This window comes from Gorilla gorilla, chromosome 5 (genome assembly GCF_029281585.2).
Source record: "Gorilla gorilla gorilla isolate KB3781 chromosome 5, NHGRI_mGorGor1-v2.1_pri, whole genome shotgun sequence".
NCBI lineage: Eukaryota > Metazoa > Chordata > Mammalia > Primates > Hominidae > Gorilla > Gorilla gorilla.
This window is the reverse complement of record NC_073229.2, coordinates 1,023,035-1,167,213: the sequence shown is the minus strand read 5'-3', so window position 1 is coordinate 1,167,213 and position 144,179 is coordinate 1,023,035.

Sequence of the window (144,179 nt, the reverse complement as noted above, 5' to 3'; positions counted from 1 at the left end):
CCATGTTCATACAGATGGCGGTGTAGATATTTCCATCTTCATACAGATAGCGGTTTAGATATTTCCATGTTCATCCAGATGGCTGTGTAGATATATCCATGTTCATACAGATAGCGGTGTATGTATTTCCATGTTCATACAGATAGCGGTGTAGATATTTCCATTTTTATGCAGATAGCGGTGTATATATTTCCCTGTTCAAACAGTTAGCGGTTTAGCTATTTCCATGTTCATAAAGATAGCGGTGTAGATATTTCCTTGTTTATACAGATAGCGGTGAAAATGTAGGCATGTTTACACAGATAGCGGTGTAGATAATTCCATGTTCATCCAGATGGCTGTGTAGATATATCCATGTTCATATAGATGTCGGTGAAAATATTTCCATGTTCATACAGATAGCGGTGTAGATATATCCATGTTCATGCAGATAGCGGTGTAGATATTTCCATGTTCATACAGATAGCGGTGTAGATATTTCCATGTTCATCCAGATGGCTGTGTAGATATTTCCATGTTCATACAGATAGCGGTGTAGTTATTTCCATGTTCATCCAGATGGCTGTGTAGATATTTCCATGTTTATACACATAGCGGTGTAGATATTTCCAGGTTTATACAGATAGCGGTGTAGATATCTCCATCTTAATGCAGATGGCGGTGTAGTTATTTATATGTTCATACAGAGGGCGGTGCACATATTTCCATGTTCATACAGATGGCGGTGTAGATATTTGCATGTTCATACAGATGGCGGTGTAGCTATTTCCATGTTCATGGAGATAGCGGTGTAGATATTTCCATGTTCATCCAGATGGCTGTGTAGAGATATCCATGTTCATACAGATGGCGGTGAAGATATTTCCATGTTCATACAGATAGCGGTGTACATATTTTCATGGTCATACAGATAGTGGTGTAGATATTTCCATGTTCATACAGACAGGGGGGCTGATATTTCCATGTTCATACAGATAGCGGTGCTGTTATTTCCATGTTTCTACAGGTAGCGGTGTAGATATTTGCAGGTTTATACAGGTAGCGGTGTAGATAATTCCATGTTTATAAAGATAGCGGAGTAGATATCTCTTTCTTAATACAGATGGCGGTGTAGATATTTTTATGTTCATACAGATGGCCGTGAAGATTATTCCATGTTCATCTAGATGGCTGTGTAGATATATCCATGTTCATACAGATAGCGGTGTAGTTATTTCCATGTGTAAAGAGATAGCTGTGTAGATATATCCATGTTTACACAGATAGCAGTGAAGGTGTATGCATGTTTACACAGATAGCTGTGTAGATATTTCCATGTTTATACAGATAGCGGTGTAGATATTTCCATGTTCATCCAGATGGCTGTGTAGATATATCCATTATCATAGAGATAACAGTGTAGATATTTCCATGTTCATACAGATAGTGCTGTAGATATTTCAGTGTACATACAGATAGCGGTGCAGCTATTTCCATGTTCATACAGATAGCGGTGTAGATATTTCCATGTTCGTACAGATAGCGGTGTAGATATTTCCATGTTCATACAGATAGCGGTGCTTATATTTCCATGTTTATAAAGTTAGCGGTGTAGATATTTCCATGTTCATACAGATAGAGGTGTAGATATTTCCATGTTCATACAGATAGCGGTGTAGCTATTTCCATGTTCATACAGATAGCGGTGTAGATATTTCCATGTTCATACAGATAGCGGTGTAGATATATCCATGTTCATACATATAGCGGTGTAGATATTTCCATGTTCATACAGATAGTGCTGTAGATATTTCCATGTTCATACAGATAGCGGTGTAGCTATTTCCATGTTCATACAGATAGCAGTGTAGATATTTCCATGTTCAAACAGATAGCGGTGTAGATATTTCCATGTTCATACAGATAGAGGTGCTTATATTTCCATGTTTATAAAGGTAGCGGTGTAGGTATTTCCATGTTTATACAGATAGCGGTGTAGATATTTCCATGTTTACACAGATAGCGGTGTAGATATTTCCATGTTCATCCAGATGGCTGTGTAGATATATCCATGTTCATACAGATGGCGGTGAAGATATTTCCATCTTCATACAGACAGCGGTGTAGGTATTTCCATGTTCATACCGATAGTGGTGTAGATATTTCCATGTTCATACAGATAGAGGTGTAGCTATTTCCATGTTCATACATATAGCGGTGTAGATATTTCCATGTTCATCCAGATGGCTGCGTAGACATATCCATGATCATACAAATGGTGGTGAAGATAATTCCATGTTCATACAGATAGTGTATAGATATTTCCATGTTCATACAGATAGAGGGGCTGATATTTCCATGTTCATACAGATAGCGGTGCTGATATTTCCATGTTTTTACAGGTAGCGGTTTAGGTATTTCCATGTTTATACAGAAAGCGGGGTAGATATTTCCATGTTTATATAGATAGCAGTGTAGATATCTCCATCTTAATACAGACGGCAGTGTAGATATTTATATGTTCATACTGATGGCCGTGCAGATATCTCCATGTTAATACAGATGGCGGTGTAGATATTTCCCTGTTCATACAGATAGCGGTGTAGTTATTTCCATGTGCAAAGAGATAGCTGTGTAGATATTTCCATGTATTTGCAGATAGCTGTGTAGATATTTCCATTTTCATGCAGATAGCGGTTTAGATATTGCCATGTTCAAACAGATGGCAGTGTAGATATTTCCATGTTCATACAGATAGTGGTGAAGATGTATGCATGTTTACACAGATAGCGGTGTAGTTATTTCCATGTTCATACAGATAGCGGTGTAGATATTTCCATGTTCATCCAGATGGCTGTGTAGATATATCCATGTTCATACAGATAGCGGTGTAGATATTTCCATGTTCATACAGATAGTGGTGTAGATATTTCCATGTTCATACAGACAGCGGTGTAGCTATTTCCATGTTCATACAGATAGCGGTGTATATATTTCCATGTTCGTACAGATAGCGGTGTAGTTATTTCCTTGTTCATACAGATAGCGGTGCTGATATTTCCATGTTTATACAGGTAGCGGTGCAGATATTTCCATGTTTATACAGATAGCGGTGTAGATATTTCCATGTTTATACAGAAAGCGGTGTAGATATTTCCAGGTTTATACAGATAGCGGTGTAGATATCTCCATCTTAATACAGATGGCGGTGTAGTTATTTATATGTTCATACAGATGGCGGTGCAGATATTTCCATGTTCATACAGATGGCGGTGTACATATTTGCATGTTCATACAGATGGCGGTGTAGCTATTTCCATGTTCATGGAGATAGCGGTGTAGATATTTCCATGTTCCTCCAGATGGCTGTGAAGAGATATCCATGTTCATACAGATGGCGGTGAAGATATTTCCATGTTCATACAGATAGCGGTGTAGATATTTCCATGTTCATACAGATAGAGGTGTAGATATTTCCATGTTGATACAGATAGGGGGGATGATATTTCCATGTTCATACAGATAGCGGTGTAGATATTCCCATGTTCATACAGATAGTGGTGTAGATATTTCCATGTTGATACAGATAGGGGCGATGATATTTCCATGTTCATACAGATAGCGGTGCTGATATTTCCATGTTTATACATGTAGCGGTGTAGATATTTCCAAGTTTATACAGATAGCGGTGTAGACATTTCCATGTTTATACAGATAGCGGTGTAGATATTTCCGTGTTTTTACAGATAGCGGTGTAGATATCTCCATCTAAATACAGATGGCGGTGTAGATATTTATATGTTCATACACATGGCCGTGCAGATATTTCCATGTTCATTCATATGGCGGTGTAGATATTTCCATGTTTATACCGATAGCGGTGTAGTTATTTCCATGTGTAAAGAGATAGCTGTATAGATATTTCCATGTATATGCAGATATCTGTGTAGATATTTCCATTTTCAAGCAGATAGCGGTTTAGATATTTCCATGTTCATACAGATGGCTGTGTAGATATATCCATGTTCATACAGATGGCGGTGAAGATATTTCCATGTTCATACAGATAGCGGTGTAGGTATTTCCATGTTCATACAGATAGTGGTGTAGATATTTCCATGTTCATACAGATAGTGGTGTAGCTATTTCCATGTTCATACAGATAGCGGTGTAGATATTTCCATGTTCATCCAGATGGCTGTGTAGACATATCCATGTTCATACAGATGGTGGTGAATATAATTCCATGTTCACACAGATAGCGGAGTAGATATTTCCATGTTCATACAGATAGTGGTGAAGATATTTCCATGTTCATACAGATAGAGGGGCTGATATTTCCATGTTCATACAGATAGCGTTGCTGATATTTCCATGTTTATACAGGTAGCGGTGTAGATATTTCCATGTTTATACAGATAGCGGTGTAGATATTTCCATGTTTATACAGATAGCGGTGTAGATATCTCCATCTTAATACAGATGGCAGTGTAGATATTTATATGTTCATACAGATGGCCGTGCAGATATTTCCATGTTAATACAGATGGCGGTGTAGATATTTCCATATTCATACAGATAGCGGTGTAGTTATTTCCATGTGCAAAGAGATAGCTGTGTAGATATTTCCATGTATTTGCAGATAGCTGTGTAGATATTTCCATTTTCATGCAGATAGCGGTTTAGATATTTCCATGTTCAAACAGATAGCAGTGTAGATATCTCCATGTTCATACAGATATCGGTGTAGATATTTCCATGTTTATACAGATAGCGGTGAAGATGTATGCATGTTTACACAGATAGTGGTTTAGTTATTTCCATTTTCATAGAGATAGCGGTGTAGATATTTCCATGTTCATCCAGATGGCTGTGTGGATATATCCATGTTCATACAGATAGCGGTGTAGATATTTCCATGTTCATACAGATAGCTGTGCTGATATTTCCATGTTTATACAGGTAGCGGTGTAGATATTTCCAAGTTTATAAAGATAGCGGTGTAGACATTTCCATGTTTATACAGATAGCGGTGTAGATATTTCCATGTTTATACAGATAGCGGTGTAGATATCTCCATCTTAATACAGATGGCGGTGTAGATATTTATATGTTCATACAGATGGCCGTGCAGTTATTTCATTGTTCATACAGATGGCGGTGTAGATATTTCCATGTTCATACAGATAGCGGTGTAGTTATTTCCATGTGTAAAGAGATAGCTGTGTAGATATATAAATGTATATGCAGATATACGTGTCGATATTTCCATTTTCATGCAGATAGCGGTTTAGATATTTCCGTGTTCAAACTGATAGCGGTGTAGATATTTCCATGTTCATACAGATAGCGGTGTAGATATATCCATGTTTATACAGATAGCGGTGAAGGTGTATGCGTGTTTACACAGATATCGGTGTAGATATTTCCATGTTCATACAGATAGCGGTGTAGATATTTCCATGTTCATCCAGATGGCTGTGTAGATATATCCATGTTCATACATATAGCGGTGTAGATATTTCCATGTTCATACAGATAGTGCTGTAGATATTTCCATGTTCATACAGATAGCGGTGTAGCTATTTCCATGTTCATACAGATAGCAGTGTAGATATTTCCATGTTCAAACAGATAGCGGTGTAGATATTTCCATGTTCATACAGATAGCGGTGCTTATATTTCCATGTTTATAAAGGTAGCGGTGTAGGTATTTCCATGTTTATACAGATAGCGGTGTAGATATTTCCATGTTTACACAGATAGCGGTGTAGATATTTCCATGTTCATCCAGATGGCTGTGTAGATATATCCATGTTCATACAGATGGCGGTGAAGATATTTCCATCTTCATACAGACAGCGGTGTAGGTGTTTCCATGTTCATACCGATAGTGGTGTAGATATTTCCATGTTCATACAGATAGAGGTGTAGCTATTTCCATGTTCATACATATAGCGGTGTAGATATTTCCATGTTCATCCAGATGGCTGCGTAGACATATCCATGATCATACAAATGGTGGTGAAGATAATTCCATGTTCATACAGATAGTGTATAGATATTTCCATGTTCATACAGATAGAGGGGCTGATATTTCCATGTTCCTACAGATAGCGGTGCTGATATTTCCATGTTTTTACAGGTAGCGGTTTAGATATTTCCATGTTTATACAGAAAGCGGGGTAGATATTTCCATGTTTATACAGATAGCAGTGTAGATATCTCCATCTTAATACAGACGGCAGTGTAGATATTTATATGTTCATACAGATGGCCGTGCAGATATTTCCATGTTAATACAGATGGCGGTGTAGATATTTCCCTGTTCATACAGATAGCGGTGTAGTTATTTCCATGTGCAAAGAGATAGCTGTGTAGATATTTCCATGTATTTGCAGATAGCTGTGTAGATATTTCCATTTTCATGCAGATAGCGGTTTAGATATTTCCATGTTCAAACAGATAGCAGTGTAGATATTTCCATGTTCATACAGATAGCGGTGAAGATGTATGCATGTTTACACAGATAGCGGTGTAGTTATTTCCATGTTCATACAGATAGCGGTGTAGATATTTCCATGTTCATCCAGATGGCTGTGTAGATATATCCATGTTCATACAGATAGCGGTGTAGATATTTCCATGTTCATACAGATAGTGGTGTAGATATTTCCATGTTCATACAGACAGCAGTGTAGCTATTTCCATGTTCATACAGATAGCGGTGTATATATTTCCATGTTCGTACAGATAGCGGTGTAGTTATTTCCTTGTTCATACAGATAGCGGTGCTGATATTTCCATGTTTATACAGGTAGCGGTGCAGATATTTCCATGTTTATACAGATAGCGGTGTAGATATTTCCATGTTTATACAGAAAGCGGTGTAGATATTTCCAGGTTTATACAGATAGCGGTGTAGATATCTCCATCTTAATACAGATGGCGGTGTAGTTATTTATATGTTCATACAGATGGCGGTGCAGATATTTCCATGTTCATACAGATGGCGGTGTACATATTTGCATGTTCATACAGATGGCGGTGTAGCTATTTCCATGTTCATGGAGATAGCGGTGTAGATATTTCCATGTTCCTCCAGATGGCTGTGTAGAGATATCCATGTTCATACAGATGGCGGTGAAGATATTTCCATGTTCATACAGATAGCGGTGTAGATATTTCCATGTTCATACAGATAGAGGTGTAGATATTTCCATGTTGATACAGATAGGGGGGATGATATTTCCATGTTCATACAGATAGCGGTGTAGATATTCCCATGTTCATACAGATAGTGGTGTAGATATTTCCATGTTGATACAGATAGGGGCGATGATATTTCCATGTTCATACAGATAGCGGTGCTGATATTTCCATGTTTATACATGTAGCGGTGTAGATATTTCCAAGTTTATACAGAGAGCGGTGTAGACATTTCCATGTTTATACAGATAGCGGTGTAGATATTTCCGTGTTTTTACAGATAGCGGTGTAGATATCTCCATCTAAATACAGATGGCGGTGTAGATATTTATATGTTCATACACATGGCCGTGCAGATATTTCCATGTTCATTCAGATGGCGGTGTAGATATTTCCATGTTTATACCGATAGCGGTGTAGTTATTTCCATGTGTAAAGAGATAGCTGTATAGATATTTCCATGTATATGCAGATATCTGTGTAGATATTTCCATTTTCATGCAGATAGCGGTTTAGATATTTCCATGTTCAAACAGATAGCGGTGTAGATAATTCCTTGTTCATACAGATAGCGGTGTAGATATATCCGTGTTTATACAGATAGCGGTGAAGATGTATGCATGTTTACACAGATAGCGGTGTAGATGTTTCCATGTTCATACATATAGCGGTGTAGATATTTCCATGTTCATCCAGATGGCTGCGTAGACATATCCATGATCATACAAATGGTGGTGAAGATAATTCCATTTTCATACAGATAGTGTATAGATATTTCCATGTTCATACAGATAGAGGGGCTGATATTTCCATGTTCATACAGATAGCGGTGCTGATATTTCCATGTTTTTACAGGTAGCGGTTTAGATATTTCCATGTTTATACAGAAAGCGGGGTAGATATTTCCATGTTTATACAGATAGCAGTGTAGATATCTCCATCTTAATACAGACGGCAGTGTAGATATTTATATGTTCATACAGATGGCCGTGCAGATATTTCCATGTTAATACAGATGGCGGTGTAGATATTTCCCTGTTCATACAGATAGCGGTGTAGTTATTTCCATGTGCAAAGAGATAGCTGTGTAGATATTTCCATGTATTTGCAGATAGCTGTGTAGATATTTCCATTTTCATGCAGATAGCGGTTTAGATATTTCCATGTTCAAACAGATAGCAGTGTAGATATTTCCATGTTCATACAGATAGCGGTGAAGATGTATGCATGTTTACACAGATAGCGGTGTAGTTATTTCCATGTTCATACAGATAGCGGTGTAGATATTTCCATGTTCATCCAGATGGCTGTGTAGATATATCCATGTTCATACAGATAGCGGTGTAGATATTTCCATGTTCATACAGATAGTGGTGTAGATATTTCCATGTTCATACAGACAGCGGTGTAGCTATTTCCATGTTCATACAGATAGCGGTGTATATATTTCCATGTTCGTACAGATAGCGGTGTAGTTATTTCCTTGTTCATACAGATAGAGGTGCTGATATTTCCATGTTTATACAGGTAGCGGTGCAGATATTTCCATGTTTATACAGATAGCGGTGTAGATATTTCCATGTTTATACAGAAAGCGGTGTAGATATTTCCAGGTTTATACAGATAGCGGTGTAGATATCTCCATCTTAATACAGATGGCGGTGTAGTTATTTATATGTTCATACAGATGGCGGTGCAGATATTTCCATGTTCATACAGATGGCGGTGTACATATTTGCATGTTCATACAGATGGCGGTGTAGCTATTTCCATGTTCATGGAGATAGCGGTGTAGATATTTCCATGTTCCTCCAGATGGCTGTGTAGAGATATCCATGTTCATACAGATGGCGGTGCTGATATTTCCATGTTTATACAGGTAGCTGTGTGGATATTTCCATGTTTATACAGATAGCGGTGTGGATATTTCCATGTTTCTACAGATAGCAGTGTAGATATTTCCAGGTTTATACAGATAGCGGTGTAGATATCTCCATCTTAATACAGATGGCGGTGTAGATATTTGTATGTTCATACAGATGGCGGTGCAGATATTTCCATATACACACAGATGGCGTTGTAGCTATTCCCATGTTCATACAGATAGCCGTGTAGCTATTTCCATGTTCATTCAGATAGCGGTGTAGATATTTCCGTGTTCATCCACATGGCTGTTTAGATATATCCATGTTCATACAGATGGCGGTGAAGATATTTCCATGTTCATACGGATAGCGGTGTAGATATTTCCATGTTCATACAGATAGTGGTGTAGATATTTCCATGTTCATACAGATAGAGTGGCTGATATTTCCATGTTCATACAGAGAGCGGTGCTGATATTTCCATGTTTATACAGGTAGCGGTGTAGATATTTCCATGTTTATACAGATAGCGGTGTAGATATTTCCATGTTTATACAGATAGCGATGTAGATATTTCCATGTTTATACAGATAGCGGTGTAAATTTCTCCATCTTAATACAGATGTTGGTGTAGATATTTATATGTTCATACAGATGGCCGTGCAGATATTTCCATGTTCATACAGATGGCAGAGTAGATATTTCCATGTTCGTACAGATAGCGGTGTAGTTATTTCCATGTGTAAAGAGATAGCTGTGTAGAGGTTTCCATGTATTTGCAGATAGCTGTGAAGTTATTTCCATTTTCATGCAGATTGCGGTTTAGATATTTCCATGTTCAAACTGATAGCGGTGTAGATATTTCCATGTTCATACAGATAGCGGTGTAGATATATCCATGTTTATACAGATAGCGGTGAAGATGTATGCGTGTTTACACAGATAGCGGTGTAGATATTTCCATGTTGATACAGATAGCGGTGTAGATATTTCCATGTTCATCCAGATGGCTGTGTAGATATATCCATGTTCATACAGATGGCGGTGAAGATATTTCCATGTTCATACAGATAGCGGTGTAGCTATTTCCATGTTCATACAGATAGTGGTGTAGGTATTTCCATGTTCATACAGATAGTGGTGTAGCTATTTCCATGTTCATACAGATAGCGGTGTAGATATTTCCATGTTCATCCAGATGGCTGTGTAGACATATCCATGTTCATACACATGGTGGTGAAGATAATTCCATGTTCATACAGATAGCGGAGTAGATATTTCCATGTTCATACAGATAGTGGTGAAGATATTTCCATGTTCATACAGATAGAGGGGCTGATATTTCCATGTTCATACAGATAGCGTTGCTGATATTTCCATGTTTATACAGGTAGCGGTGTAGATATTTCCATGTTTATACAGATAGCGGTGTAGATATTTCCATGTTTATACAGATAGCGGTGTAGATATCTCCATCTTAATACAGATGGCAGTGTAGATATTTATATGTTCATACAGATGGCCGTGCAGATATTTCCATGTTAATACAGATGGCGGTGTAGATATTTCCATATTCATACAGATAGCGGTGTAGTTATTTCCATGTGCAAAGAGATAGCTGTGTAGATATTTCCATGTATTTGCAGATAGCTGTGTAGATATTTCCATTTTCATGCAGATAGCGGTTTAGATATTTCCATGTTCAAACAGATAGCAGTGTAGATATCTCCATGTTCATACAGATATCGGTGTAGATATTTCCATGTTTATACAGATAGCGGTGAAGATGTATGCATGTTTACACAGATAGTGGTTTAGTTATTTCCATGTTCATAGAGATAGCGGTGTAGATATTTCCATGTTCATCCAGATGGCTGTGTAGATATATCCATGTTCATACAGATACCGGTGTAGATATTTCCATGTTCATACAGATAGTGGTGTAGATATTTCCATGTTCATACAGATAGATGGGCTGATATTTCCATGTTCATACAGATATCTGTGCTGATATTTCCATGTTTATACAGGTAGCGGTGTAGATATTTCCAAGTTTATAAAGATAGCGGTGTAGACATTTCCATGTTTATACAGATAGCGGTGTAGATATTTCCATGTTTATACAGATAGCGGTGTAGATATCTCCATCTTAATACAGATGGCGGTGTAGATATTTATATGTTCATACAGATGGCCGTGCAGTTATTTCATTGTTCATACAGATGGCGGTGTACATATTTCCATGTTCATACAGATAGCGGTGTAGTTATTTCCATGTGTAAAGAGATAGCTGTGTTGATATATAAATGTATATGCAGATATACGTGTCGATATTTCCATTTTCATGCAGATAGCGGTTTAGATATTTCCGTGTTCAAACTGATAGCGGTGTAGATATTTCCATGTTCATACAGATAGCGGTGTAGATATATCCATGTTTATACAGATAGCTGTGAAGATGTATGCGTGTTTACACAGATATCGGTGTAGATATTTCCATGTTCATACAGATAGCGGTGTAGATATTTCCATGTTCATCCAGATGGCTTTGTAGATATATCCATGTTCATACATATAGCGGTGTAGATATTTCCATGTTCATACAGATAGTGCTGTAGATATTTCCATGTTCATACAGATAGCGGTGTGGCTATTTCCATGTTCATACAGATAGCAGTGTAGATATTTCCATGTTCAAACAGATAGCGGTGTAGATATTTCCATGTTCATACAGATAGCGGTGCTTATATTTCCATGTTTATAAAGGTAGCGGTGTAGGTATTTCCATGTTTATACAGATAGCGGTGTAGATATTTCCATGTTTACACAGATAGCGGTGTAGATATTTCCATGTTCATCCAGATGGCTGTGTAGATATATCCATGTTCATACAGATGGCGGTGAAGATATTTCCATCTTCATACAGACAGCAGTGTAGGTATTTCCATGTTCATACCGATAGTGGTGTAGATATTTCCATGTTCATACAGATAGAGGTGTAGCTATTTCCATGTTCATACATATAGCGGTGTAGATATTTCCATGTTCATCCAGATGGCTGCGTAGGCATATCCATGATCATACAAATGGTGGTGAAGATAATTCCATGTTCATACAGATAGTGTATAGATATTTCCATGTTCATACAGATAGAGGGGCTGATATTTCCATGTTCATACAGATAGCGGTGCTGATATTTCCATGTTTTTACAGGTAGCGGTTTAGATATTTCCATGTTTATACAGAAAGCGGGGTAGATATTTCCATGTTTATACAGATAGCAGTGTAGATATCTCCATCTTAATACAGACGGCATTGTAGATATTTATATGTTCATACAGATGGCCGTGCAGATATTTCCATGTTAATACAGATGGCGGTGTAGATATTTCCCTGTTCATACAGATAGCGGTGTAGTTATTTCCATGTTCATCCAGATGGCTGTGTAGATATTTCCATGTTTATACACATAGCGGTGTAGATATTTCCAGGTTTATACAGATAGCGGTGTAGATATCTCCATCTTAATGCAGATGGCGGTGTAGTTATTTATAAGTTCATACAGAGGGCGGTGCACATATTTCCATGTTCATACAGATGGCGGTGTAGATATTTGCATGTTCATACAGATGGCGGTGTAGCTATTTCCATGTTCATGGAGATAGCGGTGTAGATATTTCCATGTTCATCCAGATGGCTGTGTAGAGATATCCATGTTCATACAGATGGCGGTGAAGTTATTTCCATGTTCATACAGATAGCGGTGTACATATTTTCATGGTCATACAGATAGTGGTGTAGATATTTCCATGTTCATACAGACAGGGGGGCTGATATTTCCATGTTCATACAGATAGCGGTGCTGTTATTTCCATGTTTCTACAGGTAGCGGTGTAGATATTTGCAGGTTTATACAGGTAGCGGTGTAGATAATTCCATGTTTATAAAGATAGCGGAGTAGATATCTCTTTCTTAATACAGATGGCGGTGTAGATATTTTTATGTTCATACAGATGGCCGTGAAGATTATTCCATGTTCATCTAGATGGCTGTGTAGATATATCCATGTTCATACAGATAGCGGTGTAGTTATTTCCATGTGTAAAGAGATAGCTGTGTAGATATATCCATGTTTACACAGATAGCAGTGAAGGTGTATGCATGTTTACACAGATAGCTGTGTAGATATTTCCATGTTTATACAGATAGCGGTGTAGATATTTCCATGTTCATCCAGATGGCTGTGTAGATATATCCATTATCATAGAGATAACAGTGTAGATATTTCCATGTTCATACAGATAGTGCTGTAGATATTTCAGTGTACATACAGATAGCGGTGCAGCTATTTCCATGTTCATACAGATAGCGGTGTAGATATTTCCATGTTCGTACAGATAGCGGTGTAGATATTTCCATGTTCATACAGATAGCGGTGCTTATATTTCCATGTTTATAAAGTTAGCGGTGTAGATATTTCCATGTTCATACAGATAGAGGTGTAGATATTTCCATGTTCATACAGATAGCGGTGTAGCTATTTCCATGTTCATACAGATAGCGGTGTAGATATTTCCATGTTCATACAGATAGCGGTGTAGATATATCCATGTTCATACATATAGCGGTGTAGATATTTCCATGTTCATACAGATAGTGCTGTAGATATTTCCATGTTCATACAGATAGCGGTGTAGCTATTTCCATGTTCATACAGATAGCAGTGTAGATATTTCCATGTTCAAACAGATAGCGGTGTAGATATTTCCATGTTCATACAGATAGCGGTGCTTATATTTCCATGTTTATAAAGGTAGCGGTGTAGGTATTTCCATGTTTATACAGATAGCGGTGTAGATATTTCCATGTTTACACAGATAGCGGTGTAGATATTTCCATGTTCATCCAGATGGCTGTGTAGATATATCCATGTTCATACAGATGGCGGTGAAGATATTTCCATCTTCATACAGACAGCGGTGTAGGTATTTCCATGTTCATACCGATAGTGGTGTAGATATTTCCATGTTCATACAGATAGAGGTGTAGCTATTTCCATGTTCATACATATAGCGGTGTAGATATTTCCATGTTCATCCAGATGGCTGCGTAGACATATCCATGATCATACAAATGGTGGTGAAGATAATTCCATGTTCATACAGATAGTGTATAGATATTTCCATGTTCATACAGATAGAGGGGCTGATATTTCCATGTTCATACAGATAGCGGTGCTGATATTTCCATGTTTTTACAGGTAGCGGTTTAGGTATTTCCATGTTTATACAGAAAGCGGGGTAGATATTTCCATGTTTATACAGATAGCAGTGTAGATATCTCCATCTTAATACAGACGGCAGTGTAGATATTTATATGTTCATACAGATGGCCGTGCAGATATTTCCATGTTAATACAGATGGCGGTGTAGATATTTCCCTGTTCATACAGATAGCGGTGTAGTTATTTCCATGTGCAAAGAGATAGCTGTGTAGATATTTCCATGTATTTGCAGATAGCTGTGTAGATATTTCCATTTTCATGCAGATAGCGGTTTAGATATTTCCATGTTCAAACAGATGGCAGTGTAGATATTTCCATGTTCATACAGATAGTGGTGAAGATGTATGCATGTTTACACAGATAGCGGTGTAGTTATTTCCATGTTCATACAGATAGCGGTGTAGATATTTCCATGTTCATCCAGATGGCTGTGTAGATATATCCATGTTCATACAGATAGCGGTGTAGATATTTCCATGTTCATACAGATAGTGGTGTAGATATTTCCATGTTCATACAGACAGCGGTGTAGCTATTTCCATGTTCATACAGATAGCGGTGTATATATTTCCATGTTCGTACAGATAGCGGTGTAGTTATTTCCTTGTTCATACAGATAGCGGTGCTGATATTTCCATGTTTATACAGGTAGCGGTGCAGATATTTCCATGTTTATACAGATAGCGGTGTAGATATTTCCATGTTTATACAGAAAGCGGTGTAGATATTTCCAGGTTTATACAGATAGCGGTGTAGATATCTCCATCTTAATACAGATGGCGGTGTAGTTATTTATATGTTCATACAGATGGCGGTGCAGATATTTCCATGTTCATACAGATGGCGGTGTACATATTTGCATGTTCATACAGATGGCGGTGTAGCTATTTCCATGTTCATGGAGATAGCGGTGTAGATATTTCCATGTTCCTCCAGATGGCTGTGTAGAGATATCCATGTTCATACAGATGGCGGTGAAGATATTTCCATGTTCATACAGATAGCGGTGTAGATATTTCCATGTTCATACAGATAGAGGTGTAGATATTTCCATGTTGATACAGATAGGGGGGATGATATTTCCATGTTCATACAGATAGCGGTGTAGATATTCCCATGTTCATACAGATAGTGGTGTAGATATTTCCATGTTGATACAGATAGGGGCGATGATATTTCCATGTTCATACAGATAGCGGTGCTGATATTTCCATGTTTATACATGTAGCGGTGTAGATATTTCCAAGTTTATACAGATAGCGGTGTAGACATTTCCATGTTTATACAGATAGCGGTGTAGATATTTCCGTGTTTTTACAGATAGCGGTGTAGATATCTCCATCTAAATACAGATGGCGGTGTAGATATTTATATGTTCATACACATGGCCGTGCAGATATTTCCATGTTCATTCATATGGCGGTGTAGATATTTCCATGTTTATACCGATAGCGGTGTAGTTATTTCCATGTGTAAAGAGATAGCTGTATAGATATTTCCATGTATATGCAGATATCTGTGTAGATATTTCCATTTTCAAGCAGATAGCGGTTTAGATATTTCCATGTTCAAACAGATAGCGGTGTAGATATTTCCTTGTTCATACAGATAGCGGTGTAGATATATCCGTGTTTATACAGATAGCGGTGAAGATGTATGCATGTTTACACAGATAGCGGTGTAGATATTTCCATGTTCATACATATAGCGGTGTAGATATTTCCATGTTCATCCAGATGGCTGCGTAGACATATCCATGATCATACAAATGGTGGTGAAGATAATTCCATGTTCATACAGATAGTGTATAGATATTTCCATGTTCATACAGATAGAGGGGCTGATATTTCCATGTTCATACTGATAGCGGTGCTGATATTTCCATGTTTTTACAGGTAGCGGTGTAGATATTTCCATGTTTATTCAGATTGCGGTGTAGATATCTCCATCTTAATACAGATGGCGGTGTAGATATTTATATGTTCATACAGATGGTGGTGCAGATATTTCCATGTTCATACAGATGGCGTTGTAGATATTTCCATGTTCATACAGATAGCGGTGTAGTTATTTCCATGTGTAAAGAGATAGCTGTGTAGATATTTCCATGTATATGAAGATAGCTGTGTAGATATTTCCATTTTCATGCAGATAGCGGTTTGGATATTTCCATGTTCAAACAGATAGCGGTGTAGATATTTCCATATTCATACAGATAGCGGTGTACATATTTCCATGTTTATACAGATAGCGGTGAAGATGTATGCAAGTTTACACAGATAGCGGTGTAGATATTTCCATGTTCATCCAGATAGCGGTGTAGATATTTAAATGTTCATCCAGATGGCAGTGTAGATATATCCATGTTCATACAGATAGCGGTGTAGATATTTCCATGTTCATACAGATAGCGGTGTAGATATTTCCATGTTTGTACAGATAGCGGTGGAGATATTTCCATGTTCATACAGATAGCGGTGCTGATATTTCCATGTTTATACAGGTAGCTGTGTGGATATTTCCATGTTTATACAGATAGCGGTGTGGATATTTCCATGTTTATACAGATAGCGGTGTAGATATTTCCAGGTTTATACAGATAGCGGTGTAGATATCTCCATCTTAATACAGATGGCGGTGTAGATATTTGTATGTTCATACAGATGGCGGGGCAGATATTTCCATATACACACAGATGGCGTTGTAGCTATTCCCATGTTCATACAGATAGCCGTGTAGCTATTTCCATGTTCATTCAGATAGCGGTGTAGATATTTGCATGTTCATCCATATTGCTGTGTAGATATATCCATGTTCATACAGATGGCGGTGAAGATATTTCCATGTTCATACATATAGCGGTGTAGATATTTCCATGTTCATACAGATAGTGGTGTAGCTATTACCATGTTCATACAGATAGCAGTGTAGATATTTCCATGTTCATCCAGATAGCGGTGTAGATATTTCCGTGTTCATCCACATGGCTGTTTAGATATATCCATGTTCATACAGATGGCAGTGAAGATATTTCCATGTTCATACGGATAGCGGTGTAGATATTTCCATGTTCATACAGATAGTGGTGTAGATATTTCCATGTTCATACAGATAGAGGGGCTGATATTTCCATGTTCTTACAGAGAGCGGTGCTGATATTTCCATGTTTATACAGGTAGCGGTGTAGATATTTCCATGTTTATACAGATAGCGGTGTAGATATTTCCATGTTTATACAGATAGCGATGTAGATATTTCCATGTTTATACAGATAGCGGTGTAAATTTCTCCATCTTAATACAGATGTTGGTGTAGATATTTATATGTTCATACAGATGGCCGTGCAGATATTTCCATGTTCATACAGATGGCAGTGTAGATATTTCCATGTTCATACAGATAGCGGTGTAGTTATTTCCATGTGTAAAGAGATAGCTGTGTAGAGGTTTCCATGTATATGCAGATAGCTGTGAAGTTATTTCCATTTTCATGCAGATTGCGGTTTAGATATTTCCATGTTCAAACTGATAGCGGTGTAGATATTTCCATGTTCATACAGATAGCGGTGTAGATATATCCATGTTTATACAGATAGCGGTGAAGATGTATGCGTGTTTACACAGATAGCGGTGTAGATATTTCCATGTTCATCCAGATGGCTGTGTAGATATATCCATGTTCATACAGATGGCGGTGAAGATATTTCCATGTTCATACAGATAGCGGTGTAGGTATTTCCATGTTCATACAGATAGTGGTGTAGATATTTCCATGTTCATACAGATAGTGGTGTAGCTATTTCCATGTTCATACAGATAGCGGTGTAGATATTTCCATGTTCATCCAGATGGCTGTGTAGACATATCCATGTTCATACAGATGGTGGTGAAGATAATTCCATGTTCATACAGATAGCGGAGTAGATATTTCCATGTTCATACAGATAGTGGTGAAGATATTTCCATGTTCATACAGATAGAGGGGCTGATATTTCCATGTTCATACAGATAGCGTTGCTGATATTTCCATGTTTATACAGGTAGCGGTGTAGATATTTCCATGTTTATACAGATAGCGGTGTAGATATTTCCATGTTTATACAGATAGCGGTGTAGATATCTCCATCTTAATACAGATGGCAGTGTAGATATTTATATGTTCATACAGATGGCCGTGCAGATATTTCCATGTTAATACAGATGGCGGTGTAGATATTTCCATATTCATACAGATAGCGGTGTAGTTATTTCCATGTGCAAAGAGATAGCTGTGTAGATATTTCCATGTATTTGCAGATAGCTGTGTAGATATTTCCATTTTCATGCAGATAGCGGTTTAGATATTTCCATGTTCAAACAGATAGCAGTGTAGATATCTCCATGTTCATACAGATATCGGTGTAGATATTTCCATGTTTATACAGATAGCGGTGAAGATGTATGCATGTTTACACAGATAGTGGTTTAGTTATTTCCATTTTCATAGAGATAGCGGTGTAGATATTTCCATGTTCATCCAGATGGCTGTGTGGATATATCCATGTTCATACAGATAGCGGTGTAGATATTTCCATGTTCATACAGATAGTGGTGTAGATATTTCCATGTTCATACAGATAGATGGGCTGATATTTCCATGTTCATACAGATAGCTGTGCTGATATTTCCCTGTTTATGCAGGTAGCGGTGTAGATATTTCCAAGTTTATAAAGATAGCGGTGTAGACATTTCCATGTTTATACAGATAGCGGTGTAGATATTTCCATGTTTATACAGATAGCGGTGTAGATATCTCCATCTTAATACAGATGGCGGTGTAGATATTTATATGTTCATACAGATGGCCGTGCAGTTATTTCATTGTTCATACAGATGGCGGTGTAGATATTTCCATGTTCATACAGATAGCGGTGTAGTTATTTCCATGTGTAAAGAGATAGCTGTGTAGATATATAAATGTATATGCAGATATACGTGTCGATATTTCCATTTTCATGCAGATAGCGGTTTAGATATTTCCGTGTTCAAACTGATAGCGGTGTAGATATTTCCATGTTCATACAGATAGCGGTGTAGATATATCCATGTTTATACAGATAGCGGTGAAGATGTATGCGTGTTTACACAGATATCGGTGTAGATATTTCCATGTTCATACAGATAGCGGTGTAGATATTTCCATGTTCATCCAGATGGCTGTGTAGATATATCCATGTTCATACATATAGCGGTGTAGATATTTCCATGTTCATACAGATAGTGCTGTAGATATTTCCATGTTCATACAGATAGCGGTGTAGCTATTTCCATGTTCATACAGATAGCAGTGTAGATATTTCCATGTTCAAACAGATAGCGGTGTAGATATTTCCATGTTCATACAGATAGCGGTGCTTATATTTCCATGTTTATAAAGGTAGCGGTGTAGGTATTTCCATGTTTATACAGATAGCGGTGTAGATATTTCCATGTTTACACAGATAGCGGTGTAGATATTTCCATGTTCATCCAGATGGCTGTGTAGATATATCCATGTTCATACAGATGGCGGTGAAGATATTTCCATCTTCATACAGACAGCGGTGTAGGTGTTTCCATGTTCATACCGATAGTGGTGTAGATATTTCCATGTTCATACAGATAGAGGTGTAGCTATTTCCATGTTCATACATATAGCGGTGTAGATATTTCCATGTTCATCCAGATGGCTGCGTAGACATATCCATGATCATACAAATGGTGGTGAAGATAATTCCATGTTCATACAGATAGTGTATAGATATTTCCATGTTCATACAGATAGAGGGGCTGATATTTCCATGTTCATACAGATAGCGGTGCTGATATTTCCATGTTTTTACAGGTAGCGGTTTAGATATTTCCATGTTTATACAGAAAGCGGGGTAGATATTTCCATGTTTATACAGATAGCAGTGTAGATATCTCCATCTTAATACAGACGGCAGTGTAGATATTTATATGTTCATACAGATGGCCGTGCAGATATTTCCATGTTAATACAGATGGCGGTGTAGATATTTCCCTGTTCATACAGATAGCGGTGTAGTTATTTCCATGTGCAAAGAGATAGCTGTGTAGATATTTCCATGTATTTGCAGATAGCTGTGTAGATATTTCCATTTTCATGCAGATAGCGGTTTAGATATTTCCATGTTCAAACAGATAGCAGTGTAGATATTTCCATGTTCATACAGATAGCGGTGAAGATGTATGCATGTTTACACAGATAGCGGTGTAGTTATTTCCATGTTCATACAGATAGCGGTGTAGATATTTCCATGTTCATCCAGATGGCTGTGTAGATATATCCATGTTCATACAGATAGCGGTGTAGATATTTCCATGTTCATACAGATAGTGGTGTAGATATTTCCATGTTCATACAGACAGCAGTGTAGCTATTTCCATGTTCATACAGATAGCGGTGTATATATTTCCATGTTCGTACAGATAGCGGTGTAGTTATTTCCTTGTTCATACAGATAGCGGTGCTGATATTTCCATGTTTATACAGGTAGCGGTGCAGATATTTCCATGTTTATACAGATAGCGGTGTAGATATTTCCATGTTTATACAGAAAGCGGTGTAGATATTTCCAGGTTTATACAGATAGCGGTGTAGATATCTCCATCTTAATACAGATGGCGGTGTAGTTATTTATATGTTCATACAGATGGCGGTGCAGATATTTCCATGTTCATACAGATGGCGGTGTACATATTTGCATGTTCATACAGATGGCGGTGTAGCTATTTCCATGTTCATGGAGATAGCGGTGTAGATATTTCCATGTTCCTCCAGATGGCTGTGTAGAGATATCCATGTTCATACAGATGGCGGTGAAGATATTTCCATGTTCATACAGATAGCGGTGTAGATATTTCCATGTTCATACAGATAGAGGTGTAGATATTTCCATGTTGATACAGATAGGGGGGATGATATTTCCATGTTCATACAGATAGCGGTGTAGATATTCCCATGTTCATACAGATAGTGGTGTAGATATTTCCATGTTGATACAGATAGGGGCGATGATATTTCCATGTTCATACAGATAGCGGTGCTGATATTTCCATGTTTATACATGTAGCGGTGTAGATATTTCCAAGTTTATACAGAGAGCGGTGTAGACATTTCCATGTTTATACAGATAGCGGTGTAGATATTTCCGTGTTTTTACAGATAGCGGTGTAGATATCTCCATCTAAATACAGATGGCGGTGTAGATATTTATATGTTCATACACATGGCCGTGCAGATATTTCCATGTTCATTCAGATGGCGGTGTAGATATTTCCATGTTTATACCGATAGCGGTGTAGTTATTTCCATGTGTAAAGAGATAGCTGTATAGATATTTCCATGTATATGCAGATATCTGTGTAGATATTTCCATTTTCATGCAGATAGCGGTTTAGATATTTCCATGTTCAAACAGATAGCGGTGTAGATATTTCCTTGTTCATACAGATAGCGGTGTAGATATATCCGTGTTTATACAGATAGCGGTGAAGATGTATGCATGTTTACACAGATAGCGGTGTAGATGTTTCCATGTTCATACATATAGCGGTGTAGATATTTCCATGTTCATCCAGATGGCTGCGTAGACATATCCATGATCATACAAATGGTGGTGAAGATAATTCCATTTTCATACAGATAGTGTATAGATATTTCCATGTTCATACAGATAGAGGGGCTGATATTTCCATGTTCATACAGATAGCGGTGCTGATATTTCCATGTTTTTACAGGTAGCGGTTTAGATATTTCCATGTTTATACAGAAAGCGGGGTAGATATTTCCATGTTTATACAGATAGCAGTGTAGATATCTCCATCTTAATACAGACGGCAGTGTAGATATTTATATGTTCATACAGATGGCCGTGCAGATATTTCCATGTTAATACAGATGGCGGTGTAGATATTTCCCTGTTCATACAGATAGCGGTGTAGTTATTTCCATGTGCAAAGAGATAGCTGTGTAGATATTTCCATGTATTTGCAGATAGCTGTGTAGATATTTCCATTTTCATGCAGATAGCGGTTTAGATATTTCCATGTTCAAACAGATAGCAGTGTAGATATTTCCATGTTCATACAGATAGCGGTGAAGATGTATGCATGTTTACACAGATAGCGGTGTAGTTATTTCCATGTTCATACAGATAGCGGTGTAGATATTTCCATGTTCATCCAGATGGCTGTGTAGATATATCCATGTTCATACAGATAGCGGTGTAGATATTTCCATGTTCATACAGATAGTGGTGTAGATATTTCCATGTTCATACAGACAGCGGTGTAGCTATTTCCATGTTCATACAGATAGCGGTGTATATATTTCCATGTTCGTACAGATAGCGGTGTAGTTATTTCCTTGTTCATACAGATAGAGGTGCTGATATTTCCATGTTTATACAGGTAGCGGTGCAGATATTTCCATGTTTATACAGATAGCGGTGTAGATATTTCCATGTTTATACAGAAAGCGGTGTAGATATTTCCAGGTTTATACAGATAGCGGTGTAGATATCTCCATCTTAATACAGATGGCGGTGTAGTTATTTATATGTTCATACAGATGGCGTTGCAGATATTTCCATGTTAATACAGATGGCGGTGTACATATTTGCATGTTCATACAGATGGCGGTGTAGCTATTTCCATGTTCATGGAGATAGCGGTGTAGATATTTCCATGTTCCTCCAGATGGCTGTGTAGAGATATCCATGTTCATACAGATGGCGGTGCTGATATTTCCATGTTTATACAGGTAGCTGTGTGGATATTTCCATGTTTATACAGATAGCGGTGTGGATATTTCCATGTTTCTACAGATAGCAGTGTAGATATTTCCAGGTTTATACAGATAGCGGTGTAGATATCTCCATCTTAATACAGATGGCGGTGTAGATATTTGTATGTTCATACAGATGGCGGTGCAGATATTTCCATATACACACAGATGGCGTTGTAGCTATTCCCATGTTCATACAGATAGCCGTGTAGCTATTTCCATGTTCATTCAGATAGCGGTGTAGATATTTGCATGTTCATCCATATTGCTGTGTAGATATATCCATGTTCATACAGATGGCGGTGAAGATATTTCCATGTTCATACATATAGCGGTGTAGATATTTCCATGTTCATACAGATAGTGGTGTAGCTATTACCATGTTCATACAGATAGCAGTGTAGATATTTCCATGTTCATCCAGATAGCGGTGTAGATATTTCCGTGTTCATCCACATGGCTGTTTAGATATATCCATGTTCATACAGATGGCGGTGAAGATATTTCCATGTTCATACGGATAGCGGTGTAGATATTTCCATGTTCATACAGATAGTGGTGTAGATATTTCCATGTTCATACAGATAGAGTGGCTGATATTTCCATGTTCATACAGAGAGCGGTGCTGATATTTCCATGTTTATACAGGTAGCGGTGTAGATATTTCCATGTTTATACAGATAGCGGTGTAGATATTTCCATGTTTATACAGATAGCGATGTAGATATTTCCATGTTTATACAGATAGCGGTGTAAATTTCTCCATCTTAATACAGATGTTGGTGTAGATATTTATATGTTCATACAGATGGCCGTGCAGATATTTCCATGTTCATACAGATGGCAGAGTAGATATTTCCATGTTCATACAGATAGCGGTGTAGTTATTTCCATGTGTAAAGAGATAGCTGTGTAGAGGTTTCCATGTATTTGCAGATAGCTGTGAAGTTATTTCCATTTTCATGCAGATTGCGGTTTAGATATTTCCATGTTCAAACTGATAGCGGTGTAGATATTTCCATGTTCATACAGATAGCGGTGTAGATATATCCATGTTTATACAGATAGCGGTGAAGATGTATGCGTGTTTACACAGATAGCGGTGTAGATATTTCCATGTTGATACAGATAGCGGTGTAGATATTTCCATGTTCATCCAGATGGCTGTGTAGATATATCCATGTTCATACAGATGGCGGTGAAGATATTTCCATGTTCATACAGATAGCGGTGTAGCTATTTCCATGTTCATACAGATAGTGGTGTAGGTATTTCCATGTTCATACAGATAGTGGTGTAGCTATTTCCATGTTCATACAGATAGCGGTGTAGATATTTCCATGTTCATCCAGATGGCTGTGTAGACATATCCATGTTCATACACATGGTGGTGAAGATAATTCCATGTTCATACAGATAGCGGAGTAGATATTTCCATGTTCATACAGATAGTGGTGAAGATATTTCCATGTTCATACAGATAGAGGGGCTGATATTTCCATGTTCATACAGATAGCGTTGCTGATATTTCCATGTTTATACAGGTAGCGGTGTAGATATTTCCATGTTTATACAGATAGCGGTGTAGATATTTCCATGTTTATACAGATAGCGGTGTAGATATCTCCATCTTAATACAGATGGCAGTGTAGATATTTATATGTTCATACAGATGGCCGTGCAGATATTTCCATGTTAATACAGATGGCGGTGTAGATATTTCCATATTCATACAGATAGCGGTGTAGTTATTTCCATGTGCAAAGAGATAGCTGTGTAGATATTTCCATGTATTTGCAGATAGCTGTGTAGATATTTCCATTTTCATGCAGATAGCGGTTTAGATATTTCCATGTTCAAACAGATAGCAGTGTAGATATCTCCATGTTCATACAGATATCGGTGTAGATATTTCCATGTTTATACAGATAGCGGTGAAGATGTATGCATGTTTACACAGATAGTGGTTTAGTTATTTCCATGTTCATAGAGATAGCGGTGTAGATATTTCCATGTTCATCCAGATGGCTGTGTAGATATATCCATGTTCATACAGATACCGGTGTAGATATTTCCATGTTCATACAGATAGTGGTGTAGATATTTCCATGTTCATACAGATAGATGGGCTGATATTTCCATGTTCATACAGATAGCTGTGCTGATATTTCCATGTTTATACAGGTAGCGGTGTAGATATTTCCAAGTTTATAAAGATAGCGGTGTAGACATTTCCATGTTTATACAGATAGCGGTGTAGATATTTCCATGTTTATACAGATAGCGGTGTAGATATCTCCATATTAATACAGATGGCGGTGTAGATATTTATATGTTCATACAGATGGCCGTGCAGTTATTTCATTGTTCATACAGATGGCGGTGTACATATTTCCATGTTCATACAGATAGCGGTGTAGTTATTTCCATGTGTAAAGAGATAGCTGTGTTGATATATAAATGTATATGCAGATATACGTGTCGATATTTCCATTTTCATGCAGATAGCGGTTTAGATATTTCCGTGTTCAAACTGATAGCGGTGTAGATATTTCCATGTTCATACAGATAGCGGTGTAGATATATCCATGTTTATACAGATAGCTGTGAAGATGTATGCGTGTTTACACAGATATCGGTGTAGATATTTCCATGTTCATACAGATAGCGGTGTAGATATTTCCATGTTCATCCAGATGGCTTTGTAGATATATCCATGTTCATACATATAGCGGTGTAGATATTTCCATGTTCATACAGATAGTGCTGTAGATATTTCCATGTTCATACAGATAGCGGTGTGGCTATTTCCATGTTCATACAGATAGCAGTGTAGATATTTCCATGTTCAAACAGATAGCGGTGTAGATATTTCCATGTTCATACAGATAGCGGTGCTTATATTTCCATGTTTATAAAGGTAGCGGTGTAGGTATTTCCATGTTTATACAGATAGCGGTGTAGATATTTCCATGTTTACACAGATAGCGGTGTAGATATTTCCATGTTCATCCAGATGGCTGTGTAGATATATCCATGTTCATACAGATGGCGGTGAAGATATTTCCATCTTCATACAGACAGCAGTGTAGGTATTTCCATGTTCATACCGATAGTGGTGTAGATATTTCCATGTTCATACAGATAGAGGTGTAGCTATTTCCATGTTCATACATATAGCGGTGTAGATATTTCCATGTTCATCCAGATGGCTGCGTAGGCATATCCATGATCATACAAATGGTGGTGAAGATAATTCCATGTTCATACAGATAGTGTATAGATATTTCCATGTTCATACAGATAGAGGGGCTGATATTTCCATGTTCATACAGATAGCGGTGCTGATATTTCCATGTTTTTACAGGTAGCGGTTTAGATATTTCCATGTTTATACAGAAAGCGGGGTAGATATTTCCATGTTTATACAGATAGCAGTGTAGATATCTCCATCTTAATACAGACGGCATTGTAGATATTTATATGTTCATACAGATGGCCGTGCAGATATTTCCATGTTAATACAGATGGCGGTGTAGATATTTCCCTGTTCATACAGATAGCGGTGTAGTTATTTCCATGTTCATCCAGATGGCTGTGTAGATATCTCCATCTTAATACAGACGGCATTGTAGATATTTATATGTTCATACAGATGGCCGTGCAGATATTTCCATGTTTATACAGATAGCGGTGTAGATATTTCCATGTTTATACAGAAAGCGGTGTAGGTATTTCCAGGTTTATACAGATAGCGGTGTAGATATCTCCATCTTAATACAGATGGCGGTGTAGTTATTTATATGTTCATACAGATGGCGGTGCAGATATTTCCATGTTCATACAGATGGCGGTGTACATATTTGCATGTTCATACAGATGGCGGTGTAGCTATTTCCATGTTCATGGAGATAGCGGTGTAGATATTTCCATGTTCCTCCAGATGGCTGTGTAGAGATATCCATGTTCATACAGATGGCGGTGAAGATATTTCCATGTTCATACAGATAGCGGTGTAGATATTTCCATGTTCATACAGATAGAGGTGTAGATATTTCCATGTTGATACAGATAGGGGGGATGATATTTCCATGTTCATACAGATAGCGGTGTAGATATTCCCATGTTCATACAGATAGTGGTGTAGATATTTCCATGTTGATACAGATAGGGGCGATGATATTTCCATGTTCATACAGATAGCGGTGCTGATATTTCCATGTTTATACATGTAGCGGTGTAGATATTTCCAAGTTTATACAGATAGCGGTGTAGACATTTCCATGTTTATACAGATAGCGGTGTAGATATTTCCGTGTTTTTACAGATAGCGGTGTAGATATCTCCATCTAAATACAGATGGCGGTGTAGATATTTATATGTTCATACACATGGCCGTGCAGATATTTCCATGTTCATTCAGATGGCAGTGTAGATATTTCCATGTTTATACCGATAGCGGTGTAGTTATTTCCATGTGTAAAGAGATAGCTGTATAGATATTTCCATGTATATGCAGATATCTGTGTAGATATTTCCATTTTCATGCAGATAGCGGTTTAGATATTTCCATGTTCAAACAGATAGCGGTGTAGATATTTCCTTGTTCATACAGATAGCGGTGTAGATATATCCATGTTTATACAGATACCGGTGAATATGTATGCATGTTTACACAGATAGCGGTGTAGATATTTCCATGTTCATACATATAGCGGTGTAGATATTTCCATGTTCATCCAGATGGCTGCGTAGACATATCCATGATCATACAAATGGTGGTGAAGATAATTCCATGTTCATACAGATAGTGTATAGATATTTCCATGTTCATACAGATAGAGGGGCTGATATTTCCATGTTCATACAGATAGCGGTGCTGATATTTCCATGTTTTTACAGGTAGCGGTTTAGATATTTCCATGTTTATACAGAAAGCGGGGTAGATATTTCCATGTTTATACAGATAGCAGTGTAGATATCTCCATCTTAATACAGACGGCAGTGTAGATATTTATATGTTCATACAGATGGCCGTGCAGATATTTCCATGTTAATACAGATGGCGGTGTAGATATTTCCCTGTTCATACAGATAGCGGTGTAGTTATTTCCATGTGCAAAGAGATAGCTGTGTAGATATTTCCATGTATTTGCAGATAGCTGTGTAGATATTTCCATTTTCATGCAGATAGCGGTTTAGATATTTCCATGTTCAAACAGATAGCAGTGTAGATATTTCCATGTTCATACAGATAGCGGTGAAGATGTATGCATGTTTACACAGATAGCGGTGTAGTTATTTCCATGTTCATACAGATAGCGGTGTAGATATTTCCATGTTCATCCAGATGGCTGTGTAGATATATCCATGTTCATACAGATAGCGGTGTAGATATTTCCATGTTCATACAGATAGTGGTGTAGATATTTCCATGTTCATACAGACAGCGGTGTAGCTATTTCCATGTTCATACAGATAGCGGTGTATATATTTCCATGTTCGTACAGATAGCGGTGTAGTTATTTCCTTGTTCATACAGATAGTGGTGCTGATATTTCCATGTTTATACAGGTAGCGGTGTAGATATTTCCATGTTTATACAGATAGCGGTGTAGATATTTCCATGTTTATACAGAAAGCGGTGTAGATATTTCCAGGTTTATACAGATAGCGGTGTAGATATCTCCATCTTAATACAGATGGCGGTGTAGTTATTTATATGTTCATACAGATGGCGGTGCAGATATTTCCATGTTCATACAGATGGCGGTGTACATATTTGCATGTTCATACAGATGGCGGTGTAGCTATTTCCATGTTCATGGAGATAGCGGTGTAGATATTTCCATGTTCCTCCAGATGGCTGTGTAGAGATATCCATGTTCATACAGATGGCGGTGAAGATATTTCCATGTTCATACAGATAGCGGTGTAGATATTTCCATGTTCATACAGATAGAGGTGTAGATATTTCCATGTTGATACAGATAGGGGGGATGATATTTCCATGTTCATACAGATAGCGGTGTAGATATTCCCATGTTCATACAGATAGTGGTGTAGATATTTCCATGTTGATACAGATAGGGGCGATGATATTTCCATGTTCATACAGATAGCGGTGCTGATATTTCCATGTTTATACATGTAGCGGTGTAGATATTTCCAAGTTTATACAGATAGCGGTGTAGACATTTCCATGTTTATACAGATAGCGGTGTAGATATTTCCGTGTTTTTACAGATAGCGGTGTAGATATCTCCATCTAAATACAGATGGCGGTGTAGATATTTATATGTTCATACACATGGCCGTGCAGATATTTCCATGTTCATTCATATGGCGGTGTAGATATTTCCATGTTTATACCGATAGCGGTGTAGTTATTTCCATGTGTAAAGAGATAGCTGTATAGATATTTCCATGTATATGCAGATATCTGTGTAGATATTTCCATTTTCATGCAGATAGCGGTTTAGATATTTCCATGTTCAAACAGATAGCGGTGTAGATATTTCCTTGTTCATACAGATAGCGGTGTAGATATATCCGTGTTTATACAGATAGCGGTGAAGATGTATGCATGTTTACACAGATAGCGGTGTAGATATTTCCATGTTCATACATATAGCGGTGTAGATATTTCCATGTTCATCCAGATGGCTGCGTAGACATATCCATGATCATACAAATGGTGGTGAAGATAATTCCATTTTCATACAGATAGTGTATAGATATTTCCATGTTCATACAGATAGAGGGGCTGATATTTCCATGTTCATACAGATAGCGGTGCTGATATTTCCATGTTTTTACAGGTAGAGGTTTAGATATTTCCATGTTTATGCAGAAAGCGGGGTAGATATTTCCATGTTTATACAGATAGCAGTGTAGATATCTCCATCTTAATACAGACGGCAGTGTAGATATTTATATGTTCATACAGATGGCCGTGCAGATATTTCCATGTTAATACAGATGGCGGTGTAGATATTTCCCTGTTCATACAGATAGCGGTGTAGTTATTTCCATGTGCAAAGAGATAGCTGTGTAGATATTTCCATGTATTTGCAGATAGCTGTGTAGATATTTCCATTTTCATGCAGATAGCGGTTTAGATATTTCCATGTTCAAACAGATAGCAGTGTAGATATTTCCATGTTCATACAGATAGCGGTGAAGATGTATGCATGTTTACACAGATAGCGGTGTAGTTATTTCCATGTTCATACAGATAGCGGTGTAGATATTTCCATGTTCATCCAGATGGCTGTGTAGATATATCCATGTTCATACAGATAGCGGTGTAGATATTTCCATGTTCATACAGATAGTGGTGTAGATATTTCCATGTTCATACAGACAGCGGTGTAGCTATTTCCATGTTCATACAGATAGCGGTGTATATATTTCCATGTTCGTACAGATAGCGGTGTAGTTATTTCCTTGTTCATACAGATAGAGGTGCTGATATTTCCATGTTTATACAGGTAGCGGTGCAGATATTTCCATGTTTATACAGATAGCGGTGTAGATATTTCCATGTTTATACAGAAAGCGGTGTAGATATTTCCAGGTTTATACAGATAGCGGTGTAGATATCTCCATCTTAATACAGATGGCGGTGTAGTTATTTATATGTTCATACAGATGGCGGTGCAGATATTTCCATGTTCATACAGATGGCGGTGTACATATTTGCATGTTCATACAGATGGCGGTGTAGCTATTTCCATGTTCATGGAGATAGCGGTGTAGATATTTCCATGTTCCTCCAGATGGCTGTGTAGAGATATCCATGTTCATACAGATGGCGGTGCTGATATTTCCATGTTTATACAGGTAGCTGTGTGGATATTTCCATGTTTATACAGATAGCGGTGTGGATATTTCCATGTTTCTACAGATAGCAGTGTAGATATTTCCAGGTTTATACAGATAGCGGTGTAGATATCTCCATCTTAATACAGATGGCGGTGTAGATATTTGTATGTTCATACAGATGGCGGTGCAGATATTTCCATATACACACAGATGGCGTTGTAGCTATTCCCATGTTCATACAGATAGCCGTGTAGCTATTTCCATGTTCATTCAGATAGCGGTGTAGATATTTGCATGTTCATCCATATTGCTGTGTAGATATATCCATGTTCATACAGATGGCGGTGAAGATATTTCCATGTTCATACATATAGCGGTGTAGATATTTCCATGTTCATACAGATAGTGGTGTAGCTATTACCATGTTCATACAGATAGCAGTGTAGATATTTCCATGTTCATCCAGATAGCGGTGTAGATATTTCCGTGTTCATCCACATGGCTGTTTAGATATATCCATGTTCATACAGATGGCGGTGAAGATATTTCCATGTTCATACAGATAGTGGTGTAGATATTTCCATGTTCATACAGATAGAGTGGCTGATATTTCCATGTTCATACAGAGAGCGGTGCTGATATTTCCATGTTTATACAGGTAGCGGTGTAGATATTTCCATGTTTATACAGATAGCGGTGTAGATATTTCCATGTTTATACAGATAGCGATGTAGATATTTCCATGTTTATACAGATAGCGGTGTAAATTTCTCCATCTTAATACAGATGTTGGTGTAGATATTTATATGTTCATACAGATGGCCGTGCAGATATTTCCATGTTCATACAGATGGCAGAGTAGATATTTCCATGTTCATACAGATAGCGGTGTAGTTATTTCCATGTGTAAAGAGATAGCTGTGTAGAGGTTTCCATGTATTTGCAGATAGCTGTGAAGTTATTTCCATTTTCATGCAGATTGCGGTTTAGATATTTCCATGTTCAAACTGATAGCGGTGTAGATATTTCCATGTTCATACAGATAGCGGTGTAGATATATCCATGTTTATACAGATAGCGGTGAAGATGTATGCGTGTTTACACAGATAGCGGTGTAGATATTTCCATGTTGATACAGATAGCGGTGTAGATATTTCCATGTTCATCCAGATGGCTGTGTAGATATATCCATGTTCATACAGATGGCGGTGAAGATATTTCCATGTTCATACAGATAGCGGTGTAGGTATTTCCATGTTCATACAGATAGTGGTGTAGGTATTTCCATGTTCATACAGATAGTGGTGTAGCTATTTCCATGTTCTTACAGATAGCGGTATAGATATTTCCATGTTCATCCAGATGGCTGTGTAGACATATCCATGTTCATACAGATGGTGGTGAAGATAATTCCATGTTCCTCCAGATGGCTGTGTAGAGATATCCATGTTCATACAGATGGCGGTGAAGATATTTCCATGTTCATACAGATAGCGGTGTAGATATTTCCATGTTCATACAGATAGAGGTGTAGATATTTCCATGTTGATACAGATAGGGGGGATGATATTTCCATGTTCATACAGATAGCGGTGTAGCTATTCCCATGTTCATACAGATAGTGGTGTAGATATTTCCATGTTGATACAGATAGGGGCGATGATATTTCCATGTTCATACAGATAGCGGTGTTGATATTTCCATGTTTATACATGTGGCGGTGTAGATATTTCCAAGTTTATACAGATAGCGGTGTAGACATTTCCATGTTTATACAGATAGCGGTGTAGATATTTCCGTGTTTTTACAGATAGCGGTGTAGATATCTCCATCTAAATACAGATGGCGGTGTAGATATTTATATGTTCATACACATGGCCGTGCAGATATTTCCATGTTCATTCAGATGGCGGTGTAGATATTTCCATGTTTATACCGATAGCGGTGTAGTTATTTCCATGTGTAAAGAGATAGCTGTATAGATATTTCCATGTATATGCAGATATCTGTGTAGATATTTCCATTTTCATGCAGATAGCGGTTTAGATATTTCCATGTTCAAACAGATAGCGGTGTAGATATTTCCTTGTTCATACAGATAGCGGTGTAGATATATCCATGTTTATACAGATAGCGGTGAAGATGTATGCATGTTTACACAGATAGCGGTGTAGATATTTCCATGTTCATACAGATAGCGGTGTAGATACTTCCATGTTCATCCAGATGGCTGTGTAGATATATCCATGTTCATACAGATAGCGGTGTAGATATTTCCATGTTCATACAGATAGTGCTGTAGATATTTCCATGTTTATACAGATAGCGGTGTAGATATTTCCGTGTTTATACACATAGCGGTGTAGATATCTCCATCTTAATACAGATGGCGGTGTAGATATTTATATGTTCATACAGATGGCGGTGCAGATATTTCCATGTTCATACAGATGGCGGTGTAGATATTTCCATGATTATAGAGATAGTGGTGTAGTTATTTCCATGTGTAAAGAGATAGCTTTGTAGATATTTCCATGTATATGCAGATAGCTGTGTAGATATTTCCATTTTCATGCAGATAGCGGTGTAGATATTTCCATGTTCAAACAGATAGCGGTGTAGATATTTCCATGTTCATACAGATAGCGGTGTAGATATTTCCATGTTTATACAGATAGCGGTGAAGATGTTTGCATGTTTACACAGATAGCGGTGTAGATATTTCCATGTTCATCCAGATGGCTGTGTAGATATATCCATGTTCATACAGATGGTGGTGTAGCTATTTCCATGTTCATACAGATAGTGGTGTAGATATTTCCATGTTCATACAGATAGAGGGGCTGATATTTCCATGATCATACAGATAGCGGTGCTGATATTTCCATGTTTATACAGGTAGCGGTGCAGATATTTCCATGTTTATACAGATAGCGGTGTAGATATTTCCATGTATATACAGATAGCGGTGTAGATATCTCCATCTTAATACAGATGGCAGTGTAGATATTTATATGTTCATACAGATGGCCGTGCAGATATTTCCATGTTAATAAAGATGGCAGTGTAGATATTTCCTTGTTCATACAGATAGCGCTGTAGTTATTTCCATGTGCAAAGAGATAGCTGTGTAGATATTTCCATGTATTTGCAGATAGCTGTGTAGATATTTCCATTTTCATGCAGATAGCGGTTTAGATATTTCCATGTTCAAACAGATAGCAGTGTAGATATGTCCATGTTCATACAGATAGCGGTGTAGATATTTCCATGTTTATACAGATAGCGGTGAAGATGTATGCATGTTTACACAGATAGCGGTGTAGTTATTTCCATATTCATACATATAGCAGTGTAGATATTTCCATGTTCATCCAGATGGCTGTGTAGATATATCCATTTTCATACAGATAGCGGTGTAGATATTTCCATGTTCATACAGATAGTGGTGTAGATATTTCCATGTTCATACAGATAGCGGTGTAGTTATTTCCATGTGTAAAGAGATAGCTGTGTAGATATATAAATGTATATGCAGATATACGTGTCGATATTTCCATTTTCATGCAGATAGCGGTTTAGATATTTCCGTGTTCAAACTGATAACGGTGTAGATATTTCCATGTTCATACAGATAGCGGTGTAGATATATCCATGTTTATACAGATAGCGGTGAAGATGTATGCGTGTTTACACAGATATCGGTGTAGATATTTCCATGTTCATACAGATAGCGGTGTAGATATTTCCATGTTCATCCAGATGGCTGTGTAGATATATCCATGTTCATACATATAGCGGTGTAGATATTTCCATGTTCATACAGATAGTGCTGTAGATATTTCCATGTTCATACAGATAGCGGTGTAGCTATTTCCATGTTCATACAGATAGCAGTGTAGATATTTCCATGTTCAAACAGATAGCGGTGTAGATATTTCCATGTTCATACAGATAGTGCTGTAGATATTTCCATGTTTATACAGATAGCGGTGTAGATATTTCCGTGTTTATACAGATAGCGGAGTAGATATCTCCATCTTAATACAGATGGCGGTGTAGATATTTATATGTTCATACAGATGGCGGTGCAGATATTTCCATGTTCATACAGATGGCGGTGTAGATATTTCCATGATTATAGAGATAGTGGTGTAGTTATTTCCATATGTAAAGAGATAGCTTTGTAGATATTTCCATGTATATGCAGATAGCTGTGTAGATATTTCCATTTTCATGCAGATAGCGGTGTAGATATTTCCATGTTCAAACAGATAGCAGTGTAGATATTTCCATGTTCATACAGATAGCGGTGTAGATATTTCCATGTTTATACAGATAGCGGTGAAGGTGTTTGCATGTTTACACAGATAGCGGTGTAGATATTTCCATGTTCATCCAGATGGCTGTGTAGATATATCCATGTTCATACAGATGGTGGTGTAGCTATTTCCATGTTCATACAGATAGTGGTGTAGATATTTCCATGTTCATACAGATAGAGGGGCTGATATTTCCATGATCATACAGATAGCGGTGCTGATATTTCCATGTTTATACAGGTAGCGGTGCAGATATTTCCATGTTTATACAGATAGCGGTGTAGATATTTCCATGTATATACAGATAGCGGTGTAGATATCTCCATCTTAATACAGATGGCGGTGTAGATATTTATATGTTCATACAGATGGCGGTGCAGATATTTCCATGTTCATACAGATGGCGGTGTAGCTATTTCCATGTTTATACAGATAGCGGTGTAGATATTTCCATGTTCATGTAGATAGCGGTGTAGATATTTCCATGTTCATCCATATGGCTGTGTAGATATATCCATGTTAATACAGATGGCGGTGAAGATATTTCCATGTTCATACAGATAACGATATAGATATTTCCATGTTCATACAGATAGTGGTGTAGATATTTCCATGTTCATACAGATAGCGGTGTAGCTATTTCCATGTTCATACACATAGCAGTGTAGATATTTCCATGTTCATCCAGATGGCTGTGTAGGTATATCCATGTTCATACAGATGGCGGTGAAGATATTTCCATGCTCATTCAGATAGCGCTGTAGATATTTCCATGTTCATACAGATAGCGGTGTAGGTATTTCCATGTTTATACAGATAGCGGTGTAGATATTTCCATGTTTATACAGATAGCGGTGTAGATTTCTCCATCTTAATACAGATGGCGGTGTAGATATTTATATGTTCATACAGATGGCCGTGCAGATATTTCCATGTTCATACAGATGGCGGTGCAGATATTTCCATGTTCATACAGATAGCGGTGTAGTTATTTCCATGTGTAAAGAGATAGCTGTGTAGATATTTCCATGTATATGCAGATAGCTGTGAAGATAGTTCCATTTTCATGCAGAAAGCTGTTTAGAAATTTCCATGTTCAAACAGATAGCGGTGTAGATATTTCCATGTTCATACAGATAGCATTGTAGATATTTCCATGTTTATACAGATAGCGGTGAAGATGTATGCATGTTTACACAGATAGCGGTGTATATATTTCCATGTTCATACAGATAGAGGGGCTGATATTTCCATGTTCATACAGATAGCGTTGCCGATATTTCCATGTTTATACAGGTAGCGGTGTAGATATTTCCATGTTTATACAGATAGCGGTGTAGATATTTCCATGTTTATACAGATAGCGGTGTAGATATCTCCATCTTAATACAGATGGCAGTGTAGATATTTATATGTTCATACAGATGGCCGTGCAGATATTTCCATGTTAATACAGATGGCGGTGTAGATATTTCCATATTCATACAGATAGCGGTGTAGTTATTTCCATGTGCAAAGAGATAGCTGTGTAGATATTTCCATGTATTTGCAGATAGCTGTGTAGATATTTCCATTTTCATGCACATAGCGGTTTAGATATTTCCATGTTCAAACAGATAGCAGTGTAGATATCTCCATGTTCATACAGATATCGGTGTAGATATTTCCATGTTTATACAGATAGCGGTGAAGATGTATGCATGTTTACACAGATAGTGGTTTAGTTATTTCCATGTTCATAGAGATAGCGGTGTAGATATTTCCATGTTCATCCAGATGGCTGTGTAGATATATCCATGTTCATACAGATAGCGGTGTAGATATTTCCATGTTCATACAGATAGTGGTGTAGATATTTCCATGTTCATACAGATAGATGGGCTGATATTTCCATGTTCATAAAGATAGCGGTGCTGATATTTCCATGTTTATACAGGTAGCGGTGTAGATATTTCCAAGTTTATAAAGATAGCGGTGTAGACATTTCCATGTTTATACAGATAGCGGTGTAGATATTTCCATGTTTATACAGATAGCGGTGTAGATATCTCCATCTTAATACAGATGGCGGTGTAGATATTTATATGTTCATACAGATGGCCGTGCAGTTATTTCATTGTTCATACAGATGGCGGTGTAGATATTTCCATGTTCATACAGATAGCGGTGTAGTTTTTTCCATGTGTAAAGAGATAGCTGTGTAGATATATAAATGTATATGCAGATATACGTGTCGATATTTCCATTTTCATGCAGATAGCGGTTTAGATATTTCCGTGTTCAAACTGATAGCGGTGTAGATATTTCCATGTTCATACAGATAGCGGTGTAGATATATCCATGTTTATACAGATAGCGGTGAAGATGTATGCGTGTTTACACAGATATCGGTGTAGATATTTCCATGTTCATACAGATAGCGGTGTTGATATTTCCATGTTCATCCAGATGGCTGTGTAGATATATCCATGTTCATACATATAGCGGTGTAGATATTTCCATGTTCATACAGATAGTGCTGTAGATATTTCCATGTTCATACAGATAGCGGTGTAGCTATTTCCATGTTCATACAGATAGCAGTGTAGATATTTCCATGTTCAAACAGATAGCGGTGTAGATATTTCCATGTTCATACAGATAGCGGTGCTTATATTTCCATGTTTATAAAGGTAGCGGTGTAGGTATTTCCATGTTTATACAGATAGCGGTGTAGATATTTCCATGTTTACACAGATAGCGGTGTAGATATTTCCATGTTCATCCAGATGGCTGTGTAGATATATCCATGTTCATACAGATGGCGGTGAAGATATTTCCATCTTCATACAGACAGCGGTGTAGGTATTTCCATGTTCATACCGATAGTGGTGTAGATATTTCCATGTTCATACAGATAGAGGTGTAGCTATTTCCATGTTCATACATATAGCGGTGTAGATATTTCCATGTTCATCCAGATGGCTGCGTAGACATATCCATGATCATACAAATGGTGGTGAAGATAATTCCATGTTCATACAGATAGTGTATAGATATTTCCATGTTCATACAGATAGAGGGGCTGATATTTCCATGTTCATACAGATAGCGGTGCTGATATTTCCATGTTTTTACAGGTAGCGGTTTAGATATTTCCATGTTTATACAGAAAGCGGGGTAGATATTTCCATGTTTATACAGATAGCAGTGTAGATATCTCCATCTTAATACAGACGGCAGTGTAGATATTTATATGTTCATACAGATGGCCGTGCAGATATTTCCATGTTAATACAGATGGCGGTGTAGATATTTCCCTGTTCATACAGATAGCGGTGTAGTTATTTCCATGTGCAAAGAGATAGCTGTGTAGATATTTCCATGTATTTGCAGATAGCTGTGTAGATATTTCCATTTTCATGCAGATAGCGGTTTAGATATTTCCATGTTCAAACAGATAGCAGTGTAGATATTTCCATGTTCATACAGATAGCGGTGAAGATGTATGCATGTTTACACAGATAGCGGTGTAGTTATTTCCATGTTCATACAAATAGCGGTGTAGATATTTCCATGTTCATCCAGATGGCTGTGTAGATATATCCATGTTCATACAGATAGCGGTGTAGATATTTCCATGTTCATACAGATAGTGGTGTAGATATTTCCATGTTCATACAGACAGCGGTGTAGCTATTTCCATGTTCATACAGATAGCGGTGTATATATTTCCATGTTCGTACAGATAGCGGTGTAGTTATTTCCTTGTTCATACAGATAGCGGTGCTGATATTTCCATGTTTATACAGGTAGCGGTGCAGATATTTCCATGTTTATACAGATAGCGGTGTAGATATTTCCATGTTTATACAGAAAGCGGTGTAGATATTTCCAGGTTTATACAGATAGCGGTGTAGATATGTCCATCTTAATACAGATGGCGGTGTAGTTATTTATATGTTCATACAGATGGCGGTGCAGATATTTCCGTGTTCATACAGATGGCGGTGTACATATTTGCATGTTCATACAGATGGCGGTGTAGCTATTTCCATGTTCATGGAGATAGCGGTGTAGATATTTCCATGTTCCTCCAGATGGCTGTGTAGAGATATCCATGTTCATACAGATGGCGGTGAAGATATTTCCATGTTCATACAGATAGCGGTGTAGATATTTCCATGTTCATACAGATAGAGGTGTAGATATTTCCATGTTGATACAGATAGGGGGGATGATATTTCCATGTTCATACAGATAGCGGTGTAGATATTCCCATGTTCATACAGATAGTGGTGTAGATATTTCCATGTTGATACAGATAGGGGCGATGCTATTTCCATGTTCATACAGATAGCGGTGCTGATATTTCCATGTTTATACATGTAGCGGTGTAGATATTTCCAAGTTTATACAGATAGCGGTGTAGACATTTCCATGTTTATACAGATAGCGGTGTAGATATTTCCGTGTTTTTACAGATAGCGGTGTAGATATCTCCATCTAAATACAGATGGCGGTGTAGATATTTATATGTTCATACACATGGCCGTGCAGATATTTCCATGTTCATTCAGATGGCGGTGTAGATATTTCCATGTTTATACCGATAGCGGTGTAGTTATTTCCATGTGTAAAGAGATAGCTGTATAGATATTTCCATGTATATGCAGATATCTGTGTAGATATTTCCATTTTCATGCAGATAGCGGTTTAGATATTTCCATGTTCAAACAGATAGCGGTGTAGATATTTCCTTGTTCATACAGATAGCGGTGTAGATATATCCATGTTTATACAGATAGCGGTGAAGTTGTATGCATGTTTACACAGATAGCGGTGTAGATATTTCCATGTTCATACATATAGCGGTGTAGATATTTCCATGTTCATCCAGATGGCTGCGTAGACATATCCATGATCATACAAATGGTGGTGAAGATAATTCCATGTTAATACAGATAGTGTATAGATATTTCCATGTTCATACAGATAGAGGGGCTGATATTTCCATGTTCATACAGATAGCGGTGCTGATATTTCCATATTTTTACAGGTAGCGGTTTAGATATTTCCATGTTTATACAGAAAGCGGGGTAGATATTTCCATGTTTATACAGATAGCAGTGTAGATATCTCCATCTTAATACAGACGGCAGTGTAGATATTTATATGTTCATACAGATGGCCGTGCAGATATTTCCATGTTAATACAGATGGCGGTGTAGATATTTCCCTGTTCATACAGATAGCGGTGTAGTTATTTCCATGTGCAAAGAGATAGCTGTGTAGATATTTCCATGTATTTGCAGATAGCTGTGTAGATATTTCCATTTTCATGCAGATAGCGGTTTAGATATTTCCATGTTCAAACAGATAGCAGTGTAGATATTTCCATGTTCATACAGATAGCGGTGAAGATGTATGCATGTTTACACAGATAGCTGTGTAGTTATTTCCATGTTCATACAGATAGCGGTGTAGATATTTCCATGTTCATCCAGATGGCTGTGTAGATATATCCATGTTCATACAGATATCTGTGTAGATATTTCCATTTTCATGCAGATAGCGGTTTAGATATTTCCATGTTCAAACAGATAGCGGTGTAGATATTTCCTTGTTCATACAGATAGCAGTGTAGATATATCCATGTGTATACAGATAGCGGTGAAGATGTATGCATGTTTACACAGATAGCGGTGTAGATATTTCCATGTTCATACAGATAGCGGTGTAGATACTTCCATGTTCATCCAGATGGCTGTGTAGATATATCCATGTTCATACAGATAGCGGTGTAGATATTTCCATGTTCATACAGATAGTGCTGTAGATATTTCCATGTTTATACAGATAGCGGTGTAGATATTTCCGTGTTTATACAGATAGCGGTGTAGATATCTCCATCTTAATACAGATGGCGGTGTAGATATTTATATGTTCATACAGATGGCGGTGCAGATATTTCCATGTTCATACAGATGGCGGTGTAGATATTTCCATGATTATAGAGATAGTGGTGTAGTTATTTCCATGTGTAAAGAGATAGCTTTGTAGATATTTCCATGTATATGCAGATAGCTGTGTAGATATTTCCATTTTCATGCAGATAGCGGTGTAGATATTTCCATGTTCAAACAGATAGCGGTGTAGATATTTCCATGTTCATACAGATAGCGGTGTAGATATTTCCATGTTTATACAGATAGCGGTGAAGATGTTTGCACGTTTACACAGATAGCGGTGTAGATATTTCCATGTTCATCCAGATGGCTGTGTAGATATATCCATGTTCATACAGATGGTGGTGTAGCTATTTCCATGTTCATACAGATAGTGGTGTAGATATTTCCATGTTCATACAGATAGAGGGGCTGATATTTCCATGATCATACAGATAGCGGTGCTGATATTTCCATGTTTATACAGGTAGCGGTGCAGATATTTCCATGTTTATACAGATAGCGGTGTAGATATTTCCATGTATATACAGATAGCGGTGTAGATATCTCCATCTTAATACAGATGGCAGTGTAGATATTTATATGTTCATACAGATGGCCGTGCAGATATTTCCATGTTAATAAAGATGGCAGTGTAGATATTTCCTTGTTCATACAGATAGCGCTGTAGTTAATTCCATGTGCAAAGAGATAGCTGTGTAGATATTTCCATGTATTTGCAGATAGCTGTGTAGATATTTCCATTTTCATGCAGATAGCGGTTTAGATATTTCCATGTTCAAACAGATAGCAGTGTAGATATGTCCATGTTCATACAGATAGCGGTGTAGATATTTCCATGTTTATACAGATAGCGGTGAAGATGTATGCATGTTTACACAGATAGCGGTGTAGTTATTTCCATATTCATACAGATAGCAGTGTAGATATTTCCATGTTCATCCAGATGGCTGTGTAGATATATCCATGTTCATACAGATGGCGGTGAAGATATTTCCATGTTCATACATATAGCGGTGTAGATATTTCCATGTTCATACAGATAGTGGTGTAGCTATTACCATGTTCATACAGATAGCAGTGTAGATATTTCCATGTTCATCCAGATAGCGGTGTAGATATTTCCGTGTTCATCCACATGGCTGTTTAGATATATCCATGTTCATACAGATGGCAGTGAAGATATTTCCATGTTCATACGGATAGCGGTGTAGATATTTCCATGTTCATACAGATAGTGGTGTAGATATTTCCATGTTCATACAGATAGAGGGGCTGATATTTCCATGTTCTTACAGAGAGCGGTGCTGATATTTCCATGTTTATACAGGTAGCGGTGTAGATATTTCCAAGTTTATACAGATAGCGGTGTAGATATTTCCATGTTTATACAGATAGCGATGTAGATATTTCCATGTTTATACAGATAGCGGTGTAAATTTCTCCATCTTAATACAGATGTTGGTGTAGATATTTATATGTTCATACAGATGGCCGTGCAGATATTTCCATGTTCATACAGATGGCAGTGTAGATATTTCCATGTTCATACAGATAGCGGTGTAGTTATTTCCATGTGTAAAGAGATAGATGTGTAGAGGTTTCCATGTATATGCAGATAGCTGTGAAGTTATTTCCATTTTCATGCAGATTGCGGTTTAGATATTTCCATGTTCAAACTGATAGCGGTGTAGATATTTCCATGTTCATACAGATAGCGGTGTAGATATATCCATGTTTATACAGATAGCGGTGAAGATGTATGCGTGTTTACACAGATAGCGGTGTAGATATTTCCATGTTGATACAGATAGCGGTGTAGATATTTCCATGTTCATCCAGATGGCTGTGTAGATATATCCATGTTCATACAGATGGCGGTGAAGATATTTCCATGTTCATACAGATAGCGGTGTAGGTATTTCCATGTTCATACAGATAGTGGTGTAGATATTTCCATGTTCATACAGATAGTGGTGTAGCTATTTCCATGTTCATACAGATAGCGGTGTAGATATTTCCATGTTCATCCAGATGGCTGTGTAGACATATCCATGTTCATACAGATGGTGGTGAAGATAATTCCATGTTCATACAGATAGCGGAGTAGATATTTCCATGTTCATACAGATAGTGGTGAAGATATTTCCATGTTCATACAGATAGAGGGGCTGATATTTCCATGTTCATACAGATAGCGTTGCTGATATTTCCATGTTTAAACAGGTAGCGGTGTAGATATTTCCATGTTTATACAGATAGCGGTGTAGATATTTACATGTTTATACAGATAGCGGTGTAGATATCTCCATCTTAATACAGATGGCAGTGTAGATATTTATATGTTCATACAGATGGCCGTGCAGATATTTCCATGTTAATACAGATGGCGGTGTAGATATTTCCATATTCATACAGATAGCGGTGTAGTTATTTCCATGTGCAAAGAGATAGCTGTGTAGATATTTCCATGTATTTGCAGATAGCTGTGTAGATATTTCCATTTTCATGCAGATAGCGGTTTAGATATTTCCATGTTCAAACAGATAGCAGTGTAGATATCTCCATGTTCATACAGATATCGGTGTAGATATTTCCATGTTTATACAGATAGCGGTGAAGATGTATGCATGTTTACACAGATAGTGGTTTAGTTATTTCCATTTTCATAGAGATAGCGGTGTAGATATTTCCATGTTCATCCAGATGGCTGTGTGGATATATCCATGTTCATACAGATAGCGGTGTAGATATTTCCATGTTCATACAGATAGTGGTGTAGATATTTCCATGTTCATACAGATAGATGGGCTGATATTTCCATGTTCATACAGATAGCTGTGCTGATATTTCCATGTTTATACAGGTAGCGGTGTAGATATTTCCAAGTTTATAAAGATAGCGGTGTAGACATTTCCATGTTTATACAGATAGCGGTGTAGATATTTCCATGTTTATACAGATAGCGGTGTAGATATCTCCATCTTAATACAGATGGCGGTGTAGATATTTATATGTTCATACAGATGGCCGTGCAGTTATTTCATTGTTCATACAGATGGCGGTGTAGATATTTCCATGTTCATACAGATAGCGGTGTAGTTATTTCCATGTGTAAAGAGATAGCTGTGTAGATATATAAATGTATATGCAGATATACGTGTCGATATTTCCATTTTCATGCAGATAGCGGTTTAGATATTTCCGTGTTCAAACTGATAGCGGTGTAGATATTTCCATGTTCATACAGATAGCGGTGTAGATATATCCATGTTTATACAGATAGCGGTGAAGATGTATGCGTGTTTACACAGATATCGGTGTAGATATTTCCATGTTCATACAGATAGCGGTGTAGATATTTCCATGTTCATCCAGATGGCTGTGTAGATATATCCATGTTCATACATATAGCGGTGTAGATATTTCCATGTTCATACAGATAGTGCTGTAGATATTTCCATGTTCATACAGATAGCGGTGTAGCTATTTCCATGTTCATACAGATAGCAGTGTAGATATTTCCATGTTCAAACAGATAGCGGTGTAGATATTTCCATGTTCATACAGATAGCGGTGCTTATATTTCCATGTTTATAAAGGTAGCGGTGTAGGTATTTCCATGTTTATACAGATAGCGGTGTAGATATTTCCATGTTTACACAGATAGCGGTGTAGATATTTCCATGTTCATCCAGATGGCTGTGTAGATATATCCATGTTCATACAGATGGCGGTGAAGATATTTCCATCTTCATACAGACAGCGGTGTAGGTATTTCCATGTTCATACCGATAGTGGTGTAGATATTTCCATGTTCATACAGATAGAGGTGTAGCTATTTCCATGTTCATACATATAGCGGTGTAGATATTTCCATGTTCATACAGATGGCTGCGTAGACATATCCATGATCATACAAATGGTGGTGAAGATAATTCCATGTTCATACAGATAGTGTATAGATATTTCCATGTTCATACAGATAGAGGGGCTGATATTTCCATGTTCATACAGATAGCGGTGCTGATATTTCCATGTTTTTACAGGTAGCGGTTTAGATATTTCCATGTTTATACAGAAAGCGGGGTAGATATTTCCATGTTTATACAGATAGCAGTGTAGATATCTCCATCTTAATACAGACGGCAGTGTAGATATTTATATGTTCATACAGATGGCCGTGCAGATATTTCCATGTTAATACAGATGGCGGTGTAGATATTTCCCTGTTCATACAGATAGCGGTGTAGTTATTTCCATGTGCAAAGAGATAGCTGTGTAGATATTTCCATGTATTTGCAGATAGCTGTGTAGATATTTCCATTTTCATGCAGATAGCGGTTTAGATATTTCCATGTTCAAACAGATAGCAGTGTAGATATTTCCATGTTCATACAGATAGCGGTGAAGATGTATGCATGTTTACACAGATAGCGGTGTAGTTATTTCCATGTTCATACAGATAGCGGTGTAGATATTTCCATGTTCATCCAGATGGCTGTGTAGATATATCCATGTTCATACAGATAGCGGTGTAGATATTTCCATGTTCATACAGATAGTGGTGTAGATATTTCCATGTTCATACAGACAGCAGTGTAGCTATTTCCATGTTCATACAGATAGCGGTGTATATATTTCCATGTTCGTACAGATAGCGGTGTAGTTATTTCCTTGTTCATACAGATAGCGGTGCTGATATTTCCATGTTTATACAGGTAGCGGTGCAGATATTTCCATGTTTATACAGATAGCGGTGTAGATATTTCCATGTTTATACAGAAAGCGGTGTAGATATTTCCAGGTTTATACAGATAGCGGTGTAGATATCTCCATCTTAATACAGATGGCGGTGTAGTTATTTATATGTTCATACAGATGGCGGTGCAGATATTTCCATGTTCATACAGATGGCGGTGTACATATTTGCATGTTCATACAGATGGCGGTGTAGCTATTTCCATGTTCATGGAGATAGCGGTGTAGATATTTCCATGTTCCTCCAGATGGCTGTGCAGAGATATCCATGTTCATACAGATGGCGGTGAAGATATTTCCATGTTCATACAGATAGCGGTGTAGATATTTCCATGTTCATACAGATAGAGGTGTAGATATTTCCATGTTGATACAGATAGGGGGGATGATATTTCCATGTTCATACAGATAGCGGTGTAGATATTCCCATGTTCATACAGATAGTGGTGTAGATATTTCCATGTTGATACAGATAGGGGCGATGATATTTCCATGTTCATACAGATAGCGGTGCTGATATTTCCATGTTTATACATGTAGCGGTGTAGATATTTCCAAGTTTATACAGAGAGCGGTGTAGACATTTCCATGTTTATACAGATAGCGGTGTAGATATTTCCGTGTTTTTACAGATAGCGGTGTAGATATCTCCATCTAAATACAGATGGAGGTGTAGATATTTATATGTTCATACACATGGCCGTGCAGATATTTCCATGTTCATTCAGATGGCGGTGTAGATATTTCCATGTTTATACCGATAGCGGTGTAGTTATTTCCATGTGTAAAGAGATAGCTGTATAGATATTTCCATGTATATGCAGATATCTGTGTAGATATTTCCATTTTCATGCAGATAGCGGTTTAGATATTTCCATGTTCAAACAGATAGCGGTGTAGATATTTCCTTGTTCATACAGATAGCGGTGTAGATATATCCGTGTTTATACAGATAGCGGTGAAGATGTATGCATGTTTACACAGATAGCGGTGTAGATGTTTCCATGTTCATACATATAGCGGTGTAGATATTTCCATGTTCATCCAGATGGCTGCGTAGACATATCCATGATCATACAAATGGTGGTGAAGATAATTCCATTTTCATACAGATAGTGTATAGATATTTCCATGTTCATACAGATAGAGGGGCTGATATTTCCATGTTCATACAGATAGCGGTGCTGATATTTCCATGTTTTTACAGGTAGCGGTTTAGATATTTCCATGTTTATACAGAAAGCGGGGTAGATATTTCCATGTTTATACAGATAGCAGTGTAGATATCTCCATCTTAATACAGACGGCAGTGTAGATATTTATATGTTCATACAGATGGCCGTGCAGATATTTCCATGTTAATACAGATGGCGGTGTAGATATTTCCCTGTTCATACAGATAGCGGTGTAGTTATTTCCATGTGCAAAGAGATAGCTGTGTAGATATTTCCATGTATTTGCAGATAGCTGTGTAGATATTTCCATTTTCATGCAGATAGCGGTTTAGATATTTCCATGTTCAAACAGATAGCAGTGTAGATATTTCCATGTTCATACAGATAGCGGTGAAGATGTATGCATGTTTACACAGATAGCGGTGTAGTTATTTCCATGTTCATACAGATAGCGGTGTAGATATTTCCATGTTCATCCAGATGGCTGTGTAGATATATCCATGTTCATACAGATAGCGGTGTAGATATTTCCATGTTCATACAGATAGTGGTGTAGATATTTCCATGTTCATACAGACAGCGGTGTAGCTATTTCCATGTTCATACAGATAGCGGTGTATATATTTCCATGTTCGTACAGATAGCGGTGTAGTTATTTCCTTGTTCATACAGATAGAGGTGCTGATATTTCCATGTTTATACAGGTAGCGGTGCAGATATTTCCATGTTTATACAGATAGCGGTGTAGATATTTCCATGTTTATACAGAAAGCGGTGTAGATATTTCCAGGTTTATACAGATAGCGGTGTAGATATCTCCATCTTAATACAGATGGCGGTGTAGTTATTTATATGTTCATACAGATGGCGGTGCAGATATTTCCATGTTCATACAGATGGCGGTGTACATATTTGCATGTTCATACAGATGGCGGTGTAGCTATTTCCATGTTCATGGAGATAGCGGTGTAGATATTTCCATGTTCCTCCAGATGGCTGTGTAGAGATATCCATGTTCATACAGATGGCGGTGCTGATATTTCCATGTTTATACAGGTAGCTGTGTGGATATTTCCATGTTTATACAGATAGCGGTGTGGATATTTCCATGTTTCTACAGATAGCAGTGTAGATATTTCCAGGTTTATACAGATAGCGGTGTAGATATCTCCATCTTAATACAGATGGCGGTGTAGGTATTTCCATGTTTATACAGGTAGCGGTGAAGATGTATGCATGTTTACACAGATAGCGGTGTAGTTATTTCCATGTTCATACAGATAGCGGTGTAGATATTTCCATGTTCATCCAGATGGCTGTGTAGATATATCCATGTTCATACAGATAGCGGTGTAGATATTTCCATGTTCATACAGATAGTGGTGTAGATATTTCCATGTTCATACAGACAGCGGTGTAGCTATTTCCATGTTCATACAGATAGCGGTGTATATATTTCCATGTTCGTACAGATAGCGGTGTAGTTATTTCCTTGTTCATACAGATAGAGGTGCTGATATTTCCATGTTTATACAGGTAGCGGTGCAGATATTTCCATGTTTATACAGATAGCGGTGTAGATATTTCCATGTTTATACAGAAAGCGGTGTAGATATTTCCAGGTTTATACAGATAGCGGTGTAGATATCTCCATCTTAATACAGATGGCGGTGTAGTTATTTATATGTTCATACAGATGGCGGTGCAGATATTTCCATGTTCATACAGATGGCGGTGTACATATTTGCATGTTCATACAGATGGCGGTGTAGCTATTTCCATGTTCATGGAGATAGCGGTGTAGATATTTCCATGTTCCTCCAGATGGCTGTGTAGAGATATCCATGTTCATACAGTTGGCGGTGCTGATATTTCCATGTTTATACAGGTAGCTGTGTGGATATTTCCATGTTTATACAGATAGCGGTGTGGATATTTCCATGTTTCTACAGATAGCAGTGTAGATATTTCCAGGTTTATACAGATAGCGGTGTAGATATCTCCATCTTAATACAGATGGCGGTGTAGATATTTGTATGTTCATACAGATGGCGGTGCAGATATTTCCATATACACACAGATGGCGTTGTAGCTATTCCCATGTTCATACAGATAGCCGTGTAGCTATTTCCATGTTCATTCAGATAGCGGTGTAGATATTTGCATGTTCATCCATATTGCTGTGTAGATATATCCATGTTCATACAGATGGCGGTGAAGATATTTCCATGTTCATACATATAGCGGTGTAGATATTTCCATGTTCATACAGATAGTGGTGTAGCTATTACCATGTTCATACAGATAGCAGTGTAGATATTTCCATGTTCATCCAGATAGCGGTGTAGATATTTCCGTGTTCATCCACATGGCTGTTTAGATATATCCATGTTCATACAGAAGGCGGTGAAGATATTTCCATGTTCATACGGATAGCGGTGTAGATATTTCCATGTTCATACAGATAGTGGTGTAGATATTTCCATGTTCATACAGATAGAGTGGCTGATATTTCCATGTTCATACAGAGAGCGGTGCTGATATTTCCATGTTTATACAGGTAGCGGTGTAGATATTTCCATGTTTATACAGATAGCGGTGTAGATATTTCCATGTTTATACAGATAGCGATGTAGATATTTCCATGTTTATACAGATAGCGGTGTAAATTTCTCCATCTTAATACAGATGTTGGTGTAGATATTTATATGTTCATACAGATGGCCGTGCAGATATTTCCATGTTCATACAGATGGCAGAGTAGATATTTCCATGTTCATACAGATAGCGGTGTAGTTATTTCCATGTGTAAAGAGATAGCTGTGTAGAGGTTTCCATGTATTTGCAGATAGCTGTGAAGTTATTTCCATTTTCATGCAGATTGCGGTTTAGATATTTCCATGTTCAAACTGATAGCGGTGTAGATATTTCCATGTTCATACAGATAGCGGTGTAGATATATCCATGTTTATACAGATAGCGGTGAAGATGTATGCGTGTTTACACAGATAGCGGTGTAGATATTTCCATGTTGATACAGATAGCGGTGTAGATATTTCCATGTTCATCCAGATGGCTGTGTAGATATATCCATGTTCATACAGATGGCGGTGAAGATATTTCCATGTTCATACAGATAGCGGTGTAGGTATTTCCATGTTCATACAGATAGTGGTGTAGGTATTTCCATGTTCATACAGATAGTGGTGTAGCTATTTCCATGTTCATACAGATGGCTGTGTAGACATATCCATGTTCATACAGATGGTGGTGAAGATAATTCCATGTTCATACAGATAGCGGAGTAGATATTTCCATGTTCATACAGATAGTGGTGAAGATATTTCCATGTTCATACAGATAGAGGGGCTGATATTTCCATGTTCATACAGATAGCGTTGCTGATATTTCCATGTTTATACAGGTAGCGGTGTAGATATTTCCATGTTTATACAGATAGCGGTGTAGATATTTCCATGTTTATACAGATAGCGGTGTAGATATCTCCATCTTAATACAGATGGCAGTGTAGATATTTATATGTTCATACAGATGGCCGTGCAGATATTTCCATGTTAATACAGATGGCGGTGTAGATATTTCCATATTCATACAGATAGCGGTGTAGTTATTTCCATGTGCAAAGAGATAGCTGTGTAGATATTTCCATGTATTTGCAGATAGCTGTGTAGATATTTCCATTTTCATGCACATAGCGGTTTAGATATTTCCATGTTCAAACAGATAGCAGTGTAGATATCTCCATGTTCATACAGATATCGGTGTAGATATTTCCATGTTTATACAGATAGCGGTGAAGATGTATGCATGTTTACACAGATAGTGGTTTAGTTATTTCCATGTTCATAGAGATAGCGGTGTAGATATTTCCATGTTCATCCAGATGGCTGTGTAGATATATCCATGTTCATACAGATACCGGTGTAGATATTTCCATGTTCATACAGATAGTGGTGTAGATATTTCCATGTTCATACAGATAGATGGGCTGATATTTCCATGTTCATACAGATAGCTGTGCTGATATTTCCATGTTTATACAGGTAGCGGTGTAGATATTTCCAAGTTTATAAAGATAGCGGTGTAGACATTTCCATGTTTATACAGATAGCGGTGTAGATATTTCCATGTTTATACAGATAGCGGTGTAGATATCTCCATCTTAATACAGATGGCGGTGTAGATATTTATATGTTCATACAGATGGCCGTGCAGTTATTTCATTGTTCATACAGATGGCGGTGTAGATATTTCCATGTTCATACAGATAGCGGTGTAGTTATTTCCATGTGTAAAGAGATAGCTGTGTTGATATATAAATGTATATGCAGATATACGTGTCGATATTTCCATTTTCATGCAGATAGCGGTTTAGATATTTCCGTGTTCAAACTGATAGCGGTGTAGATATTTCCATGTTCATACAGATAGCGGTGTAGATATATCCATGTTTATACAGATAGCGGTGAAGATGTATGCGTGTTTACACAGATATCGGTGTAGATATTTCCATGTTCATACAGATAGCGGTGTAGATATTTCCATGTTCATCCAGATGGCTTTGTATATATATCCATGTTCATACCTATAGCGGTGTAGATATTTCCATGTTCATACAGATAGTGCTGTAGATATTTCCATGTTCATACAGATAGCGGTGTAGCTATTTCCATGTTCATACAGATAGAGGTGTAGATATTTCCATGTTGATACAGATAGGGGGGATGATATTTCCATGTTCATACAGATAGCGGTGTAGATATTCCCATGTTCATACAGATAGTGGTGTAGATATTTCCATGTTGATACAGATAGGGGCGATGATATTTCCATGTTCATACAGATAGCGGTGCTGATATTTCCATGTTTATACATGTAGCGGTGTAGATATTTCCAAGTTTATACAGAGAGCGGTGTAGACATTTCCATGTTTATACAGATAGCGGTGTAGATATTTCCGTGTTTTTACAGATAGCGGTGTAGATATCTCCATCTAAATACAGATGGAGGTGTAGATATTTATATGTTCATACACATGGCCGTGCAGATATTTCCATGTTCATTCAGATGGCGGTGTAGATATTTCCATGTTTATACCGATAGCGGTGTAGTTATTTCCATGTGTAAAGAGATAGCTGTATAGATATTTCCATGTATATGCAGATATCTGTGTAGATATTTCCATTTTCATGCAGATAGCGGTTTAGATATTTCCATGTTCAAACAGATAGCGGTGTAGATATTTCCTTGTTCATACAGATAGCGGTGTAGATATATCCATGTTTATACAGATAGCGGTGAAGATGTATGCATGTTTACACAGATAGCGGTGTAGATGTTTCCATGTTCATACATATAGCGGTGTAGATATTTCCATGTTCATCCAGATGGCTGCGTAGACATATCCATGATCATACAAATGGTGGTGAAGATAATTCCATTTTCATACAGATAGTGTATAGATATTTCCATGTTCATACAGATAGAGGGGCTGATATTTCCATGTTCATACAGATAGCGGTGCTGATATTTCCATGTTTTTACAGGTAGCGGTTTAGATATTTCCATGTTTATACAGAAAGCGGGGTAGATATTTCCATGTTTATACAGATAGCAGTGTAGATATCTCCATCTTAATACAGACGGCAGTGTAGATATTTATATGTTCATACAGATGGCCGTGCAGATATTTCCATGTTAATACAGATGGCGGTGTAGATATTTCCCTGTTCATACAGATAGCGGTGTAGTTATTTCCATGTGCAAAGAGATAGCTGTGTAGATATTTCCATGTATTTGCAGATAGCTGTGTAGATATTTCCATTTTCATGCAGATAGCGGTTTAGATATTTCCATGTTCAAACAGATAGCAGTGTAGATATTTCCATGTTCATACAGATAGCGGTGAAGATGTATGCATGTTTACACAGATAGCGGTGTAGTTATTTCCATGTTCATACAGATAGCGGTGTAGATATTTCCATGTTCATCCAGATGGCTGTGTAGATATATCCATGTTCATACAGATAGCGGTGTAGATATTTCCATGTTCATACAGATAGTGGTGTAGATATTTCCATGTTCATACAGACAGCGGTGTAGCTATTTCCATGTTCATACAGATAGCGGTGTATATATTTCCATGTTCGTACAGATAGCGGTGTAGTTATTTCCTTGTTCATACAGATAGAGGTGCTGATATTTCCATGTTTATACAGGTAGCGGTGCAGATATTTCCATGTTTATACAGATAGCGGTGTAGATATTTCCATGTTTATACAGAAAGCGGTGTAGATATTTCCAGGTTTATACAGATAGCGGTGTAGATATCTCCATCTTAATACAGATGGCGGTGTAGTTATTTATATGTTCATACAGATGGCGGTGCAGATATTTCCATGTTCATACAGATGGCGGTGTACATATTTGCATGTTCATACAGATGGCGGTGTAGCTATTTCCATGTTCATGGAGATAGCGGTGTAGATATTTCCATGTTCCTCCAGATGGCTGTGTAGAGATATCCATGTTCATACAGATGGCGGTGCTGATATTTCCATGTTTATACAGGTAGCTGTGTGGATATTTCCATGTTTATACAGATAGCGGTGTGGATATTTCCATGTTTCTACAGATAGCAGTGTAGATATTTCCAGGTTTATACAGATAGCGGTGTAGATATCTCCATCTTAATACAGATGGCGGTGTAGGTATTTCCATGTTTATACAGGTAGCGGTGAAGATGTATGCATGTTTACACAGATAGCGGTGTAGTTATTTCCATGTTCATACAGATAGCGGTGTAGATATTTCCATGTTCATCCAGATGGCTGTGTAGATATATCCATGTTCATACAGATAGCGGTGTAGATATTTCCATGTTCATACAGATAGTGGTGTAGATATTTCCATGTTCATACAGACAGCGGTGTAGCTATTTCCATGTTCATACAGATAGCGGTGTATATATTTCCATGTTCGTACAGATAGCGGTGTAGTTATTTCCTTGTTCATACAGATAGAGGTGCTGATATTTCCATGTTTATACAGGTAGCGGTGCAGATATTTCCATGTTTATACAGATAGCGGTGTAGATATTTCCATGTTTATACAGAAAGCGGTGTAGATATTTCCAGGTTTATACAGATAGCGGTGTAGATATCTCCATCTTAATACAGATGGCGGTGTAGTTATTTATATGTTCATACAGATGGCGGTGCAGATATTTCCATGTTCATACAGATGGCGGTGTACATATTTGCATGTTCATACAGATGGCGGTGTAGCTATTTCCATGTTCATGGAGATAGCGGTGTAGATATTTCCATGTTCCTCCAGATGGCTGTGTAGAGATATCCATGTTCATACAGTTGGCGGTGCTGATATTTCCATGTTTATACAGGTAGCTGTGTGGATATTTCCATGTTTATACAGATAGCGGTGTGGATATTTCCATGTTTCTACAGATAGCAGTGTAGATATTTCCAGGTTTATACAGATAGCGGTGTAGATATCTCCATCTTAATACAGATGGCGGTGTAGATATTTGTATGTTCATACAGATGGCGGTGCAGATATTTCCATATACACACAGATGGCGTTGTAGCTATTCCCATGTTCATACAGATAGCCGTGTAGCTATTTCCATGTTCATTCAGATAGCGGTGTAGATATTTGCATGTTCATCCATATTGCTGTGTAGATATATCCATGTTCATACAGATGGCGGTGAAGATATTTCCATGTTCATACATATAGCGGTGTAGATATTTCCATGTTCATACAGATAGTGGTGTAGCTATTACCATGTTCATACAGATAGCAGTGTAGATATTTCCATGTTCATCCAGATAGCGGTGTAGATATTTCCGTGTTCATCCACATGGCTGTTTAGATATATCCATGTTCATACAGAAGGCGGTGAAGATATTTCCATGTTCATACGGATAGCGGTGTAGATATTTCCATGTTCATACAGATAGTGGTGTAGATATTTCCATGTTCATACAGATAGAGTGGCTGATATTTCCATGTTCATACAGAGAGCGGTGCTGATATTTCCATGTTTATACAGGTAGCGGTGTAGATATTTCCATGTTTATACAGATAGCGGTGTAGATATTTCCATGTTTATACAGATAGCGATGTAGATATTTCCATGTTTATACAGATAGCGGTGTAAATTTCTCCATCTTAATACAGATGTTGGTGTAGATATTTATATGTTCATACAGATGGCCGTGCAGATATTTCCATGTTCATACAGATGGCAGAGTAGATATTTCCATGTTCATACAGATAGCGGTGTAGTTATTTCCATGTGTAAAGAGATAGCTGTGTAGAGGTTTCCATGTATTTGCAGATAGCTGTGAAGTTATTTCCATTTTCATGCAGATTGCGGTTTAGATATTTCCATGTTCAAACTGATAGCGGTGTAGATATTTCCATGTTCATACAGATAGCGGTGTAGATATATCCATGTTTATACAGATAGCGGTGAAGATGTATGCGTGTTTACACAGATAGCGGTGTAGATATTTCCATGTTGATACAGATAGCGGTGTAGATATTTCCATGTTCATCCAGATGGCTGTGTAGATATATCCATGTTCATACAGATGGCGGTGAAGATATTTCCATGTTCATACAGATAGCGGTGTAGGTATTTCCATGTTCATACAGATAGTGGTGTAGGTATTTCCATGTTCATACAGATAGTGGTGTAGCTATTTCCATGTTCATACAGATGGCTGTGTAGACATATCCATGTTCATACAGATGGTGGTGAAGATAATTCCATTTTCATACAGATAGCGGAGTAGATATTTCCATGTTCATACAGATAGTGGTGAAGATATTTCCATGTTCATACAGATAGAGGGGCTGATATTTCCATGTTCATACAGATAGCGTTGCTGATATTTCCATGTTTATACAGGTAGCGGTGTAGATATTTCCATGTTTATACAGATAGCGGTGTAGATATTTCCATGTTTATACAGATAGCGGTGTAGATATCTCCATCTTAATACAGATGGCAGTGTAGATATTTATATGTTCATACAGATGGCCGTGCAGATATTTCCATGTTAATACAGATGGCGGTGTAGATATTTCCATATTCATACAGATAGCGGTGTAGTTATTTCCATGTGCAAAGAGATAGCTGTGTAGATATTTCCATGTATTTGCAGATAGCTGTGTAGATATTTCCATTTTCATGCACATAGCGGTTTAGATATTTCCATGTTCAAACAGATAGCAGTGTAGATATCTCCATGTTCATACAGATATCGGTGTAGATATTTCCATGTTTATACAGATAGCGGTGAAGATGTATGCATGTTTACACAGATAGTGGTTTAGTTATTTCCATGTTCATAGAGATAGCGGTGTAGATATTTCCATGTTCATCCAGATGGCTGTGTAGATATATCCATGTTCATACAGATACCGGTGTAGATATTTCCATGTTCATACAGATAGTGGTGTAGATATTTCCATGTTCATACAGATAGATGGGCTGATATTTCCATGTTCATACAGATAGCTGTGCTGATATTTCCATGTTTATACAGGTAGCGGTGTAGATATTTCCAAGTTTATAAAGATAGCGGTGTAGACATTTCCATGTTTATACAGATAGCGGTGTAGATATTTCCATGTTTATACAGATAGCGGTGTAGATATCTCCATCTTAATACAGATGGCGGTGTAGATATTTATATGTTCATACAGATGGCCGTGCAGTTATTTCATTGTTCATACAGATGGCGGTGTAGATATTTCCATGTTCATACAGATAGCGGTGTAGTTATTTCCATGTGTAAAGAGATAGCTGTGTTGATATATAAATGTATATGCAGATATACGTGTCGATATTTCCATTTTCATGCAGATAGCGGTTTAGATATTTCCGTGTTCAAACTGATAGCGGTGTAGATATTTCCATGTTCATACAGATAGCGGTGTAGATATATCCATGTTTATACAGATAGCGGTGAAGATGTATGCGTGTTTACACAGATATCGGTGTAGATATTTCCATGTTCATACAGATAGCGGTGTAGATATTTCCATGTTCATCCAGATGGCTTTGTATATATATCCATGTTCATACCTATAGCGGTGTAGATATTTCCATGTTCATACAGATAGTGCTGTAGATATTTCCATGTTCATACAGATAGCGGTGTAGCTATTTCCATGTTCATACAGATAGCAGTGTAGATATTTCCATGTTCAAACAGATAGCGGTGTAGATATTTCCATGTTCATACAGATAGCGGTGCTTATATTTCCATGTTTATAAAGGTAGCGGTGTAGGTATTTCCATGTTTATACAGATAGCGGTGTAGATATTTCCATGTTTACACAGATAGCGGTGTAGATATTTCCATGTTCATCCAGATGGCTGTGTAGATATATCCATGTTCATACAGATGGCGGTGAAGATATTTCCATCTTCATACAGACAGCAGTGTAGGTATTTCCATGTTCATACCGATAGTGGTGTAGATATTTCCATGTTCATACAGATAGAGGTGTAGCTATTTCCATGTTCATACATATAGCGGTGTAGATATTTCCATGTTCATCCAGATGGCTGCGTAGGCATATCCATGATCATACAAATGGTGGTGAAGATAATTCCATGTTCATACAGATAGTGTATAGATATTTCCATGTTCATACAGATAGAGGGGCTGATATTTCCATGTTCATACAGATAGCGGTGCTGATATTTCCATGTTTTTACAGGTAGCGGTTTAGATATTTCCATGTTTATACAGAAAGCGGGGTAGATATTTCCATGTTTATACAGATAGCAGTGTAGATATCTCCATCTTAATACAGACGGCAGTGTAGATATTTATATGTTCATACAGATGGCCGTGCAGATATTTCCATGTTAATAAAGATGGCGGTGTAGATATTTCCCTGTTCATACAGATAGCGGTGTAGTTATTTCCATGTGCAAAGAGATAGCTGTGTAGATATTTCCATGTATTTGCAGATAGCTGTGTAGATATTTCCATTTTCATGCAGATAGCGGTTTAGATATTTCCATGTTCAAACAGATAGCAGTGTAGATATTTCCATGTTCATACAGATAGCGGTGAAGATGTATGCATGTTTACACAGATAGCGGTGTAGTTATTTCCATGTTCATACAGATAGCGGTGTAGATATTTCCATGTTCATCCAGATGGCTGTGTAGATATATCCATGTTCATACAGATAGCGGTGTAGATATTTCCATGTTCATACAGATAGTGGTGTAGATATTTCCATGTTCATACAGACAGCGGTGTAGCTATTTCCATGTTCATACAGATAGCGGTGTATATATTTCCATGTTCGTACAGATAGCGGTGTAGTTATTTCCTTGTTCATACAGATAGCGGTGCTGATATTTCCATGTTTATACAGGTAGCGGTGCAGATATTTCCATGTTTATACAGATAGCGGTGTAGATATTTCCATGTTTATACAGAAAGCGGTGTAGATATTTCCAGGTTTATACAGATAGCGGTGTAGATATCTCCATCTTAATACAGATGGCGGTGTAGTTATTTATATGTTCATACAGATGGCGGTGCAGATATTTCCATGTTCATACAGATGGCGGTGTACATATTTGCATGTTCATACAGATGGCGGTGTAGCTATTTCCATGTTCATGGAGATAGCGGTGTAGATATTTCCATGTTCCTCCAGATGGCTGTGTAGAGATATCCATGTTCATACAGATGGCGGTGAAGATATTTCCATGTTCATACAGATAGCGGTGTAGATATTTCCATGTTCATACAGATAGAGGTGTAGATATTTCCATGTTGATACAGATAGGGGGGATGATATTTCCATGTTCATACAGATAGCGGTGTAGATATTCCCATGTTCATACAGATAGTGGTGTAGATATTTCCATGTTGATACAGATAGGGGCGATGATATTTCCATGTTCATACAGATAGCGGTGCTGATATTTCCATGTTTATACATGTAGCGGTGTAGATATTTCCAAGTTTATACAGATAGCGGTGTAGACATTTCCATGTTTATACAGATAGCGGTGTAGATATCTCCATCAAAATACAAATGGCGGTGTAGATATTTATATGTTCATACAAATGGCCGTGCAGATATTTCCATGTTCATTCATATGGCGGTGTAGATATTTCCATGTTTATACCGATAGCGGTGTAGTTATTTCCATGTGTAAAGAGATAGCTGTATAGATATTTCCATGTATATGCAGATATCTGTGTAGATATTTCCATTTTCATGCAGATAGCGGTTTAGATATTTCCATGTTCAAACAGATAGCGGTGTAGATATTTCCTTGTTCATACAGATAGCGGTGTAGATATATCCGTGTTTATACAGATAGCGGTGAAGATGTATGCATGTTTACACAGATAGCGGTGTAGATATTTCCATGTTCATACATATAGCGGTGTAGATATTTCCATGTTCATCCAGATGGCTGCGTAGACATATCCATGATCATACAAATGGTGGTGAAGATAATTCCATTTTCATACAGATAGTGTATAGATATTTCCATGTTCATACAGATAGAGGGGCTGATATTTCCATGTTCATACAGATAGCGGTGCTGATATTTCCATGTTTTTACAGGTAGCGGTTTAGATATTTCCATGTTTATGCAGAAAGCGGGGTAGATATTTCCATGTTTATACAGATAGCAGTGTAGATATCTCCATCTTAATACAGACGGCAGTGTAGATATTTATATGTTCATACAGATGGCCGTGCAGATATTTCCATGTTAATACAGATGGCGGTGTAGATATTTCCCTGTTCATACAGATAGCGGTGTAGTTATTTCCATGTGCAAAGAGATAGCTGTGTAGATATTTCCATGTATTTGCAGATAGCTGTGTAGATATTTCCATTTTCATGCAGATAGCGGTTTAGATATTTCCATGTTCAAACAGATAGCAGTGTAGATATTTCCATGTTCATACAGATAGCGGTGAAGATGTATGCATGTTTACACAGATAGCGGTGTAGTTATTTCCATGTTCATACAGATAGCGGTGTAGATATTTCCATGTTCATCCAGATGGCTGTGTAGATATATCCATGTTCATACAGATAGCGGTGTAGATATTTCCATGTTCATACAGATAGTGGTGTAGATATTTCCATGTTCATACAGACAGCGGTGTAGCTATTTCCATGTTCATACAGATAGCGGTGTATATATTTCCATGTTCGTACAGATAGCGGTGTAGTTATTTCCTTGTTCATACAGATAGAGGTGCTGATATTTCCATGTTTATACAGGTAGCGGTGCAGATATTTCCATGTTTATACAGATAGCGGTGTAGATATTTCCATGTTTATACAGAAAGCGGTGTAGATATTTCCAGGTTTATACAGATAGCGGTGTAGATATCTCCATCTTAATACAGATGGCGGTGTAGTTATTCATATGTTCATACAGATGGCGGTGCAGATATTTCCATGTTCATACAGATGGCGGTGTACATATTTGCATGTTCATACAGATGGCGGTGTAGCTATTTCCATGTTCATGGAGATAGCGGTGTAGATATTTCCATGTTCCTCCAGATGGCTGTGTAGAGATATCCATGTTCATACAGATGGCGGTGCTGATATTTCCATGTTTATACAGGTAGCTGTGTGGATATTTCCATGTTTATACAGATAGCGGTGTGGATATTTCCATGTTTCTACAGATAGCAGTGTAGATATTTCCAGGTTTATACAGATAGCGGTGTAGATATCTCCATCTTAATACAGATGGCGGTGTAGATATTTGTATGTTCATACAGATGGCGGTGCAGATATTTCCATATACACACAGATGGCGTTGTAGCTATTCCCATGTTCATACAGATAGCCGTGTAGCTATTTCCATGTTCATTCAGATAGCGGTGTAGATATTTGCATGTTCATCCATATTGCTGTGTAGATATATCCATGTTCATACAGATGGCGGTGAAGATATTTCCATGTTCATACATATAGCGGTGTAGATATTTCCATGTTCATACAGATAGTGGTGTAGCTATTACCATGTTCATACAGATAGCAGTGTAGATATTTCCATGTTCATCCAGATAGCGGTGTAGATATTTCCGTGTTCATCCACATGGCTGTTTAGATATATCCATGTTCATACAGATGGCGGTGAAGATATTTCCATGTTCATACGGATAGCGGTGTAGATATTTCCATGTTCATACAGATAGTGGTGTAGATATTTCCATGTTCATACAGATAGAGTGGCTGATATTTCCATGTTCATACAGAGAGCGGTGCTGGTATTTCCATGTTTATACAGGTAGCGGTGTAGATATTTCCATGTTTATACAGATAGCGGTGTAGATATTTCCATGTTTATACAGATAGCGATGTAGATATTTCCATGTTTATACAGATAGCGGTGTAAATTTCTCCATCTTAATACAGATGTTGGTGTAGATATTTATATGTTCATACAGATGGCCGTGCAGATATTTCCATGTTCATACAGATGGCAGAGTAGATATTTCCATGTTCATACAGATAGCGGTGTAGTTATTTCCATGTGTAAAGAGATAGCTGTGTAGAGGTTTCCATGTATTTGCAGATAGCTGTGAAGTTATTTCCATTTTCATGCAGATTGCGGTTTAGATATTTCCATGTTCAAACTGATAGCGGTGTAGATATTTCCATGTTCATACAGATAGCGGTGTAGATATATCCATGTTTATACAGATAGCGGTGAAGATGTATGCGTGTTTACACAGATAGCGGTGTAGATATTTCCATGTTGATACAGATAGCGGTGTAGATATTTCCATGTTCATCCAGATGGCTGTGTAGATATATCCATGTTCATACAGATGGCGGTGAAGATATTTCCATGTTCATACAGATAGCGGTGTAGGTATTTCCATGTTCATACAGATAGTGGTGTAGGTATTTCCATGTTCATACAGATAGTGGTGTAGCTATTTCCATGTTCATACAGATAGCGGTGTAGATATTTCCATGTTCATCCAGATGGCTGTGTAGACATATCCATGTTCATACAGATGGTGGTGAAGATAATTCCATGTTCATACAGATAGCGGAGTAGATATTTCCATGTTCATACAGATAGTGGTGAAGATATTTCCATGTTCATACAGATAGAGGGGCTGATATTTCCATGTTCATACAGATAGCGTTGCTGATATTTCCATGTTTATACAGGTAGCGGTGTAGATATTTCCATGTTTATACAGATAGCGGTGTAGATATTTCCATGTTTATACAGATAGCGGTGTAGATATCTCCATCTTAATACAGATGGCAGTGTAGATATTTATATGTTCATACACATGGCCGTGCAGATATTTCCATGTTAATACAGATGGCGGTGTAGATATTTCCATATTCATACAGATAGCGGTGTAGTTATTTCCATGTGCAAAGAGATAGCTGTGTAGATATTTCCATGTATTTGCAGATAGCTGTGTAGATATTTCCATTTTCATGCACATAGCGGTTTAGATATTTCCATGTTCAAACAGATAGCAGTGTAGATATCTCCATGTTCATACAGATATCGGTGTAGATATTTCCATGTTTATACAGATAGCGGTGAAGATGTATGCATGTTTACACAGATAGTGGTTTAGTTATTTCCATGTTCTTAGAGATAGCGGTGTAGATATTTCCATGTTCATCCAGATGGCTGTGTAGATATATACATGTTCATACACATACCGGTGTAGATATTTCCATGTTCATACAGATAGTGGTGTAGATATTTCCATGTTCATACAGATAGATGGGCTGATATTTCCATGTTCATACAGATAGCTGTGCTGATATTTCCATGTTTATACAGGTAGCGGTGTAGATATTTCCAAGTTTATAAAGATAGCGGTGTAGACATTTCCATGTTTATACAGATAGCGGTGTAGATATTTCCATGTTTATACAGATAGCGGTGTAGATATCTCCATCTTAATACAGATGGCGGTGTAGATATTTATATGTTCATACAGATGGCCGTGCAGTTATTTCATTGTTCATACAGATGGCGGTGTACATATTTCCATGTTCATACAGATAGCGGTGTAGTTATTTCCATGTGTAAAGAGATAGCTGTGTTGATATATAAATGTATATGCAGATATACGTGTCGATATTTCCATTTTCATGCAGATAGCGGTTTAGATATTTCCGTGTTCAAACTGATAGCGGTGTAGATATTTCCATGTTCATACAGATAGCGGTGTAGATATATCCATGTTTATACAGATAGCGGTGAAGATGTATGCGTGTTTACACAGATATCGGTGTAGATATTTCCATGTTCATACAGATAGCGGTGTAGATATTTCCATGTTCATCCAGATGGCTTTGTAGATATATCCATGTTCATACATATAGCGGTGTAGATATTTCCATGTTCATACAGATAGTGCTGTAGATATTTCCATGTTCATACAGATAGCGGTGTAGCTATTTCCATGTTCATACAGATAGCAGTGTAGATATTTCCATGTTCAAACAGATAGCGGTGTAGATATTTCCATGTTCATACAGATAGCGGTGCTTATATTTCCATGTTTATAAAGGTAGCGGTGTAGGTATTTCCATGTTTATACAGATAGCGGTGTAGATATTTCCATGTTTACACAGATAGTGGTGTAGATATTTCCATGTTCATCCAGATGGCTGTGTAGATATATCCATGTTCATACAGATGGCGGTGAAGATATTTCCATCTTCATACAGACAGCAGTGTAGGTATTTCCATGTTCATACCGATAGTGGTGTAGATATTTCCATGTTCATACAGATAGAGGTGTAGCTATTTCCATGTTCATACATATAGCGGTGTAGATATTTCCATGTTCATCCAGATGGCTGCGTAGACATATCCATGATCATACAAATGGTGGTGAAGATAATTCCATGTTCATACAGATAGTGTATAGATATTTCCATGTTCATACAGATAGAGGGGCTGATATTTCCATGTTCATACAGATAGCGGTGCTGATATTTCCATGTTTTTACAGGTAGCGGTTTAGATATTTCCATGTTTATACAGAAAGCGGGGTAGATATTTCCATGTTTATACAGATAGCAGTGTAGATATCTCCATCTTAATACAGACGGCAGTGTAGATATTTATATGTTCATACAGATGGCCGTGCAGATATTTCCATGTTAATACAGATGGCGGTGTAGATATTTCCCTGTTCATACAGATAGCGGTGTAGTTATTTCCATGTGCAAAGAGATAGCTGTGTTGATATTTCCATGTATTTGCAGATAGCTGTGTAGATATTTCCATTTTCATGCAGATAGCGGTTTAGATATTTCCATGTTCAAACAGATAGCAGTGTAGATATTTCCATGTTCATACAGATAGCGGTGAAGATGTATGCATGTTTACACAGATAGCGGTGTAGTTATTTCCATGTTCATACAGATAGCGGTGTAGATATTTCCATGTTCATCCAGATGGCTGTGTAGATATATCCATGTTCATACAGATAGCGGTGTAGATATTTCCATGTTCATACAGATAGTGATGTAGATATTTCCATGTTCATACAGACAGCGGTGTAGCTATTTCCATGTTCATACAGATAGCGGTGTATATATTTCCATGTTCGTACAGATAGCGGTGTAGTTATTTCCTTGTTCATACAGATAGCGGTGCTGATATTTCCATGTTTATACAGGTAGCGGTGCAGATATTTCCATGTTTATACAGATAGCGGTGTAGATATTTCCATGTTTATACAGAAAGCGGTGTAGGTATTTCCAGGTTTATACAGATAGCGGTGTAGATATCTCCATCTTAATACAGATGGCGGTGTAGTTATTTATATGTTCATACAGATGGCGGTGCAGATATTTCCATGTTCATACAGATGGCGGTGTACATATTTGCATGTTCATACAGATGGCGGTGTAGCTATTTCCATGTTCATGGAGATAGCGGTGTAGATATTTCCATGTTCCTCCAGATGGCTGTGTAGAGATATCCATGTTCATACAGATGGCGGTGAAGATATTTCCATGTTCATACAGATAGCGGTGTAGATATTTCCATGTTCATACAGATAGAGGTGTAGATATTTCCATGTTGATACAGATAGGGGGGATGATATTTCCATGTTCATACAGATAGCGGTGTAGATATTCCCATGTTCATACAGATAGTGGTGTAGATATTTCCATGTTGATACAGATAGGGGCGATGATATTTCCATGTTCATACAGATAGCGGTGCTGATATTTCCATGTTTATACATGTAGCGGTGTAGATATTTCCAAGTTTATACAGATAGCGGTGTAGACATTTCCATGTTTATACAGATAGCGGTGTAGATATTTCCGTGTTTTTACAGATAGCGGTGTAGATATCTCCATCTAAATACAGATGGCGGTGTAGATATTTATATGTTCATACACATGGCCGTGCAGATATTTCCATGTTCATTCAGATGGCGGTGTAGATATTTCCATGTTTATACCGATAGCGGTGTAGTTATTTCCATGTGTAAAGAGATAGCTGTATAGATATTTCCATGTATATGCAGATATCTGTGTAGATATTTCCATTTTCATGCAGATAGCGGTTTAGATATTTCCATGTTCAAACAGATAGCGGTGTAGATATTTCCTTGTTCATACAGATAGCGGTGTAGATATATCCATATTTATACAGATAGCGGTGAAGATGTATGCATGTTTACACAGATAGCGGTGTAGATATTTCCATGTTCATACATATAGCGGTGTAGATATTTCCATGTTCATCCAGATGGCTGCGTAGACATATCCATGATCATACAAATGGTGGTGAAGATAATTCCATGTTCATACAGATAGTGTATAGATATTTCCATGTTCATACAGATAGAGGGGCTGATATTTCCATGTTCATACAGATAGCGGTGCTGATATTTCCATGTTTTTACAGGTAGCGGTTTAGATATTTCCATGTTTATACAGAAAGCGGGGTAGATATTTCCATGTTTATACAGATAGCAGTGTAGATATCTCCATCTTAATACAGACGGCAGTGTAGATATTTATATATTCATACAGATGGCCGTGCAGATATTTCCATGTTAATACAGATGGCGGTGTAGATATTTCCCTGTTCATACAGATAGCGGTGTAGTTATTTCCATGTGCAAAGAGATAGCTGTGTAGATATTTCCATGTATTTGCAGATAGCTGTGTAGATATTTCCATTTTCATGCAGATAGCGGTTTAGATATTTCCATGTTCAAACAGATAGCAGTGTAGATATTTCCATGTTCATACAGATAGCGGTGAAGATGTATGCATGTTTACACAGATAGCGGTGTAGTTATTTCCATGTTCATACAGATAGCGGTGTAGATATTTCCATGTTCATCCAGATGGCTGTGTAGATATATCCATGTTCATACAGATAGCGGTGTAGATATTTCCATGTTCATACAGATAGTGGTGTAGATATTTCCATGTTCATACAGACAGCGGTGTAGCTATTTCCATGTTCATACAGATAGCGGTGTATATATTTCCATGTTCGTACAGATAGCGGTGTAGTTATTTCCTTGTTCATACAGATAGCGGTGCTGATATTTCCATGTTTATACAGGTAGCGGTGCAGATATTTCCATGTTTATACAGATAGCGGTGTAGATATTTCCATGTTTATACAGAAAGCGGTGTAGATATTTCCAGGTTTATACAGATAGCGGTGTAGATATCTCCATCTTAATACAGATGGCGGTGTAGTTATTTATATGTTCATACAGATGGCGGTGCAGATATTTCCATGTTCATACAGATGGCGGTGTACATATTTGCATGTTCATACAGATGGCGGTGTAGCTATTTCCATGTTCATGGAGATAGCGGTGTAGATATTTCCATGTTCCTCCAGAAGGCTGTGTAGAGATATCCATGTTCATACAGATGGCGGTGAAGATATTTCCATGTTCATACAGATAGCGGTGTAGATATTTCCATGTTCATACAGATAGAGGTGTAGATATTTCCATGTTGATACAGATAGGGGGGATGATATTTCCATGTTCATACAGATAGCGGTGTAGCTATTCCCATGTTCATACAGATAGTGGTGTAGATATTTCCATGTTGATACAGATAGGGGCGATGATATTTCCATGTTCATACAGATAGCGGTGCTGGTATTTCCATGTTTATACATGTAGCGGTGTAGATATTTCCAAGTTTATACAGATAGCGGTGTAGACATTTCCATGTTTATACAGATAGCGGTGTAGATATTTCCGTGTTTTTACAGATAGCGGTGTAGATATCTCCATCTAAATACAGATGGCGGTGTAGATATTTATATGTTCATACACATGGCCGTGCAGATATTTCCATGTTCATTCAGATGGCGGTGTAGATATTTCCATGTTTATACCGATAGCGGTGTAGTTATTTCCATGTGTAAAGAGATAGCTGTATAGATATTTCCATGTATATGCAGATATCTGTGTAGATATTTCCATTTTCATGCAGATAGCGGTTTAGATATTTCCATGTTCAAACAGATAGCGGTGTAGATATTTCCTTGTTCATACAGATAGCGGTGTAGATATATCCATGTTTATACAGATAGCGGTGAAGATGTATGCATGTTTACACAGATAGCGGTGTAGATATTTCCATGTTCATACAGATAGCGGTGTAGATACTTCCATGTTCATCCAGATGGCTGTGTAGATATATCCATGTTCATACAGATAGCGGTGTAGATATTTCCATGTTCATACAGATAGTGCTGTAGATATTTCCATGTTTATACAGATAGAGGTGTAGATATTTCCGTGTTTATACAGATAGCGGTGTAGATATCTCCATCTTAATACAGATGGCGGTGTAGATATTTATATGTTCATACAGATGGCGGTGCAGATATTTCCATGTTCATACAGATGGCGGTGTAGATATTTCCATGATTATAGAGATATTGGTGTAGTTATTTCCATGTGTAAAGAGATAGCTTTGTAGATATTTCCATGTATATGCAGATAGCTGTGTAGATATTTCCATTTTCATGCAGATAGCGGTGTAGATATTTCCATGTTCAAACAGAGAGCGGTGTAGATATTTCCATGTTCATACAGATAGCGGTGTAGATATTTCCATGTTTATACAGATAGCGGTGAAGATGTTTGCACGTTTACACAGATAGCGGTGTAGATATTTCCATGTTCATCCAGATGGCTGTGTAGATATATCCATGTTCATACAGATGGTGGTGTAGCTATTTCCATGTTCATACAGATAGTGGTGTAGATATTTCCATGTTCATACAGATAGAGGGGCTGATATTTCCATGATCATACAGATAGCGGTGCTGATATTTCCATGTTTATACAGGTAGCGGTGCAGATATTTCCATGTTTATACAGATAGCGGTGTAGATATTTCCATGTATATACAGATAGCGGTGTAGATATCTCCATCTTAATACAGATGGCAGTGTAGATATTTATATGTTCATACAGATGGCCGTGCAGATATTTCCATGTTAATAAAGATGGCAGTGTAGATATTTCCTTGTTCATACAGATAGCGCTGTAGTTAATTCCATGTGCAAAGAGATAGCTGTGTAGATATTTCCATGTATTTGCAGATAGCTGTGTAGATATTTCCATTTTCATGCAGATAGCGGTTTAGATATTTCCATGTTCAAACAGATAGCAGTGTAGATATGTCCATGTTCATACAGATAGCGGTGTAGATATTTCCATGTTTATACAGATAGCGGTGAAGATGTATGCATGTTTACACAGATAGCGGTGTAGTTATTTCCATATTCATACAGATAGCAGTGGAGATATTTCCATGTTCATCCAGATGGCTGTGTAGATATATCCATTTTCATACAGATAGCGGTGTAGATATTTCCATGTTCATACAGATAGTGGTGTAGATATTTCCATGTTCATACAGATAGCGGTGTAGTTATTTCCATGTGTAAAGAGATAGCTGTGTAGATATATAAATGTATATGCAGATATACGTGTCGATATTTCCATTTTCATGCAGATAGCGGTTTAGATATTTCCGTGTTCAAACTGATAGCGGTGTAGATATTTCCATGTTCATACAGATAGCGGTGTAGATATATCCATGTTTATACAGATAGCGGTGAAGATGTATGCGTGTTTACACAGATATCGGTGTAGATATTTCCATGTTCATACAGATAGCGGTGTAGATATTTCCATGTTCATCCAGATGGCTGTGTAGATATATCCATGTTCATACATATAGCGGTGTAGATATTTCCATGTTCATACAGATAGTGCTGTAGATATTTCCATGTTCATACAGATAGCGGTGTAGCTATTTCCATGTTCATACAGATAGCAGTGTAGATATTTCCATGTTCAAACAGATAGCGGTGTAGATATTTCCATGATCATACAGATAGCGGTGCTTATATTTCCATGTTTATAAAGGTAGCGGTGTAGGTATTTCCATGTTTATACAGATAGCGGTGTAGATATTTCCATGTTTACACAGATAGCGGTGTAGATATTTCCATGTTCATCCAGATGGCTGTGTAGATATCTCCATGTTCATACAGATGGCGGTGAAGATATTTCCATCTTCATACAGACAGCGGTGTAGGTATTTCCATGTTCATACCGATAGTGGTGTAGATATTTCCATGTTCATACAGATAGTGGTGTAGCTATTTCCATGTTCATACATATAGCGGTGTAGATATTTCCATGTTCAAACAGATAGCGGTGTAGATATTTCCATGTTCATCCAGATGGCTGCGTAGACATATCCATGATCATACAAATGGTGGTGAAGATAATTCCATGTTCATACAGATAGTGTATAGATATTTCCATGTTCATACAGATAGAGGGGCTGATATTTCCATGTTCATACAGATAGCGGTGCTGATATTTCCATGTTTTTACAGGTAGCGGTTTAGATATTTCCATGTTTATACAGAAAGCGGGGTAGATATTTCCATGTTTATACAGATAGCAGTGTAGATATCTCCATCTTAATACAGACGGCAGTGTAGATATTTATATGTTCATACAGATGGCCGTGCAGATATTTCCATGTTAATACAGATGGCGGTGTAGATATTTCCCTGTTCATACAGATAGCGGTGTTGTTATTTCCATGTGCAAAGAGATAGCTGTGTAGATATTTCCATGTATTTGCAGATAGCTGTGTAGATATTTCCATTTTCATGCAGATAGCGGTTTAGATATTTCCATGTTCAAACAGATAGCAGTGTAGATATTTCCATGTTCATACAGATAGCGGTGAAGATGTATGCATGTTTACACAGATAGCGGTGTAGTTATTTCCATGTTCATACAGATAGCGGTGTAGATATTTCCATGTTCATCCAGATGGCTGTGTAGATATATCCATGTTCATACAGATAGCGGTGTAGATATTTCCATGTTCATACAGATAGTGGTGAAGATATTTCCATGTTCATACAGACAGCGGTGTAGCTACTTCCATGTTCATACAGATAGCGGTGTATATATTTCCATGTTCGTACAGATAGCGGTGTAGTTATTTCCTTGTTCATACAGATAGCGGTGCTGATATTTCCATGTTTATACAGGTAGCGGTGCAGATATTTCCATGTTTATACAGATAGCGGTGTAGATATTTCCATGTTTATACAGAAAGCGGTGTAGATATTTCCAGGTTTATACAGATAGCGGTGTAGATATCTCCATCTTAATACAGATGGCGGTGTAGTTATTTATATGTTCATACAGATGGCGGTGCAGATATTTCCATGTTCATACAGATGGCGGTGTACATATTTGCATGTTCATACAGATGGCGGTGTAGCTATTTCCATGTTCATGGAGATAGCGGTGTAGGTTATTTCCATGTTCCTCCAGATGGCTGTGTAGAGATATCCATGTTCATACAGATGGCGGTGAAGATATTTCCATGTTCATACAGATAGCGGTGTAGATATTTCCATGTTCATACAGATAGAGTTGTAGATATTTCCATGTTGATACAGATAGGGGGGATGATATTTCCATGTTCATACAGATAGCGGTGTAGATATTCCCATGTTCATACAGATAGTGGTGTAGATATTTCCATGTTGATACAGATAGGGGCGATGATATTTCCATGTTCATACAGATAGCGGTGCTGATATTTCCATGTTTATACATGTAGCGGTGTAGATATTTCCAAGTTTATACAGATAGCGGTGTAGACATTTCCATGTTTATACAGATAGCGGTGTAGATATTTCCGTGTTTTTACAGATAGCGGTGTAGATATCTCCATCTAAATACAGATGGCGGTGTAGATATTTACATGTTCATACACATGGCCGTGCAGATATTTCCATGTTCATTCAGATGGCGGTGTAGATATTTCCATGTTTATACCGATAGCGGTGTAGTTATTTCCATGTGTAAAGAGATAGCTGTATAGATATTTCCATGTATATGCATATATCTGTGTAGATATTTCCATTTTCATGCAGATAGCGGTTTAGATATTTCCATGTTCAAACAGATAGCGGTGTAGATATTTCCTTGTTCATACAGATAGCGGTGTAGATATATCCATGTTTATACAGATAGCGGTGAAGGTGTATGCATGTTTACACAGACAGCGGTGTAGATATTTCCATGTTCATACAGATAGCGGTGTAGATACTTCCATGTTCATCCAGATGGCTGTGTAGATATATCCATGTTCATACAGATAGCGGTGTAGATATTTCCATGTTCATACAAATAGTGCTGTAGATATTTCCATGTTTATACAGATAGCGGTGTAGATATTTCCGTGTTTATAAAGATAGCGGTGTAGATATCTCCATCTTAATACAGATGGCGGTGTAGATATTTATATGTTCATACAGATGGCGGTGCAGATATTTCCATGTTCATACAGATGGCGGTGTAGATATTTCCATGATTATAGAGATAGTGGTGTAGTTATTTAAATGTGTAAAGAGATAGCTTTGTAGATATTTCCATGTATATGCAGATAGCTGTGTAGATATTTCCATTTTCATGCAGATAGCGGTGTAGATATTTCCATGTTCAAACATATAGCGGTGTAGATATTTCCATGTTCATACAGATAGCGGTGTAGATATTTCTATGTTTATACAGATAGCGGTGAAGATGTTTGCATGTTTACACAGATAGCGGTGTAGATATTTCCATGTTCATCCAGATGGCTGTGTAGATATATCCATGTTCATACAGATGGTGGTGTAGCTATTTCCATGATCATACAGATACTGGTGTAGATATTTCCATGTTCATACAGATAGAGGGGCTGATATTTCCATGATCATACAGATAGCGGTGGTGATATTTCCATGTTTATACAGGTAGCGGTGCAGATATTTCCATGTTTATACAGATAGCGGTGTAGATATTTCCATGTATATACAGATAGCAGTGTAGATATCTCCATCTTAATACACATGGCAGTGTAGATATTTATATGTTCATACAGATGGCCGTGCAGATATTTCCATGTTAATAAAGATGGCAGTGTAGATATTTCCTTGTTCATACAGATAGCGCTGTAGTTATTTCCATGTGCAAAGAGATAGCTGTGTAGATATTTCCATGTATTTGCAGATAGCTGTGTAGATATTTCCATTTTCATGCAGATAGCGGTTTAGATATTTCCTTGTTCAAACAGATAGCAGTGTAGATATGTCCATGTTCATACAGATAGCGGTGTAGATATTTCCATGTTTATACAGATAGCGGTGAAGATGTATGCATGTTTACACAGATAGCGGTGTAGTTATTTCCATATTCATACAGATAGCAGTGTAGATATTTCCATGTTCCTCCAGATGGCTGTGTAGATATATCCATTTTCATACAGATAGCGGTGTAGATATTTCCATGTTCATACAGATAGTGGTGTAGATATTTCCATGTTCATACAGATAGCGGTGTAGCTATTTCCATGTTCATACACATAGCAGTGTAGATATTTCCATGTTCGTACAGATAGCGGTGTAGATATTTCCTTGTTCATACAGATAGCGGTGCTGATATTTCCATGTTTATACAGGTAGCGGTGCACATATTTCCATGTTTATACAGATAGCGGTGTAGATATTTCCATGTTTATACAGATAGCGGTGTAGATATTTCCAGGTTTATACAGATAGCGGTGTAGATATCTCCATCTTAATACAGATGGCGGTGTAATTATTTATATGTTCATACAGATGGCGGTGCAGATATTTCCATGTTCATACAGATGGCGGTGTAGATATTTGCATGTTCATTCAGATGGCGGTGTAGCTATTTCCATGTTCATGGAGATAGCGGTGTAGATATTTCCATGTTCATCCAAATCGCTGTGTAGAGATATCCATGTTCATACAGATGGCGTTGAAGATATTTCCATGTTCATACAGATAGCGGTGCAGGTATTTCCATGTTCATACAGATAGTGGTGTAGATATTTCCATGTTCATACAGATAGTGGTGTAGCTATTTCCATGTTCATACAGATAGCGGTGTAGATATTTCCATGTTCATCCAGATGGCTGTGTAGACATATCCACGTTCATACAGATGGTGGTGAAGATAATTCCTTGTTCATACAGATAGCGTTGTAGATATTTCCATGTTCATACAGATAGTGGTGTAGATATTTCCATATTTATACAGATAGAGGGGCTGATATTTCCATGTTCATATAGATAGCGGTGCTTATATTTCCATGTTTATACAGGTAGCGGTGTAGATATTTCCATGTTCATACAGATAGAGGGGCTATTTCCATGTTCATACAGATAGCTGTGCTGATATTTCCATGTTTATACAGGTAGCGGTGTAGATATTTACATGTTCATACAGATAGCGGTGTAGATATTTCCATGTTTATACAGATAGCGGTGTAGATATCTCCATCTTAATACAGATGGCGGTGTAGATATTTATATGTTCATACAGATGGCCGTGCAGATATTTCCATGTTCATACAGATGGCCTTGTAGATATTTCCATGTTCATACAGATAGCGGTGTAGATATTTCCATGTGTAAAGAGATAGCGGTGAAGATATTTCCATGTATATGCAGATAGCTGTGTAGATATTTCCATTTTCATACAGATAGCGGTTTAGATATTTCCATGTTCAAACAGATAGCGGTGTAGATATTTCCATGTTCATACAGATAGCGGTGCTGATATTTCCATGTTTATACAGATAGCGCTGTAGATATTTCCAGGTTTATACAGATAGCGGTGTAGATATCTCCATCTTAATACAGATGGCGGTGTAGATATTTATATGTTCATACAGATGGCGGTGCAGAAATTTCCATGTTCATACAGATGGCGGTGTAGCTATTTCCATATTTATACAGATAGCGGTGTAGATATTTCCATGTTCATGTAGATAGCGGTGTAGATATTTCCATGTTCATCCATATGGCTGTGTAGATATATCAATGTTCATACAGATGGCGGTGAAGATATTTCCATGTTCATACAGATAACGGTATAGATATTTCCATGTTCATACAGATAGTGGTGTAGATATTTCCATGTTCATACAGATAGCGGTGTAGCTATTTCCATGTTCATACACATAGCAGTGTAGATATTTCCATGTTCATCCAGATGGCTGTGTAGGTATATCCATGTTCATACAGATGGCGGTGAAGATATTTCCATGCTCATTCAGATAGCGCTGTAGATATTTCCATGTTCATACAGATAGCGGTGTAGGTATTTCCATGTTCATACAGGTAGCGGTGTAGATATTTCCATGTTTATACAGATAGCGGTGTAGATATTTCCATGTTTATACAGATAGCGGTGTAGATATTTCCATGTTTATACAGATAGCGGTGTAGATATTTCCATGTTTATACAGATAGCGGTGTAGATTTCTCCATCTTAATACAGATGTCGGTGTAGATATTTATATGTTCATACAGATGGCCGTGCAGATATTTCCATGTTCATACAGATGGCGGTGCAGATATTTCCATGTTCATACAGATAGCGATGTAGTTATTTCCATGTGTAAAGAGATAGCTGTGTAGATATTTCCATGTATATGCAGATAGCTGTGAAGATAGTTCCATTTTCATGCAGAAAGCTGTTTAGAAATTTCCATGTTCAAACAGATAGCGGTGTAGATATTTCCATGTTCATACAGATAGCATTGTAGATATTTCCATGTTTATACAGATAGCGGTGAAGATGTATGCATGTTTACACAGATAGCGGTGTATATATTTCCATGTTCATACAGATAGCGGTGTAGATATTTCCATGTTCATCCAGATGTCTGTGTAGATATATTCATGGTCATACAGATAGCGGTGTAGATATTTCCATGTTCATACAGATAGTGGTGTAGATATTTCCATGTTCATACAGATAGCGGTGTAGCTATTTCCATGTTCATTCAGATAGCGGTGTAGATATTTCCATGTTCGTACAGATAGCGGTGTAGACATTTCCATGTTCATACAGATAGCGGTGCTGATATTTCCATGTTTATACAGGAAGCGGTGTAGATATTTCCATGTTTATAAAGATAGCGGTGTAGATATTTCCATGTTCATCCAGAAGGCTGTGTAGAGATATCCATGTCCATACAGATGGCGGTGAAGATATTTTCATGTTCATACAGATAGCGGTGTACATATTTCCATGTTCATACAGATAGTAGTGTAGGTATTTCCATGTTCATACAGATAGAGGGGCTGATATTACCATGTTCATACAGATAGCGGTGCTGATATTTCCATGTTTATACAGGTAGCGGTGTAGATATTTCCATGTTTATACAGATAGCGGTGTAGATATTTCCATGTTTATACAGATAGCGGTGTAGTTATTTCCATGTTTATACAGATAGCGGTGTAGATTTCTCCATCTTAATACAGATGGCGGTGTAGATATTTATATGTTCATACAGATGGCCTTGCAGATATTTCCATGTTAATACAGATGGCGGTGAAGATATTTCCATGTTCATACAGATAGCGGTGTAGATATTTAGATGTTCATACAGATAGGGGGGCTGATATTTCCATGTTCATACAGATAGCGGTGCTGTTATTTCCATGTTTATACATGTAACGGTGTAGATATTTCCAGGTTTATACAGGTAGCGGTGTAGATAATTCCATGTTTATACAGATAGCGGTGTAGATATCTCCATCTTAATACAGATGTCGGTGTAGATATTTATATGTTCATACAGATGGCCGTGCAGATATTTCCATGTTCATACAGATGGTGGAGTAGATATATCCATGTTCATACAGATAGCGGTGTAGTTATTTCCATGTGTAAAGAGATAGCTGTGTAGATATTTCCATGTATATGCAGATAGCTGTGTAGATATTTCCATTTTGAAGCAGATAGCGGTTTAGATATTTCCATGTTCAAACAGATAGCGGTGTAGATATTTCCATGTTCATACAGATAGCTTTGTATATATATCAATGTTTATACAGATAGCAGTGAAGATGTATGCATGTTTACACAGATAGCTGTGTAGATATTTCCATGTTTATACAGATAGCGGTGTAGATATTTCCATGTTCATCCAGATGGCTGTGTAGACATATCCATGTTCATACAGATAATGGTGTAGATATTTCCATGTTCATATGGATAGTGCTGTAGATATTTCCATGTACATACAGATAGCGGTGCAGCTATTTCCATGTTCATACAGATAGCGGTGTAGATATTTCCATGTTCGTACAGATAGCGGTGTAGATATTTCCATGTTCATACTGATAGTGGTGTAGATATTTCCATGTTTATACAGATAGAGGGGCTGATATTTCCATGTTCATATAGATAGCGGTGCTGATATTTCCATGTTTATACAGGTAGCGGTGTAGATATTTCCATGTTCATACAGATAGAGGGGCTATTTCCATGTTCATACAGATAGCGGTGCTGATATTTCCATGTTTATACAGGTAGCGGTGTAGATATTTACATGTTCATACAGATAGCGGTGTAGATATTTCCATGTTTATACAGATAGCGGTGTAGATATCTCCATCTTAATACAGATGGCGGTGTAGATATTTATATGTTCATACAGATGGCCGTGCAGATATTTCCATGTTCATACAGATGGCCTTGTAGATATTTCCATGTTCATACAGATAGCGGTGTAGATATTTCCATGTCTAAAGAGATAGCGGTGAAGATATTTCCATGTATATGCAGATAGCTGTGTAGATATTTCCATTTTCATGCAGATAGCGGTTTAGATATTTCCATGTTCAAACAGATAGCGGTGTAGATATTTCCATGTTCATACAGATAGCGGTGCTGATATTTCCATGTTTATACAGATAGCGGTGTAGATATTTCCAGGTTTATACAGATAGCGGTGTAGATATCTCCATCTTAATACAGATGGCGGTGTAGATATTTATATGTTCATACAGATGGCGGTGCAGATATTTCCATGTTCATACAGATGGCGGTGTAGCTATTTCCATGTTTATACAGATAGCGGTGTAGATATTTCCATGTTCATGTAGATAGCGGTGTAGATATTTCCATGTTCATCCATATGGCTGTGTAGATATATCCATGTTCATACAGATGGCGGTGAAGATATTTCCATGTTCATACAGATAGCGGTGTGGATATTTCCATGTTCATACAGATAGTGGTGTAGATATTTCCATGTTCATACAGATAGCGGTGTAGCTATTTCCATGTTCATACACATAGCGGTGTAGATATTTCCATGTTCATCCAGATGGCTGTGTAGATATATCCATGTTCATACAGATGGCGGTGAAGATATTTCCATGCTCATTCAGATAGCGCTGTAGATATTTCCATGTTCATACAGATAGCGGTGTAGGTATTTCCATGTTTATACAGGTAGCGGTGTAGATATTTCCATGTTTATACAGATAGCGGTGTAGATATTTCCATGTTTATACAGATAGCGGTGTAGATATTTCCATGTTTACACAGATAGCGGTGTAGATTTCTCCATCTTAATACAGATGGCGGTGTAGATATGTATATGTTCATACAGATGGCCGTGCAGATATTTCCATGTTCATACAGATGGCGGTGCAGATATTTGCATGTTCATACAGATAGCGGTGTAGTTATTTCCATGTGTAAAGAGATAGCTGTGTAGATATTTCCATGTATATGCAGATAGCTGTGAAGATAGTTCCATTTTCATGCAGAAAGCTGTTTAGAAATTTCCATGTTCAAACACATAGCGGTGTAGATATTTCCATGTTCATACAGATAGCATTGTAGATATTTCCATGTTTATACAGGTAGCGGTGAAGATGTATGCATGTTTACACAGATAGCGGTGTAGATATTTCCATGTTCATCCAGATGTCTGTGTAGATATATTCATGGTCATACAGATAGCGGTGTAGATATTTCCATGTTCATACAGATAGTGGTGTAGATATTTCCATGTTCATACAGATAGCGGTGTAGCTATTTCCATGTTCATTCAGATGGCGGTGTAGATATTTCCATGTTCGTACAGATAGCGGTGTAGATATTTCCATGTTCATACAGATAGCGGTGTAGTTATTTCCATGTGTAAAGAGATAGCTGTGTAGATATTTCCATGTATATGCAGATAGCTGTGTAGATATTTCCATTTTGAAGCAGATAGCAGTTTAGATATTTCCATGTTCAGATAGCGGTGTAGATATTTCCATGTTCATACAGATAGCGGTGTAGATATTTCCATGTTCATACAGATTGCGGTGTAGATATTTCCATGTTCATACAGATAGCGGTGCTGATATTTCCATGTTTATACAGGTAGCGGTGTAGATATTTCCAGGATTATACAGATAGCGGTGTAGACATTTCCATGTTTATACTGATAGCGGTGTAGATATTTCCATGTTTATACAGATAGTGGTGTAGATATCTCCATCTTAATACAGATGGCAGTGTAGATATTTATATGTTCATACAGATGGCCGTGCAGATATTTCCATATTAATACAGATGGCGGTGAAGATATTTCCATGTTCATACAGATAGCGGTGTAGTTATTTCCATGTGTAAAGAGATAGCTGTGTAGATATTTCCATGTATATGCAGATAGCTGTGTAGGTATTTCCATTTTGAAGCAGATAGCGGTTTAGATATTTCCATGTTCAGATAGCGGTGTAGATATTTCCATGTTCATACAGATAGCTTTGTAGATATATCAATGTTTATACAGATAGCAGTGAAGATGTATGCATGTTTACACAGATAGCTGTGTAGATATTTCCATGTTTATACAGATAGCGGTGTAGATATTTCCATGTTCATCCAGATGGCTGTGTAGACATTTCCATGTTCATACAGATAATGGTGTAGATATTTCCAAGTTCATACGGATAGTGCTGTAGATATTTCCATGTACATACAGATAGCGGTGCAGCTATTTCCATATTCATACAGATAGCGGTGTAGATATTTCCATGTTCGTACAGACAGCGGTGTAGATATTTCCATGTTCATACAGATAGCGGTGCTTATATTTCCATGTTTATACAGATAGCGGTGTAGATATTTCCAAGTTTATACAGATAGCGGTGTAGATATTTCCATGTTTATAGAGATAGTGTTGTAGTTATTTCCATGTGTTAAGAGATAGCTTTGTAGATATTTCCATGTATATGCAGATAGCTGTGTAGATATTTCCATTTTCATGCAGATAGCGGTGTAGATATTTCCATGTTCATCCAGATGGCTGTGTAGATATATCCATGTTCATACAGATGGCGGTGAAGATATTTCCATGTTCGTACAGATAGCGATGTAGATATTTCCTTGTTCATACAGATATTGGTGTAGATATTTCCATGTTCATACGGATAGCGGTGTAGCTATTTCCATGTTCATGCAGATAGCGGTGTAGATATTTCCATGTTCATCCAGATGGCTGTGTAGATATATCCATGTTCATCCAGATGGCGGTGAAGATACTTCCATGTTCATACAGATAGTGGTGTAGATATTTCCATGTTCATACAGATAGAGGGGCTGATATTTCCATGTTCATACAGATAGCGGTGCTGATATTTCCATGTTTATACAGGTAGCGGTGTAGATATTTCCATGTTTATACAGATAGTGGTGTAGACATTTCCTTGTTTATACAGACAGCGGTGTAGATATTTCCATGTTTATACAGATAGCGGTGTAGATATCTCCATCTTAATATAGATGGCGGTGTAGTTATTTCCATGTTTATAGAGATAGTGGTGTAGTTATTTCCATGTGTAAAGAGGTAGCTTTGTAGATATTTCCATGTATAGGCAGAGAGCTGTGTAAATATTTCCATTTCCATGCAGATAGCTGTTTAGATATTTTCATGTTCAAACAGATAGCGTTGTAGATATTTCCATGTTCATACAGATAGCGGTGTAGATATTTCCATGTTTATACAGATAGCGGTGAAGATGTTTGCATGTTTACACAGATAGCGGTGTAGATATTTCCATGTTCATGCAGATAGCGGTGTAGATATTTCCATGTTCATCCAGATGGCTGTGTAGATATATCCATGTTCATACAGATGGCGGTGAAGATACTTCCATGTTCATACAGATAGTGGTGTAGATATTTCCATGTTCATACAGATAGAGGGGCTGATATTTCCATGTTCATACAGATAGCGGTGCTGATATTTCCATGTTTATACAGGTAGCGGTGTAGATATTTCCATGTTCATACAGATAGCGGTGTACATATTTCCATGTTTATACAGATAGCGGTGAAGATGTATACAAGTTTACACAGATAGCGGTGTAGATATTTCCATGTTCATCCAGATAGCGGTGTAGATATTTAAATGTTCATCCAGATGGCAGTGTAGATATATCCATGTTCATACAGATAGCGGTGTAGATATTTCCATGTTCATACAGATAGCGGTGTAGATATTTCCATGTTAGTACAGATAGCGGTGTAGAAAGTTCCATGTTCATACACATAGCGGTGCTGATATTTCCTTGTTTATATAGGTAGCGCTGTGGATATTTCCATGTTTATGCAGATAGCGGTGTAGATACTTCCATTTTTATACAGATAGCGGTGTCGATATTTCCAACTTTATACAGATAGCGGTGTAGATATCTCCATCTTAATACAGATGCCGGTGTAGATATTTATATATTCATACCGATGGTGGTGCAGATATTTCCATGTTCATACAGATGGCGGTGTAGCTATTTGCATGTTCATACAGATAGCAGTGTAGCTATTTCTATGTTCATACAGATGGTGGTGAAGATATTTCCATGTTCATACAGATAGCGGTGTAGATATTTCCATGTTCATCCAGATGGCTGTGTAGATATATCCATGTTCGTACAGATGGCGGTGAAGCTATTTCCATGTTCATACAGATAGCAGTGTAGCTATTTCCATGTTCATACAGATTGCGGTGTAGCTATTTCCATGTTCATACAGATAGCAGTGTAGCTATTTCCATGTTAATACAGATGGCGGTGAAGATATTTCCATGTTCATACAGATAGAGGGGCTGATATTTCCATGTTCATACAGATAGCGGTGCTGATATTTCCACGTTCATACAGGTAGCGGTGTAGATATTTCCATGTTTATAAAGATAGCGGTGTAGATATTTCCATGTTTATACAGATAGCGGTGTAGATATTTCCATGTTTATACAGAAAGCTGTGTAGATATCTCCATCTTAATACAGATGCCGGTGTAGATATTTATATGTTCAAACAGATGGCCGTGCAGTTATTTCATTGTTCATACAGATGGCGGTGTAGATATTTGCATGTTTATACAGATAGCGGTGTAGATATCTCCATCTTAATACAGATGGCGGTGTAGATATTTATATGTTCATATAGATGGCCGTGCAGTTATTTCCATGTTCATACAGATGGCGGTGTAGATATTTCCATGTTCATACAGATAGCGGTGTAGTTATTTCCATCTGTAAAGAGATAGCTGTGTAGATATTTCCATGTATATGCAGATAGCTGTGTAGATATTTCCATTTTCATGCAGATAGCAGTTTAGATATTTCCATGTTCAAACTGATAGCGGTGTAGATATTTCCATGTTCATACAGATAGCGGTGTAGATATATCCATGTTAATACAGACAGCGGTGAAGATGTATGCGTGTTTACACAGATAGCGGTGTAGATATTTCCATGTTCATACAGATAGCCGTGTAGATATTTCCATGTTCATCCAGATGGCTGTGTAGATATATCCATGTTCATACAGATAGCGGTGTAGATATTTCCATGTTCATACAGATAGTTCTGTAGATATTTCCATGTTCATACAGATAGCGGTGTAGCTATTTCCATGTTCATACAGATAGCAGTGTAGATATTTCCATGTTCAAACAGATAGCGGTGTAGATATTTCCATGTTCATACAGATAGCGGTGCTTATATTTCCATGTTTATAAAGGTAGCGGTGCAGATATTTCCATGTTTATACAGATAGCGGTGTAGATATTTCCATGTTTATACAGATAGCGGTGTAGATATTTCCAAGTTCATCCAGATGGCTGTGTAGATATATCCATATTCATACAGATGGCGGTGAAGATATTTCCATGTTCATACAGATAGCGGTGTAGGTATTTCCATGTTCATACAGATACTGGTGTAGATATTTCCATGTTCATACAGATAGTGGAGTAGCTATTTCCATGTTCATACAGATAGCGGTGTAGATATTTCCATGTTCATCCAGATGGCTGTGTAGACATATCCATGTTCATACAGATGGTGGTGAAGATAATTCCAAGTTCATACAGATAGCGGTGTAGATATTTCCATGTTCATGCAGATAGTGGTGAAGATATTTCCATGTTCATACAGATAGAGGGGCTGATATTTCCATGTTCGTACAGATAGTGTTGCTGATATTTCCATGTTTATACAGGTAGCGGTGTGGATATTTCCATGTTTATACAGATAGCGGTGTAGATATTTCCATGTTTATACAGATAGCGGTGTAGATATATCCATCTTAATACAGATGGCAGTGTAGATATTTATATGTTCATACAGATGGCCGTGCAGATATTTCCATATTAATACAGATGGCGGTGTAGATATTTCCATTTTCATACAGATAGCGGTTTAGTTATTTCCATGTGCAAAGAGATAGCTGTGTAGATATTTCCATGTATTTGCAGATAGCTGTGTAGATATTTCCATTTTCATGCACATAGCGGTTTAGATATTTCCATGTTCAAACAGATAGCAGTGTAGATATCTCCATGTTCATACAGATAGCGGTGTAGATATTTCCATGTTTATACAGATAGCGGTGAAGATGTAGGCATGTTTACACAGATAGTGGTGTAGTTATTTCCATGTTCATACAGATAGCGGTGTAGATATTCCCATGTTCATCCAGATGGCTGTGTAGATTTATCCATGTTCATACAGATATCAGTGTAGATATTGCCATGTTCATACAGATAGTGCTGTAGATATTTCCATGTTCATACAGATAGCGGTGTAGCTATTTCCATGTTCATACAGATAGCAGTGTAGATATTTCCATGTTCAAACAGATAGCGGTGTAGATATTTCCATGTTCATACTGATAGCGGTGCTTATATTTCCATGTTTATAAAGGTAGCGGTGTAGATATTTCCATGTTTATACAGATAGCGGTGTAGATATTTCCATGTTTATACAGATAGCGGTGTAGATAATTCCATGTTCATCCAGATGGCTGTGTAGATATATCCATGTTCATACAGATGGCGGTGAAAATATTTCCATGTTCATACAGATAGCGGTGTAGTTATTTCCATGTTCATACCGATAGTGGTGTAGATATTTCCATGTTCACACAGATAGAGGTGTAGCTATTTCCATGTTCATACATATAGCGGTGTAGATATTTCCATGTTCATCCAGATGGCTGTGTAGACATATCCATGTTCATACAGATGGTGGTGAAGATAATTCCATGTTCATACAGATAGTGGTATAGATATTTCCATGTTCATACAGATAGAGGGGCTGATATTTCCATGTTCATACAGATAGCGGTGCTGATATTTCCATGTTTTTACAGGTAGCGGTGTAGATATTTCCATGTTTATACAGACAGCGGTGTAGATATTTCCATGTTTATACAGATAGCGGTGTAGATATCTCCATCTTAATACAGATGGCAGTGTAGATATTTATATGTTCATACAGATGGCCGTGCAGATATTTCCATGTTAATATAGATGGCGGTGTAGATATTTCCCTGTTCATACAGATAGCGGTGTAGTTATTTCCATGTGCAAAGAGATAGCTGTGTAGATATTTCCATGTATTTGCAGATTGCTTTGTAGATATTTCCATTTTCACGCAGATAGCGGTTTAGATATTTCCATGTTCAAACAGATAGCAGTGTAGATATCTCCATGTTCAAACAGATAGCGGTGTAGATATTTCCATGTTTATACAGATAGCGGTGAAGTTGTATGCATGTTTACACAGATAGCGGTGTAGTTATTTCCATGTTCATACAGATAGCGGTGTAGATATTTCCATGTTCATCCAGATGGCTGTGTAGATATATCCATGTTCATACTGATAGCGGTGTAGATATTTCCATGTTCATACAGACAGTGGTGTAGATATTTCCATGTTCATACAGATAGCGGTGTAGCTATTTCCATGTTCATACAGATAGCGGTGTAGATATTTCCATGTTCGTACAGATAGCGGTGTAGATATTTCCTTGTTCATACAGATAGCGGTGCTGATATTTCCATGTTTATACAGGTAGCGGTGCAGATATTTCCATGTTTATACAGATAGCGGTGTAGATATTTCCATGTTTATACAGATAGCGGTGTAGATATTTCCAGGTTTATACAGATAGCGGTGTAGATATCTCCATCTTAATACAGATGGCAGTGTAGTTATTTATACGTTCATACAGACGGCGGTGCAGATAGTTCCATGTTCATACAGATGGCGGTGTAGATATTTGCATGTTCATACAGATGGCGGTGTTGCTATTTCCATGTTCATGGAGATAGCGGTGTAGATATTTCCATGTTCCTCCAGATGGCTGTGTAGAGTTATCCATGTTCATACAGATGGCGGTGAAGATATTTCCATGTTCATACAGATAGCGGTGTAGATATTTCCATGTTCATACAGATAGTGGTGTAGATATTTCTATGTTCATACAGATGGGGGGGCTGATATTTCCATGTTCATGCAGATAGCGGTGCTGATATTTCCATGTTTATACAGGTAGCGGTGTAGATATTTCCAGGATTATACAGATAGCGGTGTAGACATTTCCATGTTTATACTGATAGCGGTGTAGATATTTCCAAGTTTATACAGATAGCGGTGTAGATATCTCCATCTTAATACAGATGGCGGTGTAGATATTTATATGTTCATACAGGTGGCCGTGCAGATATTTCCATGTTCATACAGATGGCGGTGTAGATATATCCATGTTCATAGAGATAGCGGTGTAGTTATTTCCATGTGTAAAGAGATAGCTGTGTAGATATTTCCATGTATATGCAGATAGCTGTGGAGATATTTCCATTTTCATGCAGATAGCAGTTTAGATATTTCCATGTTCAAACAGATAGCGGTGTAGATGTTTCCATGTTCATACAGATAGCTTTGTAGATATATCCATGTTTATACAGATAGCGGTGAAGATGTATGCATGTTTACACAGATAGCAGTGTAGATATTTCCATGTTTATACAGATAGCGGTGTAGATATTTCCATCTTCATACAGATAGTGCTGTAGATATTTCCATGCTCATACAGATAGCGGTGCAGCTATTTCCATGTTCATACAGATAGCGGTGTAGATATTTCCATGTTCGTACAGATAGCGGTGTAGATATTTCCATGTTCATACAGATAGCGGTGCTTATATTTCCATGTTTATACTGATAGCGGTGTAGATATTTCCATGTTCATACAGATAGTGCTGTAGATATTTCCATGTTTATACAGATAGCGGTGTAGATATTTCCAAGTTTATACAGATAGCGGTGTAGATATCTCCATCTTAATACTGATGGCGGTGTAGATATTTATATGTTCATACAGATGGCGGTGCAGATATTTCCATGTTCATACAGATGGCGGTGTAGATATTTCCATGATTATAGAGATAGTGGTGTCGTTATTTCCATGTGTAAAGAGATAGCTTTGTAGATATTTCCATGTATATGCAGATAGCTGTGTAGATATTTCCATTTTCATGCCGATAGCGGTGTAGATATTTCCATGTTCAAACAGATAGCGGTGTAGATATTTCCATGTTCATACAGATAGCGGTGAAGATGTTTGCATGTTTACACAGATAGCGGTGTAGATATTTCCATGTTCATCCAGATGGCTGTGTAGATATATCCATGTTCATACAGATGGCGGTGAAGATATTTCCATGTTCGTACAGATAGCAGTGTAGATATTTCCATGTTCATAGAGATAGTGGTGTAGATATTTCCATGTTCATACAGATAGAGGGGCTGATATTTCCATGATCATACAGATAGCTGTGCTGATATTTCCATGTTTATACAGGTAGCGGTGCAGATATTTCCATGTTTATACAGATAGCGGTGTAGATATTTCCATGTTTATACAGATAGCAGTGTAGATATCTCCATCTTAATACAGATGGCAGTGTAGATATTTATATGTTCATACAGATGGCCGTGCAGATATTTCCATGTTAATACAGATGGCGGTGTAGATATTTCCATGTTCATACAGATAGTGCTGAAGTTATTTCCATGTGCAAAGAGATAGCTGTGTAGATATTTCCATGTATTTGCAGATAGCTGTGTAGATATTTCCATGTTCATACAGATAGTGCTGAAGATATTTCCATGTTCATACAGATAGCGGTGTGGATATTTCCATGTTCATACAGATAGCGGTGTAGCTATTTCCATGTTCATACAGATAGCGGTGTAGATATTTCCATGTTCGTACAGATAGCGGTGTAGAAACTTCCATGTTCATACAAATAGCGGTGCTGATATTTCCTTGTTTATATAGGTAGCGCTGTGGATATTTCCATGTTTATACAGATAGCGGTGTAGATATTTCTATTTTTATACAGATAGCGGTGCAGATATTTCCATGTTTATACAGATAGCGGTGTAGATATTTCCATGTTTATACAGATAGCGGTGTAGATATCTCCATCTTAATACAGATGGCAGTGTAGATATTTATATGTTCATACAGATGGCCGTGCAGATATTTCCATGTTAATACAGATGGCGGTGTAGATATTTCCATGTTCATACAGATAGTGCTGAAGTTATTTCCATGTGCAAAGAGATAGCTGTGTAGATATTTCCATGTATTTGCAGATAGCTGTGTAGATATTTCCATTTTCATGCAGATAGCGGTTTAGATATTTCCATGTTCAAACAGATAGCAGTGTAGATATTTCCATGTTCATACAGATAGCTGTGTAGATATTTCCATGTTTATACAGATAGCAGTGAAGATGTATGCATGTTTACACAGATAGCGGTGTAGTTATTTCCATATTCATACAGATAGCAGTGTAGATATTTCCATGTTCATCCAGATGGCTGTGTAGATATATCCATGTTCATACAGATAGCGGTGTAGATATTTCCATGTTCATACAGATAGTGGTGTAGATATTTCCATGTTCATACAGATAGCGGTGTAGCTATTTCCATGTTCATACAGATAGCAGTGTAGATATTTCCATGTCCGTACATATAGCGGTGTAGATATTTCCTTGTTCATACAGATAGCGGTGCTGATATTTCCATGTTTATACAGGTAGCGGTGCAGATATTTCCATGTTTATACAGATAGCGTTGTAGATATTTCCATGTTTATACAGATAGCGGTGTAGGTATTTCCAGGTTTATACAGATAGCTGTGTAGATATCTCCATCTTAATACAGATGGCGGTGTAATTATTTATATGTTCATACAGATGGCGGTGCAGATATTTCCATGTTCATACAGATGGCGGTGCTGATATTTCCATGTTTATACAGATAGCGTTGTAGATATTTCCATGTTTATACAGAAACCGGTGTAGATATTTCCATGTTTATACAGATAGCGGTGTAGATATTTCCATGTTTATACAGAAACCGGTGTAGATATCTCCATCTTAATACAGATGGCGGTGTAGATATTTATATGTTCATACAGATGGCGGTGCAGATATTTCCATGTTCATACAGATGGCGGTGTAGATATTTCCATGTTTATAGAGATAGCATTGTAGTTATTTCCAAGTGTAAAGAGATAGCTTTGTAGATATTTCCATGTATATGCAGATAGCTGTGTAGATATTTCCATGTTCAAACAGATTGCCGTGTAGATATTTCCATGTTCATACACATAGCGGTGTAGATATTTCCATGTTTATACAGAAAGCGGTGAAAATGTATGCATGTTTACACACATATCAGTGTAGATATTTCCATGTTCATACAGAAAGCGGTGTAGATATTTCCATGTTCATCCAGATGGCAGTGTAGATATATCCATGTTCGTACAGCTGGCGGTGAAGATATTTCCATGTTCATACAGATAGCGGTGTAGATATTTCCATGTTCATACAGATAGCGTTGTAGATATTTCCATGTTCATACAGATAGCGGTGTAGATATTTCCATGTTCATACAGATAGCGGTGTAGCTATATCCATGTTCATACAGATAGCAGTGTAGATATTTCCATGTTCATCCAGATGGTGTGTAGATATATCCATGTTCATACAGATGGCGGTGAAGATATTTCCATGTTCATAAAGATAGCGGTGTAGATATTTCCATGTTCATACAGATAGTGGTGTAGATATTTCCATGTTCATACAGATAGCGGTGTAGCTATTTCCATGTTTCTACAGATAGCGGTGTAGATATTTCCATGTTCATCCAGATGGCTGTGTAGCTATTTCCATGTTCATACAGATAGCGGTGCTGATATTTCCATGTTTATACAGGTAGTGGTGTAGATATTTCCATGTTTATACAGAAACCGGTGTAGATATTTCCATGTTTATACAGATAGCGGTGTAGATATTTCCATGTTTATACAGAAACCGGTGTAGATATCTGCATCTTAATACAGATGGCGGTGTAGTTATTTATATGTTCATACAGATTGCGGTGCAGATATTTCCATGTTCATACAGATGGCGGTGTAGATATTTCCATGTTTATAGAGATAGCAGTGTAGTTATTTCCATGTGTAAAGAGATAGCTTTGTAGATATTTCCATTTATATGCAGATAGCTGTGTAGATATTTCCATGTTCAAACAGATAGCCGTGTAGATATTTCCATGTTCATACACATAGCAGTGTAGATATTTCCATGTTTATACAGAAAGCGGTGAAAATGTATGCATGTTTACACACATATCGGTGTAGATATTTCCATGTTCATAGAGAAAGCGGTGTAGATATTTCCATGTTCATCCAGATGGCAGTGTAGATATATCCATGTTCATACAGATGGCGGTGAAGATATTTCCATGTTCGTACAGATAGCGGTGTAGATATTTCCATGTTCATACAGATAGCGGTGTAGATATTTCCATGTTCATTCAGATAGCGGTGTAGCTATATCCATGTTCATACAGATAGCAGTGTAGATATTTCCATGTTCATCCAGATGGTGTGTAGATATATCCATGTTCATACAGATGGCGGTGAAGATATTTCCATGTTCATACTGATAGCGGTGTAGATATTTCCATGTTCATACAGATAGTGGTGTAGATATTTCCATGTTCATACAGATAGCGGTGTAGCTATTTCCATGTTCATACAGATAGCGGTGTAGATATTTCCATGTTCATCCAGATGGCTGTGTAGCTATTTCCATGTTCATACAGATAGCGGTGCTGATATTTCCTTGTTTATACAGGTAGTGGTGTAGATATTTCCATGTTTATACAGAAACCGGTGTAGATATTTCCATGTTTATACAGATAGCGGTGTAGATATTTCCATGTTTATACAGAAACCGGTGTAGATATCTCCATCTTAATACAGATGGCGGTGTAGATATTTATATGTTCATACATATGGCGGTGCAGATCTTTCCATGTTCATACAGATGGCGGTGTAGATATTTCCATGTTTATAGAGATAGCAGTGTAGTTATTTCCATGTGTAAAGAGATAGCTATGTAGATATTTCCATGTATATGCAGATAGCTGTGTAGATATTTCCATTTTCATGCAGATAGCGGTGAAGATGTAACATGTTTACACAGATAGCGGTGTAGATATTTCCATGTTCATACAGATAATAGTGTAGATATTTCCATGTTTACAGAGATAGCGGTGTAGATATTTCAATGTTGATAGAGATAGCGATGAAGTAATTTCCATGTTTATACGGATAGCGGTGTAGATATTTCCATGTATATAAAGATAGCGGTGTAGATATTTCCATGTTTATGCAGATGGCAGTGTAGAAATTTCCATCTTTATACAGATAGAGGTGAAGGTATTTCCATGTTCATACAGAAAGCAGTGTAGATATTTCCATGTTTTTACAGATAGCGGTTTAGGTATTCCCATGTTTATACAGACGGCGGTGTAGGTATTTGCATCTTTAGAGAGATCGCGGTGTAGATATTTCCATGCTCATACGGATGATGGTTTAGCTATTTCCCTGTTTATAGAGGTGTCAGTGTAGATATTTCCATATTTATAGACATGGCGTTGTAGATATTTCCTTGTTTAAACAGATAGCGGTGTATATATTTCCATGTTTATAGAGATAGTGGTGTAGATATTTCCATGTTCATACAGATGGCGGTGTACATATTTCCAAGTTCATACAGATGGCAGTGTAGATATTTCCATCTTTATAGAGATAGCGGTTTAGATACTTGCAATTTTATACCGATGGCGCTGTAGATATTTTCATATTCATACACATAGCGGTGTAGATATTTCCATGTTTATACAGATGGCGGTGTAGATATTTCCTTCTTTATACAGATAGCGGTGTAGACATTTCCATGTTATAGAGATAGCGATATAGATATTTCCATGTTTATACAGATAGGGATGTACATATTAACATGTTCTTACGGATAGCGGTGTAGATATTTCCATATTTATGCAGATGGCGGTGTAGACATTTCCATGTTTACAGAGATGGCGTTGTAGATATTTCCTTGCTTATACAGAGAGCTGTTTAGATATTTCCAAGTCATAGAGGTAGCGTTGTAGATATTTCCATGTTTATACAGATAGCGGTGTAGATATTACCATCTTCATACAGATAGCGGTGTAGATATTTCCATGTTCATACAGATAGCACTGTAGATATTTCCATGTTTATGCAGATAGCGGTGTAGATATTTCCAAGTTTATACAGATAGCAGTGAAGATTTTTCCATGTTTATTGAGATAGCGGTGTAGATATTTCCATGTTTATACAGATAGCGGTGTAGCTATTTCCATGTTTGTACAGATAGCACTGTAGATATTTCCATGTTTATTCAGATAGCGGTGTTGATATTTCCATGTTTATACAGATAGCGGTGTAGATATTTCCATCTTTATAGAGGTGGCGGTGTAGATATTTCAATGCTAATACAGAGGGTGTTGTAGACATTCCCATGTTTATAGAGATGGCTGTCTAGATATTTCCATCTTTATGCAGATAGCGGTGTAGTTATTTCCATGTTTATAGAGATAGCGGTGTAGATATTTCCATGTTTATACAGATAGCGGGGTAGATATTTCTATGTTTATACAGATAGCGGTGTAGATATTGCCATGTTTATAGAGATAGCGGTGTAGATATTTCCATGTTCATACAGATAGCGGTGTAGATATTTCCATGTTCATACAGTGATCGGTGTAGATATTTCCATCTTCATACTGTTGGCAGTGTAGATATTTCCATGTTTATACAGACAGCAGTGTAGATATTTCCATCTTTATACACATAACGGTGTAGATATTTCCATGTTTTAAGAAATAGCGGTGTAGATATTTCCATGTTTACACAGATAGCGGTGTAGATATTTCCATGTTTATACAGATAGCATTATAGATATTTCCATATTTATAGAGATATCAGTGTAGATATTTCCATGTTTATACAGATCGCGATGTAGATATTTCCATGTTTCTACAGATACCTGGGTAGATATTTGCATGTTTATAGAGAGAACGGTGTAGATATTTCCATGTTCCCCCAGTTTGTGGTGTAGATATTTCCATGATTACACAGACAGCGGTGTAGATATTTCCAAGTTTATGCGGATAGCGGTGTAGATATTTCCACTTTTATGCAGATAGCAGTGTAGATATTTCGATGTTTATAAAGGTAGCGGTTTAGATATCTCCATGTTTTAAGAGATAGCGGTTTAGATATTTCCATGTTTACACAGATAGCGTTGTAGATATTTCCATGTTTATTCAGATATCGGTGTAGATATTTCCATGTTCATACAGATGGCGGTGTAGATATTTCCATGTTTATAGAGATAGCAGTGTAGTTATTTCCATGTGTAAAGAGATAGCTTTGTAGATATTTCCTTGTATATGCAGATAGCTGTGTGGATATTTCCATTTTCATGCAGATAGCGGTGAAGATGTATGCATGTTTACACAGATAGCGGTGTAGATATTTCCATGTTCATACAGATAATAGTGTAGATATTTCCATGTTTACAGAGATAGCGGTGTAGATATTTCGATGTTGATAGAGATAGCGATGAAGTAATTTCCATGTTTATACGGATAGCGGAGTAGATATTTCCATGTATAAAAAGATAGCGGTGTGGATATTTCCATGTTTATGCAGATGGAAGTGTAGAAATTTCCATCTTTATACAGATAGAGGTGAAGGTATTTCCATGTTCATACAGAAAGCAGTGTAGATATTTCCTTGTTTATCCAGATAGCGGTGTACGTATTTCCAGATTTATACAGATGGTGGTGAAGATATTTCCATGTTTATAGAGAAAGCGGTGTAGATATTTCCATATTCCTACAGATGGCGGTGTAGATATTTCCATGTTTATAGAGTTGGCGGTTTAGAAATGTACATGTTCCTACAGATGGCGGTGTAGGTATTTCCATGTTTATACAGATAGCGGTGTAGGCATTTCCATGTTTGTACACATTACGTTGTAGATATTTCCATGTTTTAAGAGACAGCGGTGTAGATATTTCCATGTTTACACAGACAGCGGTGTAGATATTTCCATGTATGTACAGAGAGCATTGTAGATATTTCTATGTTTATACTGATAGCGGTGTAGATATTTCCATGTTTACACAGATAGCGGAGTAGATATTTCCATGTCTATACAGATAGCTTTGTATGTATTTCCTTGTTTATACAGATATCGGTGTAGACATTTCCACGTTTATAGAGATAGTGGTGTAGATATTTCCATGTTTATACAGATAGCGGTGTAGGTATTTCCAAGTTTATAGAGATATCGGTTTAGACATTTCCATGTTCCTACAGATGGTGCTGTAGATATTTCCATGTGCATACAAATAGCGGTGTAGATATTTCCGTGTTTATAAATATAGCGGTGTAGATATTTCCATGTTTATCCAGATAGCGGTGTTCGTATTTCCATGTATATACAGATGGCTTTGTAGACATTTCCATGTTTATAGAGATAGCGTTGTAGATATTTCCATGTTCCTACAGATGGCGGTGTAGATATTTCCATGTTTACAGAGTTGGCGGTGTAGATATTTCCACGTTCATACAGATGGCGGTGCAGATATTTCCATGTTAATACAGATAGCGGGGTAGGTATTTCCATGTTTATACACATTACGCTGTAGATATTTCCATGTTTTTACAGATAGCTGTGTAGATATTTCCATGTTTATACAGATGGCGATGTAGATATTTCCATGTTCATAGGGATGGCGTTGTAGATATTTCCATCTTTATAGAGATGGCAGTGTAGATATTTCCATCTTAATACAGATAGAAGTGTGGATATTTCCATGTTTAAACAGATGGCGGTGTAGTTATTTCCATCTTTATAGAGATTGCGCTGTAGATATTTCCATATTCATACAGATGGCGGTGTAGATATTTCCATGTTTATATAGATGGCGGTGTAGATATTTCCTTCTTAATACAGATAGCGGTGTAGATATTTCCATGTTTATGCAGATGGCGGTGTAGATATTTTCATGTCGATACAGATGGCGGTGTAGGTATTTCCATGTTTATAGAGAGAGCGGTGTAGATATTTCCATGTTGATAGAGATAGCGGTGTAGATATTTCCATGTATATACAGATAGCGGTGTAGATTCTTCCATGTTTATTCAGATAGCGGTGTAGATATTTCAATGTTCATACAGATGGCGTTGTAGATATTTCCATGTTCATACAGTTGGCGGTGTAGATATTTCCACGTTTATAGGGATAGCGGTGTAGTTATTTCCATGTTTATAGAGATAGCATTGTAGATATTTCCATGTTTATACAAATAGCAGTGTAGGTATTTCAATGTTTATAAAGATTGCAGTGTAGATATTTCAGTGTTTATAGAGATAGCGGTGTAGATATTTCCCTGTTTTACAGGTAGCAGTTTAGATATTTCCATGTTTATAGAGATAGCTGTGTAGATATTTCCATGTATATACAGATAGCGGTGTAGATATTTCCATGTTCATACAGATGGCGGTATAGATATTTCCATCTTTATAGAGATGGCAGTGTAGATATTTCCATCTTAATACAGATAGAGGTGTAGATATTTCCATGTTTAAACAGATTGCGGTGTAGATATTTCCATCTTTATAGAAATTGCCCTGTAGATATTTCCATGTTCATACAGATGGCGGTGTAGATATTTCCATGTTTATATAGATGGCGGTTTAGATATTTCCATCTTAATACAGATAGCAGTGTAGATATTTTCATGTTTATACAGATGGCTGTGTAGATATTTTCATGTCGATACAGATGGCGGTGTAGGTATTTCCATGTTTATAGAGATAGCGGTGTAGATATTTCCTTGTTGATAGAGATAGCGGTGTTGATATTTCCATGTATATACAGATAGCGGTGTAGATATTTCCATGTTTATACAGATAGCGGTGAAGATATTTCAATGTTCATACAGATGGCGTTGTAGATAATTTCATGTTCATACAGATGGTGGTGTAGATATTTCCACATTTATAGAGATAGCGGTGTAGTTATTTCCATGTTTATAGAGATAGAGTTGTAGATATTTCCATGTTTATACAAATAGCAGTGTAGGTATTTCAATGTTTTTAAAGATAGCAGTGTAGATGTTTCAATGTTTATAGAGATAGCGGTGTAGATATTTCCCTGTTTTACAGGTAGCGGTTTAGATATTTCCATGTTTATGCAGATAGCAGTGTAGATATTTCCATGTTTATAGAGATAGAGGTGTAGTTATTTCCATGTTTATACAGATAACGGTGTAGATATTTCCATGTTTATAGAGATAGCGGTTTATATATTTCCATGTATATACAGATAGCGGTGTAGTTATTTCCATGTTTATACAGATGGCCCTGTAGATATATCCATGTTTATAGAGATGGCGGTGTAGTTATTTCCTTGTTTATACAGATAGCGGTGTAGATATTTCCATGTTCATACGGATAGCGCTGTAGATATTTCCATGTTTATACAGGTAGCGCTGTTGATATTTCCATATTTGTACAGGTAGCGGTGCAGATATGTGAATTCATTAAACCTCTTTTTCTTTATAAATTACCCAGTCTTGGGTATGTCTTTATCAGCAGCATGAAAATTGACTAATACACTCACTGTCCATGAATGATACTCTGTTAGCCCATTTGCATTGTTATAAAGAAATACCTGAGGTTGGGTAATTTATCAAGAAATGAGGTTTATTTGGCTCCTTGTTCTGAAGGCTGTACGTGAAGCATAGTACTGGCACCTGCTTCCAGGGAGGGCCTCAGGAACCTTCCAATCATGGTGGAAGGTGAAGGGAAACCAGCATATCACATGGTGAGAGAGGAAGCAAGAGAGACAGGGAGGAGGTGTCAGTCTCTTTTAAACAACCAGATATCGCATGAACTCACAGGGTAAGAACTCATTCATTACCAAGAGGACAGCACCAAGCCATTCAGGAGGCATCTCTCTCCAACATTGGGGATCACATTTTAACGTGAGATTTGAAGGGGACAAACATCCAAACTATGTCAGATACCAAAGCTGACAATGCTTAGGATCTTTAGCTGTTCCAGGTTCTGGGAAAAGGGAGAGAGTTAGCTTCCCTCGTCTATGCTGTGCTACTACATATTATATTAGTAATTATTGTTCTCTAAAGGTTCTTGAAAGCAAATAAACAAATGCAAGGCAAAACATATGAAATGCAAGGCAAAACATACGAAATGCAAGGCAAATGCATTAAAAAACTTTTGAGTGTTAATATATAGGTTTTATTTTACCTTTTTAATTTCTTTTGCTTAACCAAATAGATTATGTAGTTTTGATTAACTGGCCATGAGATAGCTCTGCCTACATAGAATTTCCCATGAATAATTGGTTGTGGAGACTTTTGTGTGTGACCCAAATCCTCCCTCAAAACTGAAGTTTGCCCAGCTATTGGGAGTGTTGGCAAATCATGCCTCTCAGCTGATTCTCTCTAGAATTTATTCTCAGGAGATCTAATTAATAACTTGTCAAGCTGATGTCCATCGTTGGGGACAACTCGTATCTGAAGAATGGCCAGTGAAAGGTATTAAAACTCCATACTCCTGCCTCAATTTAGGGCAACTCTGAAGGGTCGCCCCAGCTTCTCAGCTCCCCCTTGAGATTAGCTGAGGTATTTGTTGTGACTGCCTCACATCTCAACTCCCTTTATCCAATTCAGCTTTTTCGCCACAGTTGTTGGTTCCTAGGATTTTACCCAGTTAAATGTTCTCTACACAAATCTCTATCTCAAATCTGCTTTACAGGCAATGTGGCCTCAGACAGGTTTTCATTAGGTTCTGGACATAACTCTCATTAGTCATTGATATGATTCGGCTGTGTCTCCATCCGAATCTCACCTTGATTGTAATTATCCCCGCATGTCAAGGATGGAGTCAGGTGGAGATCATTGAATCATAGGGGCGGGTTCCCCCTACTGTTCTCCTGGTAGCGAATAAGTCTCACGAGATCTGATGCTTTTAAAATGGGAGCTTCCCTACACAAGCTTTCTTCTCTGCTACCATTTAAGATGTGCCTTTGCTTCTTTTTTGCCTTCTGCCGTGACTGTGAGGCCTCCCCAGCCATGTGGAATTGTGAGTTCCTTAAACCTCTTTCCTTTCTAAATTACCCGGTCTTGGGTATGACTTTATTAGCAGCATGAGAACAAACTAGTGCAGTCTGTTCTATAAGCCCAAGTCGGATCACAGAGTCCCGCTTTCTGTTTTTTTTTTCTAGCCCATATTTCTACTAAAACTTGACTCATATAGACTTAAAACAAAATAATTAAGCATGGCTAGTATTTATTTAATATTTTATACGTGTCAGGTACTGTATTTTGTAACTTATCTTTTAATAATCTTTCCAAATCTCTAAAAGGAGAATTCTGCTCTTTTATAGAGAAAATAAGGACGGCTCAATCTTTTGATTTTTATTACAAGCTTTATTTTGTATAACATATAATAAACTAAAAATATTGAAAGTTTAGAAACCATCAGCACACAATCGAGGTGATGGAAATATACTTCACCTCCAGTTTCCTGATGCCTCTTTATAATACATTTCTCTGGCCCCTCATTCCTGGCCCTTAAAAACCACCAAACTGCTTTCTGTCACTGGACAGTAATTTATACAGTCAAAAAATGTATATAAATAAAATTTTACACTATGCACTTTTTTGTCTGACATTTTATGTTTTTTTCTCTGCATGTTTTACCTCTAGAGTCTGCCTTGTTTCACTTAGTATAGTTATTTTGAGATTCATTCATGTTATAGTATGTATCCATAATTAATTCGGATAAAGCAAGTTAATTCATTAATGTATTGATTGATATTTAGACTGTTTCTAGTTTGGGCTATTATGAATACATGTGCTATGAACATTTGTGTTGATATCATTATATGAACACCTACTTTTATCTCTCTTGGGTAAATACCCAGGAGTGCAATGGCTGAGTCTTACGGCAGAAGTATGTTTAACTTTTTAAGGGACTCTTAAACTGTTTTTCAAAGGTTACACTTTTTTGTATTCCCATCAGCAGTGTATGAGAGTTTCAGCTTCTCCACATCCAAGCCAGTGCTTGGCTGTTATCAGTCATGCTAATCTTAGCTATTTAAAAATAGATAGTGGCGTCTCATTTTGGTTTTAATTTGCATTGCCCTAAGCATTAATTATGTTGAGCATATGTGCTTATTTACCAAACAAATGTCTACTTTGTAATGTCTGTTCCAGTCTTTCACCCAAGTTTTAAATGGGGTTGTTTGTTTTTCATTATTAAATTTTGAGCTTTTAAAATATATTTTTGATGCAAGCCTTTCATCAGATATATGAATTGCAAATATTTTCTCCCAGCCTGCAGCTTGTCTTTTCAGTCTCTTAATAGATTCTTTTGAAGAGCAGATTCTTTTTTTTAAATTTGATGAGTTCTTCTTATCAATATATTATTATATAAATCATGCTGTGGGGTCATATCAAAGAAAGCTTTGCCTGACTCAAAGTCCCAAATGTTTTCACATCTTCCCTCTCCTCTCCTTTGGGAACTGAGATTACACGTAAATTCAGTTACTTGAAATTTACTGTCTACTATTGCTCTGTTCATGTTTTTTAAAAATTTATTTTCTCTCTCTATTTTATTTTGAGAGGTGTCTATCTTTTCTTCTGTAATGACTAATGTGCTATCAGCCTACCATGTAGCTGGGACTACAGCCGCATGCTACTATGCCCCGCTAATTTTTGTATTTTTAGTAGAGATGGGATTTCACCATATTGGTCAGGCTGGTCCTGAACTCCTGACTTCGTGATCCACCTGCCTCGGCCTCGCAAAATGCTGAGATTACAGGCGTGAGCCACTGCGCCCAGCCTCCTTTAGTGTATCTTGCATGTCTCTATTTTAGAACATATAGAATACTGTTTCAATAAGCATTTGAATGTTCTTAACTGATAACTCTGGCACCTTGATTTACTCTGGATCAGTTCTGACTCAGTGATTTTTCTCCTTATTATGAGCCACGTTCTTCTGTCTTTTGTTGTTACTGTTGTGTCTCTGCTAAACTGTGTCTGGATGTCAGATATGGTGACTTTTATCTTATTGAGTGCTGGAAGTATATATAAATATTCTTGATCTTTGTATTGGTATGTATTTAAGTTTAGTTGGAAAGAGTTTGACTCTTTTTGGTCTTGCTTTAAAAATTCATTAGGTGGGATCAGACCAGTTCTCATTTTAGAGCTAATCACTCCCAACTAGTGAGGCAAGATCCTTCTGGGTATCCCTGGGAATCTTGAGGTGTTTCTGGGTTGGCTGATAAAATAAGCACTATTACTGGACCTTGGTGAGCATGTGTACTGTTACTTTTCATCTTATCTGGGTGTTGTTTCCCCAACCGTAGGTACTTTTCTCTAGGCCTGTCCTAACAATTACTTAGCTATGTACTTTAGGGGGACCCTTTGCAGAGCTCTGGAGTTCTCTTTCTGTGCAGCCCCTTCTTCTCGGAAACCTTGTCCTGAGAGCTCATGTCAACATGGTTTCTGTGGACTCTCAGCTCTGTCCCCTCAGCTCAGGGAGAACAATGGGCTCCTCTTGGGCTTTTCTCCTGCAGTAGTGGGCTGGAAAACTTTCTCCAGGCATAAATTAGGGCAGTTGATAGGCTCACCTTGTTTGAGACTGACTTTACAGGGTCTTGCAAACTTTTGTGGCATACATTTTGGCCATTTTTTTGGTTGTTTCAGGAGGGAGAGAAAGTCTAGTTCTTGTTACTCCATCATGGTCATTGCAGAAGTCAAACTAACTGATATTTATCAATACAGTCTGTTGCTACACATTGAACTTGCTTAAGATGATTTTTAGATGGCACAGAACTTTCTGTCCATTGAATGAGACTCTCTGCTTATTTTGCAAGTGCTCATTTGTATGGAGACATTTGTATGGAGAAACTTCAAAAAGTTTGTGGAAAAATGAAGTTACAAGATAAACATTGAAAATGTGATCTTCGGTTTTCATCCCTAAAGAACTGATGGTCCTGGGAACTTAACAATGTCAATGCAGTCTCTTATACATTATTAACTTAAGAAAAATGGGTGCCCTTTCCACATTTGTTGAGATTGGGAAACAAAAAGAAGTCAGAAGGAGCCAAATCAGAGCTGTAAGGTGGATGCCTGACAATTTCCCATTGAGACTCTCACAAAATTGCCTTTGCTTGATGACAGGAATGAGCAGAAACATTGTGGTGTTAGAGGACTGTCTGCTAAAGCTTTCCCAGGTATTTTGCCCTAAAACTTTGGCTAACTTATTCAAAACACTCTCATGATATGCAGATATTATTGTTCTTTGACCTTCCACAAAGTCAACAAGCAAAATGCCTGGAATGTCCCCAAAAAACTGTTGCCGTGACCTTTGCTCTTGAGTGATCCCCCTTAGCTTTGACTGGACCACTTCCACCTTTGGTAGCCATTGCTTTGATTGTGTTTTGCCCTCAGGATCATACTGGGAAAGCCATGTTTTATCTTCTGTTACAATTCTTCAAAGAAATCCTTCAGGATCTTGACCCTAGTTCTTTAAAATTTCCATTGAGAGCTCTCCTCTTGTCTGCAGCTGATCTGAGCACAACACTTTTGGCACCCATGCAGTGGAAAGTTGGTTCAACTTTAATTTTTTAGTCAGAACTGTGTAAGCTGAACCAATTAAGATGTCTATGATGTTGGCTATTGTTTGTGCTGTTGATTATCAGTCCTCTTCAATTAGGGCACAAACAAGATTAATTTTTTTCCTTGCAAATTGATATGGATGATCTGTCCCTGTGGACTTCATCTTCCACATCATCTCGTTTCTTCTTTAAAAAAGCTGTCCGCTTGTGAACTACTGATTTCTTTGGTGCATTGTCCCCTCAAGCTTCTTCTAAAGCATCAGTGATTTCACCATTCTTTCACTCAAGCTTCATCATAATCTAATGTTTGTTCTTGCTTCAATTTTAGCAGAATTTACATTGCTCTGCTAGGGGCTCTTTTCAAACTAATGTCTACTCCTTCTTACTGTCTCAAACTAGATCCTGTTCAAACATGCTATAATAAATTAGTATGAGTTTATTTTGCTGCCAAAATTGAAACCTTTGCATAGTTTTTTTCATAATATACATTTTCCATGAACTTTTTAAGGCCTCTCATGTATCCACAGGTAGAGTGCCTTACCTATTCTGACTTCAGTCAATTATTCAAGACCTTTCCTTGTCAGTGATACATTAGAAAGGTAGAGTATTGAAAAATAAGAGTAGCTTCTGCTGATTAAGAAATACTATATCTTTTTCTACTTCTTTCTTTTTTTTTTTTTCTTTTTTTTTTTTTTTGAGACAACATCTTTCTCTGTCACCCAGGCTGGAGTGCAGTGGTGTGATCTCAGCTCACTGCAACCTCTGCCTCCCAGGGTCAAGTGATTCTCCTGCCTCAGCCTCCCGAGTAGCTGGGACTATAGGTGCCTGCCACCACACCCAGCTAATTTTTGTATTTTTAGTGGAGACAAGGTTTCACCATATTGGCCAGGCTGGTCTTGAACTCCTGACCTTGTGATCTGCCTGACTCGGCCTCCCAAAGCGCTGAGATTACAGTCATGAGCCACCGTACCTAGCTTTCTACTTCTTTCTTATTATTTTCCTCCTCTCTCATTCCTATATTCTCTCCTTTCTCCTACTTTCCTCCCCACTCCCTGTTTCCTTCCTTTCATCTTTCCTATTTTCAAGACTTAATATTTCTTGAACCTCCGATGTTATCATAGTATGTTATTTGTTTCACATAACAATAATAGTTTAAATACAAATAATATTTATTTTCATCCCCATGTTATCAGTATAACAGTAAAGATGTGGAGAGGCCAGCTGGGCATGGTGGCTCAAGCCTGCAATCCCAGCACATTGGGAGGCCGAGGTGGGTGGATCACGAGGTCAGGAGATCGAGACCATCCTGGCTAACACGGTGAAACCCCATCTCTACTAAAAAATAGAAAAAATTAGCTGGGCGTGGTGGCGCGTGCCTGTAGTCCCAGCTACTCGGGAGGCTGAGGCAGGAGAATAGTGTGAACCCGGGAGGCAGAACTTGCAGTGAGCCAAGATCACGCCACTGCACTCCAGCCTGGGTGACAGAGCGAGACTCTGTCTCAAAAAATAAATAAATAAATAAATGAAAATAAAATTAAAAAAATGATGTGGAGAGGCCAAACCAATGGCTCTTATATCCACGTTCTTTCTTCTAAATGATTTCACCTTAGTTTTGGTCTGCATCTCTAACCATAGCTAGTTGCAGTAGGACCTTCTATCTGGCCTTGCTGCTCTCATTTTTGGACCTCCTCACTGAAATCAAATTGATCTTTCTAAAATGCAAACCTGGTCTTAGTATTTTATTACTTAAAACCCATTGGTGGCTTTCCATGATTTATGGAATAAAGTCAAAATTCCTGTGTTTGCCCATGTTTCTGTGTGCCTCTCATCCCTACATTTACTGATTCCTGTGTGCCATAAATTGCCAGTTGTCCAGAGTTCATTCTCTTTTTGTACTTGGGAGGACTTCTGCATCCTGCAACTTTTCCCCTGAAACGTGCTTGGAAAATACCTACTCATTTTTTTCAGATTCAGGTTAGCTTTTTACTTCAGTTTCTTTTCCTGAAGCTTATACTGACTGCTCCATATGGCTTTGGGGATTAGCTACTCATTCCTTTGTGCCCTTTGTAGATACACATTTATCATGGAGTCTTTTTTTTTTTTTTTGAGACAGAGTCTCACTCTGTCACCAGGCTGGAGTGCAGTGGTGTGATATCAGCTCACTGCAACCTTTACCTTCCAGGTTCAACTGATTCTCTTGCCTCAGCCTCCCAAGTAACTACAGGCGTGCACCACCGTGCCCAGCTAATTTTTGTATTTTTAGTAGAGACGGGGTTTCACTATGTTGGCCAGGATGGTCTCGATCTCTTGACCTCGTGATCTGCCCACGTTGGCCTCCCAAAGTGCTGGGATTACAGGCATGAACCACCGCTCCCAATCAGTCATGCAGTCTTTATACTTACTTGTTTACTTGCCTGTGAGCTCACTGAATGCAGGGACTATTTCCTTGTTGCTCTAGCACCTACACCAGTACCTGGTATCCAGAAGCTGTATGCTAAATGTTTGTTGAGTGGCTGTTTGACTGAATGATTGTACTCCTAATTAGTAGATAGAAAGCCATGAACTTCCCAGTTCATCATTCTTTGTGCTCAATTCTGGTTTCTTTATTGTGTTCAAAAGAGTTCCTTAGTGACATAAAACTATGGAGCTAGTATGTCAGCTCATTTAAGCAATGATTGGTTTATGTATATAAGAGGCTTCAATAATTATATATTTTTATTTCAGTTTCAATAAATGATCAATTGATTAATTTTCTCTGTTTTGGCTTATTGTTCACATTTAATATCAAATAAAAGTGTTTTACTTAAAATTATTCATGCCAATTATGACAGTTAGGTGAATATTACTTTGATTTACATTCCAGTAGTAGTTTTGGTTGAACCCTGAATATGCTAAGACGTCCCTTTTCTTTTTTCTTATGAACAGGCTACTGTGTTTACATATATTATTAAAATCTTCTTTGAAAATACGAAGAATGTTACATTTCTTATATTCAGTTCTCTGTGCTTCAGAATTCCTGTGATACTTGCACTTAAGTCCTTCTGAGCAGTTGATGTTGATATTTATGTGGTTAATTTCATGAAACGTGGTGGTTTTCATTTCTATCATTAATTTATACAGGAGATAGACTGTTTTCCAGGTGTAAGCTCAGTCATATAATTAGAAAATTTATAAGCAGAAAGGAGTTATTTGGTCTAACCCATTTATTCTACAGATAGAGAAATTAGAGTCCAGAAACTCTGTCTTCTTTAAAGTCTTACAGGTATTTAAGAAAAAAGAATAGACTTGAGGTTTCTGTGCTCTGAACCCAGTGATCTTGACACTGTAATGATCTTCATCCATATTATTCACAGAAGTAAATATAATCACATATTAAATAAGAAACAAAAATACTAAGGAGATATTATACTGAAAAATGAAATAATATTATCTTAATTATTTTGATCAGATTCAATCTATAGCAGCTTGAAGGCTAATAATTCCAATGATTCTCTCAATAAACCATTTTTCTAATAAGATTACAGGTTTTAGTAATCTAATTATTTTGACTGATGCAAATGTTACCCCGCCAGTCTGAAAAATGTGTTTATTTATATGTCATAAAGAATAATTTATTCCAAAAAGGCTAATTTTCAAAATATATGTATCTCTGAAACTGTATCTGTTTTTTCCCCACGTTTTATAAATATATTTTAGAGGGCATTTGTAGATTTTCATGGTGCTGAAAAATTAAGGTATAATGGTCTCATGAAGGAGAATAATGTCATTTAGACATTGTAATTTTGGAGGATCACAATACTTTTTGGAATGTGGTTGTTGCAGCACTGGTCACTTATACTAATTATATAATAACATACTATACTAATGCAATAATATACCATATGAAATTATTCAGTGGTAAATTTGTCTTAAATCCTCTAGAATACTGCAAAGAAATAGTTTATATAAGAAAGAGTACCATAGCAGATGTGAACACAATATTTCCTATTTTTTTCTTCTTTTTTATTTTTTTGAAGACAAGTTCTCACTCTGTTGCCCAGACTGGAGTTCAGTGCCATGTTCATAGTTCACTGCAACCTCAAACTCCCAAGCTCAAGTGATCCTCTTGATTCAGCCTCTGAAGTAGCTGTGCCTATAGGTGTGCACCACCACACCGGCTAAGTTTTAAAATTTTTTATAGATATGTTGCCCAAGCTGGTCTCAAATTCTTGAGCTCAAGAGATCTTCTCACCTTGGCCTCCCAGAGTGTTGGGATTACAGGCATGAGCCACCATACTCAGCCAATATTTCTTTTGTAAAAGACATTTTCTAACATACTTCTCATTTTAACTAACATAATATTCAAAGTGTAGATCTGAGAAAGAGATAGTGCCTGCAGATCTGGGATCCTACATGCTAATATTATGAGATGCATTCAGATTTGATCAGCAGATATTCCATTTATTCTAGAACACCACCAGCAGAAGAATGTAATTACGTCTATCACTAAAACTTTGTGTCAATACAGACTACTGTATTTGTTATCATAGATGGTCCTTGGATGGCAGCCTTAAGCAATTTTAAACCTAGACAGGTGATGTACTTTTTCTTCTTGGATAATTTTCATGGTTTTATCTAATTTGGTTGTAACTAATGTGTTTAATATGGCTTGCTTGTTTTTTAAAAAGTTGTTCAGTATCCTTAGAACTCAGTGCTGATTTCTTTTTCTAGCAGGCCTTTTATATAGGACATCTCACTTTCTCCTGGCTCTCTACTACTAGCATGAGGTCTCTGAAAAATCAAGACAGCAAAATAATTTGTTATAGAACAGCCTATGTAGAGGGACAGGGGAGGAGTCATATTCCAAGAGGGAAAGACCTTTGAGCCAGGCTCAATTTGTAGAGGCTGTTGAATGAAAATGAGAGAGAGAGAATGCACACTTTATTGCACTATTAAAGCAAAATTCTGGCAATAACTTCTAAAAATGATTCAACTCTTATACACTGAGAATATGACAGACCTTCCAAAAGTATAATTTCTTACATGAACGTCCAGGTATATAAGGAAAAATAACTATTTCATACCAATATCTCCAGCCGCCTTTATTGTTGGTTCACCACATAGGTTTTTATCAGAATCGCAGAACATTAATTTTTTAAATTAGCTACCATTACAACTAGCTTGAGAAGAACTTTCTTTTTAATAATTCGACCCAGATGCATTCTAGATACTCCAGTGTTACGAATCGATGGCTTCATGAGGAGCCGCTGTTGACTCATGCTATCTCTGGACACACTGACAGGAAATGTTTTCTTACACCTGTTTTCCTCCTGCTTTTCCTTGGTAGGACTTAGTTCCTTGGCATAGTTCAGTATCAATGGCAGTCATAGAGAAGTGTTACAGAAACCCAGCTTATTCCAACTTGTGAATTATTTGGCACCCAGGAACCAGGTCTTACAATCTTCAACCCACTTTTTCTTAACATGGCTCCTTTTCTGAAATGTTTATTTATATATGATGTAGGCCTGGGGAAAGGACATGGACTTTCAAAGAAAATATTCTCCAATAGATCTGTCAACTCCAGAGAACCTTCTGACTAAATCTGAAAGAATTCTACTGTGCTCTGATAACATCCTTTAATAATGAAGGAAAAGATATTTTTCCCCCAGAAGGATTTTGTAGTGAAAAGATGGCATAATTTTTTTAAAAATGTTGTTTATAATCTCATTTGTTTTTTCATTTGTGGGGTGTGTCTTAAATCCTAAATGGTACATCCTTTTTAAAATACTTCTAGTAATAAAATGTTTCTGAAGTTATGTTGTAAATATCATTGGACTATGTTTAATAATGTTAAGTTGATCCCACTTCCCCTGAAATTATATACATAAATGCTGAAAGTATAAATTTACATATACAACTTCATGGAACATTTTTCTTCCAAGTGTGCATTTGCTAGAATTTGCATTGAAAGGTTTTGGAAGGAGCCTGTTGGTATGAATCCTGTGTGAGCAACACTCAGATTTGTTGCATACTGAACAGCATGCTAAATCTCACTTCACAATCTTAGATTTCTCATCTACCATCTTGAGCTGAATTTAAAATGTAACTGCAGTTTATTATGTCACCTGTTCGTCAAACACTGATGCAAAGCTTAGTTTTCAGTGTGAAGAACCCATGACTAGAGAAGGGAAGAAGAAAGGGTCAAGCAGACCTCATTAAAGAGTGTATGGGCAAGAAAACACATCAGATGTCTTGATAGGTTTTTTAAAGTCCTGTTAGACTTGTCATGATTTCCAAAACACTAAATGCCATCTAGTATTTTGGACCCTCCAAAATTACAGTAGAATATTATTATGGGTCATCTTAATTGGAAATACACAGGAAAATCCTGATGATTAATGTAGACTAGTGATAGCTCTCACACATTTATATAACCTACGTTGAAAAGAAAGAAGAAAGGCAGGAAGGAAAGAAGGAAAAAGAGCGGAGAGAGAGGAACAAGAAAACACGTGGATTTGTGGAAATGAAAATTTTTAAATTACTAATTTGCAAGAATGGGTAAGAAAAATACCGAGTATGAACATAAATGCTTTCAATTCCGTTTGTCTCTTAATCCTTCTCAGTCCGTGGCCAGGTTTGAAACTTGGTGTAACTTCCTTGCTTTATTCCTCCCTCCCTTGCTCCCTCCATCCCTTCTTGCCAGCCTCCTTCCCTTCCTCTCTCCTTGAGTTTCCTTCTTCTTTCTTGTTCCCTCCCTCCCTCCCTCTCTCTTTTTTCCCCTTAGTTTCCCCGGAAGCACATATACCAGCCATTTGAATGCTTTCTGCTCATAGATACTGCCAAGCCCCCTCACCCAGACTGCTGAATAGATTTGGTAGAATGGAATGAGAAACATAGACTTTGTGTCTGTGGCGGCCACCTCTGATGTTGCAGACTTTTGCCGTGATTATGCACTCCAGCCGAGGGACGCTAGAGAGGTTGAAATTTCAACTGTGGGATTTGCCATTTTGGAATTTGCAGAAATGTACTGGATATGCTAACAGCAGCCTGGCTAGCCTCCACTTCACAAGGAAATATTTAAATATACACGTGTAATATGAAGAGAATTGCATTAGATCATAAGGGATGAATTATTTTGTAAATGACTATACCATCAAATACCATACCTGATATCAATCATCTTCATCAGACAGTATCTGTGTATGTAAGTAGATAAACAAAAAAGCAGGAGTTTATTTCTCTCTAATGTATCCTTGACTCTCTAGCAGTGACCTCTGAAATGTCTCTTCTGATCCAGACTTGTTTGAATCATGTGCAACATTTTAGATTTGTCTTTTCTCTGCAAGTTTTTTTTGTTAAGTACCATAACATATTGAACCAAATAGTTTTGCTTGCTTTCTATTGATGACACATGATTTTGGCTTTTATCTTCAGTGGAAAATCAATGTGTCACATGGAGTTCACTAAGAAAAAGGTATGGGGCCTCTTTGTAATTCTTTGTCAGATGATTGCTTTATCTTGATTTATGCCTTCAAACTTTTTCCCATTCAGCAGAAAATATTGTGTCGCTATCTGTGAGAGCAAAGCGATCTATACCAATTTATGCTCTAAGTGTAGCCTCCTTCCAGAACTGCTTATGGAACATATCAACTCACTATAGATTAGGGACATAATGGATTCTTCTTTCTTAAAAGTGGCAGATTGACAATTTTAGTTCATATACAAGCTTTTATATTAACATTAAAACAATATTTCTATGTAAAGTAAAATATTGTAGTTGATTATTATTCGAGGGCCTCCCAGAATTTCAAGGTCTGAAAATAAATTCAGTGTTCATGGTGGTAACAAAATTGCCCCTACTTCCTTGTATCAGGACTGCCATTTGGAACTGCTGGGGAAGCTCTTTTCAGAAATTATTTTCAAAACAGCATTGTTGCCTTTTGCCAAACTGAAATCTGGTTGTAAACTTTTGAAAACTAGTTCCTTGGAATGGAATTCAAGTTGTCTTCTAAGCAATTTTTTTTAACTCAAACATACATTCTATCTTGCTTTATTATGTCACTATTTGTGTAGGAAACATATTTCTATTTTTACCATTTTCAATTTATTTACATTTACATTTACATTTGTGTGTATATATATATACACACATACATACACTTTAAGTTCTGGGATACATTTGCAGAACTTGCAGTTTTGTGAAATAGGTATACATGTGCTGTCGTGGTTTGCTGCACCCATCAACTCCTCATCTACATTAAGTATTTCTCCTAATGCTATCCCTCCTCTTTCCTTCCTACCCACTGACAGGCCCCAGTGTGTGATGTTCCCCTCCCTGTGTCTATGTGTTCTCATTGTTCAACTCCCACTTATGAGTGAGAACATGTGGTGTTTGGTTTTCTGTTCTTGTGATAGTTTGCTGAGAATGATGGTTTCCAGCTTCATCCATGTCTCTGCAAAAGACATTAATCCATCCTTTTTTATAGCTGCATGGTATTCCATGGTGTATATGTGCCACATATTCTTTATCCAGTCTATCATTGATGGGCATTTGGGTTGGTCCCTAGTCTTTGCTCTTGTGAATAGTGCTGCAATAAACATATGTGTGAATGTGTCTTTATAGTAGAATGATTTATAATCCTTTGGATGTGTACCTAGTAATGAGACTGTTAGGTCAAATGATATTTCTAGTTCTGGATCCTTGAGGAATTGCTACACTGTCTTCCACAATGGTTGAACTAATTTACACTCCCACCAACAGTGTAAAAGCATTCCTATTTCTCCACATCCTCTCTAGCACCTGTTGTTTCCTGACTTTTTAATGATTGCCATTCTAACTGGCGCGAGATGGTATCTCATTGGACCAGGGGTGATGAGCTTTTTTTCTTTTTTCTTCGAGACAGCCTCACTCTGTCACCCAGGGTGGAGTGCAGTGGCACAATTTCGGCTCACTGCAACCTCCACCTAATGGGTTCAAGCAATTCTCCTGCCTTAGCCTCTTGAGTAGCTGGGATTACAGATATATACCACCACGCCTGGCTAAAGTTTTTTTGTGTGTTTTTGGCAGAGACAGAGTTTCACCATAGTGGCCAGGCAAGTCTCAAACTCCTGACCTAGTGATCCACTCGCCTTGGCATCCCAAAGTGATGGGATTACAGGCGTGAGCCACCACGCCCAGCCTATGATGAGCTTTTTCTCATGTGTTTATTGGCCGAATAAATGTCTTCTTTTGAGAAGTGTCTGTTCATATCCTTTTCCCACTTTTTGATGGGGTTGTTTTTTTCTTGTAAATTTGTTTAAGTTCCATGTTCATACAGATAGCGGTGTAGATATTTCCATTTTTATACAGATAGCGGTGAAGATGTATGCATGTTTACACAGATAGCGGTGTAGATATTTCCATGTTCATACAGATAGTGGTGTAGCTATTTCCATGTTCATACAGATAGAGGTGTAGCTATTTCCATGTTCATACAGATAGTGGTGAAGATATTTCCATGTTCGCACAGATAGCGGTGTAGATATTTATATGTTCATACAGATAGCGGTGCTGATATTTCCATGTTTATACAGATAGTGGTGTAGATATATATATGTTTATACAGATAGCGGTGTAGATATTTCCAGGTTTATACAGATAGCGGTGTAGATATCTCCATCTTAATACAGATGGCGGTGTAGTTATTTATATGTTCATACAGCTGTCGGTGCAGATATTTCCATGTTCATACAGATGGCGGTGTAGATATTTGCATGTTCATACAGATGGCGGTGTAGCTATTTCCATGTTCATGGAGATAGCGGTGTAGATATTTTCATGTTCATCCAGATGGCAGTGTAGAGATATCCATGTTCATACAGATGGCGGTGAAGATATTTCCATGTTCATACAGATAGCGGTGTACATATTTCCATGTTCATACAGATATTGGTGTAGATATTTCCATGTTCATACAGATAGTGGGGCTGATATTTCCATGTTCATACAGATAGCGGTGCTGATATTTCCATGTTTATACAGGTAGCGGTGTAGATATTTCCAGATTTATACAGATAGCGGTGTAGACATTTCCATGTTTATACAGATAACGGTGTAGATATTTCCATGTTTATACAGATAGCGGTGAAGATATCTCCATCTTAATACAGATGGCGGTGTAGATATTTATATGTTCATACAGATGGCCGTGCTGATATTTCCATGTTCATACAGATGGCGGTGTAGATATATCCATGTTCATACAGATAGCGCTGTAGTTATTTCCATTTGTAAAGAGATAGCTGTGTAGATATTTCCATGTATATGCAGATAGCTGTGTAGATATTTCCATTTTCATGCAGATAGCGGTTTAGATATTTCCATGTTCAAACAGATAGCGGTGTAGATATTTCCATGTTCATACAGATAGCTTTGTAGATATATCCATGTTTATACCGATAGCGGTGAAGATGTATGCATGTTTACACAGACAGCGGTGTAGATATTTCCATGTTTATACAGATAGCGGTGTAGATATTTCCATCTTCATCCAGATGGCTGTGTAGATATATCCATGTTAATACAGATAGCGGTGTAGATATTTCCATGTTTATACAGATAGTGCTGTAGATATTTCCATGTTCATACAGATAGCGGTGCAGCTATTTCCATGTTCATACAGATAGCGGTGTAGATATTTCCATGTTCGTACAGATAGCGGTGTAGATATTTCCATGTTCATACAGATAGCGGTGCTTATATTTCCATGTTTATACAGATAGCGGTGTAGATATTTCCAAGTTTATACAGATAGCGGTGTAGATATCTCCATCTTAATACAGATGGCGGTGTAGATATTTATATGTTCATACAGATGGCCGTGCAGATATTTCCATGTTCATACAGATGGCGGTGTAGATATTTCCATGTTTATAGAGATAGTGGTGTAGTTATTTCCACGTGTAAAGAGATAGCTGTGTAGATATTTCCATGTATATGCAGATAGCTGGGTAGATATTTCCATTTTCATGCAGATAGCGGTTTAGATATTTCCATGTTCAATCAGATGGCGGTATAGATATTTCCATGTTCATACAGATAGTGGTGTAGATATTTCCATGTTCATACAGATAGCGGTGTAGCTATTTCCATGTTCATACAGATAGCGGTGTAGATATTTCCATGTTCATCCAGATGGCTGTGTAGATATATCCATGTTCATACAGATGGCAGTGAAGATATTTCCATCTTCATACAGATAGCGGTGTAGATATTTCCATGTTCAGATAGTGGTGTAGATATTTCCATGTTCATACAGATAGAGGGGCTGATATTTCCATGTTCATACAGATAGCGGTGCTGATATTACCATGTTTATACAGGTTGCGGTGTAGATATTTCCAAGTTTATACAGATAGCGATGTAGACATTTCCATGTTTATACAGATAGCGGAGTGGATATTTCCATGTTTATACAGATAGCGGTGTAGATATCTCCATCTTAATACAGATGGCGGTTTAGATATTTATATGTTCATACAGATGGCCGTGCAGATATTTCCATGTTCATACAGATGGCGGTGTAGATATTTCCATGTTCATACCGATAGCGGTTTAGTTATTTCCATGTGTAAAGAGATAGCTGTGTAGATATTTCCATGTATATGCAGATACCTGTGTAGATATTTCCATTTTCATGCAGAAAGCGGTTTAGATATTTCCATGTTCAAAGAGATAGCGGTGTAGATATTTCCATGTTCATACAGATAGCGGTGTAGATATTTCCATGTTTGTACAGATAGCGGTGTAGATATTTCCATGTTCATACAGATAGCGGTGCTTATATTTCCATGTTTATACAGATAGCGGTGTAGATATTTCCATGTTTATACAGATGGCGGAGTAGATATTTCCATGTTTATACAGATAGCGGTGTAGATATTTCCAAGTTTATACAGATAGCGGTGTAGATATCTCCATCTTAATACAGATGGCGGTGTAGATACTTATATATTCATACAGATGGCCGTGCAGATATTTCCATGTTCATACAGATGGCGGTGTAGATATTTCCATGTTTATAGAGATAGTGGTGTAGTTATTTCCACGTGTAAAGAGATAGCTTTGTAGATATTTCCATGTATATGCAGATAGCTTTGTAGATATTTCCATTTTCATGCAGATAGCGGTTTAGATATTTCCATGTTCAAACAGATAGCGGTGTAGATATTTCCATGTTTATACAGGTAGCGGTGAAGATGTATGCATGTTTACACAGATAGCGGTGTAGATATTTCCAAGTTCATACAGATAGCGGTGTAGATATTTCAATGTTCATCCAGACGGCTGTGTAGTTATATCCAAGTTCATACAGATAGCGGTGTAGATATTTCCATGTTCATACAGATAGCGGTGTAGATATTTCCATGTTCATACAGATAGCGGTGTTGGTATTTCCATGTTCATACAGATAGCGGTGTAGATATTTCCATGTTCGTACACATAGCGGTGCTGATATTTCCATGTTTATACAGATAGCGGTGTAGATATTTCCAGGTTTATACAGATAGCGGTGTAGATATCTCCATCTTAATACAGATGGCGGTGTAGTTATTTATATGTTCATATAGATGGCGGTGCAGATATTTCCATGTTCATACAGATTGCGGTGTAGATATTTGCATGTTCATACAGATGGCGGTGTAGCTATTTCCATGTTCATGGAGATAGCGGTGTTGATATTTCCATGTTCGTCCAGATGGCTGTGCAGAGATATCCATGTTCATACAGATGGCGGTGAAGATATTTCCATGTTCATGCAGATAGCGGTGTAGATATTTCCATGTTCATACAGATAGTGATGTAGATATTTCCATGTTCATACAGATAGGGGGGCTGATATTTCCATGTTCATACAGATAGCGGTGCTGATATTTCCATGTTTACAAAGGTAGCGGTGTAGGTATTTCCATGTTCATACAGATAGCGGTGCTTATATTTCCATGTTTATACAGATAGCGGTGTAGATATTTCCATGTTTATACAGATAGCGGTGTAGATATTTCCATGTTTATACAGATAGCGGTGTAGATATTTCCAAGTTTATACAGATAGCGAAGTAGATATCTCCATCTTAATACAGATGGCGGTGTAGATATTTATATGTTCATACAGATGGCGGTGCAGATATTTCCATGTTCATACAGATGGGGGTGTAGATATTTCCTTGATTATAGAGATAGTGGTGTAGTTATTTCCATGTGTAAAGAGATAGCTTTGTAGATATTTCCATGTATATGCAGATAGCTGTGTAGATATTTCCATTTTCATGCAGATAGCCGTGTAGATATTTCCATGTTCAAACAGATAGCAGAGTAGATATTTCCATGTTCATACAGATAGTGGTGTAGATATTTCCATGTTCATACAGATAGCGGTGTAGCTATTTCCATGTTCATACAGATAGCGGTGTAGATATTTCCATGTTCATCCAGATGGCTGTGTAGATATATCCATGTTCATACAGATGGCGGTGAAGATATTTCCATGTTCATACAGATAGCGGTGTAGATATTTCCATGTTCATACAGATAGCGGTGTAGATATTTCCATGTTCATACAGATAGAGGGGCTGATATTTCCATGTTCATACAGATAGCGGTGCTGATATCTCCATGTTTATACAGGTAGCGGTGTAGGTATTTCCAAGTTTATACAGATAGCTTTGTAGACATTTCCATGTTTATACAGATAGCGGTGTAGATATTTCCAAGTTTATACAGATAGCGGTGTAGATATTTCCATGTTTATACAGGTAGCGGTGTAGATATATCCATCTTAATACAGATGGCGGTGTAGATATTTATATGTTCATACAGATGGCCGTGCAGATATTTCCATGTTCATCCAGATGGCTGTGTAGATATATCCATGTTCATACAGATGGCGGTGAAGATACTTCCATGTTCATACAGATAGCGGTGTAGATATTTCGATGTTTATACAGACAGTGGTGTAGCTATTTCCATGTTCATACAGATAGCGGTGTAGCTATTTCCATGTTCAAACAGATAGCGGTGTAGATATTTCCATGTTCATCCTGATGGCTGTGTAGACATATCCATGTTCATATAGATGGCGGTGAAGATATTTCCATGTTCATACAGATAGTGGTGTAGATATTTCCATGTTCATACAGATAGCGGTGTAGATATTTCCATGTTCATACAGATAGCGGTGTATGTATTTCCATCTTCATACAGATAGCGGTGCAGATATTTCCATGTTCATCCAGATGGCTGTGTAGCTATTTCCATGTTCATACAGATAGTGGTGTAGATATTTCCATATTCATACAGATAGCGGTGTAGATATTTCCATGTTCATACAGATTGCGGTGCTGATATTTCCATGTTTATACAGGTAGCAGTGTAGATATTTCGATGTTTATACAGATAGCGGTGTAGATATTTCCATGTTTATACAGATAGCGGTGTAGATATCCCCATCTTAATACAGGTGGCGGTGTAGATATTTATATGTTCATACAGATGGCGGTGCAGATATTTCCATGTTCATACAGATGGCGGTGTAGATATTTCCATGTTTAAAGAGATAGCGGTGTAGTTATTTCCATGTGGAAAGAGATAGCTGTATAGATATTTCCATGTATATGCAGATAGCTGTGTACATATTTCCATTTTCATGCAGATAGCGGTGTAGATATTTCCATGTTCAAACAGATAGCGGTGTAGATATTTCCATGTTCATACAGATAGCATTGTAGATATTTCCATGTTTATAAAGATAGCGGTGAAGATGTGTGCATGTTTACACAGATAGCGGTGTAGATATTTCCATGTTCATACAGATAGCGGTGTAGATATTTCCATGTTCATCCAGATGGCTGTGTAGATATATCCATGTTCATACAAATGGCGGTGAAGATATTTAAAAGTTCATACAGATAGCGGAGTAGATATTTCCATTTTCAAACAGATAGCGGTGTAGATATTTCCATGTTCATACAAACAGCTGTGCTGATATTTCCTTGTTCATCCAGATGGCTGTGTAGATATATCCATGTTCACACAGATGGCGGAGAAGATATTTCCATGTTCATATGGATATCGGTGTAGATATTTCCAAGTTCATACAGATAGCGTTGTAGATATTTCCATATTCATACAGATAGCGGTGCTGATATTTCCATGTTTATACAGGTAGCGGTGTAGATATTTCCATGTTTATAGAGATAGCGGTGTAGTTATTTCCATGTGTAAAGAGATAGCTGTGTAGATATTTCCATGTATATGCAGATAGCTTTGTAGATATTTCCATTTTCATGCAGATAGCGGTGTAGATATTTCCATGTTCAAACAGATAGCGGTGTAGATATTTCCATGTTCATACAGATAGCAGTGTAGATATTTCCATGTTTATACAGATAGCGGTGAAGATGTATGCATGTTTACACAGATAGCGGTGTAGATATTTCCATGTTCATACAGATAGCGGTGTAGATATTTCCATGTTCATGCAGACGGCTGTGAAGACATATCCATGTTCATACAGATGGCGGTGAAGATATTTCCATGTTCATACAGATGGCTGTGTAGATATATCCATATTCATAGAGATGGCGGTGAAGATATTTCCATGTTCATACAGATGGCGGTGTAGATATTTCCATGTTCATACAGATAGCGGTGCTATTTCCATGTTTATACAGGTAGCGGTGTAGATATTTCCATGTTTATACAGATAGCGGTGTTGCTATTTCCATGTTTATACACATAGCGGTGTAGATATTTCCATGTTTATACAGATAGCGGTGTAGATATCTCCATCTTAATACAGATGGCGGTGTAGATATTTATATATTCATACAGATGATGGTGCAGATATTTCCATGTTCATACAGATGGCGGTGAAGATATTTCCATGTTCATACCGATGGCAGTGTAGATATTTCCATGTTCTTACTGATAGCGGTGCTGATATTTCCATGTTTATACAGGTAGCGGTGTAGATATTTCCATGTTTATACAGATAGCGGTGTAGATATTTCCATGTTTATACAGATAGCGGTGTAGATATCTCCATCTTAATACAGATGGCGGTGTAGATATTTATATGTTCATTCAGATGGCGGTGCAGATATTTCCATGTTCATACAGATGGCGGTGTAGATATTTCCATGTTCATCCAGATGGCTGTGTAGATATTTCCATGTTCATACAGATAGCGGTGTAGATATTTCCATGTTCATCCAGATGGCTGTTTAGATATTTCCATGTTCATCCAGATGGCGGTGTAGATATTTCCATGTTCATACCGATAGCGGTGCTGATATTTCCATGTTTATACAGGTAGGGGTGTAGATATTTCCATGTTTATACAGATAGTGGTGTAGATATTTCCATGTTTATACAGATAGCGGTGTAGATATTTCAATTTTCATACAGATAGCGGTGTAGATATTTCCATCTTAATACAGATGGTGGTGTAGATATTTATATGTTCATACAGATGGCGGTGTAGATATTTCATTGTTCATACAGATGGCGGTGAAGTTATTTCCATGTTCATACAGATGGCAGTGTAGATATTTCCATGTTCATACTGATAGCGGTGCTGATATTTCCATGTTTATACAGGTAGCGGTGTAGATATTTCCATGTTTATACAGATAGCGGTGTAGATATTTCCATGTTTATACAGATAGTGGTGTAGATATCTCCATCTTAATACAGATGGCGGTGTAGATATTTATATGTTCATTCAGATGGCGGTGCAGATATTTCCAAGTTCATACAGATGGCGGTGTAGATATTTCCATGTTCATCCAGATGGCTGTGTAGATATTTCCATGTTCATACAGATAGCGGTGTAGATATTTCCATGTTCATCCAGATGGCTGTGTAGATATTTCCATGTTCATACAGATGGCGGTGTAGATATTTCCATGTTCATACCGATAGCGGTGCTGATATTTCCATGTTTATACAGGTAGTGGTGTAGATATTTCCATGTTTATACAGATAGCGGTGTAGATATTTCCATGTTCATACAGATAGCGGTGTAGATATTTCCATGTTCATACAGATAGCGGTGTAGATATCTCCATCTTAATACAGACGGCGGTGTAGATATTTATATGTTCATACAGATGGCGGTGTAGATATTTCATTGTTCATACAGATGGCGGTGAAGTTATTTCCATGTTCATACAGATGGCAGTGTAGATATTTCCATGTTCATACTGATAGCGGTGCTGATATTTCCATGTTTATACAGGTAGCGGTGTAGATATTTCCATGTTTATACAGATAGCGGTGTAGATATTTCCATGTTCATACACATAGCGGTGCAGATATTTCCATGTTCATGCAGATGGCTGTGTAGATATATTCATTCTCATACAGATGGCACTGAAGATATTTCCATGTTCATACAGATAGCGGTGTAGATATTTCCATTTTCATGCAGATAGCGGTGTAGATATTTCCATGTTCATACAGATACCGGTGTATGTATTTCCATGTTCATACAGATAGCGGTGTAGATATTTCCATGTTCATCCAGATGGCTGTGTAGATATTTCCATGTTCATACAGATGGCGGTTTAGATATTTCCATGTTCATCCAGATGGCTGTGTAGATAATTCCATGTTCATACAGATGGCGGTGTAGATATTTCCATGTTCATACCGATAGCGGTGCTGATATTTCCATGTTTATAATGGTAGCGGTGTAGATATTTCCATCTTTATACAGATAGCGGTGTAGATATTTCCATGTTTATACATATAGCGGTGTAGATATTTCCATGTTTATACAGATAGCAGTGTTGATATCTCCATCTTAATACACATGGCGTTGTAGGTATTTATATGTTCATACAGATTGCGGGGTAGATATTTCCATGTTCATACAGATGGCGGTGAAGATATTTCCATGTTCATACAGATGGCGATGTAGATATTTCCATGTTCATACTGATAGCGGTGGTGATATTTCCATGATTATGCAGGTAGCGATGTAGATATTGCCATGTTTATACAGATAGCGGTGTAGATATTTCCATGTTTATACACATAGCGGTATAGATATTTCCATGTTTATACAGATAGCGGTGTAGTTATTTCCATGTGTAGAGAGATAGCTGTGTAGATATTTCCATGTATATGCAGATAGCTGTGTAGATATTTCCATTTTCATGCAGATAGCGGTGTATATATTTCCCTGTTCAAACAGTTTGCGGTGTAGATATTTCCATGTTCATAAAGATAGCGGTGTAGATATTTCCATGTTTATCCAGATAGCGGTGAAGATGTATGCATGTTTGCACAGATAGCGGTGTAGATATTTCCATGTTCATCCAGATGGCTGTGTAGATATATTCATGTTCATACAGATGGCGGTGAAGATATTTCCAGGTTCATACAGATAGCGGTGTAGATATTTCCAAGTTCATACAGATAGCGGTGTAGATATTTCCATGTTCATACAGATAGCGTTGTATGTATTTCCATGTTCATACAGATAGCGGTGTAGATATTTCCATTTTCATGCAGATAGCGGTGTATATATTTCCCTGTTCAAACAGCTAGCGGTGTAGATATTTCCACGTTCATAAAGATAGCGATGTAGATATTTCCATGTTCATACAGATAGCGGTGTAGATATTTCCATGTTCATACAGATAGCAGTGAAGCTATTTCCATGTTCATAGAGATAGCGGTGTAGGTATTTCCATGTTCATCCAGATGGCTGTGTAGATATATACATGTTCGAACAGATAGCGGTGTAGATAATTCCATGTTCAAACAGATAGCGGTGCAGATATTTCCATGTTCATCCAGATGGCTGTGTAGATATATCCATGTTCATACAGATGGCGGTGAAGATATTTCCATGTTCATACAGATAGCGGTGTAGATATTTCCATGTTCATACAGATAGCGGTGTAGATATTCCCATGTTAATACAGATAGCGGTGTATGTATTTCCATGTTCATACAGATAGCGGTGTAGACATTTCCATGTTCATCCAGATGGCTGTGTAGATATTTCCATGTTCATACAGATAGCGGTGTAGATATTTCCATGTTCATACAGATAGCGGTGTAGATATTTCCATGTTCATCCAGATGGCTGTGTAGATATATCCATGTTCATACAGATGGCGGTGAAGATATTTCCATGTTGATACAGATAGCGGTGTAGATATTTCCATGTTCATACAGATAGCCGTGTAGATATTGCCATGTTCATACCGATAGCGGTGCTGATACTTCCATGTTTATACAGGTAGCGGTGTACATATTTCTGTGTTTATACAGATAGCGGTGTTGATATTTCCATGTTCATACAGATAGCGGTGTAGATATTTCCATGTTTATACTGATAGCGGTGTAGATATCTCCTACTTCATACTGATGGCGGTGTAGATATTTATATGTTCATACAGATGGCGGTGCAGATATTTCCAAGTTCATACAGATGTCGGTGTAGATATTTCCAAGTTTATAGAGATAGCGGTGTAGTTATTTCCATGTGTAAAGAGATACCTGTGTAGATATTTCCATGTATATGCAGATAGCTGTATAGATATTTCCATTTTCTGGCAGATAGCGGTGTACCTATTTCCATGTTCAAACAGATGGTGGTGTAGATATATCCATGTTCGTACGGACAGCGGTGTAGATATTGCCATGTTCATGCAGATAGCGGTGTAGATATTTCCATGTTCATCCAGATGGCTGTGTAGATATATCTATGTTCATACAGATGGCGGTGAAGGTATTTCCATGTTCATACAGATAGCGGTGTAGATATTTCCATCTTCATACAGATAGCGGTGTAGATATTATCATGTCCGTACAGACAGCGGTGCTTATATTTCCTTGTTCATCCTGATGGCTGTGTAGATATATCCATGTTCATAGAGATGGCGGTGAAGATATTTCCATGTTCATACAGATATCGGTGTAGATATTTCCATGATCATACAAATAGCGGTGTAGATATTTCCATGTTCATACAGATAGCGGTGCTGATATTTCCATGTTTATACAGGTAGCGGTGTAGATATTTCCATGTTTATACACATAGCGGTGTAGATATTTCCATGTTTATACAGGTAGCGGTGTAGATATTTCCATGTTTATACAGATAGAGGTGTAGGTATCTCCATCTTAATACAGATGGCGGTGTAGATATTTATATGTTCATACAGATGGCGGTGCAGATATTTCCATGTTCATACAGATGGCGGTGTAGGTATTTCCATTTTTACAGAGATAGCGGTGTAGTTATTTCCATGTGTAAAGAGATACCTGTGTAGATATTTCCATGTATATGCAGATAGCTGTGTAGATATTTCCATTTTCATGCAGATAGCGGTGTACATACTTCCATGTTCAAACAGATAGCGGTGTAGATACTTCCATGTTCGTACAGATAGCGGTGTAGATATTTCCATGTTCATACAGATGGCTGTGTAGATATATCCATGTTCATACAGATGGCGGTGAAGATATTTCCATGTTCATACAGATGGCGGTGTAGATATTTCCATGTTCATACCGATAGCGGTGCTGAAATTTCCATGTTTATACAGGTAGCTGTGTAGATATTTCCATGTTTATACAGATAGCGGTGTAGATATTTCCATGTTTATACACAGAGTGGTGTAGATATTTCCATGTTTATACAGATAGCGGTGTAGATATTTCCATGTTTACGCAGATAGCGGAGTAGATATCTCCATCTTAATACCGATGGCGGTGTAGATATTTATATGTTCATACAGATGGCGGTGCAGATATTTCCATGTTCATACTGATGGCAGTGTAGATATTTCCATGTTCTAACAGATAGCGGTGTAGTTATTTCCATGTTAAAAGAGATAGCTGTGTAGATATTTCCATGTATATGCAGATAGCTGTGTAGATATTTCCATTTTCATGCAGATAGCGGTGTATATATTTCCCTGTTCAAACAGTTAGCAGTGTAGATATTTCCATGTTCATAAAGATAGCGTTGTAGATATTTCCATGTTTATACTGAGAGCGGTGAAGATGTATGCATGTTTACACAGATTGCGGTGTAGATATTTCCATGTTCATACAGATAGCGGTGTAGATATTTCCATGTTCATACAGATAGCGGTGTAGATATTTCCATGTTCATACAGATAGCAGTGCTGATATTTCCTTCTTTATACCGGCAGCGGTGTAGATATTTCCATCTTCATCCAGATGGCGGTGAAGATATTTCCATGTTCATACAGATAGCGGTGTAGATATTTCCATGTTCATACAGATAGCGGTGTAGATATTTCCGTGTTCATACAGATAGTAGTGTATGTATTCCCATATTCATACAGATAGCGGTGTAGATATTTCCATTTTCATGCAGATATTGGTGTATATATTTCCCTGTTCAAACACTTAGCGTTGCAGATATTTCCAAGTTCATAAATATAGCAGTGTAGATATTTACATTTTTATACAGATAGCGGTGAAGTTGTATGCATGTTTACACAGATAGCGGTGTAGATATTTCCATGTTCATCCAGATGGCTGTGTAGATATATCCATGTTCATACAGATGGCGGTGAAGATATTTCCATGTTCATACAGATAGCGGTGTAGATATTTCCATGTTCATACAGATAGCGGTGTAGATATTTCCATGTTCATACAGATACCGGTGTATGTATTTCCATGTTCATACAGATAGCGGTGTAGATATTTCCATGTTCATCCAGATGGCTGTGTAGATATTTCCATGTTCATACAGATAGCGGTGTAGATATTTCCATGTTCATCCAGATGGCTGTGTAGATATTTCCATGTTCTTAAAGATGGCGGTGTAGATATTTCCATGTTCATACCGATAGCGGTGCTGATATTTCCATGTTTATACAGGTAGCGGTGTAGATATTTCCATGTTTATACAGGTAGCGGTGTAGATATTTGCATGTTTATACACATAGCGGTGTAGATATTTCCATGTTTATACAGATAGCGGTGTAGATATCTCCATCTTAATACAGGTGGCGTTGTAGATATTTATATGTTCATACAGATGTCGGTGCAGATATTTCCATGTTCAAACAGATGGCGGTGAAGATATTTCCATGTTCATACAGATGGCGGTCTAGATATTTCCATGTTCATACTGATAGCGGTGCTGATATTTCCATGTTTATACAGGTAGCGGTGTAGATATTTCCATGTTCATACACATAGCGGTGCAGATATTTCCATGTTCATACAGATGGCGGTGTAGGTATTTCCATTTTTATAGAGATAGCGGTGTAGTTATTTCCATGTGTAAAGAGATACCTGTTTAGATATTTCCATGTATATGCAGATAGCTGTGTAGATATTTCCATTTTCATGCAGATAGTGGTGTACATACTTCCATGTTCAAACAGATAGCGGTGTAGATACTTCCATGTTCGTACAGATAGCGGTGTAGATATTTCCATGTTCATATATGGCTGTGTAGATATATCCATGTTCATACAGATGGCGGTGAAGATATTTCCATGTTCATACAGATGGCGGTGTAGATATTTCCATGTTCATACCGATAGCGGTGCTGAAATTTCCATGTTTATACAGGTAGCTGTGTAGATATTTCCATGTTTATACAGATAGCGGTGTAGATATTTCCATGTTTATACACAGAGTGGTGTAGATATTTCCATGTTTATACAGATAGTGGTGTAGATATTTCCATGTTTACGCAGATAGCGGAGTAGATATCTCCATCTTAATACCGATGGCGGTGTAAATATTTATATGTTCATACAGATGGCGGTGCAGATATTTCCATGTTCATACTGATGGCGGTGTAGATATTTCCATGTTCTTACAGATAGCGGTGTAGTTATTTCCATGTTAAAAGAGATAGCTGTGTAGATATTTCCATGTATATGCAGATAGCTGTGTAGATATTTCCATTTTAATGCAGATAGCGGTGTATATATTTCCCTGTTCAAACAGTTAGCAGTGTAGATATTTCCATGTTCATAAAGATAGCGTTGTAGATATTTCCATGTTTATACAGATAGCGGTGAAGATGTATGCATGTTTACACAGATAGCGGTGTAGATATTTCCATGTTCATACAGATAGCGGTGTAGATATTTCCATGTTCATACAGATAGCGGTGTAGATATTTCCATGTTCATACAGATATCAGTGCTGATATTTCCTTCTTTATACCGGCAGCGGTGTAGATATTTCCATCTTCATCCAGATGGCGGTGAAGATATTTCCATGTTCATACAGATAGCGGTGTAGATATTTCCATGTTCATACAGATAGCGGTGTAGATATTTCCGTGTTCATACAGATAGTAGTGTATGTATTCCCATGTTCATACAGATAGCGGTGTAGATATTTCCATTTTCATGCAGATAGTGGTGTATATATTTCCCTGCTCAAACACTTAGCGTTGCAGATATTTCCAAGTTCATAAAGGTAGCGGTGTAGATATTTACATTTTTATACAGATAGCGGTGAAGTTGTATGCATGTTTACACAGATAGCGGTGTAGATATTTCCATGTTCATCCAGATGGCTGTGTAGATATATCCATGTTCATACAGATGGCGGTGAAGATATTTCCATGTTCATACAGATAGCGGTGTAGATATTTCCATGTTCATACAGATAGCGGTGTAGATATTTCCATGTTCATACAGATACCGGTGTATGTATTTCCATGTTCATACAGATAGCGGTGTAGATATTTCCATGTTCATCCAGATGGCTGTGTAGATATTTCCATGTTCATACAGATAGCGGTGTAGATATTTCCATGTTCATCCAGATGGCTGTGTAGATATTTCCATGTTCATAAAGATGGCGGTGTAGATATTTCCATGTTCATACCGATAGCGGTGCTGATATTTCCATGTTTATACAGGTAGCGGTGTAGATATTTCCATGTTTATACAGGTAGCGGTGTAGATATTTGCATGTTTATACACATAGCGGTGTAGATATTTCCATGTTTATACAGATAGCGGTGTAGATATCTCCATCTTAATACAGGTGGCGTTGTAGATATTTATATGTTCATACAGATGTCGGTGCAGATATTTCCATGTTCAAACAGATGGCGGTGAAGATATTTCCATGTTCATACAGATGGCGGTCTAGATATTTCCATGTTCATACTGATAGCGGTGCTGATATTTCCATGTTTATACAGGTAGCGGTGTAGATATTTCCATGTTCATACACATAGCGGTGCAGATATTTCCATGTTCATACAGATGGCGGTGTAGGTATTTCCATTTTTATAGAGATAGCGGTGTAGTTATTTCCATGTGTAAAGAGATACCTGTGTAGATATTTCCATGTATATGCAGATAGCTGTGTAGATATTTCCATTTTCATGCAGATAGCGGTGTACATACTTCCATGTTCAAACAGATAGCGGTGTAGATACTTCCATGTTCGTACAGATAGCGGTGTAGATATTTCCATGTTCATACAGATGGCTGTGTAGATATATCCATGTTCATACAGATGGCGGTGAAGATATTTCCATGTTCATACAGATGGCGGTGTAGATATTTCCATGTTCATACCGATAGCGGTGCTGAAATTTCCATGTTTATACAGGTAGCTGTGTAGATATTTCCATGTTTATACAGATAGCGGTGTAGATATTTCCATGTTTATACACAGAGTGGTGTAGATATTTCCATGTTTATACAGATAGCGGTGTAGATATTTCCATGTTTACGCAGATAGCGGAGTAGATATCTCCATCTTAATACCGATGGCGGTGTAGATATTTATATGTTCATACAGATGGCGGTGCAGATATTTCCATGTTCATACTGATGGCGGTGTAGATATTTCCATGTTCTTACAGATAGCGGTGTAGTTATTTCCATGTTAAAAGAGATAGCTGTGTAGATATTTCCATGTATATGCAGATAGCTGTGTAGATATTTCCATTTTCATGCAGATAGCGGTGTATATATTTCCCTGTTCAAACAGTTAGCAGTGTAGATATTTCCATGTTCATAAAGATAACGTTGTAGATATTTCCATGTTTATACTGAGAGCGGTGAAGATGTATGCATGTTTACACAGATAGCGGTGTAGATATTTCCATGTTCATACAGATAGCGGTGTAGATATTTCCATGTTCATACAGATAGCGGTGTAGATATTTCCATGTTCATACAGATAGCAGTGCTGATATTTCCTTCTTTATACCGGCAGCGGTGTAGATATTTCCATCTTCATCCAGATGGCGGTGAAGATATTTCCATGTTCATACAGATAGCGGTGTAGATATTTCCATGTTCATACAGATAGCGGTGTAGATATTTCCGTGTTCATACAGATAGTAGTGTATGTATTCCCATGTTCATACAGATAGCGGTGTAGATATTTCCATTTTCATGCAGATAGTGGTGTATATATTTCCCTGTTCAAACACTTAGCGTTGCAGATATTTCCAAGTTCATAAAGATAGCAGTGTAGATATTTACATTTTTATACAGATAGCGGTGAAGTTGTATGCATGTTTACACAGATAGCGGTGTAGATATTTCCATGTTCATCCAGATGGCTGTGTAGATATATCCATGTTCATACAGATGGCGGTGAAGATATTTCCATGTTCATACAGATAGCGGTGTAGATATTTCCATGTTCATACAGATAGCGGTGTAGATATTTCCATGTTCATACAGATACCGGTGTATGTATTTCCATGTTCATACAGATAGCGGTGTAGATATTTCCATGTTCATCCAGATGGCTGTGTAGATATTTCCATGTTCATACAGATAGCGGTGTAGATATTTCCATGTTCATCCAGATGGCTGTGTAGATATTTCCATGTTCATAAAGATGGCGGTGTAGATATTTCCATGTTCATACCGATAGCGGTGCTGATATTTCCATGTTTATACAGGTAGCGGTGTAGATATTTCCATGTTTATACAGGTAGCGGTGTAGATATTTGCATGTTTATACACATAGCGGTGTAGATATTTCCATGTTTATACAGATAGCGGTGTAGATATCTCCATCTTAATACAGGTGGCGTTGTAGATATTTATATGTTCATACAGATGTCGGTGCAGATATTTCCATGTTCAAACAGATGGCGGTGAAGATATTTCCATGTTCATACAGATGGCGGTCTAGATATTTCCATGTTCATACTGATAGCGGTGCTGATATTTCCATGTTTATACAGGTAGCGGTGTAGATATTTCCATGTTCATACACATAGCGGTGCAGATATTTCCATGTTCATCCAGATGGCTGTGTAGATATATCCATGTTCATACAGATGGCGGTGAAGATATTTCTATGTTCATACAGATAGTGGTGTAGATATTTCCATGTTCATACAGATAGCGGTGTAGATATTTCCATGTTCATACAGATAGCGGTGTATGTATTTCCATGTTCATACAGATAGCGGTGTAGATATTTCCATTTTCATGCAGATAGCGGTGTATATATTTCCCTGTTCAAACAGTTAGCGGTGTAGATATTTCCACGTTCATAAAGATAGCAGTGTAGAAATTTCCATGATGTTTACACAGATAGCGGTGAAGATGTATGCATGTTTACAGAGATAGCGGTGTAGATATTTCCATGTTCATACATATAGCGGTGCAGATATTTCCATGTTCATACAGATAGCGGTGTAGATATTTCCATGTTCGTACAGATACCGGTGTATGAATTTTCATGTTCATACAGAGAGCGGTGTAGATATTTCCCTGTTCATCCAGATGGCTGTGTAGATATTTCCATGTTCATACAGATAGCGGTGTAGTTATTTCCATGTGCAAAGAGATAGCTGTGTAGATATTTCCATGTATATGCAGATAGCTGTGTAGATATTTCCATTTTCATGCAGATAGCGGTTTAGATATTTCCATGTTCAAACAGATAGCGGTGTAGATATTTCCATGTTTATACAGGTAGCGGTGAAGATGTATGCATGTTTACACAGATAGCGGTGTAGATATTTCCAAGTTCATACAGATAGCGGTGTAGATATTTCAATGTTCATCCAGACGGCTGTGTAGTTATATCCAAGTTCATACAGATAGCGGTGTAGATATTTCCATGTTCATACAGATAGCGGTGTAGATATTTCCATGTTCATACAGATAGCGGTGTTGGTATTTCCATGTTCATACAGATAGCGGTGTAGATATTTCCATGTTCGTACAGATAGCGGTGCTGATATTTCCATGTTTATACAGATAGCGGTGTAGATATTTCCAGGTTTATACAGATAGCGGTGTAGATATCTCCATCTTAATACAGATGGCGGTGTAGTTATTTATATGTTCATATAGATGGCGGTGCAGATATTTCCATGTTCATACAGATTGCGGTGTAGATATTTGCATGTTCATACAGATGGCGGTGTAGCTATTTCCATGTTCATGGAGATAGCGGTGTTGATATTTCCATGTTCGTCCAGATGGCTGTGCAGAGATATCCATGTTCATACAGATGGCGGTGAAGATATTTCCATGTTCATGCAGATAGCGGTGTAGATATTTCCATGTTCATACAGATAGTGATGTAGATATTTCCATGTTCATACAGATAGGGGGGCTTATATTTCCATGTTCATACAGATAGCGGTGCTGATATTTCCATGTTTACAAATGTAGCGGTGTAGGTATTTCCATGTTCATACAGATAGCGGTGCTTATATTTCCGTGTTTATACAGATAGCGGTGTAGATATTTCCATGTTTATACAGATAGCGGTGTAGATATTTCCAAGTTTATACAGATAGCGAAGTAGATATCTCCATCTTAATACAGATGGCGGTGTAGATATTTATATGTTCATACAGATGGCGGTGCAGATATTTCCATGTTCATACAGATGGGGGTGTAGATATTTCCTTGATTATAGAGATAGTGGTGTAGTTATTTCCATGTGTAAAGAGATAGCTTTGTAGATATTTCCATGTATATGCAGATAGCTGTGTAGATATTTCCATTTTCATGCAGATAGCGGTGTAGATATTTCCATGTTCAAACAGATAGCAGAGTAGATATTTCCATGTTCATACAGATAGTGGTGTAGATATTTCCATGTTCATACAGATAGCGGTGTAGCTATTTCCATGTTCATACAGATAGCGGTGTAGATATTTCCATGTTCATCCAGATGGCTGTGTAGATATATCCATGTTCATACAGATGGCGGTGAAGATATTTCCATGTTCATACAGATAGCGGTGTAGATATTTCCATGTTCATACAGATAGCGGTGTAGATATTTCCATGTTCATACAGATAGAGGGGCTGATATTTCCATGTTCATACAGATAGCGGTGCTGATATCTCCATGTTTATACAGGTAGCGGTGTAGGTATTTCCAAGTTTATACAGATAGCTTTGTAGACATTTCCATGTTTATACAGATAGCGGTGTAGATATTTCCATGTTCATACAGATAGCGGTGTATGTATTTCCATGTTCATACAGATAGCGGTGTAGATATTTCCATTTTCATGCAGATAGCGGTGTATATATTTCACTGTTCAAACAGTTAGCGGTGTAGATATTTCCACGTTCATAAAGATAGCAGTGTAGAAATTTCCATGATGTTTACACAGATAGCGGTGAAGATGTATGCATGTTTACAGAGATAGCGGTGTAGATATTTCCATGTTCATACATATAGCGGTGCAGATATTTCCATGTTCATACAGATAGCGGTGTAGATATTTCCATGTTCGTACAGATACCGGTGTATGAATTTTCATGTTCATACAGAGAGCGGTGTAGATATTTCCCTGTTCATCCAGATGGCTGTGTAGATATTTCCATGTTCATACAGATAGCGGTGTAGTTATTTCCATGTGCAAAGAGATAGCTGTGTAGATATTTCCATGTATATGCAGATAGCTGTGTAGATATTTCCATTTTCATGCAGATAGCGGTTTAGATATTTCCATGTTCAAACAGATAGCGGTGTAGATATTTCCATGTTTATACAGGTAGCGGTGAAGATGTATGCATGTTTACACAGATAGCGGTGTAGATATTTCCAAGTTCATACAGATAGCGGTGTAGATATTTCAATGTTCATCCAGACGGCTGTGTAGTTATATCCAAGTTCATACAGATAGCGGTGTAGATATTTCCATGTTCATACAGATAGCGGTGTAGATATTTCCATGTTCATACAGATAGCGGTGTTGGTATTTCCATGTTCATACAGATAGCGGTGTAGATATTTCCATGTTCGTACAGATAGCGGTGCTGATATTTCCATGTTTATACAGATAGCGGTGTAGATATTTCCAGGTTTATACAGATAGCGGTGTAGATATCTCCATCTTAATACAGATGGCGGTGTAGTTATTTATATGTTCATATAGATGGCGGTGCAGATATTTCCATGTTCATACAGATTGCGGTGTAGATATTTGCATGTTCATACAGATGGCGGTGTAGCTATTTCCATGTTCATGGAGATAGCGGTGTTGATATTTCCATGTTCGTCCAGATGGCTGTGCAGAGATATCCATGTTCATACAGATGGCGGTGAAGATATTTCCATGTTCATGCAGATAGCGGTGTAGATATTTCCATGTTCATACAGATAGTGATGTAGATATTTCCATGTTCATACAGATAGGGGGGCTTATATTTCCATGTTCATACAGATAGCGGTGCTGATATTTCCATGTTTACAAATGTAGCGGTGTAGGTATTTCCATGTTCATACAGATAGCGGTGCTTATATTTCCGTGTTTATACAGATAGCGGTGTAGATATTTCCATGTTTATACAGATAGCGGTGTAGATATTTCCAAGTTTATACAGATAGCGAAGTAGATATCTCCATCTTAATACAGATGGCGGTGTAGATATTTATATGTTCATACAGATGGCGGTGCAGATATTTCCATGTTCATACAGATGGGGGTGTAGATATTTCCTTGATTATAGAGATAGTGGTGTAGTTATTTCCATGTGTAAAGAGATAGCTTTGTAGATATTTCCATGTATATGCAGATAGCTGTGTAGATATTTCCATTTTCATGCAGATAGCGGTGTAGATATTTCCATGTTCAAACAGATAGCAGAGTAGATATTTCCATGTTCATACAGATAGTGGTGTAGATATTTCCATGTTCATACAGATAGCGGTGTAGCTATTTCCATGTTCATACAGATAGCGGTGTAGATATTTCCATGTTCATCCAGATGGCTGTGTAGATATATCCATGTTCATACAGATGGCGGTGAAGATATTTCCATGTTCATACAGATAGCGGTGTAGATATTTCCATGTTCATACAGATAGCGGTGTAGATATTTCCATGTTCATACAGATAGAGGGGCTGATATTTCCATGTTCATACAGATAGCGGTGCTGATATCTCCATGTTTATACAGGTAGCGGTGTAGGTATTTCCAAGTTTATACAGATAGCTTTGTAGACATTTCCATGTTTATACAGATAGCGGTGTAGATATTTCCATGTTCATACAGATAGCGGTGTATGTATTTCCATGTTCATACAGATAGCGGTGTAGATATTTCCATTTTCATGCAGATAGCGGTGTATATATTTCACTGTTCAAACAGTTAGCGGTGTAGATATTTCCACGTTCATAAAGATAGCAGTGTAGAAATTTCCATGATGTTTACACAGATAGCGGTGAAGATGTATGCATGTTTACAGAGATAGCGGTGTAGATATTTCCATGTTCATACATATAGCGGTGCAGATATTTCCATGTTCATACAGATAGCGGTGTAGATATTTCCATGTTCGTACAGATACCGGTGTATGAATTTTCATGTTCATACAGAGAGCGGTGTAGATATTTCCCTGTTCATCCAGATGGCTGTGTAGATATTTCCATGTTCATACAGATAGCGGTGTAGTTATTTCCATGTGCAAAGAGATAGCTGTGTAGATATTTCCATGTATATGCAGATAGCTGTGTAGATATTTCCATTTTCATGCAGATAGCGGTTTAGATATTTCCATGTTCAAACAGATAGCGGTGTAGATATTTCCATGTTTATACAGGTAGCGGTGAAGATGTATGCATGTTTACACAGATAGCGGTGTAGATATTTCCAAGTTCATACAGATAGCGGTGTAGATATTTCAATGTTCATCCAGACGGCTGTGTAGTTATATCCAAGTTCATACAGATAGCGGTGTAGATATTTCCATGTTCATACAGATAGCGGTGTAGATATTTCCATGTTCATACAGATAGCGGTGTTGGTATTTCCATGTTCATACAGATAGCGGTGTAGATATTTCCATGTTCGTACAGATAGCGGTGCTGATATTTCCATGTTTATACAGATAGCGGTGTAGATATTTCCAGGTTTATACAGATAGCGGTGTAGATATCTCCATCTTAATACAGATGGCGGTGTAGTTATTTATATGTTCATATAGATGGCGGTGCAGATATTTCCATGTTCATACAGATTGCGGTGTAGATATTTGCATGTTCATACAGATGGCGGTGTAGCTATTTCCATGTTCATGGAGATAGCGGTGTTGATATTTCCATGTTCGTCCAGATGGCTGTGCAGAGATATCCATGTTCATACAGATGGCGGTGAAGATATTTCCATGTTCATGCAGATAGCGGTGTAGATATTTCCATGTTCATACAGATAGTGATGTAGATATTTCCATGTTCATACAGATAGGGGGGCTGATATTTCCATGTTCATACAGATAGCGGTGCTGATATTTCCATGTTTACAAAGGTAGCGGTGTAGGTATTTCCATGTTCATACAGATAGCGGTGCTTATATTTCTGTGTTTATACAGATAGCGGTGTAGATATTTCCATGTTTATACAGATAGCGGTGTAGATATTTCCAAGTTTATACAGATAGCGAAGTAGATATCTCCATCTTAATACAGATGGCGGTGTAGATATTTATATGTTCATACAGATGGCGGTGCAGATATTTCCATGTTCATACAGATGGGGGTGTAGATATTTCCTTGATTATAGAGATAGTGGTGTAGTTATTTCCATGTGTAAAGAGATAGCTTTGTAGATATTTCCATGTATATGCAGATAGCTGTGTAGATATTTCCATTTTCATGCAGATAGCGGTGTAGATATTTCCATGTTCAAACAGATAGCAGAGTAGATATTTCCATGTTCATACAGATAGTGGTGTAGATATTTCCATGTTCATACAGATAGCGGTGTAGCTATTTCCATGTTCATACAGATAGCGGTGTAGATATTTCCATGTTCATCCAGATGGCTGTGTAGATATATCCATGTTCATACAGATGGCGGTGAAGATATTTCCATGTTCATACAGATAGCGGTGTAGATATTTCCATGTTCATACAGATAGCGGTGTAGATATTTCCATGTTCATACAGATAGAGGGGCTGATATTTCCATGTTCATACAGATAGCGGTGCTGATATCTCCATGTTTATACAGGTAGCGGTGTAGGTATTTCCAAGTTTATACAGATAGCTTTGTAGACATTTCCATGTTTATACAGATAGCGGTGTAGATATTTCCATGTTTATACAGGTAGCGGTGTAGATATCTCCATCTTAATACAGATGGCGGTGTAGATATTTATATGTTCATTCAGATGGCGGTGCAGATATTTCCATGTTCATACAGATGGCGGTGTAGATATTTCCATGTTCATCCAGATGGCTGTGTAGATATTTCCATGTTCATACAGATAGCGGTGTAGATATTTCCATGTTCATCCAGATGGCTGTGTAGATATTTCCATGTTCATACAGATGGCGGTGTAGATATTTCCATGTTCATACCGATAGCGGTGCTGATATTTCCATGTTTATACAGGTAGCGGTGTAGATATTTCCATGTTTATACAGATAGCGGTGTAGATATTTCCATGTTTATACAGATAGCGGTGTAGATATTTCCATGTTCATACAGATAGCGGTGTAGATATCTCCATCTTAATACAGATGGCGGTGTAGATATTTATATGTTCATACAGATGGCGGTGTAGATATTTCATTGTTCATACAGATGGCGGTGAAGTTATTTCCATGTTCATACAGATGGCAGTGTAGATATTTCCATGTTCATACTGATAGCGGTGCTGATATTTCCATGTTTATACAGGTAGCGGTGTAGATATTTCCATGTTTATACAGATAGCGGTGTAGATATTTCCATGTTCATACACATAGCGGTGCAGATATTTCCATGTTCATCCAGATGGCTGTGTAGATATATTCATTCTCATACAGATGGCACTGAAGATATTTCCATGTTCATACAGATAGCGGTTTAGATATTTCCAAGTTCTTACAGATAGCGGTGTAGATATTTCCATGTTCATACAGATAGCGTTGTATGTATTTCCATGTTCATACAGATAGCGGTGTAGATATTTCCATTTTCATGCAGATAGCGGTGTAGATATTTCCATGTTCATACAGATCGCGGCGTAGATATTTCCATGTTCATACAGATACCGGTGTATGTATTTCCATGTTCATACAGATAGCGGTGTAGATATTTCCATGTTCATCCAGATGGCTGTGTAGATATTTCCATGTTCATACAGATGGCGGTGTAGATATTTCCATGTTCATCCAGATGGCTGTGTAGATAATTCCATGTTCATACAGATGGCGGTGTAGATATTTCCATGTTCATACCGATAGCGGTGCTGATATTTCCATGTTTATACTGGTAGCGGTGTAGATATTTCCATCTTTATACAGATAGCGGTGTAGATATTTCCATGTTTATACATATAGCGGTGTAGATATTTCCATGTTTATACAGATAGCAGTGTTGATATCTCCATCTTAATACACATTGCGTTGTAGATATTTATATGTTCATACAGATTGCGGGGTAGATATTTCCATGTTCATACAGATGGCGGTGAAGATATTTCCATGTTCATACAGATGGCGATGTAGATATTTCCATGTTCATACTGATAGCGGTGGTGATATTTCCATGTTTATGCAGGTAGCAGTGTAGATATTTCCATGTTTATACAGATAGCGGTGTAGATATTTCCATGTTTATACACATAGCGGTATAGATATTTCCATGTTTATACAGATAGCGGTGTAGTTATTTCCATGTGTAGAGAGATAGCTGTGTAGATATTTCCATGTATATGCAGATAGCTGTGTAGATATTTCCATTTTCATGCAGATAGCGGTGTATATATTTCCCTGTTCAAACAGTTTGCGGTGTAGATATTTCCATGTTCATAAAGATAGCGGTGTAGATATTTCCATGTTTATCCAGATAGCGGTGAAGATGTATGCATGTTTGCACAGATAGCGGTGTAGATATTTCCATGTTCATCCAGATGGCTGTGTAGATATATTCATGTTCATACAGATGGCGGTGAAGATATTTCCAGGTTCATACAGATAGCGGTGTAGATATTTCCAAGTTCATACAGATAGCGGTGTAGATATTTCCATGTTCATACAGATAGCGTTGTATGTATTTCCATGTTCATACAGATAGCGGTGTAGATATTTCCATTTTCATGCAGATAGCGGTGTATATATTTCCCTGTTCAAACAGCTAGCGGTGTAGATATTTCCACGTTCATAAAGATAGCGGTGTAGATATTTCCATGTTTACACAGATAGCGGTGAAGATGTATGCATGTTTACACAGATAGCGGTGTAGATATTTCCATGTTCATCCAGATGGCTGTGTAGATATAACCATGTTCATTCAGATGGCGGTGAAGATATTTCCATGTTCATACAGATAGCGGTGTAGATATTTCCATGTTCATCCAGATGGCTGTGTAGATATTTCCATGTTCATACAGATAGCGGTGTAGATATTTCCATGTTCATACAGATAGCGGTGTAGCTATTTCCATGTTCATACAGATAGCGGTGTAGATATTTCCATGTTCATCCAGATGGCTGTGTAGATATATCCATGTTCATACAGATGGCGGTGAAGATATTTCCATGTTCATACAGATAGCGGTGTAGATATTTCCATGTTCATACAGATAGCGGTGTAGATATTTCCATGTTCATACAGATAGAGGGGCTGATATTTCCATGTTCATACAGATAGCGGTGCTGATATCTCCATGTTTATACAGGTAGCGGTGTAGGTATTTCCAAGTTTATACAGATAGCTTTGTAGACATTTCCATGTTTATACAGATAGCGGTGTAGGTATTTCCATGTTTATACAGGTAGCGGTGTAGATATCTCCATCTTAATACAGATGGCGGTGTAGATATTTATATGTTCATTCAGATGGCGGTGCAGATATTTCCATGTTCATACAGATGGCGGTGTAGATATTTCCATGTTCATCCAGATGGCTGTGTAGATATTTCCATGTTCATACAGATAGCGGTGTAGATATTTCCATGTTCATCCAGATGGCTGTGTAGATATTTCCATGTTCATACAGATGGCGGTGTAGATATTTCCATGTTCATACCGATAGCGGTGCTGATATTTCCATGTTTATACAGGTAGCGGTGTAGATATTTCCATGTTTATACAGATAGCGGTGTAGATATTTCCATGTTTATACAGATAGCGGTGTAGATATTTCCATGTTCATACAGATAGCGGTGTAGATATCTCCATCTTAATACAGATGGCGGTGTAGATATTTATATGTTCATACAGATGGCGGTGTAGATATTTCATTGTTCATACAGATGGCGGTGAAGTTATTTCCATGTTCATACAGATGGCAGTGTAGATATTTCCATGTTCATACTGATAGCGGTGCTGATATTTCCATGTTTATACAGGTAGCGGTGTAGATATTTCCATGTTTATACAGATAGCGGTGTAGATATTTCCATGTTCATACACATAGCGGTGCAGATATTTCCATGTTCATCCAGATGGCTGTGTAGATATATTCATTCTCATACAGATGGCACTGAAGGTATTTCCATGTTCATACAGATAGCGGTTTAGATATTTCCAAGTTCTTACAGATAGCGGTGTAGATATTTCCATGTTCATACAGATAGCGTTGTATGTATTTCCATGTTCATACAGATAGCGGTGTAGATATTTCCATTTTCATGCAGATAGCGGTGTAGATATTTCCATGTTCATACAGATCGCGGCGTAGATATTTCCATGTTCATACAGATACCGGTGTATGTATTTCCATGTTCATACAGATAGCGGTGTAGATATTTCCATGTTCATCCAGATGGCTGTGTAGATATTTCCATGTTCATACAGATGGCGGTGTAGATATTTCCATGTTCATCCAGATGGCTGTGTAGATAATTCCATGTTCATACAGATGGCGGTGTAGATATTTCCATGTTCATACCGATAGCGGTGCTGATATTTCCATGTTTATACTGGTAGCGGTGTAGATATTTCCATCTTTATACAGATAGCGGTGTAGATATTTCCATGTTTATACATATAGCGGTGTAGATATTTCCATGTTTATACAGATAGCAGTGTTGATATCTCCATCTTAATACACATTGCGTTGTAGATATTTATATGTTCATACAGATTGCGGGGTAGATATTTCCATGTTCATACAGATGGCGGTGAAGATATTTCCATGTTCATACAGATGGCGATGTAGATATTTCCATGTTCATACTGATAGCGGTGGTGATATTTCCATGTTTATGCAGGTAGCAGTGTAGATATTTCCATGTTTATACAGATAGCGGTGTAGATATTTCCATGTTTATACACATAGCGGTATAGATATTTCCATGTTTATACAGATAGCGGTGTAGTTATTTCCATGTGTAGAGAGATAGCTGTGTAGATATTTCCATGTATATGCAGATAGCTGTGTAGATATTTCCATTTTCATGCAGATAGCGGTGTATATATTTCCCTGTTCAAACAGTTTGCGGTGTAGATATTTCCATGTTCATAAAGATAGCGGTGTAGATATTTCCATGTTTATCCAGATAGCGGTGAAGATGTATGCATGTTTGCACAGATAGCGGTGTAGATATTTCCATGTTCATCCAGATGGCTGTGTAGATATATTCATGTTCATACAGATGGCGGTGAAGATATTTCCAGGTTCATACAGATAGCGGTGTAGATATTTCCAAGTTCATACAGATAGCGGTGTAGATATTTCCATGTTCATACAGATAGCGTTGTATGTATTTCCATGTTCATACAGATAGCGGTGTAGATATTTCCATTTTCATGCAGATAGCGGTGTATATATTTCCCTGTTCAAACAGCTAGCGGTGTAGATATTTCCACGTTCATAAAGATAGCGGTGTAGATATTTCCATGTTTACACAGATAGCGGTGAAGATGTATGCATGTTTACACAGATAGCGGTGTAGATATTTCCATGTTCATCCAGATGGCTGTGTAGATATAACCATGTTCATTCAGATGGCGGTGAAGATATTTCCATGTTCATACAGATAGCGGTGTAGATATTTCCATGTTCATCCAGATGGCTGTGTAGATATTTCCATGTTCATACAGATAGCGGTGTAGATATTTCCATGTTCATACAGATAGCGGTGTAGATATTTCCATGTTCATACATATGGCTGTGTATATAATTCCATGTTCATACAGAGGGCGGTGTAGATATTTCCATGTTTATAAAGATAGCGGTGAAGATGTATGCATGTTTACACAAATAGCTGTGTAGATATTTCCATGTTCATACAGATAGCGGTGTAGATATTTTCATGTTCATCCAGATGGCTGTGTAGATATATCCATGTTCATACAAATGGCGGTGAAGATGTTTAAAAGTTCATACAGATAGCGGTGTAGATATTTCCATGTTGAAACAGATAGCGCTGTAGATATTTCCATGTTCATACAGACAGCGGTGCTGATATTTCCTTGTTCATCTAGAAGGCTGTGTAGATATATCTATGTTCATACACATGGCGGTGAAGATATTTCCATGTTCATACTGATATTGGTGTATATATTTCCAAGTTCATGCAGATTACGCTGTAGATATTTCCATATTCATTCAGATAGCGGTGCTGATATTTCCATGTTTATACAGGTAGCTGTGTAGATATGTCCATGTTTATACAGATAGCGATGTAGATATTTCCATGTTCATACAGATAGCGGTGTAGATATTTCCATGTTCATACAGATAGCAGTGAAGCTATTTCCATGTTCATAGAGATAGCGGTGTAGGTATTTCCATGTTCATCCAGATGGCTGTGTAGATATATACATGTTCGTACAGATAGCGGTGTAGATAATTCCATGTTCAAACAGATAGCGGTGCAGATATTTCCATGTTCATCCAGATGGCTGTGTAGATATATCCATGTTCATACAGATGGCGGTGAAGATATTTCCATGTTCATACAGATAGCGGTGTAGATATTTCCATGTTCATACAGATAGCGGTGTAGATATTCCCATGTTAATACAGATAGCGGTGTATGTATTTCCATGTTCATACAGATAGCGGTGTAGACATTTCCATGTTCATCCAGATGGCTGTGTAGATATTTCCATGTTCATACAGATAGCGGTGTAGATATTTCCATGTTCATACAGATAGCGGTGTAGATATTTCCATGTTCATCCAGATGGCTGTGTAGATATATCCATGTTCATACAGATGGCGGTGAAGATATTTCCATGTTCATACAGATAGCGGTGTAGATATTTCCATGTTCATACAGATAGCCGTGTAGATATTGCCATGTTCATACCGATAGCGGTGCTGATACTTCCATGTTTATACAGGTAGCGGTGTACATATTTCTGTGTTTATACAGATAGCGGTGTTGATATTTCCATGTTCATACAGATAGCGGTGTAGATATTTCCATGTTTATACTGATAGCGGTGTAGATATCTCCTACTTCATACTGATGGCGGTGTAGATATTTATATGTTCATACAGATGGCGGTGCAGATATTTCCAAGTTCATACAGATGTCGGTGTAGATATTTCCAAGTTTATAGAGATAGCGGTGTAGTTATTTCCATGTGTAAAGAGATACCTGTGTAGATATTTCCATGTATATGCAGATAGCTGTATAGATATTTCCATTTTCAGGCAGATAGCGGTGTACCTATTTCCATGTTCAAACAGATAGTGGTGTAGATATTTCCATGTTCGTACAGACAGCGGTGTAGATATTGCCATGTTCATGCAGATAGCGGTGTAGATATTTCCATGTTCATACAGATAGCGGTGCTGATATTTCCATGTTTATACAGGTAGCGGTGTAGATATTTCCATGTTTATACACATAGCGGTGTAGATATTTCCATGTTTATACAGGTAGCGGTGTAGATATTTCCATGTTTATACAGATAGCGGTGTAGGTATCTCCATCTTAATACAGATGGCGGTGTAGATATTTATATGTTCATACAGATGGCGGTGCAGATATTTCCATGTTCATACAGATGGCGGTGTAGGTATTTCCATTTTTATAGAGATAGCGGTGTAGTTATTTCCATGTGTAAAGAGATACCTGTGTAGATATTTCCATGTATATGCAGATAGCTGTGTAGATATTTCCATTTTCATGCAGATAGCGGTGTACATACTTCCATGTTCAAACAGATAGCGGTGTAGATACTTCCATGTTCGTACAGATAGCGGTGTAGATATTTCCATGTTCATACAGATGGCTGTGTAGATATATCCATGTTCATACAGATGGCGGTGAAGATATTTCCATGTTCATACAGATGGCGGTGTAGATATTTCCATGTTCATACCGATAGCGGTGCTGAAATTTCCATGTTTATACAGGTAGCTGTGTAGATATTTCCATGTTTATACAGATAGCAGTGTAGATATTTCCATGTTTATACACAGAGTGGTGTAGATATTTCCATGTTTATCAGATAGCGGTGTAGATATTTCCATGTTTACGCAGATAGCGGAGTAGATATCTCCATCTTAATACCGATGGCGGTGTAGATATTTATATGTTCATACAGATGGCGGTGCAGATATTTCCATGTTCATACTGATGGCGGTGTAGATATTTCCATGTTCTTACAGATAGCGGTGTAGTTATTTCCATGTTAAAAGAGATAGCTGTGTAGATATTTCCATGTATATGCAGATAGCTGTGTAGATATTTCCATTTTCATGCAGATAGCGGTGTATATATTTCCCTGTTCAAACAGTTAGCAGTGTAGATATTTCCATGTTCATAAAGATAACGTTGTAGATATTTCCATGTTTATACTGAGAGCGGTGAAGATGTATGCATGTTTACACAGATAGTGGTGTAGATATTTCCATGTTCATACAGATAGCGGTGTAGATATTTCCATGTTCATACAGATAGCGGTGTAGATATTTCCATGTTCATACAGATAGCAGTGCTGATATTTCCTTCTTTATACCGGCAGCGGTGTAGATATTTCCATCTTCATCCAGATGGCGGTGAAGATATTTCCATGTTCATACAGATAGCGGTGTAGATATTTCCATGTTCATACAGATAGCGGTGTAGATATTTCCGTGTTCATACAGATAGTAGTGTATGTATTTCCATGTTCATACAGATAGCGGTGTAGATATTTCCATTTTCATGCAGATAGTGGTGTATATATTTCCCTGTTCAAACACTTAGCGTTGCAGATATTTCCAAGTTCATAAAGATAGCGGTGTAGATATTTACATTTTTATACAGATAGCGGTGAAGTTGTATGCATGTTTACACAGATAGCGGTGTAGATATTTCCATGTTCATACAGATACCGGTGTATGTATTTCCATGTTCATACAGATAGCGGTGTAGATATTTCCATGTTCATCCAGATGGCTGTGTAGATATTTCCATGTTCATACAGATAGCGGTGTAGATATTTCCATGTTCATCCAGATGGCTGTGTAGATATTTCCATGTTCATAAAGATGGCGGTGTAGATATTTCCATGTTCATACCGATAGCGGTGCTGATATTTCCATGTTTATACAGGTAGCGGTGTAGATATTTCCATGTTTATACAGGTAGCGGTGTAGATATTTGCATGTTTATACACATAGCGGTGTAGATATTTCCATGTTTATACAGATAGCGGTGTAGATATCTCCATCTTAATACAGGTGGCGTTGTAGATATTTATATGTTCATACAGATGTCGGTGCAGATATTTCCATGTTCAAACAGATGGCGGTGAAGATATTTCCATGTTCATACAGATGGCGGTCTAGATATTTCCATGTTCATACTGATAGCGGTGCTGATATTTCCATGTTTATACAGGTAGCGGTGTAGATATTTCCATGTTCATACACATAGCGGTGCAGATATTTCCATGTTCATCCAGATGGCTGTGTAGATATATCCATGTTCATACAGATGGCGGTGAAGATATTTCTATGTTCATACAGATAGCGGTGTAGATATTTCCATGTTCATACAGATAGCGGTGTAGATATTTCCATGTTCATACAGATAGCGGTGTATGTATTTCCATGTTCATACAGATAGCGGTGTAGATATTTCCATTTTCATGCAGATAGCGGTGTATATATTTCCCTGTTCAAACAGTTAGCGGTGTAGATATTTCCACGTTCATAAAGATAGCAGTGTAGATATTTCCATGATGTTTACACAGATAGCGGTGAAGATGTATGCATGTTTACACAGATAGCGGTGTAGATATTTCCATGTTCATACATATAGCGGTGCAGATATTTCCATGTTCATACAGATAGCGGTGTAGATATTTCCATGTTCGTACAGATACCGGTGTATGAATTTTCATGTTCATACAGAGAGCGGTGTAGATATTTCCCTGTTCATCCAGATGGCTGTGTAGATATTTCCATGTTCATACAGATAGCGGTGTAGATATTTCCATGTTCATACAGATAGCGGTGTAGATATTTCCATGTTCATCCAGATGGCTGTGTAGATAATTCCATGTTCATAAGGATGGCGGTGTAGATATTTCCATGTTCATACCGATAGCGGTGCTGATATTTCCATGTTTATACGGGTAGCGTTGTAGATATTTCCATGTTTATACAGGTAGCGGTGTAGATATTTCCATGCTTATACATATAGCAGTGTAGATATTTCCATGTTTATACAGATAGCGGTGTAGATATCTCCATCTTAATACAGATGGCGGTGTAGATATTTATATGTTCATACAGATGGCGGTGCAGATATTTCCATGTTCATACAGATGGCGGTGAAGATATTTCCATGTTCATACAGATGGCGGTGTAGATATTTCCATGTTCATACTGATAGCGGTGCTGATATTTCCATGTTTATACAGGTAGCGGTGTAGGCATTTCCATGTTTATACAGATAGCGGTGTAGATATCTCCTTCTTAATACAGATGGCGGTATAGATATTTATATGTTCATTCAGATGGCGGTGCAGATATTTCCATGTTCATACAGATGGCGGTGTAGATATTTCCATGTTCATACAGATAGCGGTGTAGTTATTTCCGTGTGTAGAGATATAGATGTGTAGATATTTCCACGTATATGCAGATAGCTGTGTAGATATTTCCATTTTCATGCAGATAGCGGTGTATATATTTCCCTGTTCAGTTAGCGGTGTAGATATTTCCATGTTTATCCAGATAGCAGTGAAAATGTATGCATGTTTGCACAGATAGCGGTGTAGATATTTCCATGTTCATCCAGATGGCTGTGTAGATGTATCCATGTTCATACAGATAGCGGTGTAGATATTTCCATGTTCATACAGATAGCGGTGCAGATATTTCCATGTTCATCCACATGGCTGTGTAGATATATCCATGTTCATACAGATGGCGGTGAAGATATTTCCATGTTCATACAGATAGCGGTGTAGGTATTTCCATGTTCATACAGATAGCGGTGTAGATATTTCCATGTTCATACAGATAGCGGTGTATGTATTTCCATCTTCATACAGATAGTGGTGTAGATATATCCATGTTCATCCAGATGGCTGAGTAGATATATCCATGTTCATACAAATGGCGGGAAGATATTTAAAAGTTCATACAGATAGCTTTGCAGAGATTTCCATGTTCAAACAGATAGCGGTGTAGATATTTCC